We start from the raw sequence: 144,179 nt of genomic DNA on the forward strand, positions 1-144,179 counted from the left end.
GAGGTGTATAGATAGTGCTTAAGAGGGAGAGTAGACAAAAGAGGTCTCATGTTGTTTTCTTGTTTCCCTCACAGATCTCCCTCCCCGCAGTTCCTAACCTTTCCTTTCCCCGCTCCATTGCCTCAATAGTCTGTGTGTACATTCGTAGTCCAGACTTGGGGTAGTTCAGAGGTGGGCCCGCTTTGAGCATCAGCACGATCCTGAGGATTCAGACGGAGGACCGCGACATAATTATCGGCATACAAATTCAATTCCTCCTGGTGGTGCTGGGTTCATAGATGGCTACCTTAGAAGATGTAATGGCAGCTTTGGTGCTTGTTCAAGCAGAACTGACCGCCTCCCATCAAGAAACAGCGGCCTTACAGGTTAGAGTAGACAGACTTCAGCGTAACCCGTTTAATGCAGGGGAACCCCCCACCCAACGTCAGTGGTAGTGGAGATGCCTGCCCAAATACATTTAGCCTCTCCTGAGAGATTTTATGGGGATATTAAAAAGGTCCAAGTCTTTGCTACCCAGGTGTTACTCCTCTCTACCTGCAAGCCAAAAATGTTCATACCAATCAGGCCCGGGTGGCTTTTCTGATTTCCTACTTGAGAGGGGAGGCTGCACAGTGGGCTGGTCCCATTGTACGGAGAGACGATCCCCTACTCTATGACTGGGACGAATTCAGAATAAATTTCGAGGAAACCTTTGTTAGACGAGCCAAGACGTTTTCTGCAGATAGGGATCTACTGGAGTTACGCCAGGGCACCTCTAATTTGGTTAGTTATTTAAACAACTTTTGGAGATTGGTGACAGAAACCGACCTGCCAGAAGCCAAACAGTCAGCAATATTTTATCAAGGAATCACAGATGAATTAAAGGACGTACTAGCTCAGATCGACCACCAACCTCGTACTTGTGCGGCTCTCATAGAACTCACTCTTCGCTTAGACCACCGGATGCGGGAACGTAAAGGGGAGCATAAAAGGAAAGAGAAGTATGTCCCCTACAGTGAGCGCGCTATCGGCACGATTAAGACAACGCCTAAACCAGAGCCAATGGAGATTGGAACGGTTAGAGCATCCTTGACCCTCAGTGAAATAGACCATTGCCGTAAACAGGGCTTATGCCTCTACTGTGGTAAAAAGGGTCATTTTCCTCGCGAATGTCCAGTGAAACCGAAGTATGGTCGGCTTAGAGCGGGACAAGCCGCAGCAGTAACAACAGAAAAGTAGGAGCAAAACTGTCACGCTTGAAGACTCAGGAAGGGATATCTTCAAGCGGGTGCACCATCCCTTCTGTGAAATCCTTTGCCACAATGGAAACAGATCATTTCTTAATTATGCTGGTCATAATGATTAACCAAGAACCCAAAAGTGTTCAAACTGTGGTAGATTCAGGAGCCACCTGCTGTTTTATGGATCATGAAGAGGCAATACGGTTAGGCGTCCAACTTATACCAAAGTCTACCCCAGAACGTGTGTACGCTGTGGATGGGAAGGTATTAGAGTCAGGACCCATTCGGCATAGCACACCCGAGTACGAACTTATATATGAAGAATACCATCAGGAGAGGTTGTCTTACAACATCATAAGGGCTCCGCAATACGGCATCATCATGGGTCTTCCCTGATTACAGAGACACAAACCCTCCATTCAATAGACAGAAAAGACATTAAAATTGGACTCCATATATTGTCAACCTCACTGCAATCACGGGGTGACGCGACCATCAAGAATCCTATCCACAAGACACCACATGGCCACAGTGGCGGAAAAGAACGTAATCTTGCCTGAGAGCTACATGGAATATGAAGAGGTTTTCAGCGAAATAGAGGCAGAAGTATTGCCTCCTCACAGAGAATACGACTGTCGCGTAGAACTCGTCCTGGGGTCAGTGGTCCCTTGTGGCAGGATATACTCTCTCACAGTACCAGAGACTAAGTACTTGCGAGAATATTTGGACAAACTCCTTGAAATGGGATTTATACGTCCCTCCAGGTCTCCAGCAGCCTCTCCCCTCTTCTTCATTCCTAAAGCCAACGGGGATCTGAGATGTTGCATAGATTATAGAGCCTTGAATGCCATAACCATAAGGAACCAATACCCGCTTCCTTTGATCCCTGTGCTTTTGGAGCAGGTGCGGGCTGCCGTCATATACACGAAGCTCGACTTGAGAGAAGCCTACCACCTAGTTCGAATATATCAGGGCGATGAATGGAAGACCGCATTCAAAACGAGGTATGGGCTTTTTTAATACCTAGTTATGCCCTTTGGGCTCTGCAATGCCCCTGCAGCGTTTCAATTCTTTCTAAAGGAAGTCCTAAGAAGTTACCTGGACCTGTTTGTCGTGATCTATATAGACGACATCCTCATATATTCCACGACCGAGGAAGAACATGTAGTTCATGTACGCCTGGTACTACAAGCACTGCAGAACCACCGTTTGTTTTGCAAGATCACGAAATGTGAGTTCCATTTGACTACGGTGGAATTCTTAGGGGTGATGCTCACTCCTTCTGGGCAGGTCATGGCAGAGAGGAAGGTGAAGGCCATCGTTGACTGGCCCTGTCCCCGCAACATAAAGGAAATCCAAAGTCTATTGGGTTTCGCAAACTTCTATCGGAGATTTATAAGAGGATTCTCAGACATGGTGGGGCCCTTAACTAAGTTGACTAGAAAAAAGATTCTGTTCTTATGGACCGAGGAAACACAAAAGGCCTTTGATCTCTCAAAGCAATCATTCATGTCAGCACCCATCCTCACTCACGCCAACCCAGACTTGCCATTCATTGTAAAGGACAACGCCTCCGACATCGCCGTAGGAGCAGTACTATCTCAGCCGAATGAAAACACCGGGTATCTTCATCCCATAGCATTCATTTCCCGTAAACTGAATGCCGCTGAACAAAATTACACGATCGCAGAGAAGGAGCTCTTAGCGATTAAGGACGCTTTTATGGAGTGGAGGCACTGGTTGATGGGGACACTACATCAGGTAACGGTCTATACGGATCACCGTAAACTGCAATTTCTGAGGTCCGCTCGCCATCTCACACCCCGTCAGCTCCAATGGATGTTATTCTTTGCAGAATACCATTTTGTGGTGACCTTCCGACCTGGCGTGGACAACAAGAAGGCAGACTCCCTCACAAGGCAAGATTCCCTTCAACTATGCTCCATCAATCCAGAGGATTACATCATCGAACCTAGTAAAGTGGTATGTGCCGTGCAGACCGAGGACTTTCTACAAAAGGTTCGCAAAGGAATACAAACCTTCAAGTGGAGAAGCTGGATCAGAAGACATCTGGAGTGGCAGATTAGGCAAGGCCTACCCGTAAAGGGCCAACAAGTATTGGTTCCCAACAACATTTTACGCAGAACTGTGTTCTCATGGTGTCACGATCTCCCCTGTGCAGGACATTTGGGTGGCACAAAAACCCGGGAGAAAGTGCTACGTCAGTGTTGGTGGCCATCAGTTCGCTTGGACATTTTGACATGGGTAAAGGCATGTACGACGTGTGCCCAAAATAAGACAGATCATCAACAAGCACAAGGGCTCCTACAAATCATGCCCACACCCGAAACGCCGTGGGAAAGATTCTCTGTAGACTTCGTTGTGGGTCTACCCAAGGATCAAGGAAACACATCCATCATAGTAGTCATAGACTATTTGACCAAGATGGGCCATTTCATTGCATGTAAACAAACACACTCAGCAAGCCAGTTGGCAAAATTATTGCTAGTCAATGTCATTCGGCTTCATGGTCTTCCCACAGTCATCGTATCAGACAGAGGGGCCCAATTTACAGCTGGTTTCTGGAGAACATGGTGCTGAGAGTTAAGGATTACGTCTTCATTGTCAACAAGCTTCCACCCGCAGACCGATGGTCAAACCGAGAGGCTTAATCAGACCCTCAAACAGTTCCTTAGGTTCTATGTTGATACTAACACTGACGCTTGGGTGGATTGGTTGTGGGTGGCGGAGATTGCACACAACAGCGCCAACCACTCCTCCACCCAGTTCACCCCTTTCGTCAGCACTTATGGTTTTCACCCTCGGTTCACTCCCTTGATCATTCCCAGTACAAACACCAAACTCCCAGATCTGAGAAAGAGGCTACAGCTTATGTGTAAAACATTGCTGACCACGCGTAACAATTTGCTCAAAGATAAAGAAAGATATAAAGCTCAGGCAGATAAACACCGAAGGCCAAGTCCCTCATACCAAAGCGGTGATTGGGTTTGGTTGTTGACACGACACATAAAATTCAAGAGGTACAGTGTGTTTAACCCCAAATACATTGGTCCATATCAAGTGGTTAAACACATCAACCCACTGGCGGTGAAACTGTAGCTGCCAACCCATTTCAGAATACATCCCGTGTTTCACGTATCTCTCTTGAAGCCCTCACCTGGCCCAGGGAAGAAGAAACCCAATCCTGTTTTGGTTCAGGGTGAACAAGAGTATGAGGTCCGTGGTATACTGGATGCCAAGAGTAGGCGAGGGAAAGTGTGGTACTTAGTGTCCTGGAAGGGATATGGACCTGATGAGAACTCCTGGGAACCGAGTGATGCAGTGCATGCACCCAGGTTGGTGACCAGATTCCACCAGTTACACCCGGACAGGCCCTCGGGCAGTTAGTGTTTTCCGCGAAGGGGGGTGTGCTGTCAGGCTCAGCATGCGGATATACACTACCTGCCCTCTTCGCGCGGACCCGTCCCGAGACACCCGCGTTAAACTACATATCCCGGCATCCTTTGCGACGTCACGCAATACGTGAGTTAGACGTGACGCCGGAAGGAAATAAGACGGGCGGAAACCCAGCAGCACTGCCGATATTTCTACCCGGGATTCGGATGTGAAGTCCTCCATAGAACCGAAGAAGTTTCCTCTGGCGGTAAGGGTGCTGTTGCACCGACCAGCAAACCGTCAGTTTTGACTACAGTCCAGTAGGAAGTACAACGTTCCCTTCGTTGCACTCCCCTGTTGGACGAGACACAAACGCTGTATTGTGGTCTCTTGCAGGGGAGCTTAGGTGCTGGTAATGGCACTTGGGTAGCATTTTTCCCTGTTGGCGAAACCGTGTTTTCCTTATCGGTTTCTTGCAGGGAATACTCAGCACCCGCGAGGATCCAGGGTATGGAAATAATACCCTTGGATTATTCATGTACATTGGTTTTGCTCACAGCCTTTTAGTAGCTCCGAGACATTACAGGAGCATATTGCACACAGACTTTGCCTATGTTGTTTGGCTTTCTAAGTGAAACATTACCTGGTAAAGTGTTTGGGATCTCAAGTGATTTTCTATTGCTTTCCTGCGCATTAATCTTGATTACTAAGGATCAAGCATTGAATTATTGAATTTCAAGTAAACCCTCTGACTCCAGTCAAATTTTGGTTGTTCTTCTTTTATACTAGTTTCTTCAGGAGAGAGGCCGTTTTACAGGAGGGCATGACTTGGCATCAGAGTAAAAGAAACAAAAGGTTTTGGTAGGTGGAATCATCACCTATTGAAAAAAAGTATTGCAAGGACACAAATTCTTTCTAAAACTATGTGGCTTCTCTCTTGTTCTATATTTCTGCTGTAGAAGGATGTTCTGCAATATGTCGTCACCCTCTGCTCAACTCTGAAGTCCTCGCTTCCTTTCTTTTTGTTACAGGTAGGGGTTATAGTTCATAGGGGAAGGAGGTGTATAGATAGTGCTTAAGAGGGAGAGTAGACGAAAGAGGTCTCATGTTATTTTCTTATTTCCCTAACAGATCTCCCTCCCCGTAGTTCTTACCCTTTCCTTCCCCGCTCAATTGCCTCAATAGTCTGTGTGTACATTCGTAGTCCAGACTTGGGGTAGTTCAGAGGTGGGCCCCCTTTGAGCATCAGCACTATCCTGAGGATTCAGACGGAGGACCACGACAACCTGCATCATAATATGGATGGCAGTGTCTTGCAGACACTGCCACCATATTATGCCCCTTTTCCGTCCGGCGGAAAAGCGGCAGACGGTCTTTCCATCCGCCGCGGACCCCCCAGCCATACTAATATGGCGGGGGTCAATCAGGCATGGATGGCGGGCGGATTGCCCCCGCCGGGCCAGCGGTAGCTATTGCCGGCCCGGCGGGGCGATCCACCCGCCATCCTAATGGGCCCCTTAGTTGGCTACTGCTGTGGCATATAGGAGGCTGTCTACCTTCTACTTGGTGGAATGGCCACAACAAGTACTGGCTCAGTGGCGTCCGCCTGATGCGCCACCACACCCAGCGGTGGCTAAACTGATGAACTTCAGAGACAGTGTTATAATCTTGCAAGCAGTGCGGCGAGCGAGCCTCATTGGCTAAGATGACACCCGTATCTTCCTTTAAGCTGATTATACCTTGGTGGTCCAGCATCAACTGACATTGTTCCTTGGAGTGAAATGGAAACCATGAGAAGCCAGCCTCACCTACTCCTACTTATTTGTGACAAACCTCAAAGTAATCACAAACCAAACCTTTTATTTCCTAATGGATCCCACTGATACCCCTATCCCTCCTTTGGAGGTGGATGTTCCTCAGGGCTCAATCTTGAGCCCCACCCTTTTTAATATACATATGGCACCCTTAGAGACTCTGGCCGAGGGCCATGGCACAAAACTAGTATCATATGCGGACGAGACACACTGTTGCTCTTCACCTGCAATAAAGACACCGATTTTAAAGGAGCCGTGATTAACTGTTGCCTAACAGAAGTGTTCTCCTGGCTTCAATTAAATCAGCTTAAATGCAATTTTGAAAAGTCTTAGATCATCTTCTTTGGACACCCCCCCCTGTAACATCTGGCGTAACTGGTGGCTAGCTGACATGTTCCCCCCCACATCTTCCGTAAAGCAGTGAAAAATTTAGGGGCGAAGTTGGACGAGAATCTCTCCATGCAGGCACAGATCCAGGCAGTGGCTAGATCCTGCTTTGGCATGCTAAAGATGCTAAGGCAGTTTCTGCCCCTCCTCCCTATCACCCACAGGAAAACGGTGGTCCAAGCACTGATAGTCTCCAGGTTGGACTATGTGAATGTACTGTACCTAGGGTTGCCGGAGTATTTATTGGCAAGGCTGCAGGTGGCCCAGAATGCAGCAGCCAGAGCAATATTCATGCTTGGCCCTAGAGCAAGGATGTCCACACAGCTGAAATCCCTGCATTGGCTTTCAGTCCGCAAGAGAATCCATTTCAAGGCCATGGTTCTGGCTTTTAAGGCTCTCCACGGCATAGGCGCCAGGAACATTGTGAAGAGAGTCCAATTTTATTGCACTCACCGTACACTAAGGTCCTCAGCACTTCAGTTGGCATGTACCCCCAAATACCACCGATCGCGGATCGGGCCCCCTCTTTCCAGGTACAAGCGGCGCAATTGTGGAATAAGCTGCCGTTTAATTAAGACTGGCGCAGGATCTTCTTACATTCAGGAAATTACTGAAAACCTGGTTATTCCAGCTATAATATTCAATCTGGTGGTCATAGCGCACAGTTAATGTTGTCATCATGCCTCAGCACTGGGACACTCAATTGAGTAGCTGCGCGCTTTACAAATAACCATTCAACATAAAATAACATGCCTAGGATTAGGTGGAGCAGCGGCACTATAAATGACTGGGCTCAGGAACCCTTGCATTGCATTGCCGCTGAAACAGCCTCTGCCGTGGGGGGAGTACAGCGTCTCCCACAGAGGAGGGGGCGTTTGGCTTAGTTGGCGCTGTCACCGGCCCAGGCCAGAAAGGAACAAATACAGGTGCTGGCTGCAGCAACCAGCTATTTGTAAAATATATTCATTAGTATATGAAAGAGTCTCAGGTTCCAAAATAGATATGACATGGTTGGCCCTTAATGATGGTGCAAAAATCACTATAGAACACCACTTCAAAAGAAGTGACCCACAACAGACAGTTGTCTGAGCAAAATTAATGAAAGGAAGAGTGGAAGACCCAATACACCCTTGGAGGCTTGGGCAGTCTAAATATTAACAAGTAAGTGCGCCTACAAGGATTTATTAAAACACATATTTGTAAGTATTAATCCTGCATTCAATGTTAGCAAGCTCTATCAGCAACCAGCATGCGGTAGAGAAGATACACCAAGGCCACAGACCACTCGGATGATGCACACTCAGACACTGGATGGTGAACCTCTGATTCCAGAGATATCACTTTGGCCCTCCTCCCTAGGGACACACCACAAACAACAGATGATATTGCTTAGCCAATTGCCACTGCTGACCCCAACTTCACACCGCAGAGGAGAACAACCTAGATTAAAACACGGCAATAATGGCCCCCAAGGCCCAAATGTACGGCCCAGGGAGATACTAACACTCCACTGCTGAATCGCCCAAGGTGGTGCACCTGTCCATGTATGCCTGTCTACGACCATACATAACAATATGGGATCCATTCCCCCCCCCACCTATGTTACACCTTGCCTGTGCCTGTACAATTGCTCGCACAAGGCACCTCCTCTTGCCTTTATGGGAACCTGCTGGATATTAAGATACGTCGCCATAGACCCCACACTGCATTGAACTAATATGCCTCATTTGGGCAGCTAAATGTTACTCTGCCACCGTGGGAATGGGAGTTAGGTAGTTTGTTCATTGTTATTTTCGAGCCCCACAGCTTTGATACCACTAGTCCTAAATGTTGTCTCCTCACTAACCAGTGTGTTGCAGGACCCATGCCCACCCCTCTGTTCTCCCTGCATTAGAGCGACTACGAATACCACACAAAGCTACTGTTACTAACCTGGCATGTCCAAAGGATGAGAACAACAGAAAAACACCATTCGGTCCACCAATATATTAAGAGGAGAGGAATCTATATTTTCTTTCTACAAGAGACACATATTACTAAAGGGGAGGACATCAGGCTTCAGAAACATTGCAGGGGTACATGTTAGGATAAGACGTCTTATGTAGCACACAGCTGCCCCAGGTAAGGGGCGTCCCAGCGCTGATAGCAGACAGACAGGGAGGCAGGTGACAGAAGGAGCCCTAAACTGAAGGAAAGAGGTGGGTCTTGATAGCCTTACGCAAAGCCAGGTAATTATCTATGCTGCGAAAGGGGTTTAGGAAGTGAGTTCCAGAGTTTAGCTGCTAGTGTATGGAAAGAGAGCCCACCAGCTCAAACCCTCCATACCTGGGGAACAACCGCCAGGTGATGACCTATCGAGGGGAGGTGGTGAGCGGGGTGTATGGTAAGAGCAGGTTGGCCAAGATGCCAGGATAGGAGAAATTCAAGATCTTAAATGTAATGCAGAGAGACTTAAACTACACTCGTCTGGCCACCGGCAGACAGTGAAGCCGACGATTGGCGCTGGTGGTGGAACAAGTTCTAGGAAGACCAAGAAGAGTTCTGGCAGCTGCATTTTGGACCCTCTGCAGTCTCACAATCTCAGACTTGTTTGCCCCCAGGTAGAGTGATCTGGCGTAATCCAGTCTCGACAAAACGGAGGCCTGGAAAATAATCTGCCAGATGGATGGATCGAAAAAACCCAACAGCGGTTTGAGCCCCCGTAGTATACCAAAAAACGTCCCTGCCACTTACTTAGTTTGAGCCTTGAAGCTGAGAGCCGAGTCGACCCAGACACCTAGGTTTTTCACCACCTGTTTGGGGGCGGGTGCGCAACCCAGGGTAGCGGGCCACCAACGTTCACTCCACAGCTCAGGATCTTTCCCCACCAGCAAGACCTCAGATTGCTGGCATTGAGCTGGAGGCAGTTGGCAGCCATCCACCCAGCTCGTAACCTACTTAGGATATGCTAGAGGAACACTTAAATGGGTCAGACTGTCTGTGCCCTTTTAGAGCACTGCAGTCGAGATTGGCCCGGAGAGGCGATATGCCATGGTAGAAGGACTTCTGGATGGTAAGACTGCTGCTGGGTAGCTTCAATATAGCAAATGTGGTGCGACAACAGTTCTTAGCATCTTAGGTCCCTGGAGGGGACTTCCACTGTGTCCTCGATCCTCAGCTCGACAGGTAACACCTCCCTCCCCCACTCCACCACAGAGCATGCATTGACTTATCTAAGACAATGGCACATGCACTGGTCTTTAGTGGGCAGCTCATGAGCACTCCACCCAGTGGCTAAAGAGTACTCCTACTAGTCACTGTCACATGACAAGCACGTGTGCCTAGATCACATCCTTTGCCACCATGCCATTCAATTGAATGTTGGAGGTGCAGAGTACTTAGGGAAGACACCATCTGATCACAACCCACTCCTCTTACACACCGTTTGGGGGAGCCACTTACACTGCTGCCAATCTGGCACCTCCAGCCCGACAAATCTAGAGGATCCTGTGTTATGGAAATTGACCCAAGAGCCTTTACAAACAACCTCTCTGAAAACAATGGGACGGCCACCTCGTGATTAGTGCAGTGGGAGTCTCTCAATGTGCTCTTGTGTGGACACTGCATAAACTCAATAGTGGGCGCACATCGTGCCCTGCATCAGGAACTCATTCAAGCGGAGGCTCCTTGGGAGACCTCAAGAGGACTGCCCATGAGGATGACCCTGGACGAGCTGACCACAAGGAGTGATCATCACGCCCGCCTTCCGGAATCACTGTGCTGCATAGATTACAGGGCATACCGAGACAGAATGCATCCAGTAGGAGAAAAGCTGGGCCACCTCATGACATGACTGCTATTCAAATCTTCCCGACATTGGTAGTTACAGCTTAGGACGTGATCCATTGTGCCTTCTGCGAGTACTATAGTGCGCTGTATAATCCAAGACTGAAGGCTCGGGTGCCCCACCCCTGATTTTCTATGCCTGTCACACTATCAGTTGTGATGCCGGAACAGCGAGAGGCCCTAAACTGCCCCATTACTGAGTAGGGAATCCAGGGCTTCATTTGCCACTCCCTCACATGCAAGACTGCGGGCCTCGACGGTCTACCCATTGAAATCTACAAGACCAATAAGATGGTCCTAGTCCCCAAACTATTAGAGTTATATAACACTGCCCTTGAAGCTGGGCACTTGCCCCTGTCTCTCTATGAGGCACTCCTGGTCTCTCTTCTGAAGCCAGGCCTAAGGCCCTCAAGATCGCCTCCTACCACTGTTAATGTTGGTCAGTGACTATAAGCTCTTAAACAAGGTTATAGTAACACAGTTGATGGACATATGCAGACACTGGTTCACTCGAATCCAAACAGGTTCATACCAACTTGATCCACTAACCTCAATATCCGATAGCTGCATAAAATACTGGAGATGGACCATGCCACTTGTTTAGTTTTGGGCCTCAAAAAAGCATTTGACACCCTAGACGGGCACTACATACTCAAGGCCCTGGATCAGTGAGCATTAGAGGAAGTCTACAAAAGATTGTCAAACTCCTCTACTCAAAATCCACAGCGAGGGTAAAAATAGGACACAGTATCTTGGTCCCGATCTCAGTGAATAGAAGCAGGCATCAGGGCTGTATCCTCTTCCCTCTACTTTTGGACCTGGCAATGGAGCCACTTGCACAGCAGTTCCGCCAAGCGGGCGTGCATTGGGAATACCCCTAGAGAATGTGGTCCATGCCATATCCCTGTACACTGATGATGTCCTGGTGTATGTAAAAGCTATCCGGAAGAGTATAAATAAAGAATAGCACACATACTGTACTCCGTCCAGGCTGCCTAAAGGTTAGGAGTCACGTGGGCCAAGACATGCATGTTCCCAATCCACCTGAACTGCCCTCCGCAGCACATCCTGGTGAGTACCCATGCTATTCTTTGGGAGCCTCGCACTTTCCATTATGTGAGCATAAAAAGGTACCATTCACCCCCAAATTTGATTGATGGAAATCACACATAGAAATCTCCTCTTTACAGCCCCTGGTCATCTTTTAGAACGCCCTATCCCTATCCCTTGCAATGAAGTGTTGCGTATCACTCTCCAAACTTTTGCTAAACTGATAGTGGGTATGCCCTGAAGCATATTTTGGTCACTGAACACCATGCTTGGAGGCCTCGTTTGGTATGTGTTAGAAGGGCCGATCGCAGGGGAGGCCGGAGTATGTACTCGACCACCCTGTGACCCACCTCTCCTAGAAACACTGCCGAGCACTGGCGGGAGACCCTCAGGGAGAGAGTCTCGAATCTAGGATCGCACGCGCTAAGCTAGCCCCACTCGACAAAGGGACACCACACTGTAGGTTTTCAGGAGAACGTATTCTTTATATTTCAAGTAAAAGGATCTTTTTGATCCCCAAGATTCTTATGTACAAGTAGAGCAAGGGCTCAATGGATCTCGGTAAGGGTTTGGGTAGCGGGACAGTCTTAATGTTCAAAATAGATGCAGGGGCGTATCCGGCGCACAGCTCTCAATCCTCGAGCTGGGGGATACGGGTAGATCTTGCATCCAGCCAGACCAGGATAGTCTCTGAGCCGCGACTCCGTCTGCAGGGCTCGAGCACAGAGGTGGCAGTTCTTACGGTCTTAGGGGAGCCGCGATCGAATCAGCATGGCTCAGAGGTCTTATAGGTGCGAGGGAGCCGCGACCACGTCTGCAGGGCTCAGATGGTTCCAGGCAGAAGTCCTTCTCTGTCAGATAGGAGCCGCGACGAGGTCAGCAGGGCTCAGATGGTTTCGGGCAGAAGTCCTTCTCTGCCGGGTAGGAGCCGCGACGATGTCAGCAGGGCTCAGATGGTTTCGGGCAGAAGTCCTTCTCTGCCGGGTAGGAGCCACGACGATGTCAGCAGGGCTCTTGTAGTTCCAGGATTCAACTAACTTGATTGTCCCAGAGCATCCCTTGATATAGGACTCTTTCCCTTTGATGTCCGGAGTCCTCGCAGGCAGAGGTCTTAGCACCTGGGAGCCGCTTGTTGGGGGTTCCTCCCACGCGGCCCCTTTCCTCCTTTCAAGTTGGGTCTGGAGGGATCCCAGACACGCAGCAGGCTTGGAGCCAGCCCTCAGGGAGGCCGGATGGGCGATCAAAACTCATTTCTCGAGGGGAGGTGGAAGGTGTGATCGAACTGCTCCTCCCTCTCTCGCTCACGGGGCGCTCTACCCCCCAGCCGGGTATGGCGCGTCTAGGGCCGAGGTCGTACTGGGGCCGGGGCGGCCATCTTAGGTGCAGGGGAATGGGCACCGGAGGCCTTTTGGGGCCTAGAGGGTTTGGGGTGCGTCCGGTACCGGGAAGATGGAGGGGGAGAACGGGGAAGTCCAGTGTCGTGGGGGTGGATCATGGAGGGAATGGTCGGGTACGCCGTGATAATCAGGGGCTTGGTGTGGTGCACGGGTCAGGGAGGACCATGCCATGAGGCTGGGTCTAACACGAGTCCCCCCAGCTGAAAGTCGGGGAGAACTACCCATCCTTCTTGGGGGTTCTCTTCGCTGAGGCGGAAGAATCTGGAGAGGCCGTCAGCGTTGGCGTGGTCAGTACCAGGGCGATGCTCAACGGTGAAGTCCATCCCCTGGAGGGAGATCGACCATCGCAGCAGTTTGGGGTTCTCTCCTCTCCTCTGCATGAGCCACCATAAGGGTCGATGATCTGTTTGCACTCGGAAGTGGGTTCCGAACAGGTAGGGTCGTAGTTTCTTGAGGGCCCAGACGACGGCGAACGCTTCTCGTTCGATGGTGCTCCATCTCTGTTCTCGGGGCAGTAACCTTCTGCTGATGAATGCTACGGGCTGATCTATGCCTTTCTCATTGAGCTGTGACAGTACGGCCCCAATGCCATGCTCGGAAGCGTTGGTTTGGACTATAAACTCCTTTGAGTAGTCGGGGGCTTGGAGCACGGGGGCAGTACACATGGCGGTCTTTAGGGTGTCGAAAGCCTCTTGGCAGGAGGGGGTCCATTGCACTCTCTTGGGCTGCTTCTTGGAGGTTAGTTCTGTGAGGGGACCCACTAGGCTGCCATAACTTTTTATGAACCTCCGGTAGTATCCGGTGAGGCTCAGGAAGGCTTGGACCTCGGTTTGTGTGGTTCCCAGGCCAAGATGGCATCGATCTTAGGCTGGAGAGGGGCGACTTGCCCGCTTCCGACCTGGTGCCCTAGGTAGACCACTGACCCCTGCCCAATCTGGCACTTGCTAGCCTTCACTGTCAGGCCTTCCCGGCGCAGGGCCAGCAACACCCTCCGGAGGTGCCGGAGGTGCTCGCTCCATTGTGAACTGAATACCGCAATATCATCCAGATATGTGGCGCTGAACTCTTCCAGCCCGGCCAGGACTCTATTTACTAGTCTTTGAAAGGTGGCCAGGGCATTTTTCATCCCGAACGGCATCACTCGGAAGCGATAGTGCCCGTCCGGGGTGGAGAAGGCGGACCGCTCCTTGGCTCCCTCTGTGAGTGCAATTTGCCAGTAGCCGCAGGTCAGGTAGAAGGAACTGAGGTAGTGAGCAGACCCTAGGCGGTCAATGAGCTCATCTGCGCGGGGAATGGGGTGGGTGTCGGCTCGGGTGACTGCGTTGAGCCCCCGGTAGTCCACGCAGAACCTTAGTTCGGGGGCGGCACCAGGGGCAGCGGCTTTAGGGACCAGTACCACCGGGCTGGCCCAGGGACTGTCGGAAGGTTCGACCACCCCCAGGGTGAGCATTTTTTAGACTTCGGCCTGGATGCAGGTCCGGACTCGGTCGGGTACACGGTAGGCTCTGTGTCGCACCGGCGGGCTGTCTCCGGTGTCCACGTCGTGGACACACCAGTCGGTGACCTTGGGGACCAGAGAAAACAAGTCTGAGAACTGCCCCAAGAGCTGGCGGCAGTCTTCACGTTGCTGGGGAGTGAGGGAGGGAGAGAGGCTCACTCCTTCTACGGAGCCATCTTTCTCCTTGGCGCACAGGAGGTCAGGGAGAGGCTCAGTTTCCTCTTCCGCCCCATCGTCTGTGGCCAGGAGCAAACTCAACTCCGTCCGCACGAAGTGAGGCTTGAGGTGGTTCACGTGGAGGACCCGGAGGGGGTTCCGAGGGTACTGGACGTCCACCAAGTACGTCACTTGGCTCTTTCGCTCCACGACTTTGAAAGGCCCGGTCCATTTATCCTGGAGGGCGCAGGGTTTCACCAGGGATATCACCCAGACCTGCTGGCCCGGTTGAAACTCGACCAGAGTGGCATTCTGGTCGTACCAGCGCTTCATCTCCTCCTGGCTCGCCTCGAGGTTGGCCTCGACCAGCGCTCGGAACTTCCGAGTCTGATTTCGGAGGGTTAGGATGTACCTGAACACATCCTGTGGTGGTTCTCGGGGTACCGTCTCCCACCCTTCCTTGACCAAGCTGAGGGGCCCCCGTACGGGATGTCTGTAGAGCAATTCAAGCGGGCTGAACCCCAGGGATTTTTGGGGGACTTCCCGGTAGCGAACAGGAGGCAGGGGAGGAAGACGTCCCACTTACGCCGGAGGGGCTCTTCTAGACCCATGATCATCCCCTTGAGAGTCCAGTTAAACCGCTCTACTAGGCCATTTCCTTGGGGATGGTACGGGCCGGTGAATTTGTAGGACACTCCGCATTGTTGCCACAGGGACATCATATATTTGGAGATGAAATTCGTGCCGCGGTCGCTCACGACCTCTCGGGGGAAACCTACTCGTGAAAAGATCCCCATCAACGCCCGGCCCACCACGGGGGCCATTACTGTGCGGAGGGGAATGGCCTTGGGGTATCGTGTGGCATGGTCCACCAGGACTAAGATGAATCGGTGACCTTGAGAGGTTCTGGGGTCTAGGGGCCCCACAATGTCGATCCCGACCCGCTCGAAGGGGGTACTGATGACGGAGAAGGGTTGGAGGGGAGCCTTGCGCGTTCCTCCACTTTTCCTACTAGCCTGGCACGTGGGACAGGACTTGCAGTGGGCCTCTACGTTCGCTCGCATCTTTGGCCAATAATAGTGCGTAACTAAGCGGTGATAGGTCTTGTCCTGGCCCAAGTGTCCCACCAGGGGTACGTCGTGGGCCAGGCCCAGGAGGAAGTCTTGGAAACGTAGGGGTACCACCAGCACTCGGGCTGACCCTAGCTCTGCAGACTTCGGCTCGCTGTGCAGGTCATTCTCCCAATAGACTAAATGGGTTCCCGACTGGTCGCCCGCAGATTGGGCTTCGGCCTATTGCCGGGGTCCGACCAAGGAAGGGCAGGTGGCTTGCTCCCGGCAGAACTCCTCTCGGGAGGGACCCCCCTCGTGACGCCATTGTGCCAACTCGGGCAGATCCCCTTGCTCAGTGATCTGTGCGGGCTCGGGATGCAAGATTTTGTCGTCGGCAACGGGTTCTCCTCCTGGGGAAAGGCCGTCGGCCTCGATTCGGTTGTCCCTGTCTTCACCTACGGGGGTGTGGCTGGGAGGTTCGGCTTCGACTTCCCAGAGGGGGGGCAGTCGGGCAGACATGGATCGCGTGGTGGCGCACACCCATTCGGGGAGGCCCATCATGCTCAGGTGGGTTTTTCGCTCAACTTGTCCCCATGGGGAACTTTCTAGGTCGTTACCCTGGAGACAGTCCACAGGTTGTGAGGTTCGGACAGCTACGCGCAACTTGCCTGCCACTCCTTCCCATTCGAACGGTACCAAGGCCATTTTACACAAGCTCTCTGTATTGTCGGCGGATACTACGGGACAAAAGACATTTGGGATGATTTGGTCTTCTTTGATTAGGTTACTCAGGACGCCTGTGATATTCACCCCGGTGTCACGAAGGGCCTCCACTCGGTGGCCATTGACCGTCACTAGCTGCCGGTACCTTTTGGTGTTAGCGGGTAGGAGGGCCTCGGGAACCATTTCTCGGTCTCCTAGGGAGACTAGCATCATGGCAGCAGGTTCCCACTCTTCGGTGTCCCCCATCTCCTCCCCTAGGGCTACGTTGGCCATCTGTCGGGCTGGGGGAGCTGTCGTGGTGGGTCACGGGGTCATGGGACACTGGGGGTCACTGGCGTAATGCCCGGGCTGTTGGCAGCGGAAACATGTGATGGTGACTCGGTGCCCGTGTCTACCTGGGGGACCGGAACTGGCTGGCGGGGGTGCTGGGAAGTTCGGGGGGTGGCTTCTGGGGGGACTACGCTGGGGACCTGACTGGGATTCCCTCTGTCTTCCTTGGTTTCCCCCCCCTCTCTGGCGGGGAGGTCCCTGACTTTTTCTGGGGTAGTCTCCTACGGGGCCCCGGGGGACCCGGGTGTTCACCCAGCGGTCTGCTTCGACGGCCAGCTTCCTCGGATCTGCAAGCTTGCTGTCAAGCAGGTGTTGGCGTAGTTCCACAAAACAGTTCGTGGACAAATGTTCCCATGCAATGAGGTCTGTTAGTTCTTCAAAGGTGGTCATCTTGCTGCCCTTGATCCACCCTTCTAATGCTCGACTGTAAAAGTTCACGTACTCCACCTACGTGGTGCCAGGGAGCTTCTTGCAGTCTCGGAACCGCTGGCGATACATTTCGGGGGTGAGCCCGTATCTCGTTAGGAGGGCCTCCTTCATATGGCTGTAGGAGGTCTGTACTGAGGACGGCAGGTCGAGCAGGGTGTCTCTCCTCTCGCTCAGGAATCGACCCCACAACCCAGCCCCCCAATCCTTCTATGGGACTCGGTGGGAGGTCATGGCAACTTCGTAGGCCTTGAATCATTGCTGGATATCGTCGGTTTTATGTTATTCTTTCACCACATCCTTGGGGATGTGGACTTTTGGCTCTACTGGGGGGACGGTCTCTCTGTTCCCCGGGGGTTGGCTTTCTTCGCTTCTTGCTTTCAGTTCGATTTCCTTCAAGCTCTAGCTGAAGCCTCTTGCCTTCACGTTCTCGTTGGAGTTTCTTCTCCTCCAACTCCCCTTGCACTCGCAGCTGTTCTACCGCTAGCTTCTTTTCCGCTAATTTTAGTTCGCCTTCGATTTTTAGTTTGGCCATTTCAAGTTCGTGAATGCAGCTTCTCTCTCTGTCCGCTAGCTCTTCCGGGGAGGGGCCCCCATCTGGTGCGTTGCTTCGTATCTGGGCGCTGCTGCTTCCCCTTTGGCTGAGTTTGGTTTCGGCCGGCTGCTCCGCTTCTCCTCTTGTTTGGGGAAGGGGTGCTCTGGACTCCACCCAGGGTTGTAGGGATTTTTGCATATCCTCTTTCGTGTTTAGGCCTGTGGTAGCGATTCTCCGTTCTTTGCAAAATTCCTTCAATTCTTTGTGTGTGTACTCTTCCGCTGTTCCACATGGAACGTGGTACTCGCATCTGTTTCGGTAGGACTCATGGTGTTTCCTTCTTCCCTCTTTGTTCAGTAGTGCGTCAGCCGCTCTCTGTACGATCTCTAGATTGTGGGCTCGGATCCCGTCGCTTGCCACCAATGTTAGAAGGGCCGATCCCAGGGGATGTGGAAAAGTAAATTTTGCCATGTTCTGTGTCCCTACGTGTCATCCATCATATGTTATGTGTGCATGATTAAATATGCATATGCATTCCCCATGTTTGATTAAAGACGCAATTACAGTTGTGTCCACCTCTAGTATGCCAGTTTCCAGTCCTCGTGAATACTACGAATATCAGGCCTATGTAAAGCTACGTTGCCACGTTTCTCAGTGTGCACGTTATTCTATTATAAAGTCCCGTTTCTAGGCCTCAAAAGGGCCTGGACACTAGATTCAGCTCCTGTCTCCTGAAGCCTCGCTGAGGAGCGACACGGCCCCCACCTGTATCCTCGACCCTTCACTTACTTCCTGCCTCGCAGTGCCCGGTCCAGCCTGGCTCTGCCTCTGAGTCTGCCAAGACTATGTTATGATTCCAGTTATCAGTTCAGCCCTCCTTCCCTGCATTCCTAAACTACTGAATCGCATCAATAGTTTCCGTCGTTGTCTAGCCTTCAGGGCTCCATGTTAGAGAAATACTGCATTTAATGGTCACTTAATATTCTTCATCACGCACTACATGTAGAATAATGCATGGTCCAGTCTCAGAATCAAGTTAGCCTTTCCCCTCTTGACTTCTAGTTTATATCAACATGTTCTCTAAACATCAGATACTAGATAGGGTTTAGGTACATGTCGCTCCGACCCTCCAGACTTCAGTCTCTGCTCCTAGCACAGAGTTTATAGCCCCCAGCTTCTCCTAGTGATACGTCATTGCCAGTTTGCGCGCACCACCAGGTTAGAGGTCCCGGCTCCTTAGGTAGCCCCCTCCAATGTTTCCGCCCATTCATGACATATCCTGTTACGTCTGCACCACATGTCTATGTATACGCCCAGTTACACCTACTTTCCCCCTTATCTTTCGCGACTGCTACGCGTCACGCCTTCTGCTCCACCCACTGTTACGCCTATTGCAATGTAATACTATGTGTTTGCGTTATGTATATATGCTCATGTATTGTTATTAAAAGTCAGCGCGCTCATCCCAGATCCAGCCCCAGCAGCTGCTGGGCCCTGCCATCCTATTCCTATGCAGGTTGTCCTGTTCCTGTCCTTATGCTGTATTAAACCTGCAAAACTCCTACTACCTCGAATCTTGACTCTTATTTATTGAGCTATCTGTTATGATATATGTCTAGTCAAAAAGAGAGGTATTATTTATTTATTTACCACATAATGGCGCCCGAATAGGGACTTGCCCTTTCCCCACGCGTCGGTGAAGCCACGCCGACCCCCTGACCCTCTGCAGTCGTGACGGAACTCTTCTGCGCAGTGGCAGATATTTCTGCTCAAGTATCCCTCAGGCCCACGGAGGAGACGGAGGAGGCGGTCCAGCATCCAGACGAGACGGTGGAGGAACGCGGCGAGTCCCGACCAGAGCCCAAGCCAAGAGTCCAAGGTCCGAGGTATCCGGAGGTCCACCCGTAACTGAAGTCCGAAGTCCGAAGTTCGTCGTCCGTCGTCGTAGCAGTCCAGTCCAGTCTGAGGCCTTCCGTTCTTGCTGCCCGGTGAGTACCGTTACTGGGGTGGTATCTAGACAGGGTCAATTTAATTGACTCTGGTCTGTGGGTTGGTGGTACACAGTCCCACAAACGAAGTGTCCACGTCGGTGGATGCGGGTCCTGACGTGTCTCTTTATGAGACCGGTAAGTTTCGTACTGTTTCAGCAGTGCATCTAGTTTCTGTTCTAGTCAGTTTCTGTTCTCGAGAAAATTTATGTGTTCTGTTCTCAGTATTTCCAGGTAGTATTCTGTTCGAACTGTTATTTTTAAATGTTCTTCATGTATTTTAATGTCGTGGTATGAATGGGGAATAAGTATCGTGTTCATTGTGTATTGTATTGTGTCTAGATTACAGTTCAGTCATGCCCATATTTTCCAAGTTACGTCAGTTAAAAACTAGAAAGGGTCTGCTGGAAGCAGCAGTTCCCGTCCCGCCCAGGGACAGTCCAGGTCACTTTATGTATCAGAAACATGGCATAAGTGCCATATTGTATCTAGATTTATGGGTAGAGTATACCAAACAGTTAGAAGAAAAGTATAGATGGCCCGTATCGGGTACATGGGATGCCGAATGCATCATGCGAGTAGAAGAAGCATTATGGAAAAAGAAAGCCAGACAGTCACAGAAAGATGCCATCGAGTTATGGCGTAAAGAAGCTCATAAAAGAACTGAAAAAGAAATCAGAAAGTCAGAATTAAGTAGAGAATCCTTAGAGCGAGCCCAAGAAAAAGAACTAATCGAGATAGGTGAACAAGTCAAAGCCGAACAATCAGACAGACAGAGGAATGCCCTTATTAAGGGTATGTACCCTCTTCTTGCCGAGGGCTTGCCAAAAGCGACCCCGGAGGCATCCAGTAATTTCCCGCCACCACTAGTTCCGACCAAGCTACGTCACAAACAGACCGCAGCTGATATTTTTATTTCGTCCTATTTGGACGACACAGTCCCTGAATATGCAGATCCTGTTCGCGCTCCGCCAGTCCCTGTAAATCAGGCACATCCTGCTCCTCCAGACACCGGGGCACCCCATGCAGTACCTGCTACGGTACCCCCGGTCCAGCCAGCATTTCAATTTCCCGTTCCGCCACGAAGAATATCAGTCGACGATTCTAGTCTAGGGGCCGCAGGAGGAGGTCCTCCTCAGACCCCGCCGCCACGCAAGCGTTTATCAGCACTCGAATTACATGCTCAAGCATCACAGCGTACTCCCAAGAGTAATAAGTCTGTTGCAGAAATCAGGCAAGCCCTTGGCGAATGTGCCTATGACCCAGTCCCAGGCGAGAATAATATGGTTTTATATTCAGTACGCGTAAGGAGGGTGACCGAGTATCTAGTCACCCTACCCAATATGAAAGAAGATCTAGACAGAATATATCGTTTCATCCGTACAGGGGATGATCCAGAAAGTATTAGTGATGCCATGTCTCAAAGGAAAGCTGAGATCCAGCGTATGATATTAAAGTTTTTAATTAACTGTCTAATAAGAGAACAAGATTACCCGTCTAAAGATCCGGCCGAAATGAAAACCCTGACAAAATGGAGTGATAATATAGCCGAGGGTAAGCACAATACCATTAGTGCCATGGAGAGTATGTACAAGAAAATCCGTAGAGAAATAATAAAGATACACGAACAACGTAAAGCAGCACAAGTAAGCGAGAAAGAAAGTAACTCTGATACTGAAGAGGTAGAGGACGAGAATCCCGCCAGAATAGCGTATGTAGGAAAATCTAGATTTCCAGATCGCCATTTACGCCTAGAACACAAGTCAATTTTCCATCATTCAGCACCAGAACAAGGTTCCCTAGAACAAGTGTTCCAAGCTACCGATCACATTCTGAAATCACGAATCGGTTACAGTGAGTTAAGTACCATGCATGAACAGGAAATAGCCCGATCAGCAGTCCGATGGATTACTGATTCTACCACTTTTCCAGACGAAATAGTGGCACAAATGTTTCTGAAATTGCCCCCAGCCGAGCAGCGACTGGCGGGTATGTATATGATCCAGCACCTCATTACTTTGTATGAGGGTCAGCACTCTGATCCAGGTCCGTTACATGATGTCCTGAACGAGTTACTCCAGTATAGATGGAGAGGTCTAGGTACCGATTTAATTAGTGTCATTCTAGAACAGCGTCACAAATACCGAACGTTCCTGAATCCGCATTTTGTTCATGTCTCACCCCCAGAAAGTAAACCATTTTACATGGAAAGACAGAATCCGTTACGAGAAGTGCATCCAGTTAAGACAGAGGACGGTGAAATGCAACGAGTGTTTGTATACACTCCAATAACAAAGATGGAACTCCTCGAAATGAAGAAATTAATTCCCTGTCATGACAAAGATCCAGCAGGGTTCCATAGAGAATTAAAAGACATGCTCCGTATGGGAGAATACACTTACCCAGATATCATTAAAATGTTAAAGGTCCTGTTGCCCGCAGGGGTGTATGAAAAGCTAAAGGAAAAAGAATGGGAGGTGGGAGAGAAAAAGATCGATTGGGCAGTTCTAGAAGCTGAAGACAAGGCACGAGTACCAGGTACTGGTCTAGGAGAGAAATGTAAAGAATTACCAGAATTATTGATTCAAGTTCTACCCAGATTATTAACAACGAGAAAAGAAGACTGGGATGCAATCTCAGCCTGTAAACAGAAGCAAGACGAGGATATTAGTGATTTTTATTCTAGATTTGAAAAATGTTTCAGCATCAATAGTGGCCTCAAGACAAGTAGTGAGTCATACCCTCACCTTTTTGTTACTAAATTAGTCGAGAATTCAAGCCCACAAGTTAAAAATCGAGTTTTGAAAGTCGAAAGTACCTGGCAAGCTAATACTCCGTCCCAGATGCTCCAGATGCTCCAGTACCACCAGAATAGAATCAGGGAAGAGCAAGAACACGAGAGAAAACGTATGAAAGACACGAAAATGAAAGTACTAGTTGCACAATCTGTTCCTCAAGACAGTCAGAAGAGGGGTCCGAATCAAGCCAGTCGTCCTGCAGCTCCCGTTAAAGGGAACTGCAACTATTGTAAACAGCCAGGTCATTTTATAAATGAGTGTGCAGTTCTGAAACACAACATAGCTACTGGTAAGACTAAAGAAAGATCACGTCCGCCTAGACAAGAACAAGTTTCACAGACTCCTCAGCCACAGAATGCACAACAGACAGTTACAGCACCGCAGCCTATTGCTGCAACACAGCACGTTACATCGCAGATGTACCAGTATGCACAGTCTGAGTATCCAGAGTACCAGCAGTATTCATGAAACAGCCTAGAGAGGGAGGTAGGCTTGCCTCTCATCGAGATACCTGTAGATCAAGAAGGTCCCTATGTTCACAGTCAAGTATTAGGGAAAGACAGAAAGTTTTTGATTGATACAGGGGCAAGTAGGACCACAATTAGTCACGCCGAAGTTCCAGGGGCTCCGCTCTCAGGCTCAAGAAATGTTTCCCTTGGATTTTCAGGAAAACCTATCGTAAATGAGATCTCAAAGCCAGTTACTTTAGAAGTAGGTCCATTGTCCCGTACTACTGATCTGTTACTTACTAAGTCATGTCCAGAAAATCTATTAGGCATTAAAACACTGAAAGAGTTAGGTGCAGTTATATGCTGTTCCCCAGAGGGAATACGATTGTTCCTACGTGACTTTAAGGGTCACTATGTATTACGAGATTTTGATTCAAGACTGTCTAATGTTCCGCAGCATTTATGGGCGCAAGGTCCAACTGATGTTGGTTACATGCAAATCACACCCTATCGTGTGACTCTCAAACCAGGTGTAGTGTTACCACGAATCAGACAGTACAGATTGCCACCCGAGGCTGTAGCAGCCTTATCCAAAATTATTGACGAGCTCATCGCTCAAGGAGTAGTTGTAGAAACTGACTCCAACGTATGCAATTCTCCGATCATTCCAGTCATGAAACGTACTGATCCAAATGCACCCCCAGTTTATCGATTAGTGATCGACCTACGAGAGCTTAATAAATGTATTATTCCGCAGTACCCAGTTGTCCCAGATATCTCTTCCCTATTGACAGCCATTAATTCCGAAGCCACGTTCTTTACAGTAATCGACCTCAAGAATGCATTTTTCAGTGTTCCTATTCATCCAGACAGCCAGTTTCTTTTCGGATTTTGTTTAAATGGAAGGAGCTATATGTTCACACGCGCTCCTCAAGGTTTCACAGAAAGTCCTAGTATTTACAGTCAAGCACTTAAGAGACAACTAGACAACATTCACATGCCAACTGACACTGCCCTGCTCCAGTATGTTGATGATTTACTGATCACAGCCCGTTCTGAACGTGCTTGCGAGCGGGCATCCCTTACAGTCTTGTATTTCCTAGCCGAGATGGGGCACAAGGTGTCCCCTTCGAAGCTTCAATTCTGTGTCCAGCAAGTGGTATACTTAGGACACTTACTGTCCAAGAGGGGTAGGCAGTTGACACCTGACCGTATCCAGTTAATAGCGAGTCTTCCTCAGCCCAAGACCCAGAAGGAGGTACGTGCTTTTATCGGCCTTACTTCTTACTGTAGACAATGGATTCCTCAGTATGCATTTCTAGCCAAACCACTGATACAGTTAACGACACAGGAGGCAGCCGCATCGACTGTCCTCCCTTGGACATCTGAACATACACTGAGTTTTAATGAGTTGAAGAAAGCTTTATGTCAAGCTCCAGTTCTAGCAACACCGAACTACAGTAAGCCTTTTACACTTTTCGTCACAGAACGTGAAGGTACAGCATTATCTGTTCTCACACAAGATCAAGCAGGACAAAACAAGCCCTGTGCTTATTTTTCGAGCACATTAGATCCTGTAGCCCAGGCTCTGCCTGCGTGCCTCAAGTCAGTTGCAGCCACAGCACTAGCTATCAGACAAAGTGATTCCATAGTTTTAGGACATTCCCTGACAGTACAAGTTCCACACTCCGTAGAAGTTCTTTTAAACCGAACACAAACTCAGCACTTGACAATTGCACGTTTAACAGGTTATGAATTGACACTGTTCCAGCCACACATAGAAATCAGACGCTGCAACATCCTGAATCCTGCTACACTGTTACCATCAGCTAATTCAAATTCTGCCACACATGATTGTGTGGAAGTAGTTAACATTACGACAAAGCCAAGACAAGATCTGACAGATATTCCGTTACCAGATCCCGACCTGACACTTTATGTGGATGGTTCATGTATGAGAACAAGTACAGGAGAACTAGTCGCCGCGTATGCAGTGACTACTGACACTGACGTTATTGAAACACACCGTATTGATACCCTGTCCGCTCAAGCAGCAGAGCTAGTTGCTCTGACACAAGCCTGCATACACGCCAAGAACTTGAAAGTTAATGTTTACACAGATTCACGCTACGCATTCGGAGTTGTACACGACTTCGGAGTGCTCTGGCAGGAGAGAGGTTTCATGACTTCTCATGGAACCAAGATTCAGCATGGTCTCCTTATTCAAGCTCTGTTAGATGCCATACACTTACCGACATCCATTGCCATCATGAAGTGCAAGGCACACACGAAAGTCACTGACATTATTTCCCAGGGTAACGATCTAGCAGATCGCACAGCCAAGCTTACAGCCCAGACTCCAGACATTCCAGTTAACATGACACATACTCCAGATCCAATTACATGTATGACAGTTAAGGACCCTACTCAAGATGTCATAGATATCCAGTTACATGCTACTCCTGAAGAAATCAAGAAATGGTCCGAACAAGGAGGGGTCCAGACAGATCAGGGATGGGTAACGAAGGGTAAAGCCACATGGTTTCTCCCCGACTCTATGGTTCAAGTCATTATTAATACCGCACATAGTCCAGCACATTTAGGAGAAAAAGCTATGTTAGACAGTATCCAGAACATTTGGTTCAACAAGCATTTACGAGCTGCAGCTAAGCAGAAAGTCCGTACCTGTATGATATGTTGTCAGTTTAATCCAGGTAAAAGTGTCCCGGTGGAACAAGGTGGTTTCCAGCCCCCTGACCACCCTTTTGAAGTCCTCCAGATGGATTATATTCAGATGGAGCGATGTCGAGGTTTCAAGTATGTCCTTGTAGTTGTATGCGCTTTGTCCAGGTGGACAGAAGCATATCCAGTCCCAGATTACACAGCCGCGACCACTGCTAAGCAGTTGGTTCGTGAGTTCTTCCCCCGTTATGGACTCCCTAGAGTCGTATATTCTGACAACGGCCAGCCATTCTCCTCAGAGTTAATGAAGCACGTTTCCCTTTTGTTAGGGTACCAGTGGAAGTTCCATTGTGTACGCCATCCTGAAGCAGCCGGTCTCGTTGAGAGACATAATCAAACCCTGAAAATCCGCATCGCCAAAGTCTGTCAAGAAAAAGGTGTGGACTGGCTAGTAGCTCTGCCAGTCGCTTTATTTTATATGCGCATGGTCGCACATTCCAGATCAGGTCTGTCCCCGTATGAGGTCGTATTCGGCCGCCCCCCTAACATGTGGGGTACTCCTAGACCCCGAAGTATTACCGATGTTTCAAGTAATATGCTGACAGATTACCTAGCTTCCTTGATGTCTGCCCTCAACTCATGTCGTTCACAGGTTGCCGCCGCATTTCCAGACAATACCGAGGTGGCACCGCATGAAATCGTTCCAGGATCCATGGTGATGGTCCGCAACTTTGACAGATCAAGTCCGCTGGAGCCTCGTTGGAAAGAGCCCCGACAGGTCCTCCTCACCACCCGTACAGCCGTGAAGTTGGAAGGACGCAAGGGCTGGGTGCACCTTTCTCATTTTAAACTTTTTAATGGACTGAAACCCGTCTTTAAGAACATTTCCCAGGATTTGAAGGATTGCCAGACTATTGTTCTCAAGGACTGTCCCGCAAATGACATTGATTCAAAACCCCCCCTGTTAGAGAAAACTCCGCAGCAGGAGTATAAACAGAAACTACGGTCTAGTAAATAATTAAGTCAGTCAGTTTGATTGTCTAAGTCCTCCCCTAGGTGAAACGGTTAGACTGTTTCTGACATGTATAAAATAGACCCCCATAGTGAGAGAGTTAGTCAAAACTCAATCCGATGTATCGTTTTTCTATGTTTCATATTGTTTTCCAGCCTTATGATTTCCTGCACCAGTTATGCATTTTACCTATGTTTCCCAGTTTCACATGTAAATAAGTCTGCTAATGCTACAGTAGAGCACACGTTTAGTGATCTGCCTCCTCACGAGCTGTCCTACCGCCTCGCTATGCGAAATAACTCCTTTATCCGCATGTTACATTACTCACACCAGACCAGCAATGCCACTAATTGTTGGGTGTGTGGTCGACTCCCCCCTTTCCAGACACCAAAGGGAGTTCTGCCACTTTTTCCTTATCCATTTTCACATAATGGTTCGTGTGGAGCATGGTCCACGTTAACGTCATCCTCAACAGATATGTCTTTTCTTAACAGTACATGTTTCCCAGACAAGCAAGGTCTCCCTCACCGAACAGGGTTAGATCTAGAAAATGAAGTGTATAATTTAGGTAATTATTCGTCGAATTTTATGGTCCTGAATGTTCAGTCTGATACTACTCCAGACTTACCTGCTATTTCAGTACTACCAGTCAAAGGCGAATTATGTGTCCGAAATAATGGTTCCGTACATGTAGGACATAGTGATTGTACTACTATTGTCAAGTATAGTGACAGTGGGAAATCTATTTTCAAAGCTTCACGTCATTCCTATTTTATTTGTGGTCAAACTGCATATGTTCGTCTACCCCTCGATTGGGAGGGAACCTGTTACATTGCCTTCCTACTGCCACCTGTTTTCCTAGCCCCACCTAATTATCATAGAAATACACATCTAGTACACATTAGACATAGAAGGGAGTCCCCGATTGTCGATTACACTGAAACTACTCTAGAACAATATACCGATTTCAATAAAGGTTTCTTCTTCTTTATAGGCCCTGTCCAGAATAGTAAGTTAATCCGTAGATTAACAAGAACCCTTGAAGCTGTAGTAAATGAGACTGCCTCTGCTCTAGGTAACTTAACCGAAGAGCAATCTGCCATGAGATTTGTCGTTTTACAGAATCGTCTCGTCCTTGACGTCATACTGGCCGATAGGGGCGGGGCCTGTAGAGTCATCGGATCTAGTTGCTGCATTTTCATTCCAAATAACGCGCCGTCTGTCTATTCAGCTATAACCAGACTCCATAAAATTGCCCATCTGTTACACCAAGATCCAGGCACCTGGACATGGTCCGGTTGGTTCTGGAATATAATTTCCGCATGGGGATGGAAAATATTGTCCTTTCTAGGTATTGCAGTAGCGATTATATTCAGCTGCTGCCTCTGTATACAATGTGGCCCTGCGATTTGCGGCATTTGTGCTACCTCTTGTATTCCTAGTCCCAAGCCCCGTTCTAAATCCCGTTCCAAGAGAATTCGAGATGAGCAAATGATACTGTATGAAATGATAGATGGTATCATGAATATTGATGTTTCCTGATGGAAACGTAGTGACAAGGAGGGAATGTGGAAAAGTAAATTTTGCCATGTTCTGTGTCCCTACGTGTCATCCATCATATGTTATGTGTGCATGATTAAATATGCATATGCATTCCCCATGTTTGATTAAAGACGCAATTACAGTTGTGTCCACCTCTAGTATGCCAGTTTCCAGTCCTCGTGAATACTACGAATATCAGGCCTATGTAAAGCTACGTTGCCACGTTTCTCAGTGTGCACGTTATTCTATTATAAAGTCCCGTTTCTAGGCCTCAAAAGGGCCTGGACACTAGATTCAGCTCCTGTCTCCTGAAGCCTCGCTGAGGAGCGACACGGCCCCCACCTGTATCCTCGACCCTTCACTTACTTCCTGCCTCGCAGTGCCCGGTCCAGCCTGGCTCTGCCTCTGAGTCTGCCAAGACTATGTTATGATTCCAGTTATCAGTTCAGCCCTCCTTCCCTGCATTCCTAAACTACTGAATCGCATCAATAGTTTCCGTCGTTGTCTAGCCTTCAGGGCTCCATGTTAGAGAAATACTGCATTTAATGGTCACTTAATATTCTTCATCACGCACTACATGTAGAATAATGCATGGTCCAGTCTCAGAATCAAGTTAGCCTTTCCCCTCTTGACTTCTAGTTTATATCAACATGTTCTCTAAACATCAGATACTAGATAGGGTTTAGGTACATGTCGCTCCGACCCTCCAGACTTCAGTCTCTGCTCCTAGCACAGAGTTTATAGCCCCCAGCTTCTCCTAGTGATACGTCATTGCCAGTTTGCGCGCACCACCAGGTTAGAGGTCCCGGCTCCTTAGGTAGCCCCCTCCAATGTTTCCGCCCATTCATGACATATCCTGTTACGTCTGCACCACATGTCTATGTATACGCCCAGTTATACCTACTTTCCCCCTTATCTTTCGCGACTGCTACGCGTCACGCCTTCTGCTCCACCCACTGTTACGCCTATTGCAATGTAATACTATGTGTTTGCGTTATGTATATATGCTCATGTATTGTTATTAAAAGTCAGCGCGCTCATCCCAGATCCAGCCCCAGCAGCTGCTGGGCCCTGCCATCCTATTCCTATGCAGGTTGTCCTGTTCCTGTCCTTATGCTGTATTAAACCTGCAAAACTCCTACTACCTCGAATCTTGACTCTTATTTATTGAGCTATCTGTTATGATATATGTCTAGTCAAAAAGAGAGGTATTATTTATTTATTTACCACAGGGAGGCCGGAGTATGTACTCAACCACCCTGTGACCCATCTCTCCTAGGAACACTGCCGAGCACTTGCGGGAGACCCTCAGGGAGAGTCTCGAATCTAGGATCGCACGCGCTGAGCTAGCCCCACTCGACAAAGGGACACCAGACTGTAGGTTTTCAGGAGAACGTATTCTTTATATTTCAAGTAAAAGGATCTTTATGATCCCCAAGATTCTTATGTACAAGTAGAGCAAGGGCTCAATGGATCTCGGTAAGGGTTTGGGTAGCGGGACAGTCTTAATGTTCAAAATAGATGCAGGGGCGTATCCGGCGCACAGCTCTCAATCCTCGAGCTGGGGGATACGGGTAGATCTTGCATCCAGCCAGACCAGGATAGTCTCTGAGCCGCAACTCCGTCTGCAGGGCTCGAGCATGGAGGTGGCAGTTCTTACGGTCTTAGGGGAGCCGCAATCGAATCAGCAGGGCTCAGAGGTCTTATAGGTGCGAGGGAGCCGCGACCACGTCTGCAGGGCTCAAATGGTTCCAGGCAGAAGTCCTTCTCTGTCGGATAGGAGCCGCGACGAGGTCAGCAGGGCTCAGATGGTTTCGGGCAGAAGTCCTTCTCTGCCGGGTAGGAGCCGCGACGATGTCAGCAGGGCTCAGATGGTTTCGGGCAGAAGTCCTTCTCTGCCGGGTAGGAGCCACGACAATGTCAGCAGGGCTCTCGTAGTTCCAGGATTCAACTAACTTGATTGTCCCAGAGCATCCCTTGATATAGGACTCTTTCCCTTTGATGTCCTGAGTCCTCGCAGGCAGAGGTCTCAGCACCTGGGAGCCGCTTGTTGGGGGTTCCTCCCACGCGGCCCCTTTCCTCCTTTCAAGTTGGGTCTGGAGGGATCTCAGACACGCAGCAGGCTTGGAGCCAGCCCTCAGGGAGGCCGGATGGGCGATCGAAACTCATCTCTCGAGGGGAGGTGGAAGGTGTGATCGAACTGCTCCTCACTCTCTCGCTCACGGGGCGCTCTACCCCCCAGCCGGGTATGGCGCGTCTAGGGCCGAGGTCGTACTGGGGCCGGGGCGGCCATCTTAGGTGCAGGGGAATGGGCACCGAAGGCCTTTTGGGGCCTAGAGGGTTTGGGGTGCGTCCGGTACCGGAAAGATGGAGGGGGAGAACGGGGAAGTCCAGTGTCGTGGGGGTGGATCATGGAGGGAATGGTCGGGTAAGCCGTGATAATCAGGGGCTTGGTGTGGTGCACGGGTCAGGGAGGACCATGCCATGAGGCCGGGTCTAACACGCGTCCCCCCAGCTGAAAGTCGGGGAGAAGTACCCATCCTCTTGGGGGTTCTCTTCTCTGAGGCGGAAGAATCTGGAGAGGCCGTCAGCGTTGGCGTGGTCAGTACCAGGGCGATGCTCAACGGTGAAGTCCATCCCCTGGAGGGAGATCGACCATCGCAGCAGTTTGGGGTTCTCTCCTCTCATCTGCATGAGCCACCGTAAGGGTCGATGATCTGTTTGCACTCGGAAGTGGGTTCCGAACAGGTAGGGTCGTAGTTTCTTGAGGGCCCAGACGACGGCGAACGCTTCTCGTTCGATGGTGCTCCATCTCTGTTCTCGGGGCAGTAACCTTCTGCTGATGAATGCTACGGGCTGATCTATGCCTTTCTCATTGAGCTGTGACAGTACGGCCCCAATGCCATGCTCGGAAGCGTTGGTTTGGACTATAAACTCCTTTGAGTAGTCGGGGGCTTGGAGCACGGGGGCAGTACACATGGCGGTCTTTAGGGTGTCGAACGCCTCTTGGCAGGAGGGGGTCCATTGCACTCTCTTTGGCTGCTTCTTGGAGGTTAGTTCTGTGAGGGGACCCACTAGGCTGCCATAACTTTTTATGAACCTCCGGTAGTATCCAGTGAGGCCCAGGAAGGCTCGGACCTTGGTTTGTGTGGTTCCCAGGCCAAGATGGCATAGATCTTAGGCTGGAGAGGGGCGACTTGCCCGCTTCCGACCTGGTGCCCTAGGTAGACCACTGACCCCTGCCCAATCTGGCACTTGCTAGCCTTCACTGTCAGGCCTGCCCGGCGCAGGGCCAGCAACACCCTCCGGAGGTGCCGGAGGTGCTCGCTCCATTGTGAACTGAATACCGCGATATCATCCAGATATGTGGCGCTGAACTCTTCCAGCTCGGCCAGGACTCTATTTACTAGTCTTTGAAAGGTGGCCGGGACATTTTTCATCCCGAACGGCATCACTCGGAAGCGATAGTGCCCGTCCGGGGTGGAGAAGGCGGACCGCTCCTTGGCTCCCTCTGTGAGTGCAATTTGCCAGTAGCCGTAGGTCAGGTCGAAGGAACTGAGGTAGTGAGCAGACCCTAGGCGGTCAATGAGCTCATCTGCGCGGGGAATGGGGTGGGCGTCGGCTCGGGTGACTGCGTTGAGCCCCCGGTAGTCTACGCAGAACCTTAGTTCGGGGGCGGCACCAGGGGCAGCGGCTTTAGGGACCAGTACCACCGGGCTGGCCCAGGGACTGTCGGAAGGTTCGACCACCCCCAGGGTGAGCATTTTTTAGACTTCGGCCTGGATGCAGGTCCGGACTCGGTCGGGTACGCGGTAGGCTCTGTGTCGCACCGGCGGGCTGTCTCCGGTGTCCACGTCGTGGACACACCAGTCGGTGACCTTGGGGACCAGAGAAAACAAGTCTGAGAACTGCCCCAAGAGCTGGTGGCAGTCTTCACGTTGCTGGGGAGTGAGGGAGGGAGAGAGGCTCACTCCTTCTACGGAGCCATCTTTCTCCTTGGCGCACAGGAGGTCAGGGAGAGGCTCCGTTTCCTCTTCCGCCCCATCGTCTGTGGCCAGGAGCAAACTCAACTCCGTCCGCACGAAGTGAGGCTTGAGGCGGTTCACGTGGAGGACCCGGAGGGGGTTCCGAGGGGACTGGACGTCCACCAAGTACGTCACTTGGCTCTTTCGCTCCACGACTTCGAAAGGCCTGGTCCATTTATCCTGGAGGGCGCAGGGTTTCACCGGGGACATCACCCAGACCTGGTGGCCCGGTTGAAACTCGACCAGAGTGGCATTCTGGTCGTACCAGCCCTTCATCTCCTCCTGGCTCGCCTCGAGGTTGACCTCGACCAGCGCTCGGAACTTCCGAGTCTGATTTCAGAGGGTTAGGATGTACCTGAACACATCCTGTGGTGGTTCTCGGGGTACCGTCTCCCACCCTTCCTTGACCAAGCTGAGGGGCCCCCGTACAAGATGTCCGTAGAGCAATTCAAGCGGGCTGAACCCCAGGAATTTTTGGGGGACTTCCCGGTAGGCGAACAGGAGGCAGAGGAGGAAGACGTCCCACTTACGCCGGAGGGGCTCTTCTAGACCCATGATCATCCCCTTTAGAGTCCAGTTAAACCGCTCTACTAGGCCATTTCCTTGGGGATGGTACGGGCCGGTGAATTTGTAGGACACTCCGCATTGTTGCCACAGGGACATCATATATTTGGAGATGAAATTTGTGCCGCGGTCGCTCACGACCTCTGGGGGAAACATACTCGTGAAAAGATCCCCATCAACGCCCGGCCCACCACGGGGGCCATTACTGTGCGGAGGGGAATGGCCTTGGGGTATCGTGTGGCATGGTCCACCAGGACTAAGATGAATCGGTGACCTTGAGAGGTTCTGGGGTCTAGGGGCCCCACAATGTCGATCCCGACCCGCTCGAAGGGGGTACTGACGACGGGAAAGGGTTGGAGGGGAGCCTTGCGCGTTCCTCCCCTTTTCCCACTAGCCTGGCACGTGGGACAGGACTTGCAGTGGGCCTCTACGTTCGCTCGCATCTTTGGCCAATAAAAGTGCGTAACTAAGCGGTGATAGGTCTTGTCCTGGCCCAAATGTCCCGCCAGGGGTACTTCGTGGGCCAGGCCCAGGAGGAAGTCTCGGAAGCGTAGGGGTACCACCAGCACTCGGGCTGACCCTAGCTCTGCAGACTTCTGCTCGCTGTACAGGTCATTCTCCCAATAGACTAAATGGGTTCCCGACTGGTCGCCCGCAGCTTGGGCTTCGGCCTGTTGCCGGGGTCCGACCAAGGAAGGGCAGGTGGCTTGTTCCCGGCAGAACTCCTCTCGGGAGGGACCCCCCTCGTGACGCCATTGTGCCAACTCAGGCAGATCCCCTTGCTCAGTGATCTGTGCGGGCTCGGGATGCAAGATTTCGTCGTTTCTCCTCCTGGGGAAAGGCCGCCAGGCTCGATTCGGTCGTCCCTGTCTTCGCCTACGGGGGTGTGGCTGGAAGGTTCGGCTTCGACTTCCCAGAGGCGGGGCAGTCGGGCAGACATGGATCGGGTGGTGGCGCACGCCCATTCGGGGAGGCCCATCATGCTCAGGTGGGTTTTTCGCTCAACTTGTCCCCATGGGGAACTTTCTAGGTCGTTACCCAGGAGACAGTCCACAGGTTGTGAGGTTCGGACAGCTACGGGCAACTTGCCTGCCACTCCTTCCCATTCGAACGGTACCAAGGCCATTTTACACAAGCTCTCTGTATTGCCGGCGGATACTACGGGACAAAAGACATTTGGGATGATTTGGTCTTCTTTGATTAGGTTACTCAGGCCGCCTGTGATGCTCGCCCCGGTGTCACGAAGGGCCTCCACTCGGTGGCCATTAACCGTCACTAGCTGCCCGTACTTTTTGGTGTTAGCGGGTAGGGGGGCCCCGGGAACCATTTCTCGGTCTCCTAGGGAGACTAGCATCATGGCAGCAGGTTCCCACTCTTCGGTGTCCCCCATCTCCTCCCCTAGGGCTACGTTGGCCATCTGTCGGGCTGGGGGAGCTGTCGTGGTGGGTCACAGGGTCATGGGACACTGGGGGTCACTGGCGTAATGCCCGGGCTGTTGGCAGCGAAAACATGTGATGGTGACTCGGTGCCCGTGTCTACCTTGGGGACCGGAACTGGCTGGCGGGGGTGCTGGGAAGTTCGGGGGTTGGCTTCTGGGGGGACTACGCTGGGGACCTGACTGGGATTCCCTCTGTCTTCCTTGGTTTCCCCCCCCCTCTCTGGCGGGGAGGTCCCTGACTGTTTCGGGGGTAGTCTCCTACGGGGCCCCGGGGGACCCGGGTGTTCACCCAGCGGTCTGCTTCGACGGCCAGCTTCCTCGGATCTGCAAGCTTGCTGTCAAGCAGGTGTTGGCGTAGTTTCACAAAACAGTTCGTGGACAAATGTTCCCATGCAATGAGGTCGGTTAGTTCTTCAAAGGTGGTCACCTTGCTGCCCTTGATCCACCCTTCTAATGCTCGACTGTAAAAGTTCACGTACTCCACCCACGTGGTGCCAGGGAGCTTCTTGCAGTCTCGGAACCGCTGGCGATACATTTCGGGGGTGAGCCCGTATCTCCTTAGGAGGGCCTCCTTCATATGGCTGTAGGAGGTCTGTACTGAGGACGGCAGGTCGAGCAGGGTGTCTCTCCTCTCTCTCAGGAATCGACCCCACAACCCAGCCACCCAATCCTTCTGTGGGACTCGGTGGGAGGTCATGGCGACTTCGTAGGCCTTGAACCATTGCTGGATATCGTCGGTTTTATAGTATTCTTTCACCACATCCTTGGGGATGTGGACTTTTGGCTCTACTGGGGGACGGTCTCTCTGCTCCCCGGGGGTTGGCTTTCTTCGCTTCTTGCTTTCAGTTCGATTTCCTTCAAGCTCAAGCTGAGGCCTCTTCCCTTCACGTTCTCGTTGGAGTTTCTTCTCCTCCAACTCCCCTTGCACTCGCAGCTGTTCTACCGCTAGCTTCTTTTCCGCTAATTTTAGTTCGCCTTCGATTTTTAGTTTGGCCATTTCAAGTTCGTGATTGCGGCTTCTCTCTCTGTCCGCTAGCTCTTCCGGGAAGGGGCCCCCATCTGGTGCGTTGCTTTGTATCTGGGCGCTGCTGCTTCCCCTTTGGCTGAGTTCGGTTTCGGCCGGCTGCTCCGCTTCTCCTCTTGTTTGGGGAAGGGGTGCTCTGGACTCCACCCAGGCTTGTAGGGCTTTTTGCATATCCTCTTTCGTGTTTAGGCCTGTGGTAGCGATTCTCCGTTCTTTGCAAAATTCCTTCAATTCTTTGTGTTTGTACTCTTCCGCTGTTCCACATGGAACGTGGTACTCGCATCTGTTTCGGTAGGACTCATGGTGTTTCCTTCTTCCCTCTTTGTTCAGTAGTGCGTCAGCCGCTCTCTGTACGATCTCTAGATTGTGGGCTCGGATCCCGTCGCTTGCCACCAATGTTAGAAGGGCCGATCCCAGGGGAGGCCAGAGTATGTACTCGACCACCCTGTGACCCACCTCTCCTAGGAACACTGCCGAGCACTGGCGGGAGACCCTCAGGGAGAGAGTCTCGAATCTAGGATCGCACGCGCTGAGCTAGCCCCACTCGACAAAGGGACACCACACTGTAGGTTTTCGGGAGAACGTATTCTTTATATTTCAAGTAAAAGGATCTTTATGATCCCCAAGATTCTTATGTACAAGTAGAGCACGGGCTCAATGGATCTCGGTAAGGGTTTGGGTAGCGGGACAGTCTTAATGTTCAAAATAGATGCAGGGGCGTATCCGGTGCACAGCTCCCAATCCTCGAGCTGGGGGATACGGGTAGATCTTGCATCCAGCCGGACCAGGATAGTCTCCGAGCCGCGACTCCGTCTGCAGGGCTCGAGCACGGAGGTGGCAGTTCTTACGGTCTTAGGGGAGCCGCGATCGAATCAGCAGGGCTCAGAGGTCTTATAGGTGCGAGGGAGCAGCGACCACGTCTGCAGGGCTCAGATGGTTCCAGGCAGAAGTCCTTCTCTGTCGGATAGGAGCCGCGACGAGGTCAGCAGGGCTCAGATGGTTTCGGGCAGAAGTCCTTCTCTGCCGGGTAGGAGCCGCGACAATGTCAGCAGGGTTCAGATGGTTTTGGGCAGAAGTCCTTCTCTGCCGGGTAGGAGCCGCGACAATGTCAGCAGGGCTCTCGTAGTTCCAGGATTCAACTAACTTGATTGTCCCAGAGCATCCCTTGATATAGGACTCTTTCCCTTTGATGTCCGGAGTCATCGCAGGCAGAGGTCTCAGCACCTGGGAGCCGCTTGTTGGGTGTTCCTCCCATGCGGCCCCTTTCATCCTTTCAAGTTGGGTCTGGAGGGATCCCAGACACGCAGCAGGCTTGGAGCCAGCCCTCAGGGAGGCCGGATGGTGATTGAAACTCATCTCTCGAGGGGAGGTGGAAGGTGTGATCGAACTGCTCCTCCCTCTCTCACTCATGGGGCGCTCTACCCCCCAGCCGGGTATGGCGCGTCTAGGGCCGAGGTCGTACTGGGGCCGGGGCGGCCATCTTAGGTGCAGGGGAATGGGCACCGGAGGCCTTTTGGGGCCTAGAGGGTTTGGGGTGCGTCCGGTACCGGGAAGATGGAGGGGGAGAACGGGGAAGTCCAGTGTCGTGGGGGTGGATCATGGAGGGAATGGTCGGGTAAGTCGTGATAATCAGGGGCTTGGTGTGGTGCACGGGTCAGGGAGGACCATGCCACGAGGCCGGGTCTCACAGTATGCGGGAAGGCACAGGGTAGTTCTGGCTAAACAGCAGCTCCCGATGGACAGGGGAGGTCTGGGCACCCGGGTGTTCAAACGTTGTTACCGGGCAGGTTAACTCCAGTGGCCTACCTGCTGGCTGGCAGGGCGCCACCTGGCAGAGATTGGGATGGATCCTGAGGAAAGGGCACTGCACTCGGGTCTGTGACTTTTTCCCCCAAATGGAGTCTTGCTCTCTCCCTCTGGCAGCCTCTTGAGAGTGGCATATGCAAGCCATAGAACGGTATTGCGGATCATAGCAGAGATGCTGTTGTATGTTCGCAATATGTTTTTAGTCGACATTTGTCACGCAAACTGTACGGGCCTTCCGGATGCGGGTGGGGAGAGAGGGGTGAAACTTTGGGAGATGGTGAGGTGGAAGCCCTGCCCGACCTATTCCATGATGGGGCCCCTATCTCGTTTGACAACAGTCAGAAAGTATGGACCTCCCGGCGGGACATTTCTTAGGGTACACGCAACTACTGGAGGAATTGGATTGACTATGGGACATAGTTGACACTTGACTTACTAAAGCCCTTGCACATCGAACAAAGGACCCGCTGACAACACTGAGGCACACCTGGAGGACTGCAATTGGACGTGAGCTGACCAAAAAGGAGAGGGATAGAATCTTGGCACACCCATGCATGGCCTCCAGTAATGGGCATTTCCAATATATACAACATATCATCCTAGACAGGGCTTACCTCACTCTGGCTAAATTACACAAAATATATGCCACAATGTTATGTTGGGTTTTTCCTTTAAGGCTCGTGGGAGACTGACTTGGAATGTAATGATGTCATCTGGAATGTTATGTGCATGCTATGATTGTGGGGACAGTTAAGGAGCCACGGTGGAAGGCAGCGTACGCTCCCTGGCGCTCACCTGTATTTGTATACCTGCTACATTAAAGTATATACTTCAACCTATGGATTTGTGCATCTTTACAATTGGCGACGATCGGAGTACAGAAGAACCCTTTTGGAAACCATCTACACTGTCGAAGTCGGCTTACAGCTTCATGCTGCATCATGAGGGAGAATCACGGTAATTAAAAAAAAAAAAAAAAAGAAGAAGAAAAAGACTACGGAGACCTTCATGCGGTAAGCGCGCAGACAAATCGGCATACCGCGTCTTTTGTGATATTTGTAGGTCACACCTTGCCTAGCGATTCCGTGGTGCAGTTTTTGAATGTGGGGCTAAGTTCCAAGCTGATGCGCGCAGAGCAACGATCCCTCTGGAAGCGCGAGGGTCTAGCGCGTGAAACACCAGCTGGCGTACAAGGAAGTGACGAGTCGACGCACGCAGCGTAACCTTGCGCAGCGGCCATTTTGGGAAAACACATTGTGGAATTTGAAGTCAACGCGCATATCGTTGTGAAGTGGTGAAATTGACGCTGTTACCGCGTTTGTGATTACGCGAGGTACTAAGGGGCAATTAGAATTGTTGGACATAAGGAAAATACAGGTGAGACGGTCGGGGAGCATAATAAAGAGGAGAAACTTTATATAATTGTGAAACCTTTTGAAGCACAATTTTTATATAGTTTATGGAGAGTGGGGATTCTGTGGAGAACATCACTAGTGAAAATTCTGAAGTTGTACAATACAAGATGGCACAACAGAATTTTACCATAAATGCTCCACAACCATTTTGGGCTACGGGATCTAAGCCGGAAATTAAATGGATTGAATGGAAGGAGTACTTTATCAACTACATTGAGGCAATTGATGAGGAGAAGAAAATGAAACCCGAACAGAAAAAGAGGATCCTACTACATGGTTTAGGAGCTATTGGTCTAAAAACGTACTCTAGAATGAACAAAATTGAGGATGCGAATGTGGATGACTTTGAAAACTGTATAAAAAACATGGATAAATATTTCGCACCGAAAGTGTGTATGGGTGTAACTAGACACAAATTCTTTCAAAGGAAGCAAAACAAGACGGAGACAGTGGATGAATGGGTGGATGAGTTAAAAAAGTTGGCAATTGACTGTAAGTTTGGAGCTATAAACGATGAGTTGATACGGGACCAACTTGTGATGCATAACAATAACACTACTCTACAGGATAGACTATGGGTAAATGGCGATGCTCCATTGGAAGAGGTGTTAGCCATTATGAGGAAAGCTGAAATGTCAGGAAGGTGCTCTTCAGTAGTAAAAGAGACGGAACTTGAGAAAACAGCGGGTGCCGTTTGTAAGGTTACACCACATAACAAAACTCCAACAACATTTCAATCTAATGCACAGGGAAGATGGAACGCTCAACCCAATAGATTTCAGAGGAAGGACACTAGGGGAGAAGAAAGAAGATGCTATCGGTGCGATAGCAAGGAACACTTAGCGTTTAGTAGGAATTGTCCTGCTATTAATAAGAAATGTGGGATTTGTGGAATGTTAGGTCATTTTTCAAAAATGTGCCGCAAACGCAGTAACGTTAAATATGTTTGGGGTGAAGAAGAGGAGATTGTTGAGGAAGAAGAAGAGGGTTTGGAATGGGTAAAGAATGTGAGTGGTAATTACGTCATTAATATATCGGATGAGGCTTTAGAAGGGAAACCCCTATGTAAAGTGTCTTTTGGGGGTGTGGTGGTGGAAGTTTATGCAGATTCCGGATCACCTTACACTATCGTAAATGAGGAAGTATGGAAGAAACATTTTGTGGGGAAAATTGGTGATCAATTGAGGAGTTCTGATATTTGTCCAGTGGGATTTACAGGGAAAAGGATTGAGATGCTGGGCTACAGATGGCTCACATTTTGGTTTAAAGGAAGGAGCACGAGGGGAAAGTTGTACGTGTCTAAAATAGGACCATCAGTTTTGGGGTGGTGGGATCAGAAAAGCCTAAGTATAATTTTGGACCCTAACAGTGAAGAAAAAGTATTAGTTGTGGATGAGGAGAGCAAGTTGAATGATGTTTTGATCAAGGAATTTCCAGGAGTGTTTGGTAATGTCTTGGGGAAATTAAGGGGGTTCGAACATAGAATATTACTTAAGGCAAATGCAGAACCTAAGGAGAGGGTAAGTCAAGATGCCTGACTGCTTTTATCACACCTTTTGGGTGTTACCAATTTAGACGAATGCCTTTTGGATTGGCATCAGCTGCGGCTGTATTTCAGAAATTGATGTATAAGTTACTAGGGAATTTGGATATGATTACATTCTTCCAGGATGATATTTTAGTAGCTGCAAAAGACAAAGTTGAACATGATGACAAACTAAGACAGGTATTGAAAGTTTTAGAGGTTGCAGGACTTACAGTAGAGTTGTCGAAGTGTAAATTTTGTAAAAGGAGTGTATCATATTTAGGGCACATCATTAGTGAAGAAGGTGTGAAACCCAAACCGGAATTGATCGAGAATATTGTCAATTCGAGTGCACCTAGTACCAAAGAAGAGATAAGAACATTTCTTGGAATGGCGGAGTATTGTGCTAAGTTTATTAAGGATTTCGCATCTAAAGTGTTTAACATTCGTAGTCTGCTCAAGAAAAATGTAAAGTTTACATGGTCCAAGGAGTGCCAGGAGGAATTTGATAAGATTAAAGTTGAGTTACAGAATGTTAGCGCTTTGGCGAGTTTTGATCCTAATGCGGAATGCTTATTGACCACTGATGCAAGTGATAAGGGTATCGGTGCGGTGTTATCTCAAGTGAGTGAGAAAGGGAAAGAGGTGATAATATTGTTTGCGTCGAGAGCACTTTCCCCGGCAGAGGTCAGGTACCCCATCATCGAAAGAGAAGCGTTGGCTTGTGCATGGGCTCTTGAGCACTTTAGGGCTTTTGTGTGGGGGAAACCTGTAACTATCAGAACGGATCACCGTCCCTTGGTAAAAATCCTGTCTTCTGAGGGCATCTCTGGGGCTTCAGCAAGGATGGCAAGATTATTTATTTATTTATTTATTTATTTTATGTAATTTGTAGAGCGCACAGCTACCCCCGAAGGGGTGTCCCGGCGCTAGAACCTGATCATCCAGGGGAGAAGAAGGAGCATGGAGAGGGAACAGTAAAATAAAATCAGAGTCCAGAGAAGAGCCAAGTTTTGAGTTTGTCCCGAAAGATGGATTCGGAGGGGCAGAATCTAAGATCGATAGGCAGAGCGTTCCACAGTTTTGCCGCAATGACACTGAACCCTCTGCCACCCATTCTAGAGAGTCTAAAACGGGGAGAGACCAGGAGGCGGAGGTCATTGGATCTCAAGGATCTGATGGAACGGGATATTGAGACACGTTTTTTCAGATAGTTGGGTCCGAGGTCATTAATGGCTCGATAGGTAAGGGTAAGGATCTTGAACTGAATACGGCTGGCCACTGGTAGCCAGTGAAGTTCTTTGCGATAAGCGGATACTGATTGACGGTAGGGAATGTTACCAATCAATCTGGCCGACGCATTCTGGACAGTCTGAAGTCGATCTAGCAGATATTGGGGGGCACCAGCATAGAGGCTGTTTGCATAGTCCAAATGGGATGTGATGAGGGCATGGGTAACAGTACGGCGGGAATCCAGAGGGAGATAGGGGAGTATCTTTTTGATCATGCGCAACTTCAGGAAGCAGGCAGAGGTCACTTTGTTGACCTGAGTTTTGCATGAGAGGGAGTCGTCAAACTGAAAACCCAGGTTACGAGCAGAGTGAACGGGAGAGGGAGCGGGATCAAGTGCCGTGGGCCACCACCAGGAGGAGGGGATGGGGACTTTCTGGTTGAAAAACAGCACCTCTGTCTTGTTTGCATTGAGTCTAAGGTGGTTGTCAGTCATCCAGACACTGATGTTGTTAAGGCACTGGCGGAAGTTGGTGAATGCGGAGTCCGAGTGGTCTCTGAAGGAGAATACCAGCTGAGTATCGTCAGCATAGGAGACCACCCTGACTCCGTAGGACTCCACAACGTTGGCCAGTGGGGCAAGATAGGCGTTAAAAAACAGGGGGCTGAGGGCGGAGCCCTGTGGTACACCGCAAGACAGGGGTTTTTCCTCCGATTTAAAAGGCCGCAGCAAAACTCTCTGACTTCTTCCTGAAAGGAAGGACTCGATCCAGCTAAAGGCCGTGCCGCCAATGCCTAACTGTTTGAGTCGGTCAAGGAGGATGGGGTGGGAGACCGTATCGAATGCAGCGGACAGGTCGAGGAGGACCAGCATGGCCTCCTCGCCCCTGTCCACGCATTCCCGAATAGTTTCGGATACTTCCAGCAATGCCGTCTCAGTGCTGAATCCCGCCCTAAATCCGGATTGTGAGTCGTGTAGAAGAGAGTGGTTTTCCAGGTATTCCGTGAGTTGCAACTGCACGGCTTTTTCCAGGACCTTTGCAGGTTTAGGGAGAAGGGAGATAGGGCGGTAGTTGGCGAAGACCGAGGGGTCAGCATCAGCCTTTTTTAGAATAGGGATCACCAAGGCCTCTTTCCAAGTGGTAGGGAAGAAGCCGTGGTGAAGGGAGGCGTTCCAGATGGAAAGGAGGGAGCAGGCAAGCGAGGGTGCCAGCTTCCCCATGAGTTTCGCAGGGACGGGGTCAGAAGGAGCGCCGGATTTGCAATGGGTAAGTAACCTAATAGCATCGTCCTGGTTGAGTTTATTGAAGGAGAGGAAGGACGGAGAGGCTAAGGGATTAGTGGGGGGAGGCAGGGGGACTAGCCCTTTAGGGAAGGAGACACAGAGTTTGTTAATTTTTTCAAGGAAGTAATCTGAGAGTCCCTCGCATAGGGCCTGACTCGCCGAGTTCTGGGTGGCTCTAGCCGGAGGGTTAATGAAGTCTTTAACAATGGTGAAGAGGGTTTTAGACGAGTTTTTGGCATTAGCAATTTGAAAAGAAAAATAATCTTTCATTGCGATTTTTTTTTGTTTGAGGAATTTTTTCAAGGCAGATTTATAGGTAAGTTTAGCTTCGGAGTCGTAGTTTAGTCTCCACTTACGTTCGAGTGCTTTGCATCTGCTTTTTTCCTCGCGGAGGGAGGTGGAGAACCAGGAGGCGGAGGGGCGAGATCTAGTGGAGGCAATGACTTTCTGGGGAGCAATGGAGTCGATAGCTTTGACAAGGGCAGCATTTAGCCTAGAAACATTTCCATCAATATCAGAGGAGAGGTGATCCGTCTGGAAGTGAAATACCGGGTCCAAGGTGGCACATGTAACCTTGTGCCACTTTCTTCCCAACTCCTTCCTAGGGGCCAAGGGAACAGTTTTCCGACCGAGGGCAAGAGAAAAGGGGATAAAATAGTGGTCGGACCAGGTGAGGGGGAGGGGGGGGGAAGACAGAGATAGTCGAGAAATTGGCGAAAATGAGGTCCAGGGTGTGACCAGCCACATGAGTGGGACCGGTGACTAATTGTTTGAGGTTCAGACTATCCATGATTTCCAACAGATTGTTCGCCTTCACGCAGAGAGGGTTGTCAACGTGGAGGTTAAAGTCTCCTAGGACTAGAAAATATTGGTGTTTGAGGGATAGATCAGCCAGTTGGTGGGTGAGTGCAGTGAGAGAAGGGGAGGTGGCAGTAGGGGGGTTATAGACTAATGTGCCAGCCAGTATGACTGCCGCGGAGTCAGTTATAGAGAAGTACATGGCTTCAATTATACCAATCTTGGTAAGCTTGGTAATGGACATCTGAAGATGGGATTTGAGGATGACGGCTAGTCCGCCTCCCGATTTTCCTCCAGCCCGGTTAATGCATTTTATATCGTAGCCTGGGGGGATGGCCAGGTAGATATCCGGAGAGGAGGAGTCAGTGATCCAGGACTCAGTGAGAAATAAAATATCCCACTCGTCTGATGAGATGGACATCCAGATGTCGTTGGCATGACGGGGGAGAGAGCGGCAGTTGATCAAGCCTGCTTTCAGAGTTCGGTTGTTGGATGAGGGGAGCTGCGGTGGCAGACGAGATTGATAGGGCGGGAGAGTGAAGTGACATTGAGGGCAAAGGAAAGGAACAGATTCTAAGTGGTCTGGGTTGCAGCGGGTGGTAGCCGAACAAGGGGAGGAGTTTAGTAGATATAGTTGGGTCTTGGTCCAACACTTACGGGTGGAATCAGTGGAACAGGCAGGGGGTCTGGCCCTGGGCTCGGTCCAGGCCCGGACGGGCCCAGACGGGCTTGCCTTTGGCGCGCCCGCTGCGCCCGTCCGCTGCGCTTCCTAGCGAGACACATAATTTATGTCTATGGGGAAGGGCATAACGGGGGTGTGGCCAGGTGTGGCCATCCATGCGTATGTGTGAGTTTATTTACAAAATGGTGTATTTACCCGGAAGAGATAATATAATTGCTGATTGTTTGTCTAGGTTGCCGTCTCCGTTAGAGGAATGTGAGGATGATCCTTGGGGGAATGTTAGCATTGCCTTAATTCATGATTCTGGTGCCTCTGCCATTAGTAATAAAGAGTGGATGGAGGAACAAGACAAAGATGTTGTACTTAAAAAGATTAAAGAGTATATCTGTACTGGTTGGCCTCGACAAGGTTCCTTGGAAGGAGTCTTTAGGGCGTTTTGGGAGGTGAGGATGGAGTTGTCATTAGAGAAGGAGGTACTGTTCAGAGGAGACAGGGTTGTTCCTCCTGTTTCTTTAAGGAAAAAAGTTTTAGAGCTATGTCATGAGGGACATTTTGGCATTGGGAGGAACAAGATCATGGTGAAGAGTATGTTCTGGTGGCCGGGTGTGGATAAGGACACTGAGACTTTTGCAAGAAACTGTGGTGTTTGTAGTTCCGCTGACAAAACTCTCAGGACCTTGAAACCTTGTATGAGTGAGGGACTAATTCCGGGGCTTCCGTGGGAGACTATTGCAATTGACATCATTGGGCCCATTGGGGAGTCCAGGGAGTTTGGTTTGGTGGCTATTGACTTATTCACTAAGTGGCCTATAGTGAAATTCGTGGACAAAGCAGACACATCTAGTGTTTTGTTATTTTTGGACAAAATTTTTATTATGGAGGGCTTACCAGTGTGTGTACTCACGGACAATGGTGTACAGTTTCTGTCACACTTGGCTAGAACTTATTTTGAGAAGTGTGGCATAAAACATAAAACTACGGCCTTGTACAATCCCAGTGGGAATGGCACTGTTGAAAGGTTCAACAGAGTGATCAAAGGGGTCATCCAGGCAGCTGTTAGTAAAAATTTGGATTGGAAAGTACAAGTGCAGAAAGCAATTTGGTCTTATAGAACTACGGTACAGATGGGTACAGGGTTGTCACCTTTTATTATGATGAGGGGAAGAGTACCGAGAGGTAAAGTCAATCCTGGTTGGTTAATTGATGGTAAAGTCACACAATGGTCACCTAAGGAGGTGAGGAAGGATCTGGAACTACTTCATTCCAAAAGTAAAGAGTTTTATGACAGTCACCATGGTACAAAGGATGTAGAGATTAAAGTTGGTGAGTGGGTGCGTGTGAAAAAACCGTACAAGGTACCTAAAGGTGAAAGTCAATTTGAACCACATCATTTTACATTTTTAAAGCTTTATTCGACATTTGTCATAAAAGCATTCACCTAACCCTAATACAATAAATACTACATTTAAAAATAGTTCTAAAAATACATATTAAACATTAAATGTCGAATGAATACATGATAAAAATAGATCTGATAATAACAAGTTATAGCAATTCATAAAAATGTAAGGTTCCTAAAGTAAAATAGTATAATCCATGTGGCAAAATGCAAAATACATAATTTCATTAAGGTGCAATTGCCATTAACGATCGGGTACGAATTAACCAAGACCACACTAGAAATTTTGCTACACCAACCACAAGAAATGTAGAACAATCAGTTTCAAGTATCCTGAGAGCTTCCGATTGGCTACGGGTTCCCAAGTTTGAGCACACAGGTTTTAACCATTTACGTCTGGGAGACGAATACAGAGGACAACAAAACAAAAAATGAGAAATGTGTTCAGTTTGTTCATTACAATGGTGACAATATTCGTCCCATGCCGGGGACCAGTGCTTCTTAAACGCGTTCAGCGGAAGTACACCTATGCGAAATTGGAAATAAAGTTTTCTATCATGGGGTTTTTCAATAATATCCCAGAAAGGTTCGCAGAAAGGGTACATTTTTATATTTAAGAAGCGAGATGTTAGATTTGAACTTGTACTGTCACTAAACATTGTAAGATATACCATTTCCCAGTATAGTTCTTTTAACTTAGCCTTTGTTGGAAAGCAGGTTACATCTTCAAATTCCCACAGATAGTCCAATTTCAGTTTTATTAGGAGTTCCCGAAGCTCCCTTAACCATGGAATACTGTGGAAACAATCAAATTTGATGACATCCTTCAATGCTGCTGCATAATGGCTTAATTCTGGGGTCACCATAATCCTTCTCCAGTATAGGAGAGGACGTAACCTCGCTATGTCCTCTATAGATTTTCTTCCCAGATCCAATTTTAACGGGGTTGTCGGTGTACTTTGGGGGACCATCACAATCCCTCGTAAAAACCTGTTTTCAGCTCGTCCCAATTCTCTCAAATTAGAAAAACCCCATAGTTCAGAGCCATATAAACAAGCCCCCAGTACTTTCATAGAATAGATTTCCAGCACACTGTTTACTGGCTTTGTCAATGAGGTGCGGTGTTTGAGTGTGATAGCGCCTGCTAGCTGCCTATACTTTAATAAGGTCATGGTTATGTGTTGCTTCCAGCTCATGTTTTCTTGGAGGGTGATGCCTAGGTAGGAAAAAGAATCCACTCTCTCCAGTGGTGTACCTTTGTATTTTATTACACCTTTAAAGGTGAACTGTTGGTTGAGGCACATAAATTTTGTTTTGGTGGTATTCAATTCAAGGCCCCTCCCATCGCAGAATACACCAAAGGCATCCACCACTTTTTGAAGCCCACTAGGGGTGCGGGAAAGTAAGAGTGTATCATCCGCAAACATGAGGACTGGTACACGAGAGCCAGCAATTACAGGGGCGTCACTAGCAACCTTTTCTAGATGTTCAACAATACCATTTATATAAATAGAGAAAAGGGTAGGAGCTAGGACACACCCTTGTCTTACCCCACGTTCTACTGGGAAGGGATCAGTTACTTCTCCTTGCTTGCCCCATCTTATTCTTGCAAAGTTGTTTTCGTGAAGACGAACAAGGAGTGTAAGCAATTCCTGGCTTAGGCCCACTTCCGACAAGGTCTTCCAGAGCATTTCTCTGGGGACCAGGTCGAAAGCTGCTTTTAGGTCCACAAAGACTGCATACAATGGCCCCTGCTTTAAAGTAACGTTTCTCCAGTAGATGGTTAGGAAGTGGAGAACTTGATCAACGCTACTAGTTGAGGGACGAAACCCTGCTTGATAAGGTGATAAAATGTTTTTTTCGTCAATCCATTGCTGCAGTTTGTTTTGGACTAATCGGCCCATTAGTTTTTGTGCAGTGTCAATCAGACTAATGGGTCTATAGTTTCTAGCCTGGGAACGATCACCTTTCTTATATATGGGAATAATTTCAGCTCCCTTCCATGAAGCAGGCACTTTCCCTCCCATAGCCACCGCATTAGCCAGCATTACAAAGTAGGTACACCAGGATTTCCGATCAGATAGAAAAATATCTGCCGGAATTCCATCCATACCTGGTGCTTTGCCCCTTGCTACGCAATCCAGTACTACACTCACATCCCCCTCAGTGAAAATTGGTGATTTGTAATAAACTTGATGAGGAGGACAATCAGTATTAAACATAGGGTTACGAGCATACTGTGGTCGGAAATATTCTACCCAATCGGTTTTCGGGACATAATTAGTTGGCTGGGGTGCTATGCCACCCTTTGCCCATTTTACTGAGGCCCAGAAACGCTTGGAGTCCTTTGAGGCACACGCCTCCTTAAGTTCTTGCCAACAATCCTCGTCCCAACGCTTCTTGGCTGTTTTTTGGACCTGTCTGTAGTGGTTTCTCGCAAGCCTTACTGCTTCGGCATTTCCTAATCTTAGTTCCATGCTAAGATTGTCTCGTGCAACCCTACAGCTCTTATCATACCACCCTCTAGTCTCTTGGGGCTTTCTCTTTTTACTTGAGGCTACCGTTTTAACAAAAAAACTTTGAATTTTAGAAAACATTTTCTCATGAGCAGCCATCATGTAATCTGCGAAGTCAGTCATCCCATAATGGGACTTAATCTTACAGACTTCCTCCACCACTGTTTCCTTTAGGGTCTCTATTTTTACAATGTCCTCTAGGAGCATACTCCACTTCAAATGGCGGAGGTTGTTTGAGCTTACAAGATCTTGTGTAACCGTCTGATCCCCTCTAGGGAGGTCGGGTACTTCATGATAGTGATGGAGTGTCAGGCACAAAGGATTATGGTCACTTTCTAATTTGTCCTTCACTTCCATATCTATCAATCTATCCCAAGCTCTTACATCCAGTAGTATATAATCTATTCTACTGGCCGATCGACCATTATCAAAAGTATTTTTCCCCTTAGGGTCCGACGGTACCCGCCCATTTACTGCTCTGAGCCCTCTAGAAAGACAAAAGCTTTTCAATTGAATAGCTACTGTGCTCCATTTCTTGATTGCAGGGATATCTAGTTGGGGAATTCTCCACTTTATATCCTCATCTTCTGCCAAGGTTCTATCCTCCTCGCCCATAGGTTCGAAGGTGGTATTGAAATCCCCGCCTATTATTATATGAGGTAACACTGGCAGCATTTCAATATGATGCTCAAGAATCGTCAAGGTCTCTGATAATTTACCTCTAACAACTCCCCTGGAATAAAGATTGAACAAGGCCAATTGTTGGCCATTTTGCCAGTTAATATCCAGTGCTAGAATATCATTAGAGGGTATAGACCTTCGCTTGACCACACTTTTCAAAGTTTGGCGTACCCATATTAACATGCCCCCAGAGGGACGACCCACTCTATTTTTTACAGCAGGAATATAAAAATTCAAATACCCTTGCCGGAAAATTGGTACAAGCGACCAAGTTTCTTGCAACATAACAATATCGTACTGGTCGATAAAGTCGACCCAATCTGGGATATTTAACTTATTTGCGATTCCCGCTATATTCCAAGAGATGATAGATAATGGGTATAAGGCCTTTTGATAGCACATCTGAACAATATCAGGGGTATTTACTGTTTCTACGGGAACTATCCCTGGGACTACAACTCTACTCATTGAAGATGACTTCTTGATTACCTCCAGTGCTGCATTTTGTTCCAACAGCACTCTAATTGGTTCCTCTGGAACAAAAGTGGAAAATACACTAGAGGCCATAGATGGTTTATATAATAGAGGCTCATCTGAGAAGAGAGTCTTAACGTATCGTTGGTCCAACTGGGCTTCAGGAGGAGCAATAGATACACATGCGAGTCAATCGCATGCATTTAAGTCGGACAACACTGTGTAATGGTTATCCAAATTTAGCCCCCACTCGCCTGCTGGATTGACCCTGGCCCTTCTATTTCCCACAACAGTCCACTTAGTTCTTAGTATGCTAGATTTAGCTACTAGACCTCTTCTGCTATAGAAGAAATCCAGAGTCAAGGGTACTATTTCTGCTGTTCTAAGTTGTGGGGGGAAGATGTTCCGTAAAACATCAGGCAACACTTCAGGGCTCTTGAAGTTCAAAACCACACAATCCCCTTGAAATTTCTTTACCTTTGTACCTATCCACTTGACCCTTCTTGCTGTGAGCAAATCATCAGAAAGTTTTTCCTTGCCCCAGGGCGATATATGCATGTTATTACCAAGCCACTGAAGGGCCTTATGTCTTAAGGAATCTGGAGATTCGATCTGTCCTATATTCAACGATGGAGTATTTGCAAGTACTAGAATCAAGGGGGAGGCTTCCACAATTAATTCGACTGGGCCAGTTTCTAGGTTAAAAAGCTCAGAGGTGGTGTTGGGTGCTGCTTGTGCTGGATCTGTAGTTAAAGCCATATCGGGGGTTTCACCATGCCCAGAGCTAACTTGTTGGATTTGGTCAGATGGAACTGGTGGATCTACATTCATGATCCCCCCGAGAAATTTCCCTGCAGCCTCTATGAGTTCACATTTAGTTGTTATTAAATTTGATATTTCCCCCACCCCCTCATTAGTTTTCCTTAAGAGGGTCTCTAGCTTGTTAACCTTGTTTGCAAGTTGGTCTACCTTTGATATAAGGGGTTTCATTAACCCAGATAATGTAGACTCAAGTATGCCCATAAGTTTACTTAAGAGGGTATCCTCCCCATCTGTACTTTCATACTCGTCTTCCCTTATCCTGTCCTCCACCCTTTTCTTTGCTCCTCTAAGGGGAGTTACAGGTTTGTTCTTTGAAGAGCGTAAGCCCCCTCTTCTAGGTGGAGCCTTAGTGGTCCCTTTTTTTGCTCTTGGTGCAGGGACCGGAGTCGGAGGGGTATTGCTCTGAGGTACTAACTCCATAGCTGTAGTAACATTATGTTGTTCTTCTAAATTAATTAGATCTACAAAAGGGTCATGTTGCTGTGTGATAGAGGCCGTGGATACATTCATAATAGAACAATCATTAAGGTCCTCGATTGGATCGGTGGGGAAGGTTTCATCACTAAGTGGGTGGAATACCCCTGATTGATTCATTTGGGCACAAGGTGGCGATTCAATAATTCCCAATGATGACCTCCGAACATTGTTAATTTTTGCCACCACCTGCACCAGATAATTATCCATGGTGTTAGCCGGAGTTACAGGCGTTTTTTGCTTCGACATTGTAGTCAGTCAATTGCAAGCAGCACAACCCTGAATATAAATATAACAACAACAGGCCACTTGTGCTTCAGATATAGAGTTGTGTCGCCTTACCACAAGTAGATTCGCAGGTGGAGGAAAGAGGGGTGGCCCAGTCCAGTCTCTCACAGTCTAGAACGGGCTAAAACGGGCCCGCCCTTGGCCCGGGCTTCGCCCGGCGTCCCGCTCGCGTCCCGCGGAGCTGGCCCTGCGGCGCTTATGTGCGCCTCCCCTGGCGCCCTCGCGGTGTCACTGACGCGCGCCGCCGCGTAGGCTGCCGGGATTCGTAGTCCCGGAGCGGCGGCGCCAACAAACTGCAGGTAAGGTGACTCTCGGCGGTGGCGGCGTGGGCTGAGTCTCCTGGCAAGCTGTGGAGCTGTGGAGTATGGTGGCGTCTCCTCAGGTAAGTAAAATATTGAACCACAGAAACAGGTGATTGAGGTTTTAAGGAATGCGGTCAGACTCAGTGATGGAAAGGTTTGGAACTTGAAAAGTATAGCTTTTAGTCATGACCAGCATGAAGGATTGAGGGAAGATGCATCTCATTCTCCAAATATGTATGATTGGGTGGAAGATCATTTTGAAAACAGCGACGTACAAACACAACTCGCCGGGGGGGCTGTGAACATTGACGAAATGGTGAACGACCCCGTTTGTGAGGAGGGGGGAAGTGTGAGGGTCCATAGTGCTGATGGAGTTTCAGAAAATGCCAGTTGTGAGTTGAATGGCACGGAAGGAAGTTTGGGAAAAAGAACTCGCACTTCACCTGCTCTGCTCAAGGATTATGTTACAGAATAATTATATCTTCTTTGTTTTTTTATTTAATGTTCTTTTAGTTCTTTTATTTTGATTTAGTTACATATCCCTTTTCTTCTCTTATTGGAAAGAGGGGGATGTGTTATGTTGGGTTTTTCCTTTAAGGCTCGTGGGAGACTGACTTGGAATGTAATGATGTCATCTGGAATGTTATGTGCATGCTATGATTGTGGGGACAGTTAAGGAGCCACGGTGGAAGGCAGCGTACGCTCCCTGGCGCTCACCTGTATTTGTATACCTGCTACATTAAAGTATATACTTCAACCTATGGATTTGTGCATCTTTACACACAACTTCTCCTGACTGCCTGCACCATAGTGCTCCGGAGGCAGCCATGCTGCATATGTTCTGGAGCTGCTTTTTGGTTGTAGGTCACTAAGACCCTGGCCAGAGTAACAGGCCATACAGACCTGGACTGTGTGACCAATGGCCTGCTAGGACTGTACAGGTGTCACAAAGTTGGGACCACCTCTAATCAGTTCATTGACTGTTAATAGCCCGGCTAATGATTACAATGCATTGGGAAGCAAACACACTCTTCGGTACGACAAGCTGACAGGCATTGACTATTAAATGGGGTAGGGCTGAAGCCAAAGCACTTTATGCGGCCACAAGGGATGATCTCCTCACCGCCCTTCAGGGCATGCCTGACAGCTGTGCCACCTCGGCCTACACAGACACATCACAACACCTGACTAAGTAGATACTTTGGACCCCCTGTCACTTGCACTATCCCCTCCTTACCTGCCGCCTTTCTATTCCCCCTGCTGTCCCCTATGGCTGTCTCTCCCTGCCATATTGTCACAAGATAGAGTACGATAGGTGCTGGGTAAACTACCCCCCCCCCCAATCTGACCACCTTGCAGTACTGTTAAGACGGCTGGCAGACTCTATATCATAAAAGTGCACCCAGGACCCCCTAGGTCCTAATACGGCTCACGGTTTGGTTCAGTTATCATGTTCATTCTTCAAACATTGACCAGATACCATATATTTATATGTGCATGGATAAGGAGCTGAATTGTACATTATTGCTATACAGCATGCTGTACTCTACTGTAATGGCTGTACTATTTGCACTGGTCCCCGTGGTGAGCATTACAAAATCTCAATAAAGATAGTTAAAACAAAACAAGTAGCTATCATGTAATGTGAGTGATTGCCAGGGTCGTAACTCCAGGGATGATGTTTGGGTGTCACACTCTTCTAAAAAATACATTATGTAGTAAATAGTTGGGTACAAGTGTTTTCAGTCGAGTAATATGAAGTGTCTGTGTCAGATTTCTCCTGGGATTTTTACATACCCACTCTGACAGAAACACGCACACTCTCTCTCATCTTTGTTATGAAGGCCTTAAAAAATGTGTGAAGTTATCACTATTCAGACGAGGGTTAATAACTTAGGAGGTTATACCTTATCAAGTACGCATGGGGAAAACACCTCAGCCAACCTGCTGGTTCAACTGCCTCTCACACTCTCAGGAACTTTCCCACAAAACACCTATGAGGTCATAACATTCTAATCCTTACCTCATCATTACCTGTAACCTAGATACCACACACCTTACACCCAAAATTCTAAAAATATATATTTGTTTTACAATTCCATCACATATACACTGTTAAGTTTAAACGTAAGAGTAAATAGACACAAAGATCAAATTTCTGTTACAATAACCAGGCCTCTTGATGGCCATGGGCTCCCGAAAATAGGAAAGTCAATCACCACCACATTGGTTTTTTTTGGTGTACTAGAATCGTTGTTTCTCCATTTAGCAGCATTCTGAATTCTCATGGGTGTATTTATGTCACAGTGTTTATCTATTAAGATTCCAAATTCTATTATCTTCAGTCTTAATATCCTTTTTAAACAACTTTGCGACTTTCATCATCTTACTGAACTTAGAATAACCAGACTTTGCCTTAGGTAGTTTGATCTTGACCCAGTCACCCACATTAACACTTGTTTTCCTTACTCTTTTCCAAGCATCAAACTCATTCTTTTTCCTCGGCATGCTATTCACTACTTCTCTGCCACTTCCTTTCCTACCACGAATTAAGTGGTCAAACCCCTTTTTTCATTGACCTACTTAGGAAACATCAAAAAATTGGGTTTTCTGGTTTTGAATAATTCGAATGGAGACCACCCAGTTGTAGAACGAGGTGGTAACCTGTAGATTTTTACATTTTCCCTCATATCCTTAACCCAGTACTTACATGGTGCAACCGATAATTGTACTGTCTCTTTTAGTATCTCATTAAATCATTCAATCAAACCATTAGCTTTGGGATGATAGAGTGCTAATTTTGTGTGAGTAATACCCCTGCACGGAAGACATGTTTTCACTTGTTTTGAAGAAATTTGAACTCCATTGTCAGTCAAAAGAGAGGAAGGATAACCCTCCCTCTCAAATAGTTCCTCCAAAAGCACACAATAATGTCCTTTGTTTCAATAGAGCTAACTATCTTCACTTCAGGCCATCTAGAATACAGATCTATACAGCTAAACATATAACGATCTGTGCTTGTGATTCTGATGGGTCCAACAATATCCAAAAGCAAGTTCTTCCCATGGACCAATGGGTAACTTGCGAACAACCAAAGGTTGCATGTGACACTTTAGTGTCTTGTCACTATTATAATAAGCACTACATTCCTGCACTCTTCATTCTGCCATTAAATCCTTTCAGGCCACCAGTACATTCCACAAACGGTTTCCTTAGTTTTAGAAATACCTGCGTGACTTTCATGAGCCTTTTCAACAAACTGTTCCCTAACACTTCTAGGAGGTTCCAACCTAGTACCTCTCAACAGAATACCATCTTTCTCACTCAGTTCCTCCTTCACACACCAGAAAAGGCTTGACATCATCATCACACACATTTTTTAAACACCAACGTCTCTTCACAAACTTCATGACTTTTGTGATAGTAGAATCTACCAGCATTGCATTCAACCACTCCTTTTCCTGTATTATTTCATTCTATTCTGCAGTTTTTGTATAGCGCATGGGTATCAATAGGGCTCTCAGCGCTTTCACTGTTACTGTATAACTGCCCAGGTATGACATTATAACTTAAATAGCCAAGTGTTCTGGCTTTGGAGAAAGGAAGCTCTTGCACCAGATGGCGTAGTTCCCGGAGGAGAGAATTCCAGAACTCAGATGCCAAGAAAGACATGAAGCGTCCACCCTAGCACGATCTCTGAATCTTGAGGACCTTGATTAAATAGGCAGGTACTGATCTAAGAGTCCATAGGTAACTTCACATACCATCCAATCACCATGTGAATCGCCACCTTCATTGCTATCTGATGACATTTCACCAACTTTGTCACTACACAATCTCGAGAAACAGTCTGCTATGGAGTTGGTAATTCCTGGAACATGCACCACATCACATTCAAATTCTTAAAGCACAACCACCCATTTACAAATTCTGGTAGAGACACTGTCTATGCCTTTGTTCAAAAACAGTTCTCTCCATGGCTTGTGATCCGTTCTTATTTCGAAATGATCACCCCATAAATATGTTTTTAGTTTCTTTACCACCCAAAAGATGGCTAAAGCCGCCTTTTCAATAATGGAGTACTTCAATTCTGCTCCTTTTAATGATCTGGAAATAAACAGTATGATTTCTCACGACCATCTTTCACTTGTGGTAAAACTCCCCCAAGACCCTTAGAACTAGCATCCGTCATTAAAATTGTCTTTTGCCCAGGTTCCAAACTGCTTAAATAAGTAGGAGCTTTAATTGAACTTTTAAGTCCAGAAATTCTTGCTCACACTCCGTTGTCCACACAAATTATTTGCCATTTTTTAGGTCTCTCATATTTACACATTTCCCTGACAAATGTACAACAAACTTGGTGTAATACTCTAATATGCCCAGAAAAGTCAACAGCCCATCCTTAGTAGAAGGACTGGGCATGTTAGTTATAGCATCTACAAAATCTTATTTGGGTTGGATACCTTTTCCAGAAATTACATGACCCAAGTATTCAATCTTGGAAACGATGAATTTACATTTTTCAATCTTCAAGGTGTGGCCACTAGATTCTAGTTTCTTTAACGCCACACATACCCTGTCCTCATGTTCTTCACTAGTGCTACCATATACTAGGATATCATCCTTATAGATATGTATACTCTGTAATCCTTTCAACACACCCTCCATAGCTGGATATAGGTCTTTGGGTTATGCAGTGGTGTCCTTCGGTTCCTTCTGTCCTTGACCTCATGCTATCCGGCAATAGGGAGCTATGAAAGTCATGCACATGCGTGTCTCTGTTCAGCTGCTTTGAAAAAGAAACAAGAACCCAAAGTTATTGTATCATGACCATTTAGGGGCTTGCTCTATTTTTGGTGTATAACATGAATGTTTGCCATTTTGTCTTATTAACTTTCGTTAAGCAAAAACTTCATTATTGTAGCCAATTTTTTATGAACACTCTATATTTTATGAAATAGTTTAAGGGTTACAGGAGGAGAGCACGTTAGTTAGCCTATGGCGGAAATCTGTACAGACTGATCGATCATTATTTATTAATGATTCTAATGATTGCATAGAGTGGGTGCAGTTTTAGCAAATGAATGGAAGTAAAGCTACCAATCCCCTTCTTTGCATGCAAAAGCACATCAAGGACAAAAGCAAGTATGGAACAGAAATTACAGGAATCAAAAATCCTGATGTTTGGGGGTGGGGAGTATTGAGCACCCACTAACTGCAGAAAGGGAGTAACAATATGTTGTTACATGGTAATCAAGATCGGGCTTCGTTGGGTTCTAGGACAAGGAACAACCCATCACTCCTTGTCACAAAACGTTTCCTCCAACACTGCAAGCTAAACAACTATATTCGCTTCTACAGATAGCTCGACAAGTCTGTGTGCTCTTAAAAGAGAAGAGCGATTGCATTACCAAAATGTTAGGATTGCAGATTAAGCACTTCAGAGCCCTTGCAGACGCATACTGTAAAGAGTATCTATGTCTGTGCACAAAAGGACAAAAGGTGTAAGGTCACACCTGCAGAGCAAAGACATTGATGAGGCAAACATATCTATTTTTAACGTAGTTTTTAAAGGCAGATACGAAATGACTGATTGAAACAGAAGGAACAGGAAGGGCTGGAATTTAGGAAAAAAGTATGAAAATGACCCTTTCAAGATTATGAAATAAAAATCTTTACCTGAAGAAAGTAAAATATGACTCAACAGCAGGATAAAACAGGATAATATAGTATATGTGTTCACGCACAATAAGTATTGGAAGCACATGAACATCTTGGGTCTTATATTTGAGTGTGAAACTGGGGGCCTTATTTAGAGTTTGGCAGACAAGGTACTCCGTTACACAGTTGATAAAATTCCATGTCCACCAAACCCTCAATCAGCCCTCTCAGTTATCGATCAAGCGGACTATCATCTTCCTACTGGTGGTGCCCCTCTGGCTAGCCGTTGTAAAGCTTACTCCGATGGCCTAACGGAGTAGGAGCCATCAAAGTATCGACATCAGACTGCCCAACCCATTTAGAGAGTGGAATGTCTGATGTCCTTTTTTAGGGTCGAGCCTATGTGAACCATGCGCTAGGTCAGTGATACTCAAAGTATGGTCCTGGGCTAAAAGCAGCACCGAGGTGCTGTTTACTTCAGAGAGCACTAATATTCCAAAAAATGTTAAGTAAACGGGGAAGCTTTTAATTACAAGCCAACTGAAGTAAAAGAAAATAAAGCTAATACAGTATCCTGCAACATTTAACTACCCACAAAGCCCCACTCTCATCCTGCTAGCATCAATGCGGCCATCGGGCTCACCACAGACCATACTTTGTGGCCTCTCAGAAAATGTTTGTGAGTATCTATGCACTAGGGCGTGCTCTCTTGCTTGCGAGACACTATTGTTTACAAAAAGGGCTTGGAGCCCACCCATTGCATATCATTCATTTGCTGCAGTGTCACTTCTTTTTTTCGCTGCCTCCTAATTTGACAGAGGAGGCCAGGTGTCACTTCTTATTTATTCTCCGACGCATGGACCATGCACAGATTGATTCTTTCTAGTTAGTGTATCTCCGCTGCTTGTGCAGTAATTCAGGTACTTTTTTAAAACTCTTTTTAGCCCGCTTCCTCCCACCCACCACTTCTCTGTGTTGCTGCCATACGTCATCTCTCCAATGCTCCCACTGAATGAAGTTTTTAAAATATTACTTTTACTGTTTTGCCTGTGTTGTTGTTTTGCCCAGGTTGCTTCTTTTCTGTTGCTTGCTAAATGTTCTGCAGCAGCCTATGAATACTGTCAAATGCGCTGAAACGTGACATCAGTCCCTTTCTGATATCACACCTTGACTCACAATATACGGATTTCCAAAGTATTTTTTTTTTACAATTCTATCACTTTTCGGCTGCAATGGCAGTATGAGAGTTAGATGATGGCGACTGTGCTCAGTTGTCTGGACTTCACTTCTTTTCGCATCATCTGGGGATCCATCTGCTGACTAAAGCCTTCTGGCTTGTACTTGTGTCAGGAGCACGTCTCCTTCTATGCCTCTGTCCCCCCCTCTTTGTTGCAGCGCCTGAGCTTGATTACACACCGGGCCTTGGGGTCATTCCGTGCTGCTGGTGACCAGTGTCCCAGGTGAATTCTGAGTTTTTTACCACAGGAAAACTTTTCTGTTCCTCTAGTCACTGCTTGGGACTGCGATGCCACTCGGGGTCTCTGCTTTCATGGTAGGTATGTTGTGCGTGGCTCATCTGCCCAGAGGGGTTCTCTACTGTCATGCTTTAATGAACTCACACCCACCTACCATGGTGCTTCATCCTAGCACCTCACAGGCCCTCTCATGAGCTGTCCGTGCTTCTAGGCACTACAGACAGCAGGCTAGCACCATACAGGCACTGTCGAGGGCCCTGTTCTTCTGAGAGTCACAGACAGCAGTGCTGCTGCTGGTGTCCTCTAGTGCCATAGAGGCCATCTCCTGAGCTGTCCATGCTTCTGAACACTAGAGACAGCAGTGCTGCTGGTGCAGTGTCCTAGCGCCACACAGACCACCTAGTGAACTGTTGTAGCTTCTGGGTGCTTCAGACAGCAGGGTTGCTGCTGGTGTTCCCCCCGTGTCCCACAGGCCATCTCATGAGCAGTCCAAGCTTCTGGGCACTACAGACAGCAGCATGACTGAAGGTTTTTGTTTTTTAAAAAGTGTATGACACGGCCAGCACTGACCGCATCATATTGTTGTATTTTTTTTTAAAACCTTCTGCGATGCTGCAGGGCTGCTGCAAACTTGTACAACCCGGCTAAAAAGACATTGGCAAAGCCAATAGATCTCCCATAGGTGCAACTAGTGGCTTTGCCAATGTTTGTTTTTCTCAATCACCGTCAGGGAATACCTAGCAGTCAGAAAGAGAAAAATAAAATGAGGGAAAAAAAATTCCCAGGCTAATTATTTGTTTGTTTTTCATAAATAAACATATGCTTTGGAAGTTTATGAAAAACAGAAGGTTTGGTGCACATCTGCCTAAAAGACACCGGGTGCACAACAAATTTGTAGTGGAGTGGTGGCGGATCCCTAAAAGACACAAGGGTGCTTAGCAAATTTGTAGTGGAGTGGTAGCGGATCCTCTGGAGGAAAATAAATCCCTGCTGTGATCTAGTAATTTGGTGGGTGGTAGGCCAGCGGAGGTGGTGGAGGAGAGGACCTCCACTACCCTGAAGGAAGGCTGGCAGCCCACCAGGGTCAAATTCAGGTGCCTGATCTTTTAATTCCGCATGATTTCTGCACATTTACACTTTTAGACATATTTCCATTCAAGCTTCCATAATCCTTAAACAGTGTAACTGGAACACTTCTGCACCCTTGTTTTTCAATAAGATTGCAACTGTAACAAATTGAGGCACTCTTGCAACTCATGGTAGAATACCATCGTGATGTATCTAAATAGGACATCTCTACCTACTTTGTTGTCCTGGAATAGGTACATTTTTTGACCTCCCTTACTTTTCAGTGCAAATGAAGCTGCAATCCTATTCAATAGGATTATGTAGGAGAGATTTTGCAGCATGGTCTGCTGCTGGTTCTAGTCATAACTATTGACCACAAAAATATGCAACTCCCAAATTTGGAGGTCAAAATATCTATAGCTAAAGTATTGCTTTTCTTATACCTAGAATGTAAATCACAAAACTGAGAAATATACCAACAACAAAAATATAGTACGTTTACAAATATGTACTACCAAAATATCTACTACAAAAATAAACTAGATAAAACATCGTCATAGAATTAATAAAAATTCTGAGACATTATATGCTGTAGGAGAATGTATAATCTATGTGTTTACTCACAAGTGGCTCAAGTCGCAGATTGATTGGAAGCATTGTAATGGTGTATGCCGTTCTGGTGTATGCCGTTCTGCTCATTTTAAGAACATGTGTAAGGGATTTTATACAAATATACCTTGCCAGTGGCTAAAGCATAGATGTGAAGTTGTTGATTTAATATTCTATGTCAGATTAGATATTTAACAGAAACATCTCATTAAGGAAAATAATGGGGCTAGAGCAAGATGGAGTCAGCGTGAGTGTTCGCGCAGCTCGGCTGCTCAAGCAAGACGCGTGAATGATCGGCTAGCTGCCCTGCGCTAGGGAGAGATGCCGGTCTGCCGAACTCACAGAGCGCATTGGACGTTGCGGTTGCAGAGAACGCTGCAGCTACTCCCATGGGGCCGCGATCTTCTTCGACTTCACCCTGGATGTGTTAGTGATAACGAGGCGTCCCGCAAGGCTTTTTCCTACCTGTCCATGATCCTGCTTCCCTGGGGTCGTGACTCTCTTCGACCTTATGCGGGACGAGTGAGTAGAAACAAGGAATCCCACAAAGCTCCTCTATCCTCGTCTCTGACCTCAGTGGATCCACAGGTCTGGACCCTCCTGCTGGCAACCGCGGCAGTGATCTTGGCTTTCCCGCTTCCGCCGCTCGTACCTCTGGCCCCTAGTACCACTGCTGCCTTCGGACAGGGCCGGCTCTAGGCTCACGGAGGCCCTGAGCAGGGAGTGTAGGTAGGGGGACCGAGGCCGCCAAATCCCTGCCAGGGGCCGCCACGCAAATATGTATCTAAGGATATATATTGGCGTGGCGGCCCCTGGGGTTTGGCGGCCCTGTGCAGGTGCACAGCTTGCACATGCCTTAGGCCGGCCCTGCTTCGGATCTCCTGCTTGCTCAACGTTGCTCCCCGCTTCAGCTCCCAGACCCAGTCCAGGCATGAGCGCCCGGGGGTTACGGAAAAGGGGCAAACCAAAGGCGTCTGCAGACACCAAGGACACTGCCGTGAATAAAGGAGCGGCTAACTCAAAGCAAGAGGTTAGTGCCAACAAAAGACTGAATTTGGGCAAAACAGGGGGGGGGAGAGACAGTAAAGACAGTAAAGACAGTAAAGACCCGGGGCCCACGCACCCCCCCTAGCAAAAATGTTTATGGGTGCTAAAAAACAGCCTACCAACGCCAGCGCCAACCTTAAGACTACCACAGGGAAACCCCCCTTCAGATATATCTAAATTAAGCTCGCAGCAGGAGGGCCCCATTGTGGAAGACATTGTGGAAGACAACCCTAGGGAAACTTTATCCACGAGCATTAACACCAGCAACAACATGAACATCAATGACTCCTCTGCTGCACCACCTGAACCTGCTCCAATCCAAGACACCTCCCCTAGGGCATCAGATATTGACCAACTTACAGGGAACACTGCGCATCAAGGCATTCCGCCCCAGTCTCTACCCACCACTCAACAACAAGAGCCCAACAAGGAACCCAGTAATGGCAGTCTTGGCATTCCTCTCGCCACCACCAAGACAGAGATGGCAGGTACAAATGATGTTATTCAAGGCTTAGTGGTCCTCCCGGGTGCACAGAATCCTTGGACCCCTGAGGCAGGGCTTGAGCACTTTTACTCAGTCTCAGATAGTACGCCTAGTTCATCAGGCGAGGGTGGGTTCGAAGACGACACTAGTGAAGGAGACAGTGAAGACTGGCACAGTCTTGCGCTCTAAGAAACCTAAAAGTAAGAGTAAGCGGCGCAGCCAGCTGAAATGGCACTACTCCGACTCCCAATTATCCTACCCTTTGGAGGAGAGCGTTCCCAATTTAACGCAGTCGGGGAGCTCAAAAGGCCTGCAGGCAGATACAGCTGAACCCTCCCTAGCCTCTATATTAGCCTCCATCAAAGAAATCCAGGAGGAGGTGCGGGCTGACAATCGCACTGCCAAAAATGCGGCCAGAAAACTGCAGGGCGGCTTAAGACGGCTGAACAAAACTTGTACGGATATCAACAACCGGGTTAGCATGGTGGAAGCCTGAACCGAGCATCTGGAAACCAAAGCCGGTGCTTCTAAACAACAGACCGAGTCCAACACCGCCTGCCTTGTAGATTTAATGTCCAAGATGGAGGAGCAGGAAAATCGTCAACGCAGGAACAACCTCCGCTTGCTTGGCATCCAAAGAGGGGACGACCCCAGACGCTTCATTGTCAAATTACTACAGGATTCTTTTCCGGTACACCAGGGCTGGAACTGGGACCGAGAGGTACAGAGGGCGCACCGTTTTCCATTCTACCAGAAACTGTAATACAACAGCAGCAGCGCAACTGGAGGACAACCAAGGGTCTTTCTGGTGTACTTTGGAAATTTCCTCCTTAGGCAGCTAATATATGACCAGGCCCGTCCTAATTCCAAGAAAGGGGCCAACGGGATAACATTCTTCGCCAAGCCAGATTTTTGCCACCAGACAGTGGAACGGAGATGGCGTCTGAGGCAACTGATCTCTCCTTTTCAGCAACAGGGCGCCGAAGTTTACCTAATGAATCCTGCCAGGCTTAAAGTAATCTTCAATGGAGCTACCAAGGTCTTTCTTTCCGAGATGAAAGCTGGCGAATATCTGAAAGAGGTGAAAACAGCAGATAACCAAGTGAACAGATTGTTTATTATTTTCTCACCAGAAGTTCCACAATACCACTGGTTGGGACAATGGCCTTAAACATGGCAGATTTTTTACTCTTCACCGATGGGACATATATGTTTCTCTTTTTTTTTTCTCTCTTCTTCCTTTCAGGAGACAACCGAGACTCTGGTTAAATTCAAACTACTTCGCTTTCTTGTGCTGACTTCTCTTCTACAGGGCCACTAGCCGATCAAAGATTTAACCTGTTTCTTTATTGCGTGGTAGACAGCCAGGGGCTCATGTCCGACTACCATCATTCAGGCTTTTCCTGATTGCTCAAAGAAGGGGTGGGTGGGGTGGGCGGGACGGGCACTTTAAGAAACAATTCGGGTGCAGAGGCTTTAAGGGCACTTTGTTTAATTCACATATATGGGCACTCATAAATACAAATAATTTTCCAGAGCAAAAATCAAAGGACCTTTACCTTTACCTTTTTTATTTTGCCTTCCCTCTTAGATGGCTAGTATGGATTCACTATGAATTGTTTCTGTTAACATTTGTGGGTTGAACGAATCCTCTAAAAGGCAAAATGTGGCCCAAGGATTACGGTCCCTTGGGGGAAACATCAACTGTTTACAGGAAACCCATATAGAAGGTTCAGAAAAACACTTGTTAGAGACATTAGGGTTTAAAGTAGTCGGGCCACTGCACAGGGTACCAAAACTAAAGGGGTCGGAATTTTGATGGATAGAAGACTCGCTCTTAGCACTCCCCGGACTAAATCCGACTCACTGGGGAGATGGGTCATCACTGAGTGTCAGCTTCCCAACAACTTTTCCTTCACTCTTTGCTCAATATATGGAAGTAACGCTGATGACCCAGGTTGTTTTTAACCTGGTCTCAGGCGAACTAGCACCCTGGCCTACCCTATCATTCTGTGTGGGGATCTTAACATTCATTTACCCTGTAACTGGGAGGCTGACAAGAAATGGAGATACAAAGGCAGGAAGCCTCGGGTTTTTCAGGCCCTAGCCAATCTTGCTCAGGCCCATGGACTGAGTGACATCTGGGCCAGCTTAAACTCCACTCAGCCCGGCTACACGTTCTTCTCAGCTCCGCACCAATCATTAGTCAGACTAGATTAATTCTTTGTTTCATCTTCAATTGCTAACAATTGCACAATTGACACCGCACCTCGCTTCATGTCTGATCATAACAATCTTATTCTCAACATCAAGGGATTTGGGAAATGGAAGGAGGCGCCTAAATGGAGCTTTGAGAAAGCGCTCTTATACGATATCAATTACCAAACACACATGCAAGGATGGCTTCAGGAATTCCAGGAAATAAATAAATATTGGCTCTGCCTCCTTAAGGACTGTCCGGGACACCTTAAAGGCAGGGATTAGGGGCGAAACTGTTAGGTTCTCAGTCTGTAAGAACAAAAAAGAGAAGCTTCTGATTGGTGACTTACAGGGCAAACTTAGGATAGCAGAAACTAAACTGGCCCAACTGATTCAAGCAGGGCAAGATACCAAACTGTCCAAAATGAAGTAGTTCTTGTAAAAGCTGAAATAGGCGCAGTTTTTGCTGAAAAAACGCAGCTAAGTGGGCATGTGCATGGTAAAATAATTATGAATGTAGTGATAGTATTGGACTATATTTGTAACACACTTAATAGTGAGCTAATTAAATAAGCCAAAAACAACCTAGGAAACATATCTGACAAGTGACTAAATGTAATCATGCATAAACAGAAAAGATAACTATATTGATTATATAAAAATATTTTTGTTTTATTTTGATCATTTTCTTGTGTTCTGATACACATTTCATATTTATCTATACATATTACTTTAAAATGACAAACATATGTGATTATAACGATTGTGCAAAAATCAGCTAATTAATAAAGATACATAAATGAAAGAACTAATAAAGAACAGAAAAAGAAAACAATTATTCAAATGACAGTGATGGTAAACGGGGCTATTGGAGTAAGCAAAGCGGTGGGTGGAATCTCTACGCGCGTTTCGGCATTTGCCTTCTTCAGGAGTCCGTCATTTGCACTAGGACATATACATAACACTGAAAAACATATAAGAAACCGTGTCATACATTATGCATATTATTGTGATTATTTACACAGACTACTTCCTAGGGCCTAGGTCTCATTTATATACAAAAAACCACATAGCACATATAATACAGTAATACTATTTACATATACACAAAAGGAGCAGTTGTATTTACATAGACATAATAATTCTTTGTTATATCTCACATTGTATGTTTTGAAACATCAATATATAGGACGTGCCTTATTCATATAATGGGCCACATAAATTTATTAATAAATTCATATAATGGGCCACATAAATTTATTAATAAATTTATGTGGCCCATTATATGAATAAGGCACGTCCTATATATTGATGTTTCAAAACATACAATGTGAGATATAACAAAGAATTATTATGTCTATGTAAATACAACTGCTCCTTTTGTGTATATGTAAATAGTATTACTGTATTATATGTGCTATGTGGTTTTTTGTATATAAATGAGACCTAGGCCCTAGGAAGTAGTCTGTGTAAATAATCACAATAATATGCATAATGTATGACACGGTTTCTTATATGTTTTTCAGTGTTATGTATATGTCCTAGTGCAAATGACGGACTCCTGAAGAAGGCAAATGCCGAAACGCGCGTAGAGATTCCACCCACCGCTTTGCTTACTCCAATAGCCCCGTTTACCATCACTGTCATTTGAATAATTGTTTTCTTTTTCTGTTCTTTATTAGTTCTTTCATTTATGTATCTTTATTAATTAGCTGATTTTTGCACAATCGTTATAATCACATATGTTTGTCATTTTAAAGTAATATGTATAGATAAATATGAAATGTGTATCAGAACACAAGAAAATGATCAAAATAAAACAAAAATATTTTTATATAATCAATATAGTTATCTTTTCTGTTTATGCATGATTACATTTAGTCACTTGTCAGATTAGTTTCCTAGGTTGTTTTTGGCTTATTTAATTAGCTCACTATTAGGTGTGTTACAAATATAGTTTACATTATTCCCTACATTTAGTGAGTTCATCAATAGTAGGGGTCCCCTTCTTTCTAAATTGTGATAGTATTGGACACCATCTGGCCGTTAGGACTAGACAACAAATCACCAGTAGCGAAATACATGCAATAAAACTTCCTTCTGGGCCTGAGACCAACAACTCTAACTCCATATGGAAAAGATTCCAGGAATTTTACACCAAGCTGTACACAGAAGAAAATCACCAGGCCACTGATACTCGAAAGCGAGATTACTAACTATCTCAGCAAGATCGATCTTAAACGGCTCAGCCCGGATAATAGCGAGCTACTAGACCTCACCCCAACCTGGGAGGAAATTCTGGAATCCCTTTTAAGTCTCCCAGATGGGAAAGCCTCAGGCCTGGATGGCATCCCGATGGAGTTCTATAAGATCTTTGCCACTCAAATTAAAACAACTTTTTTGGGGGTAGTAACCTCTATCTTCAACGGGCCCCCCCCTCCTGCTTCTTGGTCGAATGCCAGATTATTCATATTTCCAAAAAAAGATAAATCTCCATTAGGGATTAGCTCCTATAGGTCCATCACTCTTATCAACTGTGACTCCAAAATCTTTTCCAAAGTACTGGAATCTAGAATCTCCCTTGTAGTCGAGTCATTAGTGTCTGAATGGCAACATGGCTTTATTCCAAAAAAGGGGACAACAGAACATGTCAGGCGGGCCATCACTCTGTTCAACGCCGCCCAAGCGACCCGAGACCCGATGTCACTAACATTGCTTGATGCCAAAAAAAAGCATTCGTTTGCATTTCATCCAATATGGACGAAATTGTGACAGACAACCTAACACCTCTTGCTGCTCATACCATGAAGGCCCTAAAACAAATTGACAATCTGCACCTAACTCTCGTGGGCAGATGCAATGTCATAAAAATGACATATTTTCCTAAACTTCTTTATTTCTTTCGTACCATACCCCTGGAATTTAGCAAAGCAAATCTGCTCAAATTCCAACAAATCTTCACACAATTTATTTGGGCCTACTCCCAATCTAGGCGGGCTCTAAAGCAGCTATCGCTTTCGAAAGAACGAGGAGGCTGGTCCTTTCCCAACATCATATTATACTACTGGGCCTCAGTGCTGCAGTACAGTTCTGAACTAGTGAGGAAGCCACCCCTCCCGCCTGCACCTGGACCTCCTTTGCCCTTTCAACTTCTGCTGGGCGAACAGCACTGGGGATGCTTGCTCCGAGAGATGTCCTTTGGATACTATAAGCGCGTGCAGTTTTAGACCCTAATGAACTCTTACAAAGTATTCCGCAACATCCGCAGAACCTTCGGGCTTGGTAGATTCAACTACTATTCTCCCACTCTTAACAATAGCAACCTACCAGCTATCTTTGGAAAGTCCTACTTTTCGGACTGGTATAAAGCTGGCATCCCGATACTAGGGGATCTGATTACGAGTGAGGGAGTCAAATCTTTCTCAAACTTACAAGCTAAATTCAGTCTGAAAAACCAAGATGCCTTCAGATATCTTTCCATTTATGATTTTCTTTCTAGGAAGGTTGGGGGGGGGCATTGGGTTTAAGGAAGTTGAGCTTCTTAACACACTGCACAACGCCTCAACCCCCTGAATAGGTCTTATATATAACATTCTTAATAGGCAAACCCCAAATGACTTACATACCATTGCAGACAAATGGCACTTACAACTTGATTCCCTTCATAGTATCTTTTATAACTCTTTAGCCCTCTCACAAAATTTTTTACTTTCAGCCAAGCTGCAGGCACAACACTTTAAAACTATAATTTTTCTGTACATTACCCCTAGTAAGATCGCCAAGTGGGGAGTAGGCAAAGGGATATTATGCCCTCGGTGCTCTGATTTCGGGTCTGACTCAATTCACATTTTTGCAACTTGTCCGAAACTTGCCTCAACAGTTTTTCGTATACAGGAATTGTTAAGTGAAATGACTAATCAGTCCTTTTCATTAAACCCTACAGTTATCTTGCTGGGGACCCAGTATGAATCCCCTAGGATCAAAAGCGATGGCCTAGTTTTTATTGCTATGGCAGTTTGGAGGATCTATGTTGCCTCGCTTGGCTGGATTCTGACCCCCTTCATTTTCTCAGTGGTTGGCCAGACTAGTGGCCACGTACCATTTGGAAAAAGCTGTCTATGCCAAAAAGGGGCGTAAGAGTCGGAAAAAGGGCCTGGAGGTGTGGGAAAAATTATCCTCATGGTTGGAGCAACCGGGGCATTAGGATAATCTTTTTTCTTTTTTGTTTCTAGGATGTTCTGCCTTTTTACTTCTTTCTGCCCTTTTTCTTCTCCTTTTTTCTCTCTTTCTTCTTTTCTGTTTCTCTCTGCGTTATCCTTCCTTTTCTTTCTTCAAACCCGAAAGCTATGTGTCACCTAGATTTCTTTCTTCCTCTCTTTTGCCCTTTTTTCCTTTTTTTTCCCTTTTTTTTTTTTGCGCCCGTCATTTCTTTTCAGTACGCCGTTGTTTCTTCTTTGTGGTGGGTGAGTGGGTTGAAACGTCATACTTATGTATTCTTTTTTGTTATCATGGCTTAAAATAAAATAAAAAATTTAAAAAGGAAAATATTGGCCAAACAATCTTTTGATTGATGTTTAATGTTCAATATATTGCAGACTTCACTAATGGCTACAGAGACATTATGTTTCTTGTGTATCTGAATACCAGCAAAAAAGATCATCATTTCTACTAAATGTGGGTGCTTTCACAAATATATTTTATGTCCTGTATGTTGAAAAACATTAACGCACATTTACATTACAGAGGAGGCACAAATTGTTTCTAGGTGTAGCTCACTGATACCTCCCAATATGAAAAGCTTGTAGCAAGCTGTCACATTCATTGGATGATGTGATAAGGGATGTCATCAATGATGTTATTTGAGATGTCATCAGTGATGTCATTAATTTTCATTTCTGCTTGAAAAAAAGGTGCGAAAATTGCGACACCAACTGCTGCACTGCTGAATTCAGAAAAAGGTCATCCACATTTTAACCAATTATCAGCGTTAACCAAAATAATCCATAGTAATCCAAAGTTTCTTCAGTATACAGTAATCCAAGTTTTCCATGATTATAAAATCACTGTGGAGACAGGTAAGTTGAACTGGAATGCTTTATTCCTCATTTTCAAATGTCATATGCTGTTTATCCAAACTTGAACATAGACACGTGTTGCCAACTATCCTTTGACCCAGTACAATAAACAAACCCAATGCATTTCGAACGATGTGGGTTCTTCGTCAGGGGTACTGTAATGAAACAGAAAGAACTATTTGAATGACTGCTCTAAAACAAAACGTGCTCAATAGTGGAAAATAATACATTTTCAAGCCATAAAACCCCTCCAGCCCAACGCTCGTAAACCTTCCCTTTCCTGCTGATCTCATATTAACAGAAGTACAAACAAGTGAAAAACGCTCAGGAAGTCATTCCTCATCTGTTACACCCAAAATAAACAGTCAGTGTTCATTTACCTTCAAAGCCCGTAGCTAACAGTTTATCTTGTATCTGTTACCCTTCGTTTTCGAGTGAGAATCACCTTCTCTTTCTCCCATCCTATGTTATATCGCAAACTTGCTTGAAAAACATGAACGCAAATTTACATTACAGAGGAGGCACAAATTGTTTCTAGGTGTAGCTCACTGACACCTCCCAATATGAAAAGCTTGTAGCAAGCTGTCACATTCATTGGATGATGTGATAAGGGATATCATCAATGATGTTATTTGAGATGTCATCAGTGATGTAATTAATGGTCATTTAGCATGATATAAGTGATGTATTATGTGAGGTCATAGGCAGTGCATGGTGGTGTTGGGTGCGCAAGTTATAGTGAGGTCACTGAACTATAACTGCCAAATTTCAATGTTTTTTTTTATTTTTTGTTTTTGAAGCATTAGTTTTTAACTAATTTCAACACCTAGCTATAACGCTACTTTAGTGTGTGTGGGGGGGGTCGGGAGGAGAAGTGGCTGTACGAGGAGTAAAGGCAGATCCGTTATCAGACAACACCTGAGGCTCCCTCAGGTTAGTGGACTTGAGATTATTGCACTATTGGGATTTCCTGTTCCAGAAGGCACCTGAGAAAGTCCACTATAATGTCAACAGTAGTAATATCATGATATACCAAAACTTTACAGATATTGTCGAGCTGTGGAAAAGTAAATTTTGCCATGTTCTGTGTCCCTACGTGTCATCCATCATATGTTATGTGTGCATGATTAAATATGCATATGTATTCCCCATGTTCGATTCAAGACGCAATTACAGTTGTGTCCACCTCTAGTATGTCAGTTCCAGTCCTCGTGAATACTACAAATATCAGGCCTATGTAAAGCTACGTTGCCACGTTTCTCAGTGTGCACGTTATTTCATTGTAAAGTCCCCGTTTCTAGGCCTCAAAAGGGCCCGGACACCAGATTCAGCTCCTGTCTCCTGTCTCCTGAAGCCTCGCTGAGGAGCGATACAACCCCCACCTGTATCCTCGACCCTTCACTTACTTCCTGCCTCGCAGTGCCCGGTTCAGCTTGGCCCTGCCTCTGAGTCTGCCAAGAGTATGTTATGATTCGAGTTATCAGTACAGCCCTCCTTCTCTGCATTCCTAAGCTACTGAATCGCATCAATAGTTACCGTCATTGTCTAGCCTTTACGGCCCCATGTTAGAGAAATACTGTATTAATGGTCATTTAATATTCTTCATCACGCACTACATGTAGAATAATGTATGCTCCAGTCTTAGAGTCTGTTAGCTTTTCCCCTCCTGACTTCTAGTTTATATCAACATGTTCCCTAAACATCAGATACTAGATACTGCTTAGGTACATGTCGCCCTGACTCTCCAGACTTCAGTCTCTGCTCCTAGCACAGAGTTCGAAGCCCCCAGCTTCTCCTAGTGATACGTCATTGCCAGTTTGCGCGCACCATCAGGTTAGAGGTCCCGGCTCCTTAGGTAGCCCCCTCCATGGTTTCCGCCCCATTCATGACATATTCTGTTACGTTTGTATCACATGTCTATGTATACGCCCTGTTACACCTCTTTTCACCCTTATCTTTCGCGACTGCTACGCGTCACGCCTATTGCTCCACCCACTGCTACGCCTATTGCAATGTAATGTTATGTGTTTGCGTTATGTATATATGCTCATGTACTGTTATTAAAAGTTACGCCGTCATTCCCGATCCTGTCCCCGGCAGCTGCCATCCTATTCCTGTGCAGGTGGTCCTGTTCCTGTCCTTATGCTGTATTAAACCTGCCAAACTCCTACTACCTCGAATCTTGACTCTTATTTATTGAGCTATCTGTTATTCATTTATTCATTCAAAAATAGGGTATTATTTATTTATTTACCACATAATGGCGCCCGAATAGGGACTTGCCCTTTCCCCACGCGTCGGTGAAGCCACGCCGACCCCCTGACCCTCTGCAGTCGTGACGGAACTCTTCTGCGCACCGGCAGATATTTCTGCTTCAAGTATCCCTCAGGCCCACGGAGGAGACGGAGGAGGCGGTCCAGCATCCAAACGAGACGGTGGAGGAACGCGGCGAGTCCCGACCAGAGCCCAAGCCGAGAGTCCGAGGTATCCGGAGGTCCACCCGTAACTGAAGTCCGAAGTTCGTCGTCCGTCGTCGAAGCAGTCCAGTCCAGTCTGAGGCCTTCCGTTCTTGCTGCCCGGTGAGTACCATTACTGGGGTAGTATCTAGACAGGGTCAATTTAATTGACTCTGGTCCATGGGTTGGTGGTACACAGACCCACAAACGAAGTGTCCACTTCGGTGGATGCGGGTCCTGACGTGTCTCTTTATGAGACCGGTAAGTTTCGTACTGTTTCAGCAGTGCATCTGGTTTCTGTTCTAGTCAGTTCTGTTCTCGAGAAAATTCATGTATTCTGTGTTCCGTATTCCAGGTAGTATTCTGTTCGAACTGTTATTTTAAATGTTCTTCATGTATTTTAATGTCGTGGTATGAATGGGGAATAAGTATCGTGTTCATTGTGTATTGTATTGTGTCTAGATTACAGTCCAGTCATGCCCTTGTTTTCTAAGTTACGTCAGTTAAAAACCAGAAAGGGTCTGCTGGAAGCAGCAGTTCCGGTTCCGCCTAGGGACAGTCCAGGTCATTTTATGTATCAGAAGCATGGCATAAGTGCCATACTATATCTAGATTTATGGGTAGAGTATACCAAACAGTTGGAAGAAAAGTATAGATGGCCCGTATCGGGTACATGGGATGCCGAGTGCATCATGCGAGTAGAAGAGGCATTATGGAAAAAGAAAGCCAGACAGTCACAGAAAGATGCCATCGAGTTATGGCGCAAAGAAGCTCATAAAAGAACCGAAAAAGAAATCAGAAAGTCGGAATTAAGTAGAGAATCCTCAGAACGAGCACAAGAAAAAGAATTAATCGAGATAGGTGAACAAGTTAAAACCGAACAGTCAGACAGACAGAGGCATGCCCTCATTAAGGGTATGTATCCTCTTCTTGCCGAGGGCCTGCCAAAAGCGACCCCGGAGGCATCCAGTAACTTTCCGCCACCATTAGTTCCGACCAAGCTACGTCACAAACCGACCGCAGCTGATATTTTCATCTCGTCCTATTTGGACGACACAGTCCCAGAATATGCAAATCCTGTTCGCGCTCCGCCAGCCCCTGTAAATCAGGCACTTCCCGCTCCTCCAGACACCGGAGTACCTGTTACGGTCCCCCCGGTCCAGCCCGCCATACAAGTCCAGCCCGCATCTCAACTTCCTGCGGTGCAAAGACGAAAAGCATCAGTTGATGATTCTAGTTTAGGGGCCGCAGGAGGAGGTCCTCCTCAAACCCCGCCGCCACATAAGCGTTTAACGACAGCCGAATTACATATGCAAGCGTCACAACGTACGCCCAGACATCAGTCTGTTGCAGAAATAAGAAAATCCCTTGCCGAATGCTGCTATGACCCAGTCCCAGGCGAGGATGATATGGTTTTATATTCATTACGCGTAAGGAATGTGGCCGAGTATCTAGTCACCCTACCGGATATGAAGGAAGATCTAGACAGAATATATCGTTTCATCCGTACAGGGGAAGATCCAGAAAGTATTAGTGATGTCATGTCCCAAAGGAAAGCTGAGACCCAGCTCATGATATTAAAGTTTCTGATTAATTGTCTAATAAGAGAACAAGATTACCCGTCCAAAAATCAGGCCGAAATGAGAGCCCTGATGAAGTGGAGTAATAGTATAGCCGAGGGTAAGCACAAGACTATCAGTGCTATGGACAGTATGTACAAGAAAATTCGTAAAGAAATAATAAGGTTACACGATCAACGTAAAGCGGCACAAGTAAGCGAGAAAGAAAGTAACTCTGATACTGAAGAGGTAGAGGACGAGAATCCCGACAGAATAGCGTATGTAGGAAAATCTAGATTTCCAGATCGCCATTTACGCCTAGAACACAAGTCTACTTTCCATCATCCAGCACCAGAACAAGGTTCTCTAGAACAAGTATTTCAAGCTACCGATCACATTCTGAAATCACGAATCGGTTACAGTGAGTTGAGTACCATGCATGAACAAGAACTAGTCCGATCAGCAGTCCGATGGATTACTGATTCTACCACTTTTCCAGACGAAATAGTGGCACAAATGTTTCTGAAAATGCCCCCAGCCGAGCAACGACTGGCGGGTATGTATATGATCCAGCACCTCATTACATTGTATGAGGGTCAGCACTCTGATCCAGGCCCGTTACATGATATCCTGAACGAGTTACTCCAGTATAGATGGAAAGGTTTAGGTACCGATTTAATTAGTGTCGTTCTAGAACAGCGTCACAAATATAGAACGTTTTTGAACCCGCATTTTGTTCATGTCTCACCCCCAGAAAGTAAACCATTTTACATGGAGAGACAGAATCCGTTACGAGAAGTCCACCCAGTTAGAGGAACGGGTGGCGAACTAGAACGAGTGTTTGTTTACACTCCGATTACAAAGATGGAACTCCTAGAGATGAAGAAATTAATTCCCTGTCATGATAAAAATCCAGCAGGGTTCCATCGAGAATTAAAAGACATGCTCCGTATGGGAGAATACACGTATCCAGATATAATTAAAATGTTAAAAGTTCTGCTGCCCGCAGGGGTGTATGAAAAGCTCAAGGAAAAAGAATGGGAGGTGGGAGAGAAAAAGATCGATTGGGCAGTTCTAGAAGCTGAAGATAAGGCACGAGTACCAGGTACCGGTCTTGGAGCGAAATGTAAAGAATTACCGGAATTATTAATACAAGTTTTGCCTAGGTTATTGACAACTAGAAAAGAAGACTGGGATGCAATCTCAGCCTGTAAACAGAAACAGGATGAAGACATTAGTGATTTTTATTCTAGATTTGAGAAATGTTTTAGCATCAACAGTGGTCTCAAGACAAGTAGTGAGTCATACCCTCACCTTTTTGTTACTAAATTAGTCGAGAATTCAAGCCCACAAATTAAAAATCGAGTTTTGAAAGTCGAAAGTACCTGGCAAGCTAATACCCCGTCCCAGATGTTGCAGATGCTCCAATACCACCAGAATAGAATCAGGGAAGAGCAAGAACACGAGAGAAAACGTATGAAAGACACGAAAATGAAAGTACTAGTTGCACAATCTGTTCCTCAAGACAGTCAGAAGAGGGGTCCAAATCAAGCCAGTCATCCTGCAGCTCCCGTTAAAGGGAACTGCAATTATTGTAAACAGCCAGGTCATTTTATAAATGAGTGTGCAGTTCTGAAACATAACATAGCTACTGGTAAGACTAAAGAAAGATCACGTCCGCCTAGACAAGAACAAGTTTCACAGATTCCTCAGCCACAGAATGCACCACAGACAGTTACAGCTCCGCAGCCTATCGCTGCAACACAGCATGTTACACAGCAGATGTACCAGTATGCACAGTCTGAGTATCCAGAGTACCAACAGTACTCATGAAACAGCCTAGAGAGGGAGGTAGGCTTGCCTCTCATCGAGATACCTGTAGATCAAGAAGGTCCCTATGTTCACAGTCAAGTATTAGGGAAAGACAGAAAGTTTTTGATTGATACAGGGGCAAGTAGGACCACAATTAGCCACGCCGAAGTTCCAGGGGCTCCGCTCTCAGGCTCAAGAAATGTTTCCCTTGGATTTTCAGGAAAACCTATCGTAAATGAAATTTCAAAGCCAGTTACTCTAGAAGTAGGTCCATTGTCCCGTACCACTGATCTGTTACTTACTAAGTCATGTCCAGAAAATCTGTTAGGCATTAAAACACTGAAAGAATTAGGTGCAGTTATATGCTGTTCCCCAGAGGGAATACGATTGTTCCTACGTGACTTTAAGGGTCACTATGTATTACGAGATTTTGATCCCAGATTGTCCAATGTTCCGCAGCATTTATGGGCGCAAGGTCCAACTGATGTAGGTTACATGCAAATCACACCCCATCGTGTGACTCTCAAGCCAGGTGTAGTGTTACCACGAATCAGACAGTACAGATTACCACCTGAGGCTGTAGCAGCCTTATCCAAAATTATTGACGAGCTCATGGCTCAAGGAGTGGTTGTAGAAACTGACTCCAATGTATGCAATTCTCCGATCATTCCAGTCATGAAACGTACTGATCCAAATGCACCCCCAGTATATCGATTAGTGATTGACCTACGAGAACTTAATAAATGTATCATTCCCCAGTACCCAGTAGTCCCAGATATCTCTTCCCTATTGACAGCCATTGATTCCGAAGCCACATTTTTCACTGTCATAGATCTCAAGAACGCATTTTTCAGCGTTCCCATTCATCCAGACAGCCAGTTTCTTTTCGGATTCTGTTTAAATGGAAGGAGCTATATGTTCACACGAGCTCCTCAAGGTTTCACAGAAAGTCCTAGTATTTACAGTCAAGCACTCAAGAGACAACTAGACAACATTCACATGCCAACTGACACTGCCCTGCTCCAGTATGTCGATGATCTACTGATCACAGCCCGTTCTGAACGTGATTGCAAACGAGCATCCCTTACAGTCTTGTATTTCCTAGCCGAGATGGGGCACAAGGTGTCCCCTTCTAAGCTTCAATTCTGTGTCCAGCAAGTGGTCTACTTAGGACACTTACTGTCCAAGAGGGGTAGGCAGTTGACACCAGACCGTATCCAGTTAATAGCGAGTCTTCCTCAGCCCAAGACCCAGAAGGAGGTACGTGCTTTTATTGGCCTCACTTCATATTGCAGACAATGGATTCCTCAGTATGCATTCCTAGCCAAGCCACTGATACAGTTAACGACACAGGAGGCAGCCGTATCGACTGTCCTCCCTTGGACATCTGAACATACACTTAGTTTCAACGAGTTAAAGAAAACTTTATGCCAAGCTCCAGTTCTAGCTACACCAAACTACAGTAAGCCTTTTACACTTTTCGTCACAGAACGCGAAGGTACAGCATTATCTGTTCTCACACAAGATCAAGCAGGACAATACAAGCCATGTGCTTATTTTTCGAGCACATTAGATCCTGTAGCCCAGGCTCTGCCTGCGTGCCTCAAGTCAGTTGCAGCCACAGCACTAGCTATCAGACAAAGTGATTCCATAGTCTTAGGACACTCCCTGACAGTACAAGTTCCACACTCCGTGGAAGTTCTTTTAAACCGAACACAGACTCAGCACTTGACAATTGCACGTTTAACAGGTTATGAATTGACACTGTTCCAGCCACACATAGAAATCAGACGCTGCAACGTTTTAAATCCTGCTACATTGTTACCATCAGTTACTTCGAATTCTGCCACACATGACTGTGTGGAAGTAGTTAACATTACGACAAAGCCAAGACAAGATCTGACAGATATTCCGTTACCAGACCCCGACCTGACACTTTATGTGGATGGTTCATGTATGAGAACAAGTACAGGAGAACTAGTCGCCGCGTATGCAGTGACTACCGACACCGAAGTTATTGAAACACACCGTATTGACACCCTGTCCGCTCAAGCAGCAGAGCTAGTTGCTCTGACACAAGCCTGCATACACGCTAAGAACTTGAAAGTTAATGTTTACACAGATTCGCGCTACGCATTTGGAGTCGTACACGACTTTGGAGTGCTCTGGCAGGAGAGAGGTTTCATGACTTCTCATGGAACCAAGATTCAGCATGGTCTCCTTATTCAAGCTCTGTTAGATGCCATACATTTACCGACATCCATTGCTATCATGAAGTGCAAAGCACATACGAAAGTTACTGACATTATTTCCCAGGGTAACGATCTAGCAGATCGCACAGCCAAGCTTACAGCACAGACTCCAGACATTCCAGTTAACATGACACACACTCCAGATCCGACTACATGCATGACAGTTAAGGACCCTACACAAGATGTCATAGATATCCAGTTACATGCTACTCCTGAAGAAATCAAGAAATGGTCCGAACAAGGAGGGGTCCAGACAGATCAAGGATGGTTAACGAAGGGTAGAGCCACATGGTTTCTCCCCGACTCTATGGTTCAAGTCATTATCAATACCGCACATAGTCCAGCACATTTAGGAGAAAAAGCTATGTTAGACAGTATCCAGAACATTTGGTTCAACAAGCATTTACGAGCTGCAGCCAAGCAAAAAGTCCGTACCTGTATGATATGTTGTCAGTTTAATCCAGGTAAAAGTGTCCCGGTGGAACAAGGTGGATTCCAGCCTCCTGACCACCCTTTTGAAGTCCTCCAGATGGATTATATTCAGATGGAGCGATGTCGAGGTTTCAAGTATGTCCTTGTAGTTGTATGCGCTTTGTCCAGGTGGACAGAAGCATATCCAGTCCCAGATTACACAGCTGCGACCACTGCCAAGCAGTTGGTTCGTGAGTTCTTCCCCCGTTATGGACTCCCTAGAGTCGTATATTCTGACAACGGCCAGCCATTCTCATCTGAGTTGATGAAGCATGTTTCCCTTTTGTTAGGGTACCAGTGGAAGTTCCATTGTGTACCCCATCCTGAAGCAGCCGGTCTCGTAGAGAGACATAACCAGACTCTGAAAATCCGCATCGCCAAAGTATGCAAAGAGAAAGGTGTGGACTGGCTAGTAGCTCTGCCAGTTGCCCTGTTTTATATGCGCATGGTCGCACATTCCAGATCAGGTCTGTCCCCGTATGAGGTCGTTTTCGGCCGCCCCCCTAACATGTGGGGTACTCCTAGACCCCGAAGTATTACCGATGTTTCAAGTAATATGCTGACAGATTACCTAGCTTCCTTGATGTCTGCCCTCAACTCTTGTCGTTCACAGGTTGCCGCCGCATTTCCAGACAATACCGAGGTGGCACCGCATGAAATCGTTCCAGGATCCATGGTCCTTGTCCGGAATTTTGACCGCTCAAGTCCGCTGGAGCCACGCTGGAAGGAGCCCCGACAGGTCCTCCTCGCCACCCGTACAGCCGTGAAGTTGGAGGGTCGCAAAGGCTGGGTGCACCTTTCACATATAAAGAAGTTTTATGGACTGAAACCCGTCTCAAAGAACATTTCCCAGGATTTGAAGGATTGCCAAAGTACTATTCTCAAGGACTGTCCCGCAAAAGACATTGCTACGAACCCTTCCCCGTTAGAGAATACTCCGCAGCAGGAGTACAAGTTGAAACTCCGGTCTAGTAAAATAAGTCAGCCAGTTTGATTGTCTAAGTCCTCCCCTAGGTGAAACGGTTAGACTGTTTCTGACATGTATAAAATAGACCCCCATAGTGAGAGAGTTAGTCAAAACTCTATTCGATGTATCGTTTTTCTATGTTTCATATTATTTCTCAGCATTATGATTTCCTGCACCAGTTACGCATTTTACCTGTGTTTCCCAGTTTCTCATGTAAATAAGTCTGCTAATGCTACAGTAGAGCATATGTTTAGTGATCTGCCTCCTCATGAACTCTCTTACCGCCTCGCTATGCGAAATAATTCTTTTATCCGTATGTTACATTATTCACACCAGACCAGCAATGCCACTAATTGTTGGGTGTGTGGTCGACTCCCCCCTTTCCAGACACCGAAGGGAGTTCTGCCACTTTTTCCTTATCCGTTTTCACATAATGGTTCGTGTGGAGCATGGTCCACGTTAACGTCATCCTCAACAGATATGTCTTTTCTTAACAGCACATGTTTTCCAGACAAGCAAGGTCTCCCCCACAGAACCGGGTTAGATCTAGAAAATGAAGTGTATAATTTAGGTAATTATTCTTCGAATTTCATGGTCTTGAATGTTCAGTCTGATTCCACTCCAGATTTACCTGCAATTTCAGTACTACCAGTCAAAGGCGAATTATGTGTCCGAAATAATGGTTCCGTACACGTAGGTCATAGTGATTGTACTACTATTGTCAAGTATAGTGACAGTGGGAAATCTATTTTCAAAGCTTCACGTCATTCTTATTTTATTTGTGGTCAAACTGCATATGTTCGTCTGCCCCTCGATTGGGAGGGAACCTGTTACATTGCCTTCCTACTGCCACCAGTTTTCCTAGCCCCATCTGATTACCATAGAAACACACATCTAGTCCACATTAGACATAGAAGGGAGTCCCCCATTGTCGATTATACTGAAACTGCTCTAGAACAATATACAGATTTCAATAGAGGTTTCTTTTTCTTTATAGGACCTATCCAGAATAGTAAACTAATCCGTAGGTTAACCAGAACCCTTGAAGCTGTAGTCAATGAGACTGCCTCTGCTCTGGGTAACTTAACTGAAGAGCAATCTGCTATGAGATTTGTCGTTTTACAGAATCGTCTCGTCCTTGACGTCATACTGGCCGATAGGGGCGGGGCCTGTAGAGTCATCGGATCTAGTTGCTGCATTTTCATTCCAAATAACGCGCCGTCTGTTTATTCAGCTATAACCAGACTCCATAAAATTGCCCATCTGTTACACCAAGATCCAGGCACCTGGACATGGTCCGGTTGGTTCTGGAATATAATTTCCGCCTGGGGATGGAAAGTCTTGTCCTTTCTAGGTATTGCAGTAGCGATCATATTCAGCTGCTGCCTCTGTATACAATGTGGCCCTGCGATTTGCGGCATTTGTGCTACATCATGTATTCCTAGTCCCAAGCCCCGTTCTAAATCCCGTTCCAGGATAATTCGAGACGAGCAAATGATACTGTATGAAATGATAGATGGTATCATGAATATTGATGTTTCCTGATGGAAACGTAGTGACAAGGAGGGAATGTGGAAAAGTAAATTTTGCCATGTTCTGTGTCCCTACGTGTCATCCATCATATGTTATGTGTGCATGATTAAATATGCATATGTATTCCCCATGTTCGATTCAAGACGCAATTACAGTTGTGTCCACCTCTAGTATGTCAGTTCCAGTCCTCGTGAATACTACAAATATCAGGCCTATGTAAAGCTACGTTGCCACGTTTCTCAGTGTGCACGTTATTTCATTGTAAAGTCCCCGTTTCTAGGCCTCAAAAGGGCCCGGACACCAGATTCAGCTCCTGTCTCCTGTCTCCTGAAGCCTCGCTGAGGAGCGATACAACCCCCACCTGTATCCTCGACCCTTCACTTACTTCCTGCCTCGCAGTGCCCGGTTCAGCTTGGCCCTGCCTCTGAGTCTGCCAAGAGTATGTTATGATTCGAGTTATCAGTACAGCCCTCCTTCTCTGCATTCCTAAGCTACTGAATCGCATCAATAGTTACCGTCATTGTCTAGCCTTTACGGCCCCATGTTAGAGAAATACTGTATTAATGGTCATTTAATATTCTTCATCACGCACTACATGTAGAATAATGTATGCTCCAGTCTTAGAGTCTGTTAGCTTTTCCCCTCCTGACTTCTAGTTTATATCAACATGTTCCCTAAACATCAGATACTAGATACTGCTTAGGTACATGTCGCCCTGACTCTCCAGACTTCAGTCTCTGCTCCTAGCACAGAGTTCGAAGCCCCCAGCTTCTCCTAGTGATACGTCATTGCCAGTTTGCGCGCACCATCAGGTTAGAGGTCCCGGCTCCTTAGGTAGCCCCCTCCATGGTTTCCGCCCCATTCATGACATATTCTGTTACGTTTGTATCACATGTCTATGTATACGCCCTGTTACACCTCTTTCACCCTTATCTTTCGCGACTGCTACGCGTCACGCCTATTGCTCCACCCACTGCTACGCCTATTGCAATGTAATGTTATGTGTTTGCGTTATGTATATATGCTCATGTACTGTTATTAAAAGTTACGCCGTCATTCCCGATCCTGTCCCCGGCAGCTGCCATCCTATTCCTGTGCAGGTGGTCCTGTTCCTGTCCTTATGCTGTATTAAACCTGCCAAACTCCTACTACCTCGAATCTTGACTCTTATTTATTGAGCTATCTGTTATTCATTTATTCATTCAAAAATAGGGTATTATTTATTTATTTACCACAGAGCAACAAACAGCCTCTTTCATCAAAGTCAAAAAAAGACTTTGTGAGACGGGGGTGAAGTGCACCCTCATTCTTCTGGCCAAATTAAAAATCATCAACAACGGGGGGCGTGGCTTGCGCGCCGCTGCGAGATGGCGGATCGCGCTTGAGCTCGGGAACCACAGCGGCTGTCGGGACGCTTTTGGACTCCCGTTCGATGCCGTTTTTCACTCCCGAATCTGTGATACTGCTTCGGAATGTGCCGTGAACGTTTTTCTGCACATTACATCGGCTGAAAAAGGCTGGAACTGCTCTTTTCATTGTGTGGACGCCTCGCTATTGGAGCTGCTGCGAGCGGCCGCCATTTTGTTTTTCCAGTGGCGACGCTCGTATTTCTGCTCACAGGCGCAATGTACTACAACTTCACTCCTATTTGACTTCGGCATGAGGTGATGTTTTTTTACTTCAATATATATAATGCTGATTCCTCGGAAGTGTTTCGCTGTTTACAGTCGTAGACATAAGCTTTTTGGCTTCTGTGGATTTCTTATTGACATTCCTTACCTCCCTCTGCTATCTTTTTATGAGGCCTTACCTCACCTGGAGTGTTTGCGCTGTGTAACCTGTTATAGAGGTTACCTCTCACTAAAAGGACATTGTTCCTTCTGTGCTCTTGTAGTACCTTCCATGCTTTTTTCAAGTACCTCAGCTGCTTCTAGCCGCCATTTTGTGCTCTACCTGTCACGGCCATACTCTGAGTTTTTTGAGCAAACTGTGGTTATTTTTGGTGTGACTTGCTGAAGTGCCATTTGTGTCACATTTGGCCTTTCTTTTTTGTTTTTTTTTCCTCTACGCATTCCTATTCTGCTACATTTTTTGGTGCGTTTATTGGATCTTGCTCCTATGGCAGACACCATGGGCCCTTCCCCCACTACTAAAGACTCTAAAGGGACTCTAAAAAGGTCTAAACAACAGTCCCCCATTCCTGAGTCTTCTCAAAAGGATTCTAATACCACTCTGGATGCTATTTTGGCGCGCCTCAATGCTGTCCATGATATTGCGCAATCTACCAAGACTAATACTGATTTATTGCAGGTTGAGGTTGCAGCTATCAGGAATTACTTTAAAGCTTTATCTCTCAGAGTTACAACTGCAGAATCCCGTATTAGTGTAGTGGAGGATAATACCCATCAACATTCAAAGGCTTTCCACCAGATGGAACGTTCAATGGCGGCTTTGCGTAGAGATCTCACAGAGCAAGAAGATCGTAATCGGAGGAGCAATTTACGTATTTTTGGTCTTCCTGAAGATGCAGAACAAACAGCCTCCTCAATGATTGATTTTCTATCCACTTGGCTTCCTTCTACTTTACAAATCTCCTTTCAGAGAGACTTTGAAATTGAGAGAGCCCATCGAGTTCCTACGTTCAAACCCAAATCTTCCACACATCCGAGGGCGCTAATTTTTAAACCGCTGCGTCACCAACATTCGGAACAAATTTTGGCTCATATGAGGAAGGTTAAATCGGTGACTTGGGAAGGACATACGATTTCTATCTCACAGGATTTTGCTAGAGACACTAATTCGAAAGAAAGGATTTCTTAATCTGCGCAAACGTCTTCTGGCCATGAACATTCCCTTTTCTTTTGCTGGTCCTTCCAAGTTTCGTATCACTTTCAAGGGTCGCTATCGTATTTTTGATGAACCTGCTGATCTTTTTTCCTTTTTGGATAACCAGTCTGAGACACAGATGGACTCTTCGTCTGCTCCTGGCCCTTCGTCTTCTGCTCCTGGATCTTCTGGAACTTGATTCTTTTTATGTTTCTCTGTTTGCGTAAATCCTTACATGTTTCTGTCTGCAACATGTAACTGTTTCAATCCTACGTGTTGCCTTTGACTCATCTCACCTTCTCAGGTGTTCTGTTCTTCGTATTTCTTTCATCATGGCTACCTATGTTTTTCTTCGTAGCCTATATGTTTCTTTGTTCTCCCTGACGTTTTGGTCTCTTCTTCTTTTTATGGTATTTCATTTGCGTTAGTTCTTCTTTTGTGTTCTCAGTTATTATTCTTCTCTTTTAGTGTTCTTTGATGGCGGTTTAGTGTTACTATCTTTGCCATTCGTCTTTTGTGGTGTTTTTTTTCTTTTTCTAGCTGTTATAATTTTTGTCAGGATTTTTCGCTTCCTCGTCTTTTTCTCGCGTGGTATTACCTCGCGCCGTATTGTCTTATTGCCTTTCCTTCCCTGCATTGTCGCTCGCCTTATATGTTATTTTGGTTTTTCATTCTTATTGCCTGGTTTTCTTTGTAGATTCTTATTTTTTATACGCCACCATTGTTCCTTCCTCGTTTTGTTGTAAGTTTTCTTTGTAATATTTCTGTTTCATTATTGCCTACATTCAAAGGTCTTATTCCTTCTATCTTTGTAGGCGGCACATCGTTTGCTTGTTGGATTTCCTGTTACACACTTTCACAGTACTTCGCACGATGCCAGTTTTTCTTTCACTTCTGTTCATATTTTCTTCTATGATTCCTTTCTCCTTGTCTCTATTGATCATATGTTGCTCTATATCTTTTGGTTCTGTGCCTATGATGTACGTTCAGTTTATCCTCGGTCCACTACTTTATCAACTCACTGTTCCCTCTTTCTAACGGACTCATTATACGTCTTTTTTGCTTGCACTTATGATGAATTTCTATTTATTGTTATTTCTAGTTCATATTCATTCATGATGTTTACCAATATAATACTTATTAGGCATTAATTATGCTGATTCATCTGTTTCCTTACTTTACTGTTGGTTTATACCGTCTGTATATAGTCCCTTATATCGTTCAGCTCCTTTCCTGATTTCTACTACCCATTTCTGACTCACAGTTTTGCATTATGTTTCTCTCTCATAGCATTTCTTATATGATCACTCTGTGTACTTTGTACTTTTGGTATATGACAGTGTACTTGTTTCCTTTTTTTTATTTTTTTCCATTTAGTGGTCTGCTTACTTTTTAGATTGCCTTCTTTTTAGGATGATTGCTTGCTTCTATATTTCATGATGTTTTCATTTTTCTTACTATTGCGCTTCCTATTTTTCTATTTTTTACTTAACCCACAGTCCTCTTACGACCTTTCACTTTTCTTTTGCTCTTTTTCTACATTGCTCTCCTTCCTTTATTACCCTTTTTAACTATCACCTACTTTTCTCGCTATTATTGGGTTGTTCTTTTTAACTTGATTATTGGATGTTTCCCGACAGTCTGCTTGCTCCCGCATCCATGTCTCCCCTGGTATGCATTTGGTCCTCTCGAGACCTCCCCTGGTGGGTCTCTTTTCTCTGTTCTCTCTATTCTCTTCTGATACTTCTCTTTCTTCTTTCCTTTTCCTCTTCCTCTCTGCATTCCCTTTCTTCCCCTTTTTTCCTCTGGATCCCCGTGTAGTGCTCTCTTTTGCTGCACAGCGCTGTTGGTCCTCGATCTGTGTTTTGTTTCTCGTCTTACTCCCTCTACTATGTGTCTTGCTCGGTTTTTATTTCTATGTTAACCTGTGTCTGGGTTGAATGTAGTTTCCCTTAATGTTAAGGGATTAAACCATCCGGTTAAGAGGGCCAAGGTTCTTGACTATTGTAAATCTCTCTCTTCGGATTTAGTCTTCTTACAAGAAACAAAGGTCTCCTATAGAGAAGCATTGTTATTACGGAAAGAATGGGTTCTTGATGTGTTGTGTTCGGATGCCCTTGGCAAAAAAAATGGGGTCATAACACTTATTTTAAAAAAATCTGGATTGTCAGTCATTTCTGTTGAGCATGATTCTGAGGGACGATGGTTGCTGTCTCGTTTGTCTAATGGCTCTACTGATCTTTATGTTTTGAACATTTATGCCCCAAATGTTGATGATCCTTCTTTTTGGCAAAAGATCATTAAACAACTAGCCCTTACTCCACATAATGGTAATTTGATCGTTGGTGGTGACTTTAATTTACTGTGAAAACAGGAATGTAAGAAGGGTCAAAGGAGATATATTTAAAGACCTGTCATCCCGTCTCCTAAAACAACCACTTAAATACCAAGGAGGATGAGAGGTCTGGAGTGGGTGGTAGCACAAAAACTGTGAGACAGGTGGATGGTAGAGTAGCAGTAGGCTGAGATATTCCCATCAAACCACCCTATGTTGGCGGAATCTCATCATATGGGATATTTGTGGAGACACCCGACTCTACCGCCCAAACCATCAGCTGATGGTGCGGGAGTGGATGAAAATGATACACTCATGCCAAACTGCTGCTCTTGAGGTAGTGATGGAAGTGTACGTGCAGTGCTATAGTGAAAAAATTAAAATTAGCGACTCAGACAGAAACATTTTATTAAAGAAAGTCTGAGTGTTAATGTTAAAAACACGCCAGGTAGTTGGAACTAATGACTACACTATGGCGCTGTGCAGGTGGTCAACATGTTTCAGCCCAAAAGACGTCTCGTCAGGCTTTCGTCAGGACCAAGTTGGTAAGCTACTGCCACTGAAGTGCAAGTATTTTACAAAGAGTGAAAGTGAGAAATGAAATACATAATGAGAAATGCGAATAACTACCATGAACTTGGAGCCCCAATGTCCATGCGTAAGAAGAATGTTCTTTTACAATCCTGAAAAAATATAAACAAGATTATGTCCATAAGAATATATATCACATGCTCACAGAAAAATGTGCACCACACCATAAACAGGGTCAAAAGTGTCCCGTTTATCACTTAAGTCAACTTGCTCATTCACAGAACATATTTCATGTCTGTAGATACTCACCCCGCTCTGCGAGGAGAAAGACCTTACCTCGCCCGGCAACCGCTCGGGAATATGAGGCCCCGCTCTAAAGTACATAAGAAAGCAAAATGTTCAAAGAATTAAATGCCTTCTGCTATTAGTTGCAACAACTGTTATCAAAACCCATTAGCTGTAGACTTGATTTACAGAGACCATGAAACAACCTCTAAGAAGCTGGACATTCCAAAAATGATAGGCTCCAGACAGAATTTGAATTAAGACCTGCAGTGACTGCCTGCAGTAAATGAGGAGCCGCCAAATGTAAACTTTAAACTTTGAAATTAAAATCAAAATTAAAGCTGCCAGTGTAAGCTAACTATGTAACTGCTTAACACGGAGGTGGCCTTACCTGTCCGTCGGTACCTCTCTCAGGCGTCCGAGAGGAAGTGGAGGTACCGACCGGAACAAGGCCCCTCCTTTAAATACTGCCGCTAATCAGTGATTAAGCCGCTTGTTAAGTTAGTGATTGATAATTGTATGAATTGCCCCTAGGCTCCGCGATTTCACTCCGAGTGCGCATGCGCATAATAGGCTCACTGCGCTAGTTGTAAGGCGGTCATGCTCTATTGTCAAAGTGGTGGAGAGCTCACTATCCAGGCGAGCATGCGCAGTCTGGGGTTAAGCTGATCTTGCGCGCATGTGCATTATGTTCCGACGCGTGTTGTGTTAAGATGGTCAACAACACTGATCAGAAGCATAGCTGTGTGTGTGAAACGCTATACTCAATTCGTAGTTTATAACCTGTAAGTCCTCTCGTAAGTTTAAGTGAGAGCAGTCGGTTCGTTCTTGAAAGGGACAAAAAATAGATGACGTTATTATGCCCAATGTGTTGGTTTATGATTACAGACTGGGTACAATTTAAGAAAAGGGTACTGAATAAATGTCTACCTAAAGTTGATAGTGTGTTAGGTAGGCAATTAGAGGCTAGATACAGTGAAGATTGAAGTGCTGAATATGTATCCGCCCCAGGCTGGTCATATGTGTTATAAACAGAGTGATCCAGAGACCTACAAGTGCTCCTGTACCGATACGCTAACAAGCGGAGGGGTGGAAGAATCAATATTGCTGATGGAATATATCGCAATAGATCACTTATGTATGTATCTACAGTGGAATAAGACCCATGTGTAGCTTAAATAGAAATCCAAGGAATGGAATCGTTTAACCCTCTGCTATCACTACGGAGCCTGAACACCCATTTCTACTCTTTGACAAACAGAAACTTCGATTTGTCACTGATATGAGATGGAATATAGGGGTGTTCCAAAATCACCCACTTAAGATCTTCCACTCTATGTTTCTTCTCCAAAAAGTGATTAGTAAGGCAGGTCGATTGCTTTTGGCATCGAATTGTGCTTTTATGTTCACTAATGCGAACTTTCATTTTTCTAGTTGTGTGTCCAATGTACTGTAGGGAACATGGACAGGTAATCAAATATATGACCCCTTCCGTGTTGCAATTGGTGTGTTTGCGGAGTATCCAAGGTTTACCAGTGCCTATATCAACCTGATCTGTTTTATATGTCTGTGGACAGGCACTGCAGGAGCCACATGGAAAATGGCCACGTACTGGCTGAGTGTTCCAGAGTGTATGTTGGAGTTCAGGTTTTTTCAATCCTGGTCTTGTATGTACCAGACTGTCTCTTATACTCCGGGCCCTTTTGAAAGAAAAAAGTGGTGGAGTTATAGTGGTTTCAGCTGTGTTCAGAATGCCCCAGTGTTTCTGCACAGTTTTCTGAATTTTGTTTGACAGGACACTGAACGTGCTAACAAATGTTAGTCTATCAAGGGGTTCTTTAGTAGTTCTTATTTCTAGTAGAGCATCCCTGTTATTATTGGAGGCACGCTTCCACGCCCTACGTACAAGATGTTGTGGGTACTGTCGATCCTCTAGGTGTCTGGATAGAATCCGAGCATGTTTGTCGAACAAGGTTCTTGATGAGCAGTTCCTGCGGACTCTGAGAAACTGCCCTACAGGGAGATTATCCCGTAAGGCTCGCGGATGGTGACTGGTGTAAGACAGGAGCGAATTCTTTGCCATTGGTTTTTTGTAGAGTTCGCATGCTAAATTACCCTCTTGTGGAGGGTAATTTTCCACAAGAGGGTAGACGAAAGCCTGACGAGACGTCTTTTGGGCTGAAACATGTTGACCACCTGCACAGCGCCATAGTGTAGTCATTAGTTCCAACTACCTGGCGTGTTTTTAACATTAACACTCAGACTTTCTTTAATAAAATGTTTCTGTCTGAGTCGCTAATTTTAATTTTTTCACTATAGCACTGCACGTACACTTCCATCACTACCTCAAGAGCAGCAGTTTGGCATGAGTGTATCATTTTCATCCACTCCCGCACCATCAGCTGATGGTTTGGGCGGTAGAGTCGGGTGTCTCCACAAATATCCCATATGATGAGATTCCGCCAACATAGGGTGGTTTGATGGGAATATCTCAGCCTACTGCTACTCTACCATCCACCTGTCTCACAGTTTTTGTGCTACCACCCACTCCAGACCTCTCATCCTCCTTGGTATTTAAGTGGTTGTTTTAGGAGACGGGATGACAGGTCTTTAAATATATCTCCTTTGACCCTTCTTACATTCCTGTTTTCACAGTAAATTAAAGTCACCACCAACGATCAAATTACCATTATGTGGAGTAAGGGCTAGTTGTTTAATGATCTTTTGCCAAAAAGAAGGATCATCATGGAGGGTAATTTTCCACAAGAGGGTAATTTAGCATGCGAACTCTACAAAAAACCAATGGCAAAGAATTCGCTCCAGTCTTACACCAGTCACCATCCGCGAGCCTTACGGGATAATCTCCCTGTAGGGCAGTTTCTCAGAGTCCGCAGGAACTGCTCATCAAGAACCTTGTTCGACAAACATGCTCGGATTCTATCCAGACACCTAGAGGATCGACAGTATCCACAACATCTTGTACGTAGGGCGTGGAAGCGTGCCTCCAATAATAACAGGGATGCTCTACTAGAAATAAGAACTACTAAAGAACCCCTTGATAGACTAACATTTGTTAGCACGTTCAGTGTCCTGTCAAACAAAATTCAGAAAACTGTGCAGAAACACTGGGGCATTCTGAACACAGCTGAAACCACTATAACTCCACCACTTTTTTCTTTCAAAAGGGCCCGGAGTATAAGAGACAGTCTGGTACATACAAGACCAGGATTGAAAAAACCTGAACTCCAACATACACTCTGGGACACTCAGCCAGTACGTGGCCATTTTCCATGTGGCTCCTGCAGTGCCTGTCCACAGACATATTAAACAGATCAGGTTGATATAGGCACTGGTAAACCTTGGATACTCCGCAAACACACCAATTGCAACACGGAAGGGGTCATATATTTGATTACCTGTCCATGTTCCCTACAGTACATTGGACACACAACTAGAAAAATGAAAGTTCGCATTAGTGAACATAAAAGCACAATTCGGTGCCAAAAGCAATCGACCTGCCTTACTAATCACTTTTTGGAGAAGAAACATAGAGTGGAAGATCTTAAGTGGGTGATTTTGGAACACCCCTATATTCCATCTCATATCAGTGACAAATCGAAGTTTCTGTTTGTCAAAGAGCAGAAATGGGTGTTCAGGCTCCGTAGTGATAGCAGACGGTTAAACGATTCCATTCCTTGGATTTCTATTTAAGCTACACATGGGTCTTATTCCACTGTAGATACATACATAAGTGATCTATTGCGATATATTCCATCAGCAATATTGATTCTTCCACCCCTCCGCTTGTTAGCGTATCGGTACAGGAGCACTTGTAGGTCTCTGGATCACTCTGTTTATAACACATATGACCAGCCTGGGGCGGATACATATTCAGCACTTCAATCTTCACTGTATCTAGCCTCTAATTGCCTACCTAACACACTATCAACTCTAGGTAGACATTTATTCAGTACCCTTTTCTTAAATTGTACCCAGTCTGTAATCATAAACCAACACATTGGGCATAATAACGTCATCTATTTTTTGTCCCTTTCAAGAACGAACCGACTGCTCTCACTTAAACTTACGAGAGGACTTACAGGTTATAAACTACGAATTGAGTATAGCGTTTCACACACACAGCTACGCTTCTGATCAGTGTTGTTGACCATCTTGACACAACACGCGTCGGAACATAATGCGCATGCGCGCAAGATCAGCTTAACCCCAGACTGCGCATGCTCGCCTGGATAGTGAGCTCTCCACCACTTTGACAATAGAGCATGACCGCCTTACAACTAGCGCAGTGAGCCTATTATGCGCATGCGCACTCGGAGTGAAAACGCGGAGCCTAGGGGCAATTCATACAATTATCAATCACTAACTTAACAATCGGCTTAATCACTGATTAGCGGCAGTATTTAAAGGAGGGGCCTTGTTCCGGTCGGTACCTCCACTTCCTCTCGGACGCCTGAGAGAGGTACCGACGGACAGGTAAGGCCACCTCCGTGTTAAGCAGTTACATAGTTAGCTTACACTGGCAGCTTTAATTTTGATTTTAATTTCAAAGTTTAAAGTTTACATTAGGCGGCTCCACATTTACTGCAGGCAGTCACTGCAGGTCTTAATTCAAATTCTGTCTGGAGCCTATCATTTTTGGAATGTCCAGCTTCTTAGAGGTTGTTTCATGGTCTCTGTAAATCAAGTCTACAGCTAATGGGTTTTGATAACAGTTGTTGCAACTAATAGCAGAAGGCATTTAATTCTTTGAACATTTTGCTTTCTTATGTACTTTAGAGCGGGGCCTCATATTCCCGAGCGGTTGCCGGGCGAGGTGAGGTCTTCCTCCTCGCAGAGCGGGGTGAGTATCTACAGACATGAAATATGTTCTGTGAATGAGCAAGTTGACTTAAGTGATAAACGGGACACTTTTGACCCTGTTTATGGTGTGGTGCACATTTTTCTGTGAGCATGTGATATATATTCTTATGGACATAATCTTGTTTATATTTTTTCAGGATTGTAAAAGAACATTCTTCTTACGCATGGACATTGGGGCTCCAAGTTCATGGTAGTTATTCGCATTTCTCATTATGTATTTCATTTCTCACTTTCACTCTTTGTAAAATACTTGCACTTCAGTGGCAGTAGCTTACCAACTTGGTCCTGACAAAAGCCTGACGAGACGTCTTTTGGGCTGAAACATGTTGACCACCTGCACAGCGCCATAGTGTAGTCATTAGTTCCAACTACCTGGCGTGTTTTTAACATTAACACTCAGACTTTCTTTAATAAAATGTTTCTGTCTGAGTCGCTAATTTTAATTTTTTCACTATAGCACTGCACGTACACTTCCATCACTACCTCAAGAGCAGCAGTTTGGCATGAGTGTATCATTTTCATCCACTCCCGCACCATCAGCTGATGGTTTGGGCGGTAGAGTCGGGTGTCTCCACAAATATCCCATATGATGAGATTCCGCCAACATAGGGTGGTTTGATGGGAATATCTCAGCCTACTGCTACTCTACATCCACCTGTCTCACAGTTTTTGTGCTACCACCCACTCCAGACCTCTCATCCTCCTTGGTATTTAAAAAGACTTTAATTTACCACTTGATCCAGTGTTGGATAGAAATTCGGCTTTCTCTTTCCGGCCTCCTAGATCTCACAAACAATTGTTGAATATGTGCTCTTCTGCCAATCTCCAAGATATTTGGCGCCTCCATAATCCTACAGGTAGTAATTTTACCTTCTTTTCCTCTCCTCATTCTAGCTTTTCCCGTATTGACTATCTCCTAGTGCATTCGTCTTTGGTACAACACTCATCTTCTCCGTACATTCAAACTATTCTTATCTCTGATCATGCGGCTGTTTCTTTTTCTCTCCTAAATCTCGCTCCTAAGAGTAAACCTTCCTCTTGGAGACTTAACACGGAAGTTCTGCATGATGCTGATCAAGTTCAAAACATACAAGATGAGATTGAACATTTCTTCTCTGATAATGAAGGCTCAGTTAGCTCTCCGGTGGTCTTATGGGACGCTTTTAAATGTACTCTCCGAGGACACATTATTAAAGTTATGGCAAAAAGAAATGCTGACATCAAAAGGGAACTTGCAGAGTTAGCAGACAGTATTAAATAGCAAAAGCTTCTTTTTCGACGTACTAATGATAAACAATTGTTGCAATCCATTACGAATTTGAAATATTCCTATAACACTATCGTTACCAAACGGGCTCATATTGGGGTCCAGGCCCAAAAATCCAAGAGGTTACTCTTGAAGAATAGAGCTGGTAAGATTCATGCCGCAACTTAGAAATTTCAGGAATCTAATTTTAAATCCTCTCAAATCTCTGCTATTACTGATAGATCTGGGGTTAAAAAATGTCAAACTAAAGAAATTCTTGAAGTGTTTCGAGACTTTTATAGTTCTCTTTATACCCCTACCAACCAATCATCCTTTGAAGCCTGTCAGGAATTTTTAAAATTATCCCTCTACAATCTGTCTCTTCTGCGGATGGAGAGAAATTGGGTGGCCCCATTACATCTGCTGAAATTATCACTGCTATCAAGTCAACCCGGTCTGGCAAAGCTCCTGGGCCGGATGGTTTTCCCATCCTGTTTTACAAGACCTTTCTTCCTTCTATGGTCCCTCATCTTAAAGATGTTTTCGATGTATTTGTTCACGAGAGCGCGGTTTCTGGTACTGCGGCAGATGCTACTATTGTCGTAATTCCGAAAGACGGAAAAGATATCTCAGACCCTAAAAACTTTCGCCCTATTTCCCTTCTTAATATGGAGGCTAAAATCTTTGCTAAGATTCTTGCCAAGAGGTTGGAATCCTATATTCCCTCTTTAGTTCATTCCTCTCAAATGGGTTTCGTGAAGGGTAGGCTTGCTAGAGACAACATCCGCACCTTTTGTCATATTCTAGGTACAGCTAAACGATCTACGCTTCCAGCGGCGGCTCTCGCCATAGATGCCGAAAAGGCTTTTGACAAGGTATCTTGGCCTTTTCTTCATGCTGTTCTTCGTGCCCATAATCTTGGTGATTCTTTTGTTAACATGGTTATGTCCTTATATGCCCAACCGAGAGCTAATATCCGTGTCAATGGGGCCACTTCTGAGTTTTTTAATCTCCGTCAAGGTACCCGTCAAGGTTGTCCTTTATCCCCGCTTTTGTTTTTATTAGCTATTGATCCTCTTCTTAGACTCATTGACCTACATCCAGATATCAAGGGATTTACTTTTGGCCCGCATCGCATAAAAACAGCGGCTTATGCGGATGATGTTCTTATTTTTTCAGATGATATTGCTTCAGCTCTTCCCGCGCTTACAGATATTATTGCTAGGTTTTCCCACGTCTCTGGTTATACGCTTAACAGAGATAAGACTAAGATGTTTCCCTTGAATGCTTAATGTTTTCCTGCACATATGGGTACTGCTGGCTTCAAGTGGCAATCTAAACATCTCAAATATCTAGGGATTTGGTTTTGTGGTACGCTCTATGATACGGTGGCACATAATGAAGCGCAGACTCTTCTCAAAGTTCGTCAACTCCTAGATACCTGGTCCCCTAAATACATCTCTTGGTGGGGTCGTATCCAAACTCTCAACATGATGGTTACTCCTATTATTAACTTTGTTTCCTCTATGCTGCCGGTGAAATTGTCCTCTTCCTTTTCTCGCGAGATTGACTCCATTACTTCTAAGTTTCTTTGGAGTATTAAGAGGGCTAGAATTGCATATACGTTTTTGAGGAAACCTTATGAGATGGGTGGTTGTAATTTTCCTGATTGGGAAAGATACCAGACTGCTTTTTTAGCTTCCCAAGGTGCTTTGTGGTTTTCCTCGTCTCCTGTGCACACACTTTCCTGGGTTTTCATTGAACAACATTTCTCCTTTCCCTTACCCCTTTCTTCTTTTTTAACCATATCCACCATATCTATTCCTTTTTCCCGCTCCATTATCTTAGATACTATTGCAGCAGTAAAGTCTGTGGATAAGAAGATGGCTACCCCGATCCATAAATCGAAGTGGTCTTTATGGCGTAATCCTAGGTTAAAATTTGTTATTGATCCTGTGTTGATCCCTTACTGGTCCTCTAAAGGAATAACTTTGGTTCGTCATCTGTATGACTCCAATAATGATCCATTGCCCTTTTCCTCTTTAGCTCAACAGTTCTCGCTCTCCAATTTGGACTTCTATACTTTTCTAAAAATCAAAGTAGCTCTTGCTAAAGTACGCCTGGAGCCCGATTCTCCTACTGTTATGTTATTTCCCTTGTGGCTTCGATCTGGTCATATAGCTTCGAAAATCTATAAATTTCTGTCTTCTACTTCATCTGCCTTACCTACTGTTACCCAACAAAAGTGGTTACATCATTTTGATAAGGATCTTACCGACCATATTTTGCCAGAAACCTGGCAACTGATTGATAAATTCTCTCTCCGTGATAAGATTGCCCCTTCTTTAATCCAATCTTATTTTTTTTCTCTCAATCTTCTCCATTGGACTCCTGTGCGTTTGCATTCACTACACCTGAAAGATGATGATCTCTGTTGGAGCTGTGGCCTGGCTACTGGTGATTATTTGCATATGTTCTTTACCTGCTCTCTTTTACAACCCTTCTGGGATCTCATAAATAAACACCTCATATTAATTTTCAATACTGATTTTCAGCTTTCCTTCCCCATGATTCTTTTGGGCCCTTTGGCCTCCCGAGTACCCTTGCCTTTGGATGCCCTTGACTTGCAATTGCTTGACCTTTTATTGACGGTTGCTATTAAGGTGATCCTTATGGAGTGGAAGTCTTTTTCTTCCGTCTCATATCATACATGGTGGGCATGGGTTTCTTTTTTACGTAGCGCACACATTTCAGTCGATGAGGCTCATCGTACCCCTATGATTTCTAGTAATGTTTGGAAAGCCCTAGATGCTTATATGGATTTGGCTTCGAAGGGTTTGGTTGCCCAATATCCTTTTGTGTCCTCTACTTGATTGTCGTTTGTTATTTGTGTAATGTGAGTTGTAGTACTGCAGTGGATCCTTCCTTCTCCTTCCCCTTCTCTTTCTTCTCCTTCTTCTTGCTATCTTCTTTTCCACTTTCTCTTTCTCTGTCTTCTTTTTTTCCTTTTTCTCTCTTTTTACTTCTTTCCTTCATGATAGTGATACCTTTTTACGGACACCTTGGCTCACAGAGATTCCCATTATGAGTTTCTTATATTTTACATTTATGTTGTTTTGAGGGAAATATTTGTACTTGATTTACTCATCAATACTTTGTCTATGGATTTTTACTGTATCACTATGTATTGTATTGAACTACTTCTTATACTTTTTAAAATAATAAACTTATTGAACACAAAAAAAATCATCAACAACAAGAAAAATGCCAATACTGATTCTTACTCAATCATTCATTCATAACAAGATCACACAAACCAATTGCTATGATCCCAAACTGAATTCTTTATTTTTAAATTGTTTCAGGTTTTGTTCTTTGAATAAAGTTCATTTGAATATTTTTTTGAACATTTGATGCCTATAACGGTTTCCTGATTATTCAATATACACAGGTATTACACAAATAACAACAATGAAAATAACGTACAAATCACATGACATAATACATGTACTACATTAGACCAATACAAGATTAAAAAAAGTTTTAGGCTAGGTTCTGTACAGTTTCAAGCCTCATTAGGGTCATAATAGCTCTGACTGCTATCTCACTGGAAAAAAGTTGCTAGGTGTTAGCAGAGGTAGTGGCCAAATAATGACCCTAATTGGCTCACGCCCCAAAAAATGTTTTTAAATACTTCGTTGTGAGCCGCTGTGGTAACACATAACATTGCACACTTACTTGGCTGGAAAAATGCTGCATTTTGTGGCGTGAGCCAAGTAAGGAGACCTTATTTGAGAATTTGAGTGCACATTCCCATTCCTTGTCATGTAAGGCCACCTGATTTTTTCCCTCATTTCTGGCGAAGCGGAAGGACCGGGGTAGCCGTCAGACCTCGTATGGCTTTGTACAGCCAGGTGACGATGTGACGCTCTATCGAATGGTTAGGATGGCCTTTAGGACCGGGTGTATCTCAGGCTCTCTTCTGGAGAGGTCCCATAGGGCCCCGCATGTGTAGAGGAGTCGCCCGTGGAGCAGGAACTGTCTCAGCCTTTAGGCCTCCCTCTTCAGCCAGTTGGGCAAATGGCAGAGGTTTGCGCTCCGCTAAAAGGTTTCCCACTTCAAGGAGAGAATGCGCAGTCTAGACCCATAGGTTTCTCACAGTATAAGAATCTCCTCCACTGGGCAGACGGACCAAGGTCAGGTCAGGGGAGTATAGAGAGAGGCGGAGGATCCTGGACATACATGTCCACGCCAGTGCAACCTGCAGGGGCTAGGTAGACGCTGGGCGGGTACCCGGTAGCAGGAGGTGCCTGATAGCAGGAATGGGCAAAGGACCTGTCACCGCAGAAGCTTCGCTTAGGTAATCTCCATTGAGGCAGCCATTGTAGCTGTGCCGCCAAAAAGGTATGCCTCAAAGGATGGTGCTCCAAGACCCCTCCTGATCAGCTGGCAGCTGCAATTTGGAGAGAGCCACCCACCGGCGACCAGACCCCCAAATGAGGGAGGTGAGTAGAGAATCCAGGTCTTTAAATCCCCAACCCCTTTTTATTGCCAGGCCTCGATTGCCTCCTCCCTTGTGGGAGGTGCCCCCTGGGAAGTGCACCACTGTAGCCTTGGCCAACTCTTCCTACTGCCGTGGTCTCTCATGCACCTGCACTGAAGGCTCAACAGTCCCTTTACCTCTTCCAGCTTTTGACCCTCACAACTGTCACCCTACCCACTGAAGATTCCATATTATGGACCCACACAGGCCACATTCCACCACCTCACGGGCCCCCAACCCCTTACCAACAACTCTCAGGCACAACCACAAGTACGATCCTAAGCAACACTGAGCCTGCATACACTCCTAACATGGGGGGTTGCCCCTTCCACATCCCTGACCCATTAGCGGCAGACAACCCATTGAGCCCAGCGCAACAGAACACTCCTCTCTCCCAGCCTCACCCTTGCTGCCTAACTCCCCAGCACACTATGATGTCACCACAGAGAGCTGTGAATGTCTTATGTTGGAAAGTGAACGGCCTTACACACTTTCTAAAATGCACAAACCTGCTCACATATCTTAACTCCAAACATGCTGATGTAGCCCTGCTCCAGGAAACCCATCTCACAAGTACCGAGGTGGAGAAACTCCACCACAACTGGGTGGGTACGGTTATCCACAGCAGCCACTCACAGGCACCAGACGAGGGGATCGCAGATCCCTGGCAGTGCAGAGTGGCTATTCTCCTACGTAAATCACTACCATTCTCAGTTCTTAAGACATGGACTGACACGAAAGATCAATATGCATTTGTCAAGCTGCGAATATGTGACAGAACGCTGTGTGTGGGTTCAATTTATTCACAACTGGGCCAAAACACGCTTTCCTCCTACAGCTTACTCATCTACTGACCGAGGTTAATGCCCCCCGCCTGCTCTTGGGGGTGACTGGAATCTAGCACAGGATGTGATACTAGATCACACCGGCCCAGTGGACGCGATCAACAAAGGAGACCGGCCCCTCCTGGGCGACATTACCTCTGACCACGGTCTTCTAGATGTTTGGTGACCGAGAATGTGCCTGTATCTCGCCGGTGCACATCACACAATTTAGGTTGGAGTATTTCGTCTCCTCCCACCCAATGTTCACCCCCAACTGCCCCCACCCAGTGAGCGGGGAGAAAGCCCAGTAGACACTAGTGCTTAATTAAAAACAAATATAGAAATGGATGGTATACATTATGGGCATGGCCTTGTCCCCATCCGCAACAAAATATACTGTCAATCTTTTTGCCCCCCGGAGGCAGATGTTGGTGATTGCCCCTCAATCTGCCCCTGGGAGGGCAGAAAACCCACTGGACACTAGGGACACATACAAAAATATAGGAGTGGAGCTGCCCAACAAGGGCTGGCCATGCCCCCCCAAAATATTCTGGCAGTGTGGATGATTACCCCCAATCAGCCCCCCATGGAGGCAGTAAGCCCAATAGACCAGGGCCATATACAAAATGTAGGAGTGGAGCTGCCCAACATGGGCATGGCCATGCTCCCACCCCCCATAAAATATGCTGGCATCCAGTGTGGATGATTACCCCCAATCTGCTCCACCCCAAGGGGGCAGAACTGCTACAAGGCACCAGGGCTTAATTAAAAAAAAAGATAAAAATATAGGGGTGGGGCTGCCCATCATGGGCATGGCCATACCCCCACCCCACCCCACCCCAAAATATAAGCTGGCAGTCTTGTTGCCGTCATTGGGGGCAGATAGGGGTAATACCACTATCTGCCCCCGGGGAGAAGAAAGCCTACTAAAACCAGGGCTTATTTAGAAAAAATGAAATTGGGGTGGGGCTGCCCACCAGGGACATGGCCATGCCCCCACCCCACAAAAAATTTGCTGACAGTCTTTCTGCCCATTAGACACCAGTGACGGAATTTATGCAGTATTTGTTTAGGGTGCAGTTGACCTCTGGGGTATAGATCTCTGCTTTCTCCACCCGCACCGACTTTAGACTTTCTGCACCTGGTAGTAAATAGGAGTATTCACCCCCAATGCCCCCTGCCTCCCCTGGGGGCAGAAAGCCCACTGAACAACAGGGATTTCAAAACGGGCACTAAATTAAACAAAAGGAGGGGGAGGCCTACCATAGCATCGAACCATACCCCTGCCCCAGAAGGGGGCAGGCAGGTGTGTCCCATTTGGGGAGGTTTACACAAATCAGCACCCCCACTCTCCAAGGGCTAGAAAGTCCACCTGAAACCAGGGAGTTTGCCTTTGGGGTTAAAGAAAGTGGTGCGGGTGTTGCACTCTGACATTAGCCACACCACACACCAAAAAGGACAGGATAGTCTTTTTGCCACCCATAGGGACAGACAGAATATTTGCCCCCAATATGCCCGGGAGGGGCAAAAAGTCCACTGTTTGGCACGAATACTTAAAAATAAAAGATTTTGGGGTGGGTCTGGCCCATTCTAACATCAGGCCAAACCCTCACCCCTAAAGCATTAGTCTTTCTGTTCCTCTACGGACTTAAAGAATCCAATCCCAATGGCAATGAAGAAGGCATTTGATTCTTTTGGGTGTTGTTTTTACATATGGGCCAGGAGAGTGTGGCTAACTCCCAATATCGTCCCACTTGCAATAGTGAATGGCTTCACTTTTTGTGCTTGAGTAGGCTGCCACCTGGGAAAACCTACCAGACCCAGACACCCGGGAGAATCCACTGTAATGTGCTCAATGTGCATACCACAATTACCCACAATGCCTGTCAAACCTCAAAATTTGACTAAAAGCTCACATTTACCTCATATTTCTGTGAGGAAAACTTCTGGGATCTGCGGAGAGACATATATTTCCTACTACACTGAGTTCCCACATGTCTCCCAATAAGAACAGTACCCCACTTGTGTAGGTGGACCAGGAGACCACGACACAAAAGGCCCTAAAGTGCTACGTCGAAAGATCAGCGAAGGGATTCATGGAAACCTACTGTTAAACCTGACAGCCTTAGGGTGGTATTCCCCTAACTTTTTGTCTGCCTCCCTCCATTTTTCTGAACTCATTTTTGCTGGTTTTAGGACTCTGCACACTTTACCACTGTTGACTAGGACTAAAGTGCTTGTGGTCTCTCCCCTAAACATGGTAGCATTGGTTTAAACCCCAATTTGCATATTTAATTTACTTCTAAGTCCCTAGTAAAGTGCACTATATGTGCGGAGGACCTGTAAATTAAATGCAACTAGTGGCCCTGAAGCATCACTGTGCCACCCACTTAAGTAGCCCTCTAACAATAGCTGAGGCCTGCTATTGCAGAGCCTGTATGTACAGTTGTGTGTAAATCTGTTTTTATTTTCCATATAAAGAACAAAGAGAGGGTCCAGGTATACACAGCGACAGGCCTACAACCCTACGCAGGGCCAGGCGTGCAATACAAAGAGCCTAGAGAGGTTCCGGAGAGGCTTAACTGAACATTTTAAACACAGCATGTAGCCTACAACCCTTGTTGGACCGGCCGCGTGATACTCAAAACATAATAGTAATATATAATCGTGGGTGAGATTCAAGACCCTCAATGATCAAGTACAATACCATCACAGCGAGAGGGACAGAAAGTGTAGGTAAGAGGCCTACGGAAAGAAGGTAGTGCAAAGCAGACAAACAGGTGGCTATAGGGGGTAAGAAGATTAAGAGTGGATCAGTGGAGCTATGTTGAAGCGACGATGTTGGGCAGTGTGCGGGCGAGCGGGGGGAGAGCAAGGAGAGCCAGTGTTGTATACTAGTAGGGCCAGGAGTCGGTATACGGGTCATGCAGGACTTGAGCCGCGCCATTATGTTTGTGTGAGCAGTCTGTTGAGGTCAGTTGGGATTACAGCATCCTTAAATAGGTGTAAGGCCTAGAGTTTCGGGAGTAGGAGACGTGCATGCTCTACTTTACAAAGATATTTAACTAATGGATTCCAGATTGTGGTGAAGCGGGTGTCTCGAGACTGCAATCGCGCTGTGAAAAGTTCCATAGTCACTACGTGCCATAGGCGCACAAACCAGGCAGCAATTGGGGGTGTCTCCGTTTTCTTCCAATATAACTCTATGAGTTGCTTAGCGGCTCCAAGCATATGAAGAGCTATGTACCAGTCACTACGGGTAAGTGGTTTTAAGTTGTCAGGCTCAAGGCCTAAAAGGATCGTGGCTGTGGACTCAGGCAGGGGAAAGCCCAGTACCTCCTTGATATGACTGAAAACTGCCTTCCAGAACAGGGTCAGAAGAGGACATGCCCCCCAAATGTGAATGAAGTCCCCAGAACATTCGAACATCTCCAGCACATTGGGGAGGATGTGGGGAACATCCTGTGCAATCAAGAAGGCGTATAGTACCACTGTGTCATGATCTTATACGCTGTTTCTTGTTGCGATATACTGCGATAGACCTTTGGCATGTCCCGCCACAGGTGACTCCACTGCGCAGGCATGATTTCAGTGGGGGACGTCAATTGCCATTGGTGCCTTTATGGGTGAATGGTCACTGGCGGGGGGTGCTGTAAGATCTGGTACGTCCGGGAGATAAGGCCCTTTGACTCATCAAAGGAGCGGACCAATCTCTCTAAGGGGGTGAATGGATGAGTGGCCTCCTGCTGCATCTCGGGCGAGGACACCCAATTGCAAAGCTGCACATACTGGATCCCAGCCCCCGCCAGTAGGTGGAACTCCTCTCTGCATTGAGCAAACGTTTTGAGCGTGCCCCCATCGTACAGATCGCAGATCGTTCTGCATCCACCTGTCAGCCAGTTTGAAAAAGCCTGAGGGTTACGAGCCGGAGGAAATAGCGGGTTACCTGCAATGGGAGTCTGGGGGAAGGTTGTGAGACCCTTGAGTACGGCCACTTTGTCCCATATATCCAGCACCGTCTTTGTGGGCACGGCAATATAAGCGCTGCGAGAGCGCGCGGTCCGATGGAGCCAGGAAAGGTCCCAGATGGTTTGTCCGTTTACCGCCCTGTCCATATGGAACTAGATCTTTTCACTCGCAGTTGTTATCCATTCCGAAACAACGCGAAGGTGGGAGGCCCAATAGTATTCCAAAAGGTTGGGGCACGCGAGTCCTCCTCTGTCCCGTGGGAGCATGAGAACTTTGTGGGAGAATCGTGGCCTACGCCCGCCCCATATGAAACTTGTGAGATCCTGCTGAAGGCTCAGGATCTGATGTTGCAGAATGGGGGTGGGGAGGCACTGACACAAATGCAGTACTTTTGGGAGTATCGACATTTTTATAGCATTGAGGCGGTCCAGCCAGGAAAGGACCTGGGATTTCCAACCCCTCAGATCCTCCAGAACAGCCTTCCTGCACTCCCGCCAATTTGTTTGGGTCCACGTGTCGAGAGGAGTCAGCTGAAGCCCTAAATATCAAATACAGTTGGTGGCCCACTGATAGGGGGCGAGTGCCTGCAAGGCCTGTATCTCCTCTTCAGGAATTGTAAGATTCAGGGCCCAAGATTTCCCATGATTCATTTAAAGACCAGAGGCCCGCTCATAGGACTGCAGCAAGGAGTGGAGCACCGAGAGGGATATATGCTGGCGAGACAGTGTAAGATTGAGGTCGTCAGCAAAGACCGCCACTTTGTTCTGCCGACCCCCGGGGAATAGGCCATGTATGTCCGCAGCTTGCCTAATCATCACGGCCAGAGGTTCTACCACGATGACAAACAACAGAGGGGACAGGGGGCAGCCCTATTGCAATGCCCCTGTGAATGGAGATAGGGTCCGTGAGCTGCCCATTGACCCACACCCGGGCCTGTGGGGAGAAACCCATGGTCCGCTATTTGTCGCGTGAGGGCCAAAGACATGGCCCCTGTCACGTGTGAGGAGGCTTCACTACGGCCTATCTTAGGATCCCACACCAGTTCCCTCCTAAGATCAGCGAGGGAGTGTCCTGTGGCACATGTTCCTGCAAGTCTGTTCGGAGATAGGAGTCCTGCATCTGATTGGGTGCATACACAATACACAGTGTAAAGAGGTATTGTCCAATCCATACCCCAGCCCTGATGAAGCTGCCATCCGAGCTACGGAAGACCCTGGATTCCACCTGCCTGATGCCAGCTCTGCAAAGGATTGCCACTCCGGCCGTTTTGGTGGGTGGCGTAGCTCAGAATTGGAGAGGGTATTTAGGGTGAGCCATGCGAGGAGTATCTGCTTTTAAAAGGTGGGTTTCTTGAAGAAGGCTAATGTCTGGATTGTGTTGTAAGAGGTAGCGCCATGTTTGTTGGCGTTTGTTGGGAGGGTTAAGCCCCTTAACATTAAGGGATACAATCTTCAGAGGGCAAGGGACAGCCATTGTTGTGTCCAGACCCAAACTAGTCCATCATGCCACTGTAGAGAGCAAGCTGGGGTAGGGAGGAGAAGGTGCAGGGGCTTGTCACTCCTGTCTAAGGAAGGACACCATCGAACGGGGGTTCCCCGCCCCCATGACCTGGGGACGAAAGAAAGTGGGAAAAGAGAAAGAGACGAGCAAAGATGTAAAGAGACAAAAAATAAGTAGCCAACATTGGCCAATGGGCCACAATGGTCTGTTACAGTCACTGGTCAGCCTAGACCACATGGTTCGGGTGATCCCAGAGATGTCACTCTCTCAAGAACAGATAGGGGGCTGGCCGTCAGCCGCTCGCGGGATTGTCTAGGTGGGCGGTCCAGCTCCATCGACACTGCCGGTAGGGAGCTGGGGTATAGACAAGTCCGTAGAGCGAACACCAGTCCCATTGGTGTCAGGGACATCTTCCAAAGGCAGCACGTGCAGTCAGTTGCAAATGTAGAGTTTCAATCAATCAAGGAGTTGGAGATCTGGAGTTTGCTGCGGACGTTTCCCCCTCCAGGGACCTGATATTCTGGATGATGTTGTTCTTGGCTTGCGAGGTGGAGTGTTCATCGGAAGGCGGCGAGCGTCTATGGCGGCACACAGTGGACCATGATGGCCTGGCGGGTGCCCGTGTGAGAAGCGGAAGACGTGCAGGACTGGCAGGCGGCATTGAGGAGAGGTGAAGAAGCTGCGCTGCCTCTTTATAGGACCTTATCATCCAGCGCTTGGATTCCCATTGGAAGATGAGGGTAAACGGGTGTCCCCACTGGTATGAGATGTCCATGCTTCGCAATTTATCTGTCACAGGTTTAAAATCTCGGCGTCTTCATAGGATGTTAGGTGCAAGGTCATGGAAAATCTGGATCTTGATCCCATTGTAGACAAGATCCTGCTTGGCACGAGCCGCCCTGAGTATAAATTTCTTTTCTGTGAAGAAATGGACCCGGGTTAAGATGTCCGGGAGAACTCCCGGCCTGCCAGTGGGGCCGGAGACTCGATGAGCCCGATCCAGGGCCGGCGGAGAGGCATCGTCATCCCCCCAGACTTCGTGCAGGAGCTGCACCACGTCGATCATGATGTCATTCCCCTCCGCCCCGATAGGAACTACCTGGATGCAGAGGTTGTTCCGGCGGCTCCGATTTTCTAGGTCCACCTGCTTCAGTTGCAGCTCTATGTGCTGGTCCTCCAGGGTGGCCAGGCGCTGCCAGAGTTGTTCCTGGTCTTCAGTTCGGGCATCTACGGTCTTTTTCAACCCATCCACTCTTTCTCCAAGGTCTGTGACCTCCTTCTTAAGCTCCCAGACACAGGAATGGACCTCAGTGTGCAAAGAGCCTATTTCAATCTTAAGTTCTGACATGAAGGTAGCCATAAAAGCTTGCGTGACAGGCGGCGAGTCCCCTCCAGTCTGTGAAACCACCTCCGTCAGAGCCGATGCACCCTTCTTGCCCCACATCGCGGCGACAGGATTGTCTTTGGGGACTGTGGCTGAGTCTTTTCCTGCTTTAGTAGATATGTGGCCTTCAACAGTGCCAACCGTAGGAGCCAGTGGGTGGTCGAAGGGTTGCACGAGAGTGGATCCAGGCGTCAAGAGCACTAGCTTCGCGTCACCTGATGGAGATTGGGGTGTGTTGCTTGAGGCTCAGCAGCAACAAAGCGGCGCGTGCCAAATGAGGCGTGCCAGGTCACCGCTCGCAGGTATGACTCCCCACAGCTCCCCGTCCGTTCGAGTGGCGCGCTATCTGAAAGGCCAGTGTGGATCAAGGTGTCCAGGGCCGAGATCGATGCAAGATCACAGTCAGTCACTCAGGCTCCCAGCCGGAGGATGACAATCTCAAAGGCCGGGGGCCAATCAGATCAATCCATCTCCACTCAAGGCCGACAGGTCGCGGTTGTCTTCACTACCACGCCGCACTCTCCCGTGGTAAGGGGCACACAGCGCACTGTCGAGGTGGTATCAGGGCAGGTTACTTCATAGCTGCAAAGCCCAGTCAGAAGAGGAGGTACACCGGGCCCATTCAGAGGGTGCCCCAAGGGCTGCAGGTTCTGTGGCCGCGTTTTGAGTTTGGTATGGGGGCAGGTGATGTATCTGCCCCCTACAGCCAACAAGCGGACGAGTGAAGGCCAGAGGCTGTGCAAGTGTGCCAGACGAGGTCGCTGGAGGTCAGCACTACCAGCACCCTCAGGGGGAGTATCCGCGGCAGGGAGTTCGATTATCAGGGCCCCCCGATGTCTGCTCAATCAGGACCTCAATATATCACGCCAGGCCTGAGGCAGGTGCAGGGCGAGCAGGCCGCGTGGGGCTGCAAGGCCCAGGGGACAAGGGGGGGACATGGAGGAGTGAGTCAACAGGAGGCGTCCCCACCCCTTACTCCTCACCTGCGCTGTGTGTCCACATTACTGGGGCTCCAGGGGAGGTCATCCAAGGATGGCGCCACAACAGAGTCTTTCTTCAGTGGGCCTCTAATTCCCCCATCCATCCAACTCCAGCACCAGGAGGGCGGATGGGGCCCAGGGTAATGTTCACGGTCGCTCAGGCAGTCAAGGCGCTTCCCAGGGCAGATGTAGTGTTCCTTCCTGGGGTCCCCAAAAGAGACCACTACGTTTTCCAGGTGCCGCGCGTCTCTTCCTGCCTCGGCAACTCACAAGCGCAGGCTCCTCACAGATGGCTCATGCAAGATGGCGGTCACCACCGCAGCAGGCCCCTAAAAGCAATGGACCCACGCTCACTGTTGGGGCTGACCCCGTCGTTCCCCACCAAGGTCTGGGCGCCGCTGATGCCTGTCAGTTCTGACAGGCAGGGAGAGGCAGCCCACAAGGGAGAGGCAGCCTGTAGTGTCCCGCACAGGGGGACGTCTCCACCACGGTATGTAAGATGGCGCCCCAGGACCAGGCATGGGTCTGCTCGCCCGTTCCGGGCCAATCCCAGGCTCCCTCAGCTCTAGCACAGGTGCCCCGGCTGCTCCTCCGTCCACCCCAAAGCCGTACAAGTCCAAGAAGTCCCCGAGTGCACTGGCACAGCTCCCCTCGCACATCAGGTGACTCCCGATCTGGGTGCTGTAAAATGGCAGGCGCCCTGGTCTGAGAGCCGATGTGTTGCGGCTTCTTCGCCACTGCCTCCGAGCAGCCCACTGTCTTGCAAAAGGTGCCCCTCACTGTCCACTAGCATAGCACCCCCAGGGTTGGTGTCAAAAGACCCCCAGCTCCACTGTAATTGCTTTAGTTAGCAGCGGCTGACCGGAGCTCCCTCGGCGTGCGTCTTACTGCATTGCCAGTGAGACCACGCCCCCGTATGTACAGTTTTAAACTGCCACTTCAACCAGGCCTAAATCTTCCTTTTTTATACATGTAAGTCACCCCTCAAATAGCACCTGGCAAACCCACATGGCAGGGTGACATGTATTTAAAAGGCAGGACATGTACTTTTAAGGTTTACATGTCCTGGTAGTGAAAAACTCCCAATTTCGTTTTTCACTACTGAAATACCTGTATTTCCCATAGGATAACATTAGGATTACATTACTAACAATTTCAAGTGTATTTCCCAATTGTAAAAAGATACACTTTTCAAGATTGGTGTCACTGAACTGAATCTAAAATCACAACTTTTGGTGAAGTTGAATTTTAAATTCCAGTTTGGCAATTGCCACTTTTAGAAAGTTGGCATTTACTGACTTTAGCCATGTGGGGCCTTCTGCCTGTCTCTGGAAGCACACGTCTGGGGTGGGTGAAAGCTGGCTTCCTGCATTCCCTCTAGACAGCCACACACAAAGGAAGAGTAGGTGTGACTGAGTGGCCATCTGCAAGCTGATGGTCCATCCTGGGCAGAATAGGAGGGAGGAGCTGACACACCTGAAAGGGCTGTGTCCTATCCCCACACAAAGGGTTGTATACCCCCCTGTAGTGTGTCTGGAGCCGGGGATGAAGAGCAAGGACTCTGTGCACTTCAAAGCTTTCTTTGAAGTACTGGACCTCTAACACCACCAAATCAGTACATTTCTGGACCTCTGACGCCTCTGCCAGGAAGAAGAGCTGTTGCGCTGCTGAAAGGAGTGCCGCTCTGCTGTACTATTGCTTTTGCTGGACTCTGCCTAGCTGTGCTGTTGCCTAGCTGAGCTGCCCTGTTGCCAGCTGTTCTCCTGCTTGGGTGAGTAGGACTGGACCTGCATCACTTGAACCCAGAGTCACTCCAACGACTCTCTGGCTTGCCCCCTGTCAAAGTCTTAGGGATATCAAGGTACTTAAACTGCCTTTTTCTGCACCTGGTCTCTGAATGCTGTGAGTCTGCCCTGCCAAATTGTCTCATCCCATCCCTGGACCTTTGGAAGTGAAGCTTAATTTGTGCTACATTCAGAACCCACGCATCCTCATTGGAACTGCTGCATCTTCACCTTTCCGTGAGTCTGACCCAGCACATCCTTGTTGTTGCGTGGAGAAGCCCAGCACATTGCCTTCGGAACCAGCGCATCGCCTTCGGAACCGATGCATCTCCGCAGTTGCATGAATAAAAATCTACGGATCTCGTCCACTGCGTGACTCGACACAGACGCATCACCTCGGATAAACCTTACATCCTCGTTGACAGCAATGCACTCCAGATCAGTGTACTTTTGTTCAGCGGGCCCAAGTGGGTCCATGTATCCGGCGCACTCTCCATCGCAGTCGGCCAGAACTTTTGACTTTGCACCAGTCTAGTGTGACCAGGTGGTCCTTTCTAGAATAGTTGACCAACATTCTGTAAATATTCAACATTCAAGATCATAACAATACCTCTTCCTAGGCAGGAAGAGAGAGAGGGGAGATGACACTTACGCCTGAATAGGCAATGTCCTGTTTCCTACACAAAGGGCTGATTACCCCCTACAGATAGTCTGGAGCCAGGGCTGGGAAGACAGGGAGACCTGTGTACTTCAAGGGTCTGCTTTGAAGTCACCCCCACATCAAAGGCCCAGCTGGATATAAGTACTGTGCCCCTGACGCTACCCAGACAGTACACTACTGGACCTGTGAAGAACTCTGCCAGGAGTTAAGACTGATGTGCTACAAGGATTGCCACTCTGCTTGACTGCAGCTCTGGAAGAATTGCTTTTCTGGTATGCTGTGTTGCCCTGCTGCCTGCTGATCTCTGCCCTGATGAGGACAATGACGGGTCCCATTTTACTTGAACCCAGAATGCCCCCAAGGGCTTGCTGGCTTGCCCCCTGTTCTGAAGTCACAGGGCCATCAATACTTCCTTCAACTATACAACAGCACTTAAACTCTAATATCTGTGAGTTCTTCCCTGCCAAGTGGTGCTAATCCAGTCCTGGGCCCATGAAAGATGACTTCTGCTACCCAGAACCATCACAATCAAAGCAGGGACAACTGGGCGCTGATCTGAGCCAATACATTGCCCTTCGTCGTCGACACAGGAGCTAATCAACAAAATCGCTTTAACGGACAGCCAAGCTTGATGACCAAGGACAGCACGGCTCAACGATGATGCAGCACCTGCATCGTAAAGGGATACGTCGACGACGCCTTCATCACCTGAGCATATCAGAATCAACGCATCAAGTCTTTGATGTCGAAGCTTGCACCATCCAATGTATTTTTTCAGTGGGGCCTAAGTGAGTCCTGTAGCCTGGCTGCCCTCTATCGTGGTCGGGCTGAACTTTAGATTTACCTTGGTCCAGCCTGACCTTAAGTAACCTCTAAGCACAAGTGGAAGAGGTGTGGCGCAGCGGGCAGGGTGACTGACTCCGGATCAAGGGGTTCATGGTTCGATATCCGGCGGCAGGTAAGCCCAGCACCATGTGACTCTGGGCAATAGCTCGCTTAATCTTCCCGACGGCCCTCAGTGCCGAGACACTTCTCCAGAGGTAGCTGTGTGCTTTACAAATGCTGGTATTTCATTTCATTTAATTTGCTTCTAAGCACTATTATATAACTCCGGTGCTACTTACTGGCTTTTTGTCATTTTGGTCTTGTTTTTCTCAAACACATCTAAATTATTTTTCAAAACGTGTGTGCAGTATTTTTGAGGTGTTTTTATTATGTGACTGTGCATGTGCTTGTTGCAATAATACTTTACACATTGCCTCTTTAGATAAGCCTGACAGCTCTGTGCCAAGTTACCAGAGGGTGAGCAGATGTTATCCTTTAGTGTGCATCTAGCTTATGCTGACAAGAGTGGTGGTTCCTGGATGTACAGGGTACATACTCTGAAAACCGGAAACTACAGTTCTAACTACCCTTAGGAATGTGGCCACCCGTAGAGGAGCGCAACACCTGGAATGCAAATTTGCTTGCATTTATACAACCACACATGGTACACCCTCAAAGGCGGTACTCCAAGAGGTGATAAAACATGTCCTCCTTTATTTCTAAGTAGTATTTGTGGGGAGGCACTGGCTGTACACCAGAGATTGGCAGCTGTTCTGACACAGGATGAAGATCAAGACATACCAAGACTCTTAGATGAAACCTACACCTCTGTGGGCCGTGACATCTTATAGACAGGGCAGTAAAATCGCATATTAAAAGCAAAGGCGAAACTCTGTGAAAGAGAAACCCGCACCTGGAGCTAGAAAGAAGCAGAAGAAGAGGTAGAGAGAAAAAAATCGACTTTGAAAAAAATTGACTAGGTCTCTGTCAAAGCAGGAGTCCAGTTGGGGTGGTTACAATTAGAAGGACTGTGACAAAATTAAAAAGCCAGATCGGTATCAGTATTTTAATAACCATTCTTCCCGTCTTTTCAGGACTCCTACGGTAAGGTACAGGCGCACATTGTAGAGATAGTAGACCAGAACCAAGTAAAACGTTATAATACACTAGATATTATTTCAGAATTAAGGGACTTCTACACTGGCTTATATGGGCTGCGAGAAAAGGCTTCGAAGTCGATATAGATAAATACCTGGATGATGTGCTCTTGGCATTGCTCTCCCTGGGACAGAAAGAATCTTTGACAAACCCAACAACAATAGAGGATGTGAAAGAGGCTATACGTACTTTACCAACTGGTAAAGTGCCAGGCGGGGATGGACTCCTCAGTGAATTTTACAAGACATATGCAGAGCGCCTGGCCCCACACCTACATGCCATGCACTTAGAGGCATGCAAAAAGAACATGCTGCCCCCCACACTTTATGAAGCCCAAATAGTCACACTATTAAAGCCAAATAGGGACCCAGACAGGTGTGAGTCCTATAGACCACTATCGCTTATAAATATAGACACCAATATCCTAGTAAAAATAATTGCTGCCAGATTTCAGCCCTCCTCCCTAGCTTGGTGCTACTGGATAAATCGGGGTTTGTGCCTGAACGGTCGATATCACTCAACATGCGAACCTTGTTTGCAACATTACATCAATTGGACCCGTAGATGAGGGTGGCAGTGGTGCTGTTAGATGTCGCTAAAGCTTTCGACTTATACAATGGGAGTATATTTTCACTGTATTACACCGCATGGGCATGCCACACATGTTTTTAAAATGGATACAGCTACTATAGACTAACCCAGTAGCTAGAATACGAATTAATAGGCATATCTCTGACCCAGTTAAAATTTGCAGGGGCACAAGGCAAGGTTGCCCACTGTCACCGATTTTATTCTCCCTCACTTTGGAGCCACTAGCGTGCGTAATTTGGCCATGCGGCAGCTGTGCTAAAGGTTCAGAAAATGCCCTCTTGCCATCTCCATATATACAGAGGATATGGTGCTATATGTCCGCAACCCTGACACACACCTGGTGCCCCTTATTCCTGAATACGTTTGATATGAAAGATTTTCAGGTTTAAGCATAAACTGGGATATGTCAACCATATTCCCGCTTAATTAGATGACTGCCCCATATTACATTGCATTCCCACTCGAAGGGAATATAGAACCCATTCAATATTTGGGCATTTGGATACTCAGGGACCCAGAAGTTGTGGTTTGATTGAACTACGGACGTGTAATCATGGGACTGACTAAACAAGTGGCTAGATGGATAAGGCTACCGCTATCTCTGGCTGATAGAATAGCAACTTTGAAAATATCTATTTGCCCAAATTTGTATATACGTTTGTGAATATGCCTATAGTATTGTAAGTGGATTTTTTAAAACATGCATGACAACACTGGTCTGGGCTGTCAAAACGCCAGATGCAGCTAGGATACATTGACGAAACCATATGAGCGTGGTGGGTTTGGAGCGCATGATATGCACTTATATTACCTTTGCACTCAAGCGCAGTTTGCATATTATTGCCACTTCCTAATTCACTAACTACATTTAGTGGTAGAGAATGATGACGCTCACCCAGTACCCCCTACAGCCATTCTACAATATGAAAGGTCGGAGATTGCATGACTAAATACTAATACTAAACGCAGTACTTCAAAGGCCTGGCATAATTTAAGTGCGAGAGCAGGTAAACCCTCTGTATACCCACAGGCACTGCCCCTGACTGCCCATCCTATTATATCCGTCACCCATGAACCCATGGCAAAGGACTTATTGATGAAAGCAGGGTTGACCACACTAGGAGACCTATATCCTGGCAGACAGTTTGTGACATCAGATGCACTCACATCTACACAACTTTCCACTGCATTACTAGTGTTTGTATATGCCAGACTTCCGGCAGCTGTCATTTACCCCCAAATTCCGGAAGAACCGTGTGTTGGCACTGGTGATACAAACTCTGTCAGATATGGTAATGGAGAAAGTGGATGTAGTGTCTGGTCCAGTAACTCACGCAGACACAGGGTGATAATTCAAGACCTTCTTTATTCGTGGTCCTTCCTCTGCCAAGGCTAACGGCTAACTGATCCCTTGGTCCCCCAGCTCCTCCCTTTCCGCCCGCCCTCGTCCCTCACTCGGGCCGGTCCTAGTGCCTGACCAGTTTGGTCACTGGGCACTTTGCATCAACATCATTACATCTTCCCCCTCTGTAAAAAGAAACAAAATAATATACACCACAGCAAAACAGCAAACAATTTTTCTTTAGAATTCTTCGATAAAGCGAGATGGTTTCGTAATCACACGTCTGGGGCGTGACTGGAGGTTGGGACTGTCGCGCTCATTCTCATCGGCAATCTCCATCAATAACTGACTGTGAGTTGGCAGTGTCTCTGGGTCTCTCTGCTCCAGTTTCGGTTCGGTCAGTAGCTCTTTGACATTGGGTCCGCATTTTTTGAAGTACGTCACATTCCTAGTAAGTCTTTTTCCATCGGTCTCTGCAGTGATCATGGTTCCTTTTTGTTGTATCACTTTGAGTGGAACCTCATGGTATCGGCAATCAGTCTTTCTGTGCTGCTTTTGTCGTGCCAGCACCCAGTCTCCCTCTTCGATTCGAGGGGGAGTAGCATGACGTCGCTCATCGGCATAGTCCTTCATCCTTTCCTTCTTTATCTTGTTTCTGGCCGCGATCTCTTCATGATCAGAGTCGAGATACAGTTCGTGCGCTGCCATATTCATCATTGGTATTCTGGTGCGCACTGGGCGTCCTAGCATGAGAGTGGCAGGACATTTGCCTGTGGTGGAATGAGGCGTATTTCGGTACGCTCGCAATACCTCGTCGAGTGCTGTCTGAAGGCTCTTTCCGGTGAGTTCTGCTTGCTGGGTGATCTTCTTGATCGTGGCCATGAAACGTTCGATCATTCCGTTGGCCTGTGGCCATAGTGGTGTGATCTTGCGGTGTGTGAAGTTGAGGTGCTGAGCAAAATCAGCAAAGTCATGGCTGTTGAATGGAGGCCCATTGTCTGACTTCGCCACTAGGGGAATGCCCCATGCGGCAAAGACCTCCTCTAGTATCGGTATGGCACTCGATGCTTTCGTGGATGTGCACAGTTGTGCGATGGGGAATCTGGAGTATTCGTCCATGATGACCAGGACGTATTGGCCCGATTTGATTGGCCCAAAGAAGTCAATGGCAATGTGTTGCCAGACACCCTCCGGTAGTGGAGACATTTGTAGTGGTGCAGGGGGATCTGGACGACTTACCAGTTGACATTGCGGACAGTCCTTCAGGGTCGTCTCCACCATCAGGTCTAGTGTTGGGAACCAGACTCTTTCACGGAGTGCTCTTTTTGAGGCTACTATGCCCCGGTGTCCCTCATGTGCTAGGTTGATGACCCCTTGTCTGAGTTGTCGTGGGATCACTATTCTGGTGTCTCGTAAGATGAGACCATTTGCTGCTATCGTCAGTTCTTCGTGGACATGTTTGAATGCCGCCATCTGGTGGTTGTTTTGTTCATTGCTTTGCGTGTATCTCCAGCTGTTAGTTTGGATCAGACGTTTCACCTCTTGCAGGGTGGCATCCGTTTGCGTCGCTTCACAAATGGCCTCCAGTGGAACGGCCGGAGGCCTCGCTTGGACTACTACGAAGTGAATGTATTCATCCGCGATTGATTGTTCTGATTTGTTGGATCTGATGGGGTGTCGGGACATGTAGTCTGCAGGGTTTGCATCTTTTCCTGGCTTGTGAATTATGGTGTAGGTGTACTCTTGGAGCCGTGGGCCCCATCGCTCTATTCTCGGTGGCATTTTCGCTCGCGGGTTTCCAAATATTGTGATCAAGGCGTGGTGGTCAGTTATCAGTGTAAAATGTTTTCCAAAAATGAAAATGTGGAAGTGTTCACACGCCCAGACAACAGCCAGGCTTTCTTTTTCTGGCTGTGAATATGCTCTCTCCGTGTCCGTTAGACTTCTGCTGGCATATGCTACTATGTGCCGTTGGTCTCCTTCTCTATCATATTGCGCAAGGATAGCTCCTAATCCTACGGGACTGGCATCCACTGTTATCTCCGTCTTCTTTTTTGGATTGAAGTACGCTAGGTTCTTTGCTGATTCTACGGTTCTCTTGATCTCTCGAAATGCCCCTTCACACTGAGTGGACCACTGAAAGGGCTGTCCTTGTTTAGTGAGCATCCTTAGCGGGTAGCTTAGCGTGGCGTAGTCAGGTAGATATCTGGAGCAGTAGCTGGCCATGCCTAGGAATGATCGTACATCGCCTACGTCCTCCGGGCTTGGTGTGTCGTTTAGCGCTGCTACCTTTTCTGGGTCTGGTTTCATTCCGCTTCCAGAGAATAGGTGTCCGAAAACTTTTAGTGTGGGTTTGTGAAGTTCACACTTATCTTGTATGAATGTGAGGTTCGCTTCCATCAGCGCCTGACAGACCTGATCCAGTGCTTTGTTGTGTTCTTGAGTCGTTGCTCCATAAACGAAGATGTCATTGCTGTAGTTTAGGACCTGTGGAATGTGGTGTATTGTTCTCCTGATGGCCTCTTGGAATATCTCAGCTGCTGATGACACCCCGAAGCTTAGTCTTTTATATCTGAATAATCCAAGGTGTGTCGAGAATGTTGTGATGTATCTTGACCTTTCGTGCAGTTCTAGTTGGTGGTACCCTTTGTTGAGGTCCAGTTTTGAGAAAATCTTGGCTCCATTGAGGGAAGTGATCATGTCACTGATGTGAGGGCCTGGATGTCTCTCTCTCTCTATTGCCGTATTGGGCACCCTCATGTCTACACACAGACAGACTCAGCCGGTTTCTCCGTTCTTTGGGACCACCACGACCGGGGAGACCCATGGAGTTGGTCCATCTGTTCTCTCGATGATGTCGGCTTCCAGCAGGTCTTGGAGTTCCTTCTCCATGGCTTCTTGCAGGTGAAACGGGATTTTTCGGTGGTGTTGCGCCACCGGTGTGATTTGTTCATCTATATGCAATTTTATTTGGCAGTTCTTCATTTTTCCCAGGCCTTGAAAGAGCTTGGGGAACTTCTGGATGAGTGCTGATTTGTCAGTGACTCTGAATAAGATGTCGACCAATTTCAGTCACTCAGCAGTGGCTAGGCTCAGGAGGCAGTCGGCTGCAGGCCCCTCGATGACATGGATGTAGGCTGGTATTGTTCGATCTTCATATGACAGTTCGGTCTCGAACTTCCCAAGACATGTTAGTGGCTTCTTGGCCATCCATGTATACACTTGTACGTGGGCATTAACTAGCTTTGGCGGTGGTTTCATGCGTTGGTACTCCATTACTGGTAAGTAGTTTAGCGTTGCTCCACTATCTAGCACAAACTGGGTGGGGTGGGAGCCAACTCTGATGTCCAGACGCTGGTACTCTTTCAGCTGATCAAGGTCAGCTACACGGTAAAGGTATTCTTTTCGATCTCGGGGGATGGGCGATGGGGATCGAGATCCTCTTGATGACGACCGCCGAGATTGACATGTCCTGCAGGAACGGCAGCTGGATTGTGACGACCCAGTGAATGAGTCTCGTCTATCCTGGACTGCTCTGACGTGATGACGACTGTTTGAAGGTTGGTGTCGTCGGTGTCTTCCCCCGTGGTCACTCTTCGGTACTGCCCCGCACATGCTTTCAAAATGGTTGTCTCTACCACATTTCCGGCATTGTTGTCCTAGTGCTGGGCATGCATCTGCATGCGGGAAGTCGTATCCGCATCGGTAGCATTTGAGTTGTCTGTCTGATCGTCCCTTCGTGTGACTCGTGTCTTTGTGTCCTTTGCTTGACTGGTGGTGATGTCTCTTGGATCTGGAGGAACGAGCCTGTGCTGGGGACCGTCTGTGCTCTTGTCGAGACTGCATTCTGAAGACTTGTTCCCGTCTCTCACTTTTCCCGGTTTCTATTTTCTTCGCGTGTTCGTCAGCTTGTTCATCTACTCTCGTCATCTCTACGATCTCTTCCAACGCGTAGCTTCTCTTGAGCAACTTGCGTCTCAGTGGCTCGGAGAGACAACCTTCTATGACTCTTAGTCGCAGGGCGTCCTCAGTTGAGAGTTTGTCAAAATCGCAGTACTTCGACAATCATCTCAGACGTGTTACGAACGCCCCCATTTGTTCACCTTTCTCTTGCGCGGCCAGGTTGAATGTATACCGCTCAAAGTCGATGTTCCTTTTGTGTAGGAACTTGAGGTCAAGCGCTTCACGTACTTTAGTGTAGGAATCAGAGGACTCTTCTGGCAGTTCTTTTATGAGTCGTCCACCTTCACTGCCAATCAAATTCTTGAGAACATACCGTTGCTCTTCGAGGTCTGTCACTGTGGATGCTTTCATGAAGTCTTCAAAATCTTCTATCCATTCTTGCCATCGTGGACCCATGCTCCCACCGGATTCAAGAACGAGGGGCTCGGGCTGCGTAGAAATGAGGCTCTCATCATGCTTGTGGGGGCTGGGTTGGCCATTGTATACCTGTGGTTTCTGACTGTTTTGCAGTCTTAGTTCACTCTCTGTTCTTGTTTGTTATTTTGTTGCACTCGCCAGTGCTTGTTTGTTATTTTGTTGCACTCGCCAGTGCTTGTTTGTTACTCTGTTGCACTCGTCAGTGCTTGTTTGTTGTTTTGTTGCACTCACCAGTGCTTGTTTGCTGTCTTTTTTGCACTCGCCAGTGCTTATTTGTTACTTTGTTGCACTCGTCAGTGCTTGTTTGTTATTTTGTTGCACTCGCCAGTGCTTGTTTGCTGTCTTTGTTGTACTCACCAGTGCTTGTTTGTTACTCTGTTGCACTTGCCAGTGCTTGTTTGATATTTTTGTTGCACTCGCCAATGCTTGTTTGCTGTTTCAGGCTCTTTGCCTGACTTCAAAATGGCCGCCGATGATCCCTCGCAGGGGATTGGTCAATGCTGCCTGACTCCAAGATGGCCGCCCGGGAATCTCGTTTTCGGCGAGATTTCAGTCGTTTTGCTCGTTCTTTCTGTCGGAGCCACTTAATCACTCGGCGCTTCCACTCCCCACTCACCGCTTGTCGTTTGCAGCCGTGATCCACTGCCAGAGTCACTGCTGCAGATGAGGTTTGTTTTCTTTGTCTTTTGCCGCTGGAGTGGGCTCCCGGTTGGTACTTTTGGGCGATCCGCTCGAGCCTCACACGTGGGGCGAGCTTTGCTTCTTCTGCTGCCGGGGAGGGCTCCCGGTGGGCACTTTGCACGGCGCGCTCGAGCCTCCAGACGTGGGGCGAGCTCCGCTCTTTCCGCCGCCGGGGTGGGCTCCCGGTGGGCGCTTTGATGCAGCGCGCTCGAGCCTCCACACGTGGGGCGAGCTCCGGGCCGGATATTTACCGCCTGGTTGTCGCTGTAGCCGTCTACACGCTTGGGGTCTAGTCGCCTCGTCGCCAGTTGTAGTGTCTGGCCCAGTAACTCACGCAGACACAGGGTGATAATTCAAGACCTTCTTTATTCGTGGTCCTTCCTCTGCCAAGACTAACGGCTAACTGATCCCTTGGTCCCCCAGCTCCTCCCTTTCCGCCTGCCCTCGTCCCTCACTCGGGCCGGTCCTAGTGCCTGACCAGTTTGGTCACTGGGCACTTTGCATCAACATCATTACATCGGACTGCACCCCTCAGCTATGTCAACTGGGGCTGGTTACATCATTGCAACCATGCAATCGCAAATTAGTTACCATTGCCACATTACTAGCCAAAGACTGGTAGCGAAACACTGGGGAGAGGAAACAGCTCCTAAGACGGATCAATGGATGAAAGATATTGTATATTGCAGAAATCAGCTTGATATATATGCGGAGGAACTGCCAGCTGCACCTAGATCCAAGGATACATGGGCACCTGTAACAACGTATTTATTGTTACACCATGATCTGACATGAGTGATGTACTATGGAAGGCTTTCCAGTAGAGATGTATGGAGGTGGCAACACACTTGGGGAGGTAGGGATCAGTGGTAACACTCTCTGCTGTATGAATACTTATGCTATTATATGATATATGTACTGCAATTAACTGCTCTGTTTGTTTGTTTATTTTTGCATTCATTGGTTGAACAAGATGAAAATGATGCAATAAAAAAATGTTAAAATAATTCCCACTAAAAAGTAGCATGAGAACCAACAGGAGCCCGGGACCTACCTTCTCGCCGATCAACCTGAGGTGCATCGCCATTTGGCCTGACTTTGCGGTAGCTCCTGCTGCGTTCTTCTCCACTGCAGCAAATCCTGTTCAACAGGAACTCTCAGGAAGGGTATACTGCCTCATAGATCCCTTGTTGGCTACAGCCTGCATTTCGTCCCATTGGAGATTTTTGACTTCCAAAAATTTGACAATGTCCGAAAGTAGAAATCTTCATTGTGACTACATCCAGCCACTCCCCGAAGACTACGCCTCCTCCTTGGACACTACCTTGCCTTAACATTCTTAGAGACTTTTTCTTGAAAATTCTTCCAAGTCTGAAGGTAAGCCGAGACCGGGCCCAATCCACCTCTTGTATGCGAATCACGCTCCATAAACGTCTGCCTTTACGGCCCCTGTCTCGCACAACCATATACCCGTGTTTGGCGCTTTGTTCTTCAAGGTGCTTTTTTCCACTTAAAGCCTTAAAAAATCATAACTCCAGTTCTACTGATTGTATTTAATTAATGTCGGTGCAAAATTGTTTATTCAGTTTTTTCTCTATTTCCCTAAATTGGGATAGGATTTTTCTTGTGTTGGTTTTTAATTTATTTCTGGTTGTGTCCTGCATAAATACTTAACACAGTGCTTCTAAGTTAAGCCTGACTACTTTTGCGGTAAGTTACCAGAGAGTTAAGCACATGTTAATTTAGTGGCATTAGTTATTCAAACTGAAAGGGACTGTGGTTGTTGCTTGAAAAGGGTTCTCACCCATGTCAATCAAAAACCTAATATCCTGCAGTGTTATTATAATTTATGATTGTTGTTATACAAAATGTAACTTTTGTCAATTTGCTTGACAGAATATTCTGTAACACATTACATGTATGACATAACCGCTGATGCAAAAGACAGGGATGATATAGATTCCTAAGCAGACTTCGTTTTTAAGTACACTTAGCATTAGCTTGACTGAGTTAGTTTCCATTGGCAACCTAAAACGAGCTGTCTGCACACTTCACAACACACAGGTACATACAGTGTGCACAACAACCTCTCATTTGATTATCAGCAGAATAGGAGACATGAGTTGGCCAAGATGCCTGAATATCTGCTTCTCAGGGTTACCTAGTACATACGCCAAGATAGAGAAATGATATGTGGGCAAGAGGAGACGTATGTTGTGAACCCTGGTTCCAACTGTATTTTTCCACTGTGTTTCTGCCTTGCTTTTCACTCATGATCAGTTCGATTAGCAATGGTCAGTTTGTTGTATAAACAGAGAGACTTGACATTTTTGGGTTAGAGAGGCTTTCGCCTCAGAAGGAGTCCAGAAGAGGTCAGATTCAAGATAGCTGGGCTTGGAACTAGATGCTTTTTCGAGTCAGCACATCCTTACTAATGTAATGGATATTGAGGGCATTGAACCTATCCACACTCCCACAAATCAGCAGGCACCTACATTTAGAGGAAGGGGTGGCTTTTCAATTATTGATTTCATTTTTGTTTCCCCTTGCCTCGCAGACCGTCTATTGGCCGCTGAGGTTCATGTAACAGACTTTGGGGATCATAACCCCCTTAAAGTGGTACTAAGATTAGCATCTCGCCCCGTGTATACCACCCTTTGTGGGGCAAGGAACTTAACTCCCTCAACAGATAAATTAAGATTGAAATGGAGGGGGGTTGATAGCGGTAAATTACTTCAGACTTTGTCATAGAAGTATACGCATTTAATCACCTCATGTTTATTAACTGAAGGATCACACTCAAAGGTAATTGAAGATTTCACCAAACTCTGCTCAGTGATCAAATCCCTCTTGTCAGTACCATCTTCTTAGGCCGAAAAAGAACCGAGGTGGTTTAATCACGAATGTTCAGAGGCCAATAGGAACTTACGCAAGGCATTAACCTCTAAACCAAGGTGCCGCGTAGATGTAAGAATAGCTATGAAGAGGTATAATACTGTGATAAGTGAGCGGAAGGATGTTCTCCTTGGCGAACGCTGGGAAGCATTATCAGAGTCAGCTGTTGGAAAGAAGGGTAACATCTTTTGGTCCGCAGTTAGGGACTTGCGTAATATGCGCAATTAACCCCAATCAGCTGTACTATATCCAGCGAGTCATGGGAGAAACACTTCTCTAAAATGTATGCCACCCCGCCACAAGGTTCAGATCATTATGTACAGGGCCAACTATGTTGCCTGCAAATTACATTGTTAGAGGTAGAGGAGGCAATTGCACAGAGCCTTGGTAATAAGGCTCCTGGCCCAGATGGGCTTCCTATAGATTTAATTAAATGGAAACCAGAGTCCTGGGCCCCACTCCTCTCGAATGTTTTTAATAACTTACCCCAAGCCCCTATGCCTAGTACCTGGGCCACGAGTGTCATCGTCCCAATTTACAAAAAGGGGTACAGATCGGAACCTATTAACTATAGACCTATTTCCTTGCTTGACAATACATTAAAGATTCTGGGTCGAGTTATATACAACAGGGTTTGAAATGGACAGAGGAAAGTGGTATATTAGAGCCATGCCAACTGGGATTTCGAAGCAAGGTCGGAACAACTGAACAGTGTTTAACTCTTAACTTGGTTATTAGTAAATATAACATTGCCCAATCTTCCCCAGTTTACATGGCCTTCATGGATTTTTCATCCACTTTCGATTTAGTTAATAGGGCTAAGCTCTGGTCTATTTTATTGGATTATGGTTTGGATGAGGGTTTGGTAAATATTTTGGCATATTTGCACACAGATCTTAAGGCACAAGTCAGGATCGGTATGGGTGGTGAGGTCTCGGGAGTCTTCAAGGTAGGAAGGGGAGTCAGACAGGGGTGCGTTTTAGCACCCCTGCTTTTTATTATTTATAATAATGGGCTGAGTAATTCCCTGAAATTGTCAACTCCAGACGTCCCGATACTTAATGGTAAACCATTACCGGTACTCCTATACGCAGATGATGCGGTCCTTATAGTTGCACGCCAAACTCTTTGCGTACTTCGGTTAAGGCCTTTGTTGAGTACATGGACGGCCTGGATTTACGTGTAAATTTTAAAAAATCTTTTATTATGTCATGCGGACCAGGAAAATGCCAGCTTAACTCTATAATGGGAGGGAATGAAAGACTAATCTCCACTGGCACTTTTCCCTACCTAAGGATGGTCTTTGCTGCGAACGGCTCGTGGACTGGGCATTTGGCCCACTCCACGAGCAAGTTCTCAAAGGCCATCAATTCTATTTTAAGTCTCCCCCGCCCGAAGAAAACAGGTGCTATTCCAGCTATTTAAAAAAATGTTAAACTGCAATGCGTTCTTGTGGCCACGTATGGGGCTGAGTTATGGGGGTTGGAGAAGAGTCACTGCATCCAGCAGGGAAGAAAATCGATTTTGTAGAAAGCTGCTGGGTGTTCCAATTTCTACCTCCCAGTACATCTGCCATAGGGAACTCAACCTAAACTTTATTTGCGATTTTATTAGTGCTCGCCCTGCTCTATTTTGGCTCTCAGTTTGGAAGAACAAATCTGCATCGTTAACGCAAGAAATCATAAGCGATTGCCTTAAATGTGAGAGAGGAATGGATATTCCCTGGCTATCGGGGGTCTATCAGAGTCTATGTAGCATCGATAAAGGCAGTCTCTTTTTAGATCCAAGTAGAGCCGTCTCACTTCACAAGAATGAGCTGAAAAACACACTTTATGCACTTTATAATTCAGAAAAGATCAGTATGGAATCCAAGAAATTCTCAGTTTTTAGTTATATGTGCAAAGAATTGCATAGGTATCCCCTACCAATATATCTTACTTTGCCAATGACTAATTGGGAAAGGAGCCTCTTATTACGGTTGAGAGCTGGAACTGTAACATTTTTGTTATGTTTCCCTCTTGGCTATTGGCCAAACCTCGTAAATACATTATGTCCCTGTGATGGTGTGAGCGCACAAACTGATTTGCATTTTTTCTTCTTTTGTAAATATGATTTAAAATATGTGAAATGGCGTTTAACTCCATTTTTTTTTAAATATAGACCTGTTTCCTTGGAAAAATCTTACCAGATGTTGCTTTCTTTAGAAAATGAAGAAATAGTCTTTTGCACTTGCACTTTTTTGAGAATCGCTACCCGAGCCCGTAAAATGATGAATAATCCCTCATCTTTTAAACCCTGTATGGAAACTTTGCTAAACTGTTTGATGTTTACTATGGTGTATCAAATGAATTGTCTAATATTTTATAAGGTTTTATAATATTAATGTAAATCTGTTTATTGTGCTTTTATGAATTCTTGGAATTCAAATAAAGATTTATGACTGACTGATAGCTGGTTGCTGTCCCTCTCAGGCTGAGATTGGACACCCACAGAAGTCAAGCTCAGCAGAGCTCAGCTGACAGAGTGCATGTTTTCAATAGGAAAAATAAGGTGCTCCCTCCTGCTCCCATGCCAAGTAAAGTTTGATAAACTCAGAGGCACGCTGTGTTCAGGTATGCAGTGCAACAAATCCCAAATACTCTAATTAGGAATGTATAGTTTACTTTATGCTCTCAGTGCAGTGCTAAATATAGGATGTAGGGTTTAGGAAACACATTTTTGAGAAACATGGTAGAAATGTTCGTCGTATTTTTACATTCATAGTAACCCAGATAAAACAGCAATATGCTTTATATGTCTAGTGGACATAGTGCATGTACTAAGTAACATAATATGGCAATCAACATTTTTCAACCATACAGATTCATCAAGCTAAATTGCACTCGCAAAGAGCAAGATTCTCAGAATCTTGCCTTTTGCGAGTGCAATTTTTGCATTTGGGATTCATCATCCCACATGCAAAATTCGCTATTAAAGAATTCGCACATTTGCGAAGAATTGCATTTAAGAAATCTCTATTTGAGATTCCTTAAATGCAATTCATGAATCATTTTAAAATTGGGAAATCGCAATTTTGGGCTGCGATTTACCGCGAGGTCAGACCTCGTGGTAAATAGCAAAAACTTAGAAAAATGCATTTAAATGCATTTTTCTAAGTTGCATGTTACACACACACATGTCCTTTGGACATGTGTGTGCGCAACACCAATGTAGATTACATTTCAGGGGTGCTACAGGGTGTCCTTTGGACACCCCTGCACCCTTGAAATCGCATCCTTATTTGCGATTAGCAAATTGCTAATCGCAAATAAGGAATAACTCCCCATTCATTCCTATGGGCCTGTAGGCCCATAGGAATGCATGGGGAGTTATTCCTTATTTGCGATTAGCAATTTGCTAATCGCAAATAAGGAACATGTAGGAATCGCAATATTTTTTGCAATTCCTACATGAATCCCGTTTTGCAAGTCCTTAATAGCGATTCCTTATGAATCGCTATTAAAGACTCGCAAAACGGGTCTTTGATGAATCTGGCAGATTGTGTCATTATCAGTTTAAATGCTTGTGTGTGACATTCTAAACACAAAAGGTGGGTTTCACTAACACCTCTGTGTCTGACGAAAAAAGGTGTTTTGTTTTAGTGTCAGATGGATCAGAGTGCAGGTCTGCAGTAAACCAGATTTGCCTTCCTCATAAATAGCACATTGTACGAAAATATGCTATTCGCAAAACGGTTGCAAAAGGGTTTGTGACTGTAAAAATATCTGGCCGCAATGTCCAAAAGCCATTCGCAAATCCCATATAGCGATGCAACTGTTTTGCGAGTCAGTAAAATTAGTGAATGCAAATAGGACATGCGTATTTGAGACTCGCAAACGGAATGCTCCTCGCATTCGGCAGCAAAATTCAGCTTTTGCACATGCAATTTAGCATGAATTTGCAACAGGTGGTAAATGGGTGGAGAGTACATAAACAGGCCCAGAATGCATGAAGGAGTACCACAATGGCTGCTCTTTACATCATTGTATGAAAGATGCGAATACTGGCTGCACAGCGGAGGAGGGGGCAGAGACAAGAGAGGATTTTTAGAGTCAGGCTGACCCTCTTTCAACAAACTGAGGAAGAAATATATGACACATACAGGCTAAGTAGCCCTGCCATAATGGTAATTATTGCACTCTTACATCCACATCTAGAAAGCAGGAGCCTGCGCAGTAATGCAATCCCTACTCATGTACAGTTGGTGTGCTCATTATACCTATTAGCCTCTGGCAATTACCAGGGTGAGATAGCATTAGCAGGAAGGGTGCCACTAAGTGCGCTATCACGGTTCTTCCGTGCATTCCTTGACGCCTTGCTTACAAATCAATTTTCCAACACATATACCTACCCAGAAATGCCCAGGAAATGCAGAATACCAAATTAGATTTTTACGTGATTGCGAATTTTCTCCATGTCATCGGGTGTATAGATGGGATACATGTTCTCAGATGTCCCCCCCTCCCATTTTGAACACATTTTCAGAAACAGGAACAGTAGTCATTCCATCGATATTCAGGTGGTATGCAATGCCCACAGTATCATAACTGACATAGTGTTGCCACATCCAGGAAGCACCCATTACCTCCTACATGTTTAGACACAGCGGAATAAACAGACTGTTGGAAAGCAGCACATTTGATGATGGACATCTATTAGGTACAGAATAGAATCTTACTTTGAGATAAATGTGTGTGGTTATCTATTCATTATGTCATTTCGCCTCACAAATATGTCTGTGTTGCAGGTGACATGGCATATGCCTTAAGTCAATGGATCTTCATACCATACCTTTCTCCCGCTCCCACAATGAGCACCAATGTGACTAGGCAAATCATAGCACCATGGATGTAATGAGCAGACATTTGGCCTACTGAAATCACGTATTAGGTGCTTTCACAAGAGTGGGGGTACCTTACAATATTCTCCTGAAATAGCTTGCAAGATAGTACGAATGTGTGACATCCTCCACAATATTGCCACCAGGAGATGCAAACACATTAAGGTGTCTAACTCAGATTCAGAGGATGAAGATCCTGTGCCACCAGTACAGCAGCCACGAGATGGGAGCAGAGCAGTGGATGGGAGAAGGCACAGGGACCACATTGCAACACATTACTTTTGGAGGTTTGTTGTCAATGATAATGCATTATGGAAGGAAAGACGCTGTAGATCATGTATACCACAATAACTTTATGGACAGGTATGCATTGTGTAGCCAAATCAAACACACATTAGGAAATGCAAATACTGCCCTGCAGGTTAATTCACCAGAAATGAGTGAACACAGGAATTACAAACTAAAATGCATGGACGGCTCAATGTTTCTTGCATTACAGCCAAATGGGCTACCTTTTTGTCGTGTTGCAGGTTGTGCTCGGCGGCTGCTGCATCCCAGAGACCTGGCATCTGTTGCAGAGACACTGCTGATGGTATATATCTCCTCAGTATCAGCCCCATCTCTCCCTGTGATCCCTGCAATGCGGTCGGTATGCATTGAGTCAACTGCAGATGTTATCTGTGGCAGACCCCTTGTCACATCACCACTGAAGTGGTCATCTCCCACTGGACATTGACAATCCTCCTGCACTGGGTAGCCGAAACATGTGCCAGTCGCCCAATTGACCAGCTCAGAGTGTACATCCTAGCTGCACTGTGCCTATCCCTGGCGTCCGACCAGAGTCACAGTGTTAGATAATTGTTGACATAGCTTCTAACAGGCAGCTGTTGTGCTGTCTATTCTGTGGTGCAAATGGATTTGGTTCTCTGCCATTTGTCTAATCATATTTTCAAAACCCACAGCCATAGTCATGCATGCTCTGCATCTTCCTGTTCTACTGCATCTGTTTATATTGCAGGTGTTGAATTCTCAACATATACTGTTCCAGCCCTCTTCACACCTGGGTGTCCTCTGATGTCTGTGTGATCGGTGGAAGTATTTGCAGCACAAGTCGTTCCCTGCGTCACTGTCCCTCATCTTCCACTAGTGATGCAGGCTGGGGTGAAAAGACAACAATGGCGAGGATGCCATGCAATGTGGAGGGTCCAGTTTGTGATGGATTGGTGTCTTTGTCCTCCTCAATGTGAGTGGCCTTACCTGCCTAAAACTCTGCCCCTTCTGTGAGCTGTCCAAAACACCTGTGTTGCAGAAAAAAATAATCTAGGTAACGTCTATTTTATCTGTTTGTGTGCCAACTACTCATACCTTTGTATTTTAGTTACAATAAACTTTGATTAACTTCACTGTGTGTCTTGTACTACATGTCCCAGGATGCTTTGGTATTCCTGCAGTAAGTGTTACCTTAACATATCTCAATGTATGGGTCCATTTGCATTAACAGTGCAATGTACATGGAGCACTTACTTGGGTTGGGTCCAGGACTTGCATATTTCCTCCACAGTGCGCTGTGTGGTCCCAACAACATTTATTTCTGCCTGCATGTCAGACCAGATTTTCGGTTTTTCAGCCTCAAGAACTGTCATGGAGACCTTTCCAAACAACAAGTCGTGGTGGGTGCAGCATTCTTCTGTAAGGATTCCTAGCTCCTTCTCACTAAATTTATATTTCCTCTTCCTGTTCCTGCCCCTGTCTCCTTCTCTCATTCCTGACTTGCCATGTTGTTTGCGGTAGGTATGCTGTTTCCAGTGGCTCACAGTTTTCAGCAGTCAGAGAAGTCTGCCAGGGTCTTGTCTCTCTCTCTCTCTCTCTGTCTATCTGTCTCTCTCTCTCTCTCTTTGTCCTTCTCAGGCAGACATCAATTATCACTTCCTGAGCCAGGTGTTTGGGCGTGGCCCTTGTTACAGGAAGTGTGTTTCTCAGACTAGACATTGCATTTGCAATTTGCAAATGCATTCACTAATTTAAAAATCGCAAAATGCAATTCCTAGATTTGCTACTCGCATGCTTTGCAAGTTACAATTTTACTGTGCAAGGCCTACGTACATCCTTAATTTTTATTTCCTATTTGTGATTCACAGTTTTTTGCTAATAGTGAGTCACAATTCCTGTGATTTATAACTCCTGTATTGTAGGGTTAGGGAATCTAAATCTGTAGACTTTGCTTATGCCCCTAAGATGCATTACAGTATACTGGAACATCTTCAAAGCCAAAGTTATTAACCTCAAACTTTCAGCTCTTGCTCATAAACAGGCACATTGATGCCTCTCCCATTAGGGAACCATTCTTCATGGACTACAACATGTCATCATTAGTCCTATGTTAAAGAAGCCTTTAGTTGATAATGAAAATTTTTCTATTGACCCATTTGGGCCTACCACATGTTGTAAAAGCACCATTACCAATAACTATCTCGTGTTTCTAGTCAACTGGCTTACTATGTGATCTCCAGTCAGGTTTTAGACCAAGATGAGGCAAAGAGACTACCCACCTAAACTAAAGGAAAGACACCTTTAACTGCTGTAATCAAATTAGTTTCTGCGCTCTGATTCCACTATACCTATGGACAGGCGGGCAACTAGAGCTAAATTTCGGGAAGGGTGGGGCGCGGAAAAATATTAGGGGGGGGAGGGGCTAATTCTTCCAACCATAGACAGAGTGACTGAAAGAAGGGGCAAAAACACAACAAAAGCCTAATTTACAAGTAAATGGTCTTTTAAAGACCTTTTAAGTACTCGGGTGCAGCTGCAATTAGATGCTCGCCAGCCCGCGAAGGTGTGTCAGCCCGAGCTGACACACACGATGGGGGGGCTGAAGCCCCGTGAGCCCAATGGGTGTTGCGCGCCTGCCTATGGACTACTTTTGATACTGGTGATCATCGAGGTCTTCTGACAGACAGTAAGATTTGTTTGGTGTCACTGTATTTGCAGTCATACTTTCTACCTTTCCTGCATAACCATTGCCTCCAAAATGTATTTGGTGCTTTTAGCTTGAGTTGAATAATATTACACTTGGCGTTCTCCAGTTCAGCCTTGTCACCAGTGTTTATCAACTTCTACACGCACCATTATTCTAGATTGGCTATCAAATCTATGTAGATGATACCCAGTTGCCAGTTCCATCTCAACCTAGAAGATAATTCTCAGAACCATGCAAATGTATATCATTGCATATCTCAAGCACACCACTGGATACGGAAAAACTGGCTCTGCTTGAATGGCGAAGAAACAGTAGGACTGATTATTGGGCATTCCAACCCTGTCGTGCTGACGATATCTTGGCCTGAATAGTTGTGTGCCTCTCTCTCCAGTAGAAAACGATTGCAACTTGGGTATGCTATTTGAGAGCAATCTCACCTTCAAAACCCAAATAAATACAGTATCAAAATCTGCCTTGGATCATTTATCATCCTTCAAGGAGGCCTGCCATACCTCCACCTTCCTCAAAAATAGCCCTAATTCTTGCCGTAGCAATGTCCCACCTGGATTACTGGGAAAGCCTTTACACTTGCCTTCTAAATAAACCTAAAATAAATCTCTTGCAGAACACTGAGTCCAGAAACGAGGCTACTTATCTTTTGGATGGCCAATAAAACCATGACCACATTTTGCTGGCCTTGAAATCCTTACATTTGTTCCAGTTAAAGAAATATAAAGTTTTAAATCTTTATGATTCATTCTTAATACCATCCATGGCTACTGGTTGGGCTGCCTCTCCAACTTTTTTGTCTCATACTCTCCAACAAGAAACCTATGGTCGGTGAATTTAACCTAATGGCCAGAAATAAGTACAAACTGGTCACAAAAAGCTATCACAAATTAAGCACGTACTTTTTGCGACCAGTAATTTACTTTGTAAACTGAACTACATATTAAAAGGTCAGTTTGAACAATAAGTCAACAGAGGGGGTCGCAGAATGCCTTGCCTAATATATATTCATTAGGCATGTCATTTGTGACCCCAGCAATTGGTTACAATCACAGGGATGGTGGCCTGCAAAGGACACCAGACCAACATGTCTGGGACTGCTTTCCGAAGCAAAAAACATTTTTTATAAAGCAGCCCTCAGACTAGACATTGCATTTGCAATTTGCAAATGCATTCACTAATTTAAAAATCGCAAAATGCAATTCCTAGATTTGCTACTCGCATGCTTTGCAAGTTACAATTTTACCGTGCAAGGCCTACGTACATCCTTAATTTTTATTTCCTATTTGTGATTCACAGTTTTTTGCTAATAGTGTGTCACAATTCCTGTGATTTAATTATAACTCCTGTGTTGTAGGGTTAGGGGAATCTAAATCTGTAGACTTTGCTTATGCCCCTAAGATGCATTACAGTATACTGGAACATCTTCAAAGCCAAAGTTATTAACCTCAAACTTTCAGCTCTTGCTCATAAACAGGCACATTGATGCCTCTCCCATTAGGGAACCATTCTTCATGGACTACAACATGTCATCATTAGTCCTATGTTAAAGAAGCCTTTAGTTGATAATGACAATTTTTCTATTGACCCATTTGGGCCTACCACATGTTGTAAAAGCACCATTACCAATAACTATCTCGTGTTTCTAGTCAACTGGCTTACTATGTGATCTCCAGTCAGGTTTTAGACCTAGATGAGGCAAAGAGACTACCCACCTAAACTAAAGGAAAGACACCTTTAACTGCTGTAATCAAATTAGTTTCTGTGCTCTGATTCCACTATACCTATGGACAGGCGGGCAACTAGAGCTAAATTTCGGGAAGGGTGGGGCGCTGAAAAATATTTTGGGGGGGCTAATTCTTCCAACCATAGACAGAGTGACTGAAAGAAGGGGCGAAAACACAACAAAAGCCTAATTTACAAGTAAATGGTCTTTTAAAGACCTGTTAAGTACTCGGGTGCAGCTGCAATTAGATGCTCGCCAGCCCGCGAAGGTGTGTCAGCCCGGGCTGACACACACGATGGGGGGGCTGAAGCCCCGTGAGCCCAATGGGTGTTGCGCGCCTGCCTATGGACTACTTTTGATACTGGTGATCATCGAGGTCTTCTGACAGACAGTAAGATTTGTTTGGTGTCACTGTATTTGCAGTCATACTTTCTATCTTTCCTGCATAACCATTGCCTCCAAAATGTATTTGGTGCTTTTAGCTTGAGTTGAATAATATTACACTTGGCGTTCTCCAGATCAGCCTTGTCATCAGTGTTTATCAACTTCTACACGCACCATTATTCTAGATTGGCTATCAAATCTATGTAGATGATACCCAGTTGCCAGTTCCATCTCAACCTAGAAGATAATTCTCAGAACCATGCAAATGTATATCATTGCATATCTCAAGCACACCACTGGATACGGAAAAACTGGCTCTGCTTGAATGGCGTAGAAACAGTAGGACTGATTATTGGGCATTCCAACCCTGTCGTGCTGACGATATCTTGGCCTGAATAGTTGTGTGCCTCTCTCTCCAGTAGAAAACGTTTGCAACTTGGGTATGCTATTTGAGAGCAATCTCACCTTCAAAACCCAAATAAATACAGTATCAAAATCTGCCTTGGATCATTTATCATCCTTCAAGGAGGCCTGCCATACCTCCACCTACCTCAAAAATAGCCCTAATTCTTGCCTTAGCAATGTCCCACCTGGATTACTGGGAAAGCCTTTACACTTGCCTTCTAAATAAACCTAAAATAAATCTCTTGCAGAACACTGAGTCCAGAAACCAGGCTACTTATCTTTTGGATGGCCAATAAAACCATGACCACATTTTGCTTGCCTTGAAATCCTTACATTTGTTCCAGTTAAAGAAATATAAAGTTTTAAATCTTTATGATTCATTCTTAATACCATCCATGGCTACTGGTTGGGCTGCCTCTCCAACTTTTTTGTCTCATACTCTCCAACAAGAAACCTATGGTCGGTGAATTTTACCTAATGGCCAGAAATAAGTACAAACTGGTCACAAAAAGCTATCACAAATTACGCACGTACTTTTTGCGACCAGTAATTTACTTTGTAAACTGAACTACATATTAAAAGGTCAGTTTGAACAATAAGTCAACAGAGGGGGTCGCAGAATGCCTTGCCTAATATATATTCATTAGGCATGTCATTTGTGACCCCCTGCAATTGGTTACAATCACAGGGATGGTGGCCTGCAAAGGACACCAGACCAACAGGTCTGGGACTGCTTTCCGAAGCAAAAAACATTTTTTATAAAGCAGCCCAAGTTCCTTAAACGAACCAGGTCTCCTACAAAAACAAATGCTACATTTTGGAAAACTTCAGTGCGATAGTAAATGGTCCGATAGACCATTACCTCCCTACCCCAAAGCTGCATCCCTGATTGACAAAGAGGAAGTGGTCCCAATGGGATCCTCTCTCCTTTTAAAAATCTGTTGCCATTTCAACTTTGGAGGAGGGAACAGATCAATGGTTTGTGACCGCAATTATGTTCGCAAACTGATATTTTGCTTATGGAAACACAAATGTAATGATTGCTCCTAACACGCCCCTTCCAAATTGCAATTTGGTAAGGGTCAGAGACCCCGTTTTGCAACTTGGAAAAAAATCCAACTTGTAAAATGCGGTTAGTAGATGGCAAAGGAATTTTGCAGTCTCAAACTCTGCCATTTTGCCAAATGCAGCATTTGCAATCACAAAAACCCATTGTCTATTTGGCTCCTAGTTTTCCTTCACTATTTCAGTACAATAATAATAATAATTTCTTTATTCGGGTTTTGTCATTAAAAACCATAAAAGCAACGGTGTAAAATTATACAGCATAAAAATAGATCACACATTAAGGTTTTTACAGATTCCTTCGGTGCCTGATAATACATTTTAAAAAGTTCAATATATGGTAACAGGTGCGCTCAGAGTCCAACATCTGCAAGGATATCATGGCCGGACGGCATTGTCTGAAACCCCAAGCTTTTATTAATGGAAATAGCCAGATTTTCCTATGAGGGAGGTGATATTTACAAAACAGTATCGTATGCATACAAGTTTGTTCCGAGGTCTCATCACAAGGACATAAAATCAATTTTCTATCCCAGGTGTTCGTTTGCGGGAAGGCTACCAGTCTATGAAACAAATTAAATCTGAGCCTGGTCAGAAGCATCCTTTCATATGAGTTAATCTCTAATGCAAGATAGGGCTGAATTCGTGGGGTAAGCTGCACCATATTTGCATGTTGTACAGATTGTTTATTTGATAGCAAGGTGATTCTGAGTAACTCTAAATGGCTCATTGCTTTCTGTTTCAGTTCTTTCTTGCTTATCTCAATCAAAGCTTGTGGAGTAGTATAAAATCTTTCTAGGCCCATATCCGTAAAAAATCGTTTAACATAAGTAAGCCAAGCTATCCTGTGTGCATAGTCCAGGCCCATTGAATCCTCTAAAATGGCCTTGGTCAGCATGTTCTTATCGGATATCCATATGCGCCTCCATAATAGCAGTGGCTGGACTTTTATTAGATCCTCAATATAGGGGATTCCTAGTTCCATGTGGCATGCATAGGTTGATGAACACTTGGGGGCAGATAGAAGAAATCTTATAAACGAGTTCTCAGCTATTTGGAGAGATCCAACGTCAGCATGACCCCAGACGCCGGCCCCATATAAGGCAGTGGCCAGACATTCTGCAGAATAGATTTGTAACATCTCCATTGGTGATTTCTTTCCAAGTCTTTGTGAGAAACTGATCAGGGCAGTATTAGCTCTCCTGAAAGAATGTTTCCTCGACTCAATAGCCGCTTTCCAGTTTAGTTTCTCGTCGATCATTATTCCCAAATAAGGATACTGTGGGGTTCTTTCGAGGTTTTGATTATTTAGGGTAATGTTCTTAATTAGTTTTTTCCCTCCGCCGGCCACCATTGTAAACGTTTTTTTCACATTTATGTGTAAATCTAGTGCACCCATAAAATCAGCATATTTATTTAGGGATTTCTGGAGTTCTATGGGGGTACGAGCCAAGATTACCGTGTCATCCGCGTATAGCAGTGCCGGGATCATACGTTGTTTTAGTCTTGGGAGGTCTTGCCCCCCTCTCAGCATCTTCTCTTCCAACCCATTTGTATATAGGGAAAAAAGGAAGGGGGCCAAGACACACCCCTGCCTGACACCTCGCTCTACCTTGAATGACGCAGTAAGCTCTCCCTTTAACCCGTAGCGCACTCGCGCAGAGGCATCCGTGTATAATTCCCTTAAAAAGTCCAATAGTGGGGGATCTACCCCCATGTTTTGCAGAAGAGTCCATAGCTTTGAATGAGAAACGCAATCGAAAGCAGAGGACAAGTCCACGTATACCATGTACATTGTCCCCTGCTTTGCGTGAATATACTTGGATATAATTAAACTTAGGTTGAGAGCCTGTTCCACCGTTCCAAACCCTTCTCTAAAACCAAATTGAAGGTCCGATAAGATCTTACTGTCATCAGCCCATTGCTGGAGTTGATCCAGAATTACTCTGCCAACTACTTTTCCTGTGGAGTCCAATAAAGAGATCGGCCGATAACATTTAACATCTTGTCGGTCCCCTTTTTTAAAAATAGGTACCATAATGGAGTTGGACCAAGACTCCATTAAGCCCAGTCTCGCTGTTGCAATGCATACTCTGGTGAGTATAGGTGCCCAAAGATCCAGATGTTGTTTAAAAAGATCAACGGGGACCCCGTCTGGCCCTGGGGCCTTGCCCCCTTTGCTTAAGTTCAGCGCTTTCAGAACTTCGGAGATATCGAACTGCAGATTTATTGGAAAGTCGACAGGAGGATGAGAATGAACTGTTTCTTCAATTAGTGATGTTGATTTGAATATGTGGGAGAAATGATTTACCCAAGTTTCCTCTTCTATCGCTACGTCAATCTGAGGTCTGCTAGAGTCAGAAAGAAAAGGAGTTTTCACAATCCGCCAGAAAGATTCACTGTTTTTTGTTAGTGTACTTTTATGTAAATCGTTCCATAGGGACTGTTTCAACTCCTGTTTTCTTTGTTTCCTGGCCTTTTTATACTGGAGTCTCAAATGTTTGATCAATTGTTTGTCTCTTGTTGATTGTCTGAGGGCCTCTTTTAGCTTGTTTAGTGAGGTAGTACATTCATGATTAAACCAGCCTGGAATTGTTGGGTTGTTTGATTTATTTTCCCTGGTCAGCAGTAGTTTGATTTTATCCAAGATGGTCTTGAAATTTGCAAGAACGATGCTATCATCAGAGTCCAGATCTAGGCATTTTATTATGTAGGGGTATAGAGTCTTTATTATATTGCTGCTTAGCTGGATTGGATCAATTTTGCCCCATTTCACCGTAAAACCATTTACTTTGCCCACCTCTAGTCGATTTTGAGAAAGAGTGTGCGCGATTATCGTTATCTGTGTTGGGTGATTTATGAGGTCCAAATCCACTCTAAGGGCTGAGTGGTCACTTAGACTGTTTGGCAATAGAATAAAGTCCCTGATAAGCTGTCTCATCCCTTCCGTTGAGAGGACGTAGTCGACCGTGGTCTTGTGTCCCCTCCCTAGATATGTGGGACAGAGAGTGTTGTCATCCGGGTTTTGCTCGTTTATTATAGACAGTTCCAGGTCTGTAAGAAGGTTATTCATCGCTTCCCCTTTTCCATCATGGGTGAAGTGAGCGAGAGGATTATCCTGTTCGTCCACTATCCCACAGTTATGGTTAGTCAAGTGTGGGCAGGGATGTATGTTGAAATCGCCTCCCCATAATAAGTGGACGGTAGCTTTTTTCCTATATAATTTCATAGATCTGGCGATTTTTTCCTGGATTGTCAAAAGAATTTCGATAAACTTGTCCTCTTCTAAGTTATTATAGAGGTTTACTAGGATGACGATAGTTTCTTTGCCAAGTGCAATTGATAGTAATTTTTTTTTTTTTTTTTTTTTTTAGGCTCTTCTATAGCGCATGGCCACTCGGGAGCATCCCAGCGCTTAAGACTAACCAAGCGGAGATGAATTAAAAATAGAGAACCATTTTAACTAGTTTTTTGGAAACAGAGGAGTTTTTAACTTTTTCCGAAAGACAAGGAGGTTAGGCTCTTGGCGAAGAGGTGGAGGAAGAGCATTCCACAGCCCAGCCGCGTTGTGCGAGAACAGGCGACCTCCTGTGCGGGATCTCCTGATCCTAGGCACTGTCAGCAAGTTTTGTTGGTTCGAGCGAAGATTCCTGGTAGGGTTGTAAGGTCTGATCATATCCTCTAGGATGGGGGGGCCACTCCCATAGAGTGTTTTATGGACCGTGCAGAGGGTCTTAAAATAGATTCGCTCCTTTATGGGGAGCCAATGCAAGGTGCGGAGTGCGGGCCTGGCTGATGTACGATGGCTCGTGCCCGTGAGTAGCCGTGCTGCGGAATTCTGGACAACCTGAAGTTGCCGAATAACCGACACGGGGGCTCCAAGATAGAGCGCATTTCCATAATCCAGCCTGGATAGAACAAGGGACTGGACAATGGTTTTCTTTGCTGCCTCGGGTAACTGAGGAAGGATTTTCCGGATTGTTTTCAGCAGTCCGAAGCAGGTGGCTACTGTTTTCCTTGCCTGGGTCTTAAATGACAACTCTGCGTCCAACCAAAAGCCGAGACTCTTTATCTCGGTCTTTGGAGTGGGTCCTGGACCCATACAGGAGGGCCAGTGTATCGAGTTGTCAAATGTGGCTCGTTTTCCTAGAAGCATCAGCTCCGTTTTACCTCCATTCAATTTCAGGTGGGACAGGTCCATCCAGTTTGCTACTGCCTCCAGGCAATGACAGAGCCTGGAGGGGGAGGATTCCAACTGATTAAGAGAAACAACTAGCTGGGTGTCGTCAGCATAGCTTACCAGTTGGATCCCAAAGGGGGCAACTACTTCTGCCAGGGGCGCCATATAAACATTAAACAGTGTGGGGCTAAGGGAGGAGCCCTGTGGCACCCCACACTGTAATGGCATTGATGGAGAACAGCTATTTTCTGTAAAGACCTTGAAGGATCTGTCACCAAGGAAGGACTCCAGCCACATGAGTGCCCTGTCTTTGACGCCCAGTTTTTTGAGACGAGACAGGAGGACACGGTGGTTCACCGTGTCGAAAGCGGCACTGAGGTCCAGGAGGATAATGGCCGCGCTGCCACCTGCGTCCAGAATCCTCCTGGAATCCTCTACCACCCTCAGCAGTGCCGTCTCCGTACCCTGTCCCTTCCGAAACCCAGTTTGGGTTGAATGAAGCAGGTTATGGGTCTCCAGAAAGGATGCTAATTGATAGTTTGATGTATTCTCGCTGTTAAGGAGTTTTAAGTTAGGGATAGTATTCGCTATATAAGTGGTCAGGCCCCCCTTGGGTCTGCCCGCGATGCTTGGGAGGGCTGGGGAAAAGAAGGTTTTATAACCTGTAGTGTGTAGCTCTTTTGTGGCCCATGTTTCCTGGAGACATATTATTTTGCCGTTTTCTAAGAATTTGGCTGCTGAACCATCTTCTATTTTGGGGCGGAGTCCTGCTATGTTCCAGAAAATGACCGATAATGAACATGGGCTGTTATCTTGTTCTGTAGTCATTTTCCTTTCCGGGACCCGAGGAGATATGATTAATTTATCATTGGTGGAATCTGGTGGTGGTCAATCGACCATCTCCAGACTGGTATACCGATTCATTGTTGGAATGCCCTGCCAATTTTCCCAGTATGATATGTCTCCGTATCTGGGTCTAAACTGCCGCTGTGGTGGAGCACCCCATTGTTCCCAATCTCTTCTTCTGTTGTTGTTACGGGGTCCCATTACCTGCCATGGGCCGTCCTGTTGATGGTAATTTTGGTCAGTCGACCACCAGGGAGGCTCTTGGCCGTTCTGCTGTATGGGGTTTTTAAATCTAGCGTTAGTGAAGTCCCAGGGCTGTGGGACTGCTTTACGCCACAAGTTGTTTTGTTCGTTGGAATAACTATTATAATGCTTTTTGGGGTAAAAAAAGGAGAGACTCTTCGTGTCTATCCCCCCAGTTGGATTGTTTTGATCCCAAGAGCATATATGTTCAACGACTTTGGGGTCCTCAAAAGTGATAACAATGCAATCGCCCTGTATTGATTTTTTTTGTGTGTCCCACCCATGGGGTCCTACTGACTGTGGCTATCCTACTTATACAGTTGGGAGGAGAAGGGCGATTTATATTCAGCCAATACTGGACCTTATTCTTTAAGGACCAGTTTGGCTCTATTGACTCCCCTACTAGTTCTGGTACCCCCGTCATTACAACCACGAATGGCGATGCTTCAGGTGGTAGATGCTTATGAGATCTGGCTTCAGGGACTCCTCTCGTGGTACCTTTGTTTGCCACAGAAAGTTTACTCTGAGGGATAATTGTGACAGCTGGCGTTATAGGGGCTGGCGTGGCTACTTTTGTTGAATTTGTGGCAGGAGCTTTTGGAGGCATGTTGGTGTTTGGGGTTGAAATTGTTGTTACCGGAAGCGGTTTCCCTACTACAGGATCTTTTGCAACCGGTAGTGGTTTAGTTACAAAGCAAGTTTGAGTAGGTTTCTTGCTTTGTAAGGAGGAAACAGGATGGTTATTTGTTCCCTTTTTTTGAATTTCAGATGTTAAATTAGATTGCAAAGAATTGATAATTATTAACATTTGGGTCTCGATGTTTATTAATCTTCCTTCAAGAGGTTGTAATAAAGATTTTATTGCTGAGGAAATGTTAATTATCAGGTCAGAAGTGGCTGGTTCAATGCTATGGGTAATTGTTACGGGTGGGCTTGGGGCAATAGCGTTTGTATTATTATTAGGTGACGAATGGTGTACTAACACCTGGTGATTAATAGTATCCGCCACTCTTGGGGGCGAAGACCCCATGTTTGGGGGCGTAATTAAGTCAGTTATCTCAGATGCTTCGGTTACGTGGACTACGTCTGCTATTCCCTTGTCCTTCCTCTTCTTAACAGCCCCCTCCCTCCTCCCTCTTGCTTGTCTTACTTCTTCTGGTGTATGCTTGCGTAAGAGTTCAGGTGTTCTTTCTAGGTTAGGGTTAGTGGATGAAAGAGAGAGTTGAGAGGCAGAGAGATCTACGTTATTCGGAAGACTGAGCCTTTTAGTTCTTTGTGGTGACTCGACTACGACATTCTCTGCCTCTGGAGTTCTTGCTGTAGCCAATGGGCCCATAGAGGAGCGTCTCGCATTCGCGAGATCTGTGGAGACTCTTCGCTCTATCAAACTAATACTATGATCAATAAAAGTATTGGCCCTGGTGAGAAAATCATCCATCCGACCTAAAAGTTGTTCTCCTATCCCTCCCTTTTTTAATTTCTTCGATTTATGACTCCTAGTGTTCATTTTCAATGGAAGGATTGGGAGGTATTACAGTCTGCAGAATAGAATCAAATGATGTGGGAGTGAGGACCTAGAGGGATGGCCCGGCCCGGTCTCCTCACGTTCTTGAACGGGCTTAAACGGGCCCGCCCTTGGCCCGGGCTTAGCTCCGCGCTTGGCCCCGCGCGCGTCCCGCGTTGCGCGTCGCTGTTCTTGCTAATGTACTCCCGGGTAGAGGGGGGGCGTGGCACTGGGAGGGGGCGCGGCTCCCCCGGGAAGAGGACACAGCTGAGGATGTTAGAGGCTGTTCCTCGCAGTCCCGGGGCCGCGCCTCTCACCTCCTCTGCGGCCTCGCGCTGCAAACTCCTTACACCGGCAGAAAACACAGGGCTAAAACAGGTAGCTGCTACTCCAGTAGCACGAGCAGAATTATGGCACAGACAAACTCCTCCTGGCGAGCGGCTCCCGCGAAGCGGGGGCCGCGAGGAGTGAAGAGCACTTCGGTGGGGGCGGGCACTGGGAGGGGGCGCGGCTCCCCCGGGAAGAGGACACAGCTGAGGATGTTAGAGGCTGTTCCTCGCAGTCCCGGGGCCGCGCCTCTCACCTCCTCTGCGGCCTTGCGCTGCAAACTCCTTACACCGGCAGAAAACACAGGGCTAAAACAGGTAGCTGCTACTCCAGTAGCACGAGCAGAATTATGGCACAGACAAACTCCTCCTGGCGAGCGGCTCCCGCGAAGCGGGGGCCGCGAGGAGTGAAGAGCACTTCGGTGGGGGCGGGCACTGGGAGGGGGCGCGGCTCCCCCGGGAAGAGGACACAGCTGAGGATGTTAGAGGCTGTTCCTCGCAGTCCCGGGGCCGCGCCTCTCACCTCCTCTGCGGCCTCGCGCTGCAAACTCCTTACACCGGCAGAAAACACAGGGCTAAAACAGGTAGCTGCTACTCCAGTAGCACGAGCAGAATTATGGCACAGACAAACTCCTCCTGGCGAGCGGCACCCCATATTTCAGTACAAGATATTTGGTTGAAGATCACTTCTTGCTCTGGGCTTCAAAGTCTGGAAATGTATCCAAATACACTCCAGAATTGAAGATGTCTTTCTTTAACTTGGAAATTCTCTACAAACACACTGGTGTATGATTTCCTCTTCCCCTAAAAAATATCTTCTCATATGTGGTCAGACGTCTATGATGTTCTCTGTATCAACTTGTTGGACATGTAAAAGTCAGTTTATGTGTCCTGCTAAAAAACAAACTTACCCCAATGTGGCGCAGTGGAGAAGCAGACCAGGACAAGTATGGGTGGTTTATGCTTGGTAAGGTTTATTTAAAAGGCAACACAAAGGATTATGGGACTTGTAGTCGGTCTCTATGTCTTTCCTATTCTTCTGCAGACACTTCCTCAGTTGAATGGCCCTCGTGGTTGGTGTTCTCAGTCAAGGTCAAGTTTATTTCACGTTTATTCGGACCGTTGGTCCACAAACAATACATGTCGATAAAAGGTTCATCCAACAAGTTAAACAAAGCATTTCATTAGCACACATAAAACCTACTAAAACATATTTAATCTAAAAACTCACAATTATCTGATCTAAAAATAGCTATTTGTTAAAACTCGTTAAAAAGATATAAAACTGCCTTCACTTTTTGCATATATTTCCCCATAGCCACAGCAATATCTAAGTGGGCCATTTCTGTCATCAGTGTCACGGCCTGGGTCCTAGTTTTAATCTCATATTTCGTAAAAATTGGTTTTAAAAATGTAATACGTAAGTCCAAAAATTTCAGGCAATCAAATAAGATGTGCAGCATATCACATTTGGACCCCAAAGAGCAAAAGCAGATTCCCTCCTCATTAATCATAGCCCGCTTTACAGAATTGTTCATATAACAAGGGTTTACCACAATTCTTACCCTCCGAACCTCATTTCGTAATTTGCGGTCCGGTAACTTATCAGTGTAGGGGAAACATTGATCATTATTCCATGCGTCAATCATAAAACAGATCGAAGTTTTACAAGCAAGATAGTTTTTGTCCTGCGCATGCGATAATTCCTTCCCCGTCGACCTAAGTAACTTTTTATCAATATTAGCCACGGAGACAGTAGGGCCTAAATTAACGCTCATCTTCTTGCATAACTTTGTTCATTTCCCCATGATCTCTCTTGCCCATTTTAGTTCACTGTCCTGAATTTCATTTTTGCACCATTGTGAAATTTTAGTAATTGTGCCTATTTCTAGGCGTTCCCAAAATCGCAAGAGAGCCATACCAACTTGCGTACCCCATGAAGTCAGGCCTAGTTCCAGTCTTACTGCCTGAACCATTGCTGACCGGGGGAGCATAAATAACTTTTTTAGGTTTTTACCTTCTTCCACATCCCAGTTTTCCTTACCACTTAGGAACAGCAATTCAGCGCCATACAAATATTGCGGGGGTACAATAGCAGCATAAGCTTTTAGCACTGGATTGTCGGTCATAGCACCATAGGCTTTGTTAAACAATATCAGACCGCTAATCGAGGCAGAGGTTCTTAATTTAGATGCCTCTAAGTGGGTATTCCATTTCAGATTCTGCTCGAACCATAACCCCAAATATCTATACTCTGTTACTGATTCCACTTTTTGTGACCCGATCCACCATGAGAACTCAGTTTTCCTCCGGCCAAAGCTCAATGTTTTAGTCTTGTCCATATTTATCACAAGTTTTTTCCTTAAACAGTAGTCGTTAAATACATTTAGTTTCCTTTGCAAGCCAACCTCGGTCTGGGCCATATTCACCAGATCATCAGCATAGAGTAAACATGCTATCTGCTTGCCATTTTGTTTCGGGCTTGCCCCAATTGTATTCCCCAACATTGATGGTAGGTCAGCTAGGAACAGGGAGAACAACAGGGGAGCTAATACGCATCCCTGACGCAGACCATTTCCAATTTCTATTTTCCCTGATAGACTACCATCCAAGTCCAAAATTATCTGTGCCCAGTTTTTAGTATGGAGAATTTGTAGCAGCCGCAGTATATCATTAGGTATTCCCTGACTAATTAGAGCCTCCCACAGCAGCTCCCGGTCCACTAGATCGAAGGCTGCACGGAAGTCAACAAAACAACAGAATAACCTACCCCGAGATTCCATTGACTTCCGTGCTATGGCCCAAAGGGCAAAGCAGTGATCGATTGTAGAGTGGCCGGATTTAAACCCACCCTGTTCCGGGGGAATGATTTGGTTTTCCTCTGCCCAATCATTTAATAAGTTTAATATTATTTTTGCAAAGACTTTTTCCCCTATATCCAGGAGGTTTATCAGCCTATAGTTTTTTGGTAATTTATGGCTGCCCTTTTTATGAATAGGCCTTATAATTGCGCCCTTCCAACTTTCTGGAACAATTCCTGTGTCCAGTATTACCAGGAACATCTTAGCAAAAAACTCTGCCCACCATTCTGGACTCGTTTTAATTATCACTGCCGGCAGGTTGTCTGGTCCTGCAGCGCGGGTAAGGTTCAAACTAGCTATAATCTCCGTTATATATCTTGGGGTAAAGTAGTCCTTTATATCGTCCCTCACCCGTGACTAAACTAAAGTTCTTTGTATTGATTGTATCGGCCATCTTCCATAGATTTCTTCCAGATAGCCAACCCAATCATCTTCAGGGACCATACAGGCCATGGAACCAGATTTCCTGCCCACACTCTCTTGAACTAATTTCCAGAACCCTCTTGCATCCTTGGTTTCAATCACCTCCAACATATTTGCCCAACATTTCTCTTCATACCTTCTTATTAATGTTTTATACTTTAACCTTAGTTGCTGAAGTGTTTGGTATAGATCCACTTTGAACATGGCCCTTACTCTTCTCTCCTTCTGTCTAGTCAGGGCCTTAGCTACCCTCAGTCAGTGTAGAAGAGGCCGGAACAGATGTCAGGAAACAGAAAACAAAACAAAGAAAGGGACATAAGGAAATTGGCCTGGTTTTGCAATAAGCGTCGCGGGAAGCCAGGGGGTGTAGAGTGGAGGGTACAAACACCACTACCTTCACCAGTTGTGCTTGTGTGCTCGTGCAAATGGACGGTAGTACGTGGCGTTTTTATACCCCAAAGAGACGGTTGCCTTTTACACCCCCTCCCTTGCCTTTACACCCCTTCCCTTGCCTTCCTCAAGTGCGCGGCCCCAGGAAAGGCGGAAACGCCCACGTACCTTGTGCAGCCACGTCCCTCCTGGGCGCTGGAGTCCTCGCATTGCCAGCTAGGGTCTGGCTGCCCGTCTGTTCCTCCGACGGCTTCTTCTGCGTGGCCGGGTTCCTCCTGGATCCTCGAGTCCGAATTCTCTTGCCCAGTTCCTACGTCGTCTCGTGGCGGTACCAGGAAAGTCCTCACCAGCGTCTTCTCCCGACTCACGGTGCGACTTGGTCCAAACGAACGACTTCCTCCTCCGGCGTCTCCATTCTTGAAGCTCTGGTAGTCACATGACTCCGTCACATGACTCGGAAATCCCGGCGGGTTAAAGGCACAGTACTCTCTTGGGATAGTCTGGAAACAGAGAAGAGGAGACGGAGAAAGGTAAGGGGGAAAATGCTCTGTTGGATTGTCCAAGGCATCCGGATTAGGTACATCCGAGGGGTCCGTGGTAAGCGCGTCCTCACACCCAAATATTTTAGTAGTGTATTTCCTACATGTTGCCGTGGTAGATAAATAACATTATAAGAAAAGGAAAATGTTCTTTTCTAGCAACATTTCTATTGTTTTAGTCCATCTGAGTAGCATCTTAGTGGTGAGGGAATTCTTTGATGAACAGTGTGTGATATCGACTTTTTTTTTTTTAGAATTTTCTATAGCACGAACTAGGCACGAGACATCAAGTATCAGAGCACTATACATGAGGTCAGTATCGTTACAGATGGACACATTAATTTTTGTTAGGCACAGGAAGATTAAGTGATTTGCCCAGAATCACAGGATGCTGAGCGTCGTTGCCGAGACTCGAACCCAGTTCCCCACCTTCAAGGTCGACCGCTCTAGCCGTAAGGCTACATCCGCTCCTTTGAGATGTACAGTTACTTGAAAGTGTAAATGTGTCCATCCTTGACTTTATCATTTATTTTCTTTAGGGTGCCTGAAAACCCCACAAGGGAAGGTGAATTTAAACCATGTAGAAACCCTTGTGAAACCCCCAAAGTCCCAACCAGGGCTCGTGCAGTCAAACAATGCATCCACTTGCGTGGGGCCTTTAGGATTACCTGAAGGGCAGGAGTGCAGCAATCAAGTTTCCAAGCCGTTCGTCTATCCGTCAATAATGACTTCTGCACCCAGCAGATGTGATATAAAGGCAATTATCCTTTAAGCTTACTGGACGCTCCGGGGGAGTCCCAGCGTGTATTTTGGCAATGGATTAGACGGAAGATCGATTCATCTAAATAGGAAAAATAGACCCAACCCTGAGGAAGTCCATATTGGAGGAAACACGTTGGCTGGGCTGATGTATGCATTCTCACACTTGACTGAGAATAAAGAAAAATTGAATACAATAATTTTCCAGACTCCCTTCTCTATACTTTTCTGAATTTGTCTGTAATTGTACTTTACAGTTGAATTGTATAGATCTGTATGCTCCTTGACATTACTTCTAGTAAATAGATTAATATCAAATGTTTTACTTCTCCCATCACTGGCAATATTCTTGAATTCCTGAAGCAAGTTTTTTCTAGGGAAGGGTTTCGCTTAGAATTAGTAAGTGATAATGGTTCCAAATTAATGTATGGAGACATTTCCAAATCTCTTATGTCATGCTGAATAACACTCACTACAACTTGTCCTTGTATCATCCCTAACTTAACAGCCAAGTTAAGCAGGTAAACGCATTATGAAAGAGACCATACAATGGGTGCTAAGAGGTAACATACCTGTATGGAAATTATTAAGAAACCACCTCTGTGCTTACCATACCACATCACACCATGTTAGACAGAACCCTGTATGAATTACTGAGGGGTAGACTTGGGTAGACCAAACCTATGGGTTCAAAAAAGGGGAAAAGAGGTTCAAGGGGTTCCCATTGATGTTACCCCTTATTTTGGGTGTGATGTGACTGTGAGGTACAGAGCTGAAAGGTACCAAACTAAGATGAAGCGCTATTATGATCAAAGAACCGGTTCTACTCCCAGTAAAATATCTGTGGAGGATTTTGAAAGGATTAGACATCCCTACAACAAACTCAATGGTGACAATTTTGGGAAACCCATGAAGATAATCAGAACTTCCATTTCTGCCATAATGCTCAGCAATAGGGGTTGGTAGAATGTGTCACATGCAATTAAGGTTACACCCAAACATACCCAAAACCTTCTGGGACCACTGTTTGGGTTCCAACAAGGGAAAATTCCAGGGAGGCTGTATCATCTAGTGGTTCTGGTGCCACTATTGTGTCACCACTGACAAAGACACTGTCTCATAATTGTTCAAGTGATTCTGTTCATGCACACGTGCCTACCTTGATGGGGTCGAGGATGATGCTTTCACGTAATGTGGAATTGCCTCTCAAATTCAAGCACTATTGGTTGGACGGATTTCCTCCGAAGGTAGGTTGAAGATGTAGGGCTGGCCTACAGTCAGATCGTAAATGTATTGTAGTCATTAATAGATTGTACATTGCCTGAATGTTCCTTTTCTTGTTCTCT

This window comes from Lissotriton helveticus, chromosome 4_1, assembly GCF_964261635.1.
Source record: "Lissotriton helveticus chromosome 4_1, aLisHel1.1, whole genome shotgun sequence".
In the NCBI taxonomy this organism is placed as follows: domain Eukaryota; kingdom Metazoa; phylum Chordata; class Amphibia; order Caudata; family Salamandridae; genus Lissotriton; species Lissotriton helveticus.